At 46.0% G+C, this 124,999-nt stretch overlaps 2 protein-coding genes across 3 annotated transcripts; one reads left to right on the forward strand and one right to left on the reverse strand.

Moving 5' to 3' along the window:
* The first annotated feature begins 18,954 nt into the window (after positions 1-18,954).
* On the forward strand, positions 18,955-32,925 carry LOC115321238. Of its 2 annotated transcripts, none has more exons than XM_042287968.1 (3): positions 18,955-19,211; positions 31,650-31,743; positions 32,739-32,925. In XM_042287968.1, exons 1-3 carry the CDS (start codon positions 18,980-18,982, stop codon positions 32,755-32,757), a joined length of 345 nt encoding a protein of 114 aa, XP_042143902.1. In that variant the 5' UTR covers positions 18,955-18,979; the 3' UTR covers positions 32,758-32,925. The 2 variants fall into 2 exon arrangements, with proteins under 2 accessions (XP_042143902.1, XP_042143901.1); XM_042287967.1 differs by having other exon boundaries at positions 18,959-19,180.
* Positions 32,926-53,440: 20,515 nt separating this feature from the next.
* Positions 53,441-107,149, reverse strand: LOC115310810 (PH and SEC7 domain-containing protein; the record flags this gene model as incomplete). Its single annotated transcript, XM_042287969.1, has 14 exons — positions 53,441-57,444; positions 58,331-58,474; positions 58,616-58,760; positions 62,385-62,542; positions 65,878-65,948; positions 66,331-66,412; positions 69,257-69,356; positions 70,761-70,894; positions 75,725-75,783; positions 76,061-76,254; positions 88,808-89,155; positions 95,102-96,044; positions 97,139-97,192; positions 107,083-107,149. Coding segments are annotated over 14 exons (2,850 nt in total), but the record flags the coding sequence as incomplete, so codon positions are not given.
* Between the last annotated feature and the right edge of the window lie 17,850 nt (positions 107,150-124,999).

Here is a 124,999-nt window from a genome sequence, read left to right on the forward strand (position 1 = left end):
TTTTTTTTTTGTGTGTGTGTGTGGTTTTTATGTTTTTTTGTGTTTTTTTTACGTCTCCCCAGCCAAGCTGAAGAAGCGGTTGCGAACTGTGATCGAGCAGAACAAGGTGCTGGCCTTTGTCCTCGCTGAAGCCAAAAACCAGAATAGCAGGCTCAAGACTGCAGCAGTACGCCAAGGAAAGATCGGGCGTCTCTTACTTCCACAGGTACTCAGTTTATTTTCACTCTGCGTTCTTTGAAAACACACCATTCTCATGTCCACAAAGTGCAATGAAACCGTGCATGCTATTTTATTTTTTCTCGAGCCCCTAGTTATGTTGTGCCTTTCACGGCGTCAGCCAGAAATGAGAGCGAATCTTCGACACACTTGTTTCATGGCGATGTGATAAGGCGAGGGATGTTTTAACCTAAGCAGTGTGGTCGTTAACATTGAGCTTTAAGTTATGCACACCGTTACGATGCCAGTGTGTTGCATCCATTAGGATGACGTATAATAGTAACATTTACGATAGGGTACAAATGTTGGCGTCAGGGACAGAAGATACAAACTTGGGACAATGTATCTGGCATATGCGTTGTTTGCCGAGAAATGTTATATCGGGCGTACGTTCGGTATTTCACCCGAGAATAATTTTGCTTTTAATCTGGCTTGAAAAAATAAAAGACGTCTACAAATCTCTGTAATGCGAAATAAAAGCGGAGCTCTAGCGGAGGAAGAGGGAGGAGGTACGGAGGGGAGGATATGCCGCTCCGTACCCTCCCCTCTTGCTTCTTAATCCGCTAAACTTAGCGGGTAATATTTCTCTGCAAAATATAAAGCGGGGAAATTTTCCCGCTATGTTTAGAGGGAAAATTTCTTCGCTAAATTTAGCGGGAAAATTACCCCTGCTAAATTTGGCAACAAATTTCCCGGCTAAATTTAGCGGGTTAAGTTTCTCCGCTAACTTTAGCGGGGAAATTGACGTCACGTGTCCTCAGCATCAATTCAGATTCTCCGCTAAATTAAGCGGGGAAAATGACGTCACATGACTGTGTCACGTTACCCATAAACACATTTAGTTTCTCCGTTAGATTTATCGGGAAAATTGACGTCACGTGACCTCAACAATTCAATTTCCCGCTAAATTTAGCGGTGCGGTTACGCCGACGGCGACGCCGCGAAACGCGGAAACGGGCGCCTAAGAGCTGCGCTCTAAAAAAGGAGACGTTTTCGAATCTCCCTAATGCGAAATTAGAGCGCAGCTCTTGAGGAGGAGGAGGGGAGGGTACGGGGGGGAGAGTATGCCCCTCCTACTTCTCCGTACCCTCCTGTCCTCCATTCTCTCCTCTCCCTCTTCCTCCAATTCAGTCTCCCTGCTAAATTTAGCGGGGAAAATGACGTCGTGTAACCTCACTACCAGTTCGATTCCCCGCTAACTTTAGCGGGGAATTAAATTGGTGTGGATGTCACGTGACGTCAATTTTCCCGCTAAATCTAGCGGAGAAACAAATTTTTACGTTAAATTTAGCGGGGAATCGAAGTAGTGTGAGGTCACGTGACGTCAATTTTGCCGCTAAATTTAGCGCAGTTACGACGACGCCGCGAAACACGGAAACGGGTGCCTAAAAGCTGCGCTCCTAAAAAAAACTATATGGTGTGTGCGCGCGTGTGTGCGCGCGTGTGTGCGCGCGTGTGTGCGCGCGTGTGTGTGCGCGCGTGTGTGCGCGCGTGTGTGCGTGTGCGTGTGCGTGTTTGCGTGTGCGTGTTTGCGTGTGCGTGTTTGCGTGTTTGCGTGCGCGTGTGCGTGTGTTCCCCGCTGTTGCTTCTTTGCCGTCATGTGGGTGAGCTCAGTGTCTGTGGGGCCGTGTAACATCTCTGCTCCTTAGAGAATGGGAAATCGTAAAATCGTAAAAAATTAAATAAATTCGTTTCGAGCTTTTCTATGTTAGATGAACTGGCCCTTTATATTTCAATTCACATTAAGGTTGACGACTTATTGACTTCCACTCCAAATAATCACTGGACGATGAGGCGTTTTCTGGTATTAACCGATTCTTTGGTTTATGGGTGCCTTTGGGTTGTAACCATCAATCCTGCAGCCACCAGTTGTCGAGCATCGTTGTGCGCGTGCTTGTTTCAGCTGAAAGTATGGATGGAGGACAGCTTGAGTCACATGCAAGAGATCACCCGAGTCCACATGCGAGCGATTCTGTCTATCCATAACATCCTCATGTACGGCCATGACGTCAGCCTGGCCCCTGATTGCGGAGATGTCTTCAAGGAGGCGCCGCCACCGAGGTAAGTTCAGGGTAAGATGCGAAATAAGCGGCCTGAGAAACGGTGCTTGAATCTGTATAGGAAACATATGGCAGCGGGTGCTTTACTTTCTAAAAAGAAATGATGCAGAAGGCAGAGTTCCGGGCCCCTTTCTGCTGATCTAGTTTTGCGAACGGTAGATACTCTTAGGCGCAAACGAAAAGAATACAAACTGTCAAGTAGATGAATGGATAGATCAACAGTAGAGATATATCCATTCATTGCACCGCATTGGCTCAATTTTGCCATTGCAGGGCAAGGAAAAGATTCAAGATGATCGTTTGAAAAATGACGAACGATGCCATTTTGTTATCTTCCTTCGCAATAATAAAATCTACACAAAGGTCGTAGCCGCTAGTAGGAAGCAATAAAAAGTTTCCTAAAGGTCGTGGCGGCAACGTTTCGCTAAGAGACTTGCGAAACGTCGGCCGCCACTCTCAGGTCATCAGCAGACTTTCGTACCGGGCGGCATATTGCACAACCTAGTTTCGACCTCTGTCTCGGTTGCACCAGATGAGCCCCTTCTGGCTTTTCTGAACATTCTAACCAGTCATTAGCTTTGTGGCCTTTTTGAGCCTTTGGCCCCTTTGAAGAACTGCGCAACTCTCACGGTATAAACGGTGCACAACACCGAATCCGAGGTGCTTTATTGTAAGCTGTATTGCGATTATCTCGATATCAAGAACATCTTACTCTCAGTACTGATTTAGACAGCATGCGCTGCATCACAGGGAATGAAATGTCCTTCAACAAACAGAACATATACCCCCAGGCAAAGAGTTAATACGCCAGATCGAATGTGACCTTTTCTTGTTTCAGGGCTTTACCTCAACTCGTGAAAGTTGCAGAGCCTGAGCCATTGTTTTCAACGAGAGGCACATGAACGAGACATTGAATAGACCTAGTGCTTAAAGGTGCCCTCAGGAGGTTTTTGAGATCGCCTAAATATCGCGATAGTTCACTCTGCGGGCTCTAAGCTAAGCATCCTAGAAATCCATAAATCATAACGATGCTTGGCCGATTTCCATATTAAACAAACAATCAAAGATCGAAATTATCTCCGGCGTTGGGAGGAACGACGTGCCGGCAGCCAGGACGGCATGTGACCAATGAAAACGCAACATTTCGTTGAGATTACCAACACTGTTATTACAAAATACGTATACTTTTGTAGATAATAAAAGCAAAGAGTGGTCGAAAAATGTGAATTTTTCGCGGAGAGGGAACATAATACAGCAAAAATAGTCATAAAAATAGGAAACTATATTTATTTTTTTTTTGTCTTTCGCGGGAGTGCAGTCCGGTCGTCAGCGCGCGAGAGCGCGACCGCTGGGTTCATTCCATTTAGCGCTCTCTGGGCGGCACCATTTTGTTCGACAGCAGCGCCCTCTCCATACATCCGGGAAATTCAGCGGGTTCGGCGGGGTAAAACGAGAGAGAGGGCACGCGCCCGACTCCGCTAGCAGACGACAAACCGGGAGGTCGCCATTCTCCATCTTTGGGCTGTATCGGCGGGCTGTACGGAACATCGAACTCTCGCTCGTGGCTGCCGTTGTAAAGTGGTTCGCGTTCTTAGAATAGTTATGGCTACTCCAAAATCAGCCTATAGCTCTCTGTTGTTCTATTTCGGTAAATGATCAACTAACATATCTTCTTTCCGTTACTTAAATAGCAGTTCAGTCAGCCGGCAGTACCCTCAACTACTGCGTGCTGGGAGGAACGACGTGCCAGGAGAGCACGTTTTCAGTTATTATTTCAGATTTCCACTCATGGTCGCTAAAGGCCTACACCAGTACGAACTTTGTATAGTAAAAAATATAGAGCAACCGGATTTACTTTTCGCCGGAGAAATCGGCCAATCTGACAGTTTTTCCATTTTTTTTATTTGCACGCAGGTAACAGTGCAATTGGACCCTGTTAGTCTTTTTATCTAGCATAGTATTACACGATAACTGGCATACCAAAATATGCGCATCTGCGGTTGAAATTTCCAAAATGACGCGATTTTAAACAGAGTTTGTACGCCAGCCGAATGCTAGCTACAGCCCACTCGGCGGAGCAGACGAGACGCGGGTGAGAGGGGGAGGGCATTTTTTTTCTCTTTTTACCCTCTCTGCTACGACCCTAATGGAACGGTCTATACTTGCCAGTGACAGGGACAGCCACATAATAGGCGTATCCGGTATGGGCGACGAAAAAATAATAAAACGCTTTAACCTGTAATTAGTAAACAAATAGAGGGTATACAAAACGAGAATGAGTGACGGTTACGCTTATCTCCTAAATGTCTTCAATTGGCGTAACTACGGCAAAACAATGTTTTCGCTCATACTGGAAGTGACGACAATTGAAGATGGCGGGCGCTTGTGGAAAATGTCTATACTCAAAGCCTGGCAGTTCGACGGCGGAGCCATGTGCCCGGTCGCAGATTTGGAACGCGAGAGTCTGGTAGCACAGAACACTTCTCGAGGAACCTGGACGTCAGCGCACAGCTTTTTGCAACGGCGAGGACCTGAAATATGGTTTTGAAACCCGACGAGAAAAGGAACGGGAGCGCGAGGAGCACGAGCGGACATTCCATCGCTCGGGAGAAGTGTGTTTCAGCGTCTCGCCGCAGCGGGGCGCCCGTCACGTGGCTCTCCTCTCATCCGTTGTCTGCCGCTCTACCTTTTAAATTTCGGTGGCCGCTTCTCATGGCGATCTGCCAGGCTTTGGAAGTATAAAGGAGGCTATGGTTGAGTCGTAGTCCGGGCTGTATGGGCAACGAGATATCACTCCTCGGTTCCACCGGCCAGAGGCGCGAAGATCCTTCCGTTGCTATTTACTGACAGTGGTCCTGGTTTCGGAACATGTTCCACCCATCGCCGGAGATGAAGTCGGTGTTTGGCGATCTTTTATTTCTTTTTAATATTAAAATCGGCCGCGTATCGTCACGATATAGGCATTTCTAGGATGCTAAGAACCAGCAAGGTGAGTTGTCACCTTTTTAGGTGATCTCAGAAACCTGCTCAAGGCACCTTTAAGGGCCAGCATAGTTTTAAAACGAGTCAAAAAAGGAGATGAGACACTTTAAGGGCGCCGCCTCGATGGCTCCGAGGCGAGAGCGCCAGCCTACGGATCCCCATGTGGCGGGTTCGAATCCCGGCCGAGGTGCCCGCAATCTGACGGAGGCTTATTGCGGAGAAGGCGCCGTGTAACCAACCGAGCTTTCGGTTGCACGTCAAAAGATTCCCATGTGGTCGAAATTGATCCTCAGTCCTTCGCTGGGGCGTGCCAAATACCCGTCGTTGGTCCGGCACGTAAAAACCCAAAATTTGGTTTTGACACTTTATGGGCGGAGTTAATATCTTCTTGCCTTACTGTGCATATCAAGGCATACATGCGGGGATTATAATTTTTTATACTAGCAATTTCTTTCTGTTTTCTGAAGTTGTGACACCTGTGGGAGTGCCGATGGCCCGTGAAGTTGTCAATAAACATGTTTTTTTCTAGGTCTCCCTATCCGGAAAGCTAAAAATAAACAACGTCCCCATAAAAAAAAAAAAAGACAACTTGTGGAGACAAATTACACGCGCGATGCGTGCTTGTCCTGCAGACGGAGGTCCTTGCACCCCCCTGGCAGTCGCCTCACGGCAGATCTGACTGTGATTGAGGAAGACCACACCGGAGAGCAGGAGTCCTTCTCTCCCGGCCAACAGAACCTACCGGCACAGAACGAGGACAAGCTGCTGCTGCCCGAGATCCTGGGTGTGTAGAGACCGAGGTCATTCCACATTCCCGAACTAATCCCGAACTACTTCACTCTCGGTTGCTCAGGGGGGTGCTTGGGCAGGGTTGCACTGGTTGCACTGCGCGTGCTCCCTCGCTTGAGTTCACTCGCCCCCACGAGCGTCGCAAGGAATGTGAATTCCAAGGTCTAGAAGGCTGAAAGCTGAATCTAAACAGAGTTGATATTTTTCTTTATTTGATTATTTGATAGAAGGTAGAAGGGGAAGAGGAGGAAGCGAGGGAAAAGTGGAAAGCGCGAACTGGTCGTCGGTCTTTAAGGTATACCGGGTGTTCCATTTTAATTCGAACAGATCGTAGATAGCATCGGCTGCGTCTGAATTTCAGCTGAAACGAAGTATAGAAAAGTGACGAATTCCAGGCTACCGCTTAGAAATTTGACTACCTTCAAAATTGTTGCACAAAAAAAAAACAAAAAAAAAAACAAACAAAAAAAAAAACACGCAAATTGTTTTAAGTATAATAATAATAATAATAATAATAATAATAATCCTTTATTTGTATAATGCCCCAGAACAACCTATTGGTTACAGTGTGGTGGCACATAAAAAGTTTAAAAAGAAAAAAAGAACACCTAAAACAGTACACAATCTCAAGCCCCCCCCCCCCCCCCCCCCCCCCCCCGACATATGCTCTCGAAATTAAAACATTTCACAATCATAAACCAAAAATATGCATATCAAGTAGTCGTTTGAACGCAGCAAAATTTAAAAATATGTCTACATGAGTCGGAAATTCATTTAAACAAATTTGCATTCTAGCCAAAGGAGACGGTCTCGTTTGGATAGATCTATAAAACACGCTCGAGTTTCTAACGACTCGGGCCGGTAAATGAAAGTTCAAAGACGACACAAGACTGCTATCAATTTGGCCGTGAACCACTTTGTATAAAAATATAATGTCACGAGCAATCCTTCTTTTTGAAAGGTTCTGGAGTGAAAGTTCTTTAAGAAGGTATTCATAATCAAAATAACATTTTCTATCAAAATATCTATCGTAAACAAGGCGTATAAATCGCTTTTGAACTCTTTCTATCCGTGCAGCGTCGGTCATTGTTAGCGAATTCCACACTGAACTACAAAACTCAAGTTTAACTCGTACAAGGGAACAAAACAATCGAACTACGCACATTATATTTGAAAAATCATGCGTCAAACGTGATATCATCCCCATTGTTCTAAAGGCAGAAGCAACAATTTGTGTAACATGATATGAAAAGGTAAGATTACTATCGAAATAAACACCAAGGTCACGAACTTGTTCCACACGTTCAATAGTGGAATTGCCGATAAAATATTGATGTAAAATTCTTTCGCGTTTTCTGCACATAGATAGCACTTTAGTTTTATCTGGATTGACCAGCAAAAAGTTACATGAGCACCAGTTTGAGATACGGGATACATCTTCTTGCAAAAGAGCACAATCATCTTCCGAATGGATACTAAGATAAAGCTTAATATCGTCCGCAAATAAGAGCAGTTTCGCATTTTGTATGCACAATTCTATATCACTGATGAATATAAGAAAAAGTAGCGGCCCCAAATTCGATCCCTGAGGGACTCCCGAAGTTGGAGTAAATACATCTGAGAAACTATTCAAGATTCTTATTCTACTCTTTCTATCCGACAGATAACTACGGAATAAGTTTAAAAGAGACGACGAAACGCCGTATAAAGAGAGCTTATACAAGAGTAAGTCATGATTAACCTTATCGAAGGCTTTTGATAAGTCAAAATACACAATATCAACTTGCCCACGTGTAAGAACAAATGGGACAGTATAATCAAGGAGAGAACAAAGGTTCGTTTCTACTGAACGCCCTTTTATAAATCCATGCTGAACGGTGCTTAGTTTTCGACAAAAGTAAAAAGAAAGACGGGCATGTAAAACTATCTCAAAAACCTTTGAAAAAGAACACAACAAAGACACGGGGCGGTAGTTATCTACCCTAGACGCGTCACCGGCTTTGTGTATTGGCACTATCACTGACCTTTTCCAAAGACATGGGAAAACACCATTTCTCAGCGATAGGTTAAATATGTGCATAAGTAAAGGGGCAAACAAATCAGCGCATCCTTTAATAATAAAGTTAGGTATTGTATCATCTCCCGCTGACTTCTTCGGTTTTAATTTTTTAATTGCCTCTAAAATATCATTTATGTCGACCTCACTAAATGTGAAATTATCGTTGCAACCAGTAGCGCAGATTGAAGACTTGCTTTTGAATTCTTCCTTGGAATAGCATTCACGAAAGTAAGTTTGGAATAAATTAGCTACTTTTTCAGGGTTTGTAACGTAGTCCGTATCAGTACGTAAATAAATATTTCTTGCAGACTCTTTCGTGTGCTTCCTGACAAATCGCCAGAATTTATCAGGCTCACGGTAGAGACTATTTTCTACCGATTTTTTATAAATGAATTTGTCGTGTTTAAACAGTTTCTTTACAAGTGCTCTGTAAACACTGAACTTTATGTACCATAACTCAATGCCGGTTCTTTTAAACAATTTATGATAGTGTTCTTTTTTACGCATGTAGTGTTTCAGCTCCCTTGAGAACCAGAACTGGTATTTAGAGGGCTTAGACAATCGCTTTGGAATGAACGCATCGATTGCATTTTTCACTATCTTCGTCAAGGATTCAGTCGCAGAATCTACACAGTTATCATGAAGAACCGTTGACCAGTTATTATCACGAAGGAACGTATATGAACCTAAATAATCACCCTTATGATAGTCATATCTGGTAAAATTTTGTCTGTCACGAGACCTCACCGGCAAAGAAAAACATGCGATGAAGGGCGGGTGAAAAACGTCAGGTTTCACAAGAGTATCGCTAACTGGCATGACACTGTCTATAGGGCAGTTTGAAAGAAAAAGATCAAGAACATTCCCGGCCGTGTTCGTGAACTGATTATGCCGAGTTAGACCATTAAAATTAATGAAATCTACTAGACGTGACACTTTTACCACCGTTTGATTATTTCCACTACTGCTTATGCCGGTCGACCAGTTCACCCCTGGTAGATTAAAATCGCCGTACATATGTACTTTAAATTTCGAAAAATCAATTTGCTGTTCAAGCTTTTGTAAATGGTTTACGAACACACTCGAATCCGAGAGCGGAGGAAAATAATAGTTTCCGACGAGGTAATTAAAACCATCGCGTGTTAATAATTCAACCCATACGCACTCTGCATAGGTTTCCAAATCTACCCTTCTGCATGATTTAATGTTATCCCGCACGGCTGTCAACACCCCCCCGCCAAATTTCTTCCCGGTTGCACGGTAATCCCTGTCCCTTCGATAAACACTGTATGATGTTGGAAAGTAACTGGTGCTGGAAATTTCTTTCAATAGCCAAGTTTCAGTTAAACAGAACATGTCAAAATTAGTGGAAACAATAGTTGACATACAGTCATCTGCTTTCGTCCTCAAACCGCGAGTGTTCTGATAATAGCATTTAATCTGTTGTTTAGTCATCAGTACTATTTGGTAGTGACGTTCGCGTCATATCAAGCTTTCCAAAAAACTGGTGAAAGATACACCCCTCGGGCCAAATGTCTGGGTTATTAATGGTTTCAAAAAGGTCTTGTTCGACCGAAACATGAAAAGAAGAGTAAGAGGGAAATTTTGTTTTCAGCTTCGTGCAGCTAACAGTTTTCCCCCGTAGGACAGGTTCAAGAAGCGAATTAACATCCTCAACTGTTGTCTCGGGGCCAAATCTAGTTACAAATAACGCCTTTTGAAAAGGGGGACGAGGCACAATGGTCACCTTGGATGATTTCGATGTTCCAACTGAAGGCTTCTTTCGTCGTCTTGGTCCCACTGTAGTGTAGCCTTCGTTGTCGGTCACCAATGGCATAGAAGTCTGTTGAAGATATTTCACACTACACGTGGCACGGTCTTCGTCGTTTCCTCTGCTGTCAGAACTTTGCTTCGTCGACACAGGATCCATGCTGGCGACGTCCCGAGTTGGGCCTTCCCCATTCAGTCTCAAATTCGTTGTTTTGTGTGCGACCTGATTCCGTCCCGATGATGCGACAGCGCTGTAGCTTAAGCTCGGGTGGTTCAGGTCAGGCCCTAGATTGGAAAGTTGCTTCCGTAACTCGGTGACTTCGGAACGTAGATGGTTATTATCCGCTTTTAGGCATTTCATTTCGGCGATAAGCACGTCTAACTTGACGTTTATCTTTTGCAGTAAAGATTCCTGGTACTTCGGCGAGCATGAGGTGTTTAACTTCAGGGTGGTTTCACTGGCTGATTCGCTGTCCGTTTCAGACCCCGACACGTCTGACGTTTCTTCACGATTAGGCTTATCGTCACTGCGGTTCCGCCGGGTGCAGGCGTTGCATTTGTACGAGCTTTTTCCTGAGGCCATGAAAATGTTATACTCCTCAAGGCCTACTCTAATACAATCGCAGTGGAATTTTGCCTTGCATCCACCCGAACACGCGAGGAATTGACGCTTACCAGCAATTTTTTCGGAGCAGCTTCCACACACGCCCTTCCTTGTCTCCATCTTGGAAGGGAAATGAGCCGTGTATGTGTATGCGCTCAAAGTGAACTGTGAAAGAACTGTGAAAACGGAAACTCCTAGAACTTTAAGCAATTTGCCTTCAACACCACGTCGGAACTCATCGTGGTTCGATTAGTACTTTGATTTAGGCCCAGAAAACCCGCCGGACTTAAATCCAAAGTTCAAGAACTTTGGCGCATTCAGACGGGGCGGAAGAATAATGAAAACAGTAGACCTGATGATGACAATGATACAAGACTCGAAGCACGATATACAAGATTACGCAAATAAATTTGAACAAAGTTACACAGCCGTGAAACGGGACTATGAATAGTAAAGTTGGTTTACGATGAACAATAAATACTATCACGAGAGAACCCGCCTTTCAACGCCCTTTTCACTAGTTTTTTATGGTGTCTTCGTTCGCGTCAGTGTTGTACGAGATGGCGTTCCAAAGAACCACGTTCCAGGAAGGCGCTCTTTTTAAGGGGAGGAACGCCGTCGTTTCATTCTGCCTAAGTAGAACTGGAACGAGAACTCGTTACATTTTTACTAAAACAAAAAAAAAAAGAAAAACGGCGTTCCTTCTTTTTCTTTGTCCAGTGGGTAATTTTGTTTTTTATTCCTAAGGGGGAATCTTTAGAAAATAGAACAATATCTTCACGAAGAGCAGGATCTCGATAACTTTTTTGTTACTTATTCTAGGATTTATTTTGTGGGGTCCTCACTCTGTAACATTGGGGTGCAGGCGAGCTGGTGGATATTGATCCTGTTTTTAATGCCGAAAACAGCGGTACAAAAAAAAAAAAACTTTTAGTCAAAAGAAAATACACAGAAAGAGGGACGTCTCGAAGTCGGTACTTTCTTTACTGCCGCGAATCCTCATACACACAGAAATCTAAAGTCGAAGATGGTTCCATATGTGACCAGGCGTCTAACTACCTCAAGACGGAGCTAGCTTCGGCGACCTCCACAGCCAGGGCAGATATTGCCGTCCTCCTCAACACCAGACAACTTCTCAATCGGGCAATGAACCCTTCAGCCCGAAGCACAGGACGAACTGTCTCGGAACCTGCTGGTGCCAGTCGACCACCCGCTGTCGCAGATGAACAGCTTCGAGGGATTGCACCGCCTTTTCCTCGAGTACAACACGGCAGTGACTTCGAGTGCTTCGGTGGAAAGTTTGTTTAGCCTTACCAACGAAGTGCTGACGAAAAGAAACGGGCTCGTCTAGCGGAGAGCAACATCGAGAAGCGACTGTTGTTAAGTTCGAACAAGGAACTGTGTAAGATTGAAACATGTGAGGTTGTTGTAAAGCTCCCGTAGAATGTGCCGCGCTTTTCCTTCCCGGCTCATAGTACATTTGGCTCGTCTGAAACGCCCTCCACAAACATCGATGTGGTCAAACGCTGGGAAGGAAAAGCCGATTTTTAAGTTCTGCAGGCCTTTTTAGAGTTATCAACATTAACATTGTTGGGTCGTACGCATTACAGAAACTCCGAGCAACGACGACTGCCAGTCATTCCTACACGCTCCGAGTCCAGGGCGGTCCGACAAGCAGGCTTCGCTGGCTCCAGGCCAGGAGGACATGCGCCTGAGCACGTCGCCGTGCACAGAGGGATCGAGCTTTCTGCTTTACGAACGTCTCGGTGAGAACAGCGCTGTACAGTTGCCCCTCCCCGTTCTGCCTACCTTATGAGCTGCACGTAAATCAAACAAATGCTGAGCGCAAGTTGGACTGCTTTTTGCACAGAGGTTGCGATGGTGTCAGAACGTCGAACTCCTATTGGCTGATTGAAAAACATAGTGAGTAAACCTGAAGGCATCTAGCATTGATGTCGACCCACTATTTTTTCAACCAAAGCCAATCGGTGCTCGGCATCATTCTGGCATCAGTGCAACTTCTGCGCAAAAGGCAGACGACTTGGTCTCTGCATACCACCTGGAAGACCAGGCCTTTTCTCCCAAATATCATGACTAGTGGATACAAGCAGCGCCGCCTACCCCCGTCAACGTCGCCGCCAGCGTGTCTTGCAACGTCTTACGAGCGCGACGCTAGCACGCGACGCCGCCAATATAGACGCGTCTGCCGCTTTGCGTGGCGTGCTCTCGCCCAGCTTAGGCGTGTTCGTCGCTTGAGGCGGGTTGGAGAACTGCTAACGATGGGCCGTAATGCCTTGTCTTCTCGGTGCTATCGCACCAACAGATGGACCCACTCGAATAAGCACTACTCATCACGAACCTTTCAGAGCGAATTCCCAGGCTGAAGAAAACATCCTCATACTAATCCTTCTTATCGCTATCGTCCACGTGTATCGCTGAAGTTTACAGAGCCTTGAAAAGACTGAATTCTTTCTCGCCTAAGACGAGTTCGGGGGAAATGTTGAGAGCGTGTCGACTTTCAGGCGCACCTGATCAAGTGTTCAGGCTTTGCACAGCCTAACGACTATATTTTAAATGTACACTGACTGCTTTCAACAAGTTAAAGATTAATGTCGGTGGGGGGTAAGGGTGTGAATCAACATTCAGTTTGAACAAACAAATAGCTTTATTATTTCTTTTAATCTCATTTGTTTTCCAAGAATAATAGGACAAAATGCAGGATATGTGATAGAGGGGGCAATTATGGCGGACTTGTCTTGGCAGTGCAGCGTTATGGTGGACATGGGAGCCAAAATCATATGGCCAGAAGCACTTCTCTAAAGCGGAAAAAAACACATTAAGAATCAGATTATTATCAACTCTATGAACGGCTGTTAAAAACTGTAGGGGTAGTCAGGCCCTGAAAAGGCATGTACCACACCGTAAAGGTCTGTCCAAACGGGACACTTCAGGGGTGCCTGAAAGGCGGTTCAAACAGGACACGTCAAGAACGCGTGAAGCGGCACCCTCCGTCATATAAAGTAAGGCACACCGTTTCCGTCCGCTTTTTTTTTCTCCAGTGAACTGAAGAGAGTTGGTAGGAGTTTCCACTTCATACTCATCACGTGGGTGGACATTACACGCTCTGCTGACTGTCAGTCAATCGTCCAAGACCTCCGCTGCTCTTCACGTCCCGAAAACTGGAAAGGGAAGGATACGAAAGTATGCGTGAGTTGGCGATGTAGTCGGAAAAGGAAGCAAAGCAATCGTCGTTGTGGGCTTTGTCACTGCCCCTAAAATACAAGGTCGCGGCAGAACACATGAACACAAAACAGGCACGCCATTGGCAGGTAGCGTGTGATGTCCAGTCTGACGAGCACCGACGTCAAGAAAAGCAAAGGAGGCGAGGAGGAAAGCAAAAGCCGTGATGTTTGGCTGGCGCATGTCCACACAGAAGATGGACAGCCGAACTTCCACTTTCCCTTCATATGGCAAAGAAGTATCGCCCCAAGGGGTGTCCAAACAGGACACTTCGGAACGCGTGAAGTGACACTTCTCAACCAAATGAAGTTAAAAGTTGAGGTCCGGCCGTCCGTCTTCTGTTTGGACGTTCACCCGGCAAACATAATCGCTCTCCTCTTTACCTCCTCTGCTTTTCTGTGATGTCGGTGCCAGTTCATCTGTTTCTGCCGCGCCCTCGTATTCTTCCCTTTCCCGTTTTAGGGATTAGACTTGAATAACAGCGGAGGCCTTCAGCGTTTGACTGACAGCCAGCAGAGCGTGTGAGTGGCTGTCCGGATCCACGTGATAAGCATGCTCTAGGCCTTCGTGAACAATACAAGCGAACTTTAACGAACCCCCCCCCCCCTGTCCCCCCCCCCCCCCCAAAAAAAAAAAAAAAAAAAAAAAAAAAAAAAAAACGGACGGAAGCGGAAAGCTGCACTTTATACGGCGAAGTGTGATTTCACGCGTTCTTCAAGTGTTTTGTTCCGACAGCCCTTCACGCATTCTGAAGTGCCCTGTTTGGACACCCCTCACGCGTTCTGAAGTATCCTGTTTGGACACTGATTAAGAGTGGATGTTGTAGCAAAGACTCCTTCACTGCCACGGCAACCTGCGTCGTCAGTGGGACTCAAAAGTGTCCGTCCCTATCGCGCGTTTCAGAGAGACACCGGAGGTTATCCGAAACTCTTAGTGCGAGCCTTCCGGCGTCTCCATCCTCTGCTGCCGGTTCTGATGTCCACTTCGCCTTCAGCCCTCAGACATGGCAGCTGCCAGGTAAGGACCATCAAGCAGGATGTAACAAAACCATCTGCCGAAGAACTGCAAACATCACAGGGAAGTTATAACCTAAAATTATATGCTGAGTCATGGATCAACTCGGCGCAAAAAACTGTGATCCGGACTCGGCGAAAAGGGACAGGATAAGCGCGTTTGCGAAGTGAAACACGAGCGTAAGCACGTTTCAGCCGTAATGGGTATTGGCTACCAAACCATGTTGACCATAGGCAAAGTGCAAATTGACCAAACTGGGCGGTAATCAATAAAATAACATCAGATTATGTTTTTTTAGATCAACACGCCGGGGGGGGGGGGGGGGGGCTTTGAATTGTGGGATTGTTATGGTCGTCGTAATGACGAAAACATAATACAGCTGGGTCATTATAAGAATAAAGGTAAAGCTTTTAAGATAATTTCCATACTTAATTCAGTGATGGAAGCGGCATTTGACCTTTTCTAGCAGGTTCAGTAGCAGGCAGAATATTGGTTTTGAGCAGCCACTAACATCTGTTAGCACATTATTTGAGAATAAAAAAGTGATTGCATCTGTAAACGAGTTCATTTATAATAGTGATCGAGGGTTAGTATTTGATACTTGAGCATATTACTTATTACCGTTTCTGATAAGAATATATCGGGCGTAGACGAACAGTCTTCTTAAATAGAGATCTGGTCAGAACAGGTTTTATTTACAATGGGTATTAAAAAAAAAATGGTTGGAAAGTGAATCATAGCGCAACATTCATTGGGATGAATTATTTTTCACCACCCCATTTTACACTCGGTAGTTCGTTTAACCTGTAAATATAATTTCTGCTAAATTCCAGCAAGAACCAGCATATCCGCTAACGCGTCTGTCAATAAAAATGCGCCCCGTAAGTTTAATTAATGCACCTACCAAACTTAAGACTCTAATATCATAAACTTAAAAAAACAAAAACACCCAAAAATATCATAAAAGCCTACACTTGCGCTTTAAAGGTGACGCGGCTCTTTAAGGGCGTAGGAACCAGAATTACGTCAAAGTTCGCTACTCTTTCGATCGACAATTGCACGGGGAACTACCGTGACTATATCGCGGTAAGCCAGGCGCTCTCCCAGGTAAGCCGCTGCTCCTAGCACTCCGGTGCCAAGCGGTGAAGCGCGACGCGCGCGCGCTGGTGAGAGGCGGCGAAGGTTGGCGGGAGCGGCTCAAGTGCCACGGTACGCCGCAGTCCCGGAACAAAGCCATGTGGCAGACATGGTAATCGAGTGATCTGATCAGGAGTTCAAACCCCTGGTTCTGTTTTATCATAATAGCCGCTATCGGCAATCCTACTATTTTGGAAAGCTTTCTTTAGACATCGTCTTTAGAAAATGTCTGCGATAAACCAGCCAGCGCATCAACCGGCCAGAGCGGTTGATGCCTAGCATCCAAGCGTGACATCATGGCCTTCATCTCTTTGTACGTGTTCTTCCATCCGCTAAACCAATCAAGTGCAGCGAATGTCCCGTGACTTGCGCTATTAGTATGTGTGTTTGTGGTTCTATGTGTTCGTGTCTTCGACCGTGCTCTGACCTAAAACGAAATAAACTATACGGCGAGTAGAGATGCTGTGAAATTCACATTTATACCATTTTTCTTTCCATCTATTTCTCTGAATATTAGGGTTGACCAATATTTTTTTTCTTGGCGCAGGTGTAGCGCAAGCCTTAGCAAAAATTGTAATTTTACGCCAGATGTAGCAGTGTTTCGTTCATGGCACAATGGCTCAGCAGTTCCACCACTGTTAACTTGAACTTAAGCAAGAGCTTCGTGGTACTATACAAGCCGTTGAGTTCAAGCAAGCAGCACTAACAACGCAACGTCACGGCGCTCGTCGGTTTTCAGAGTGCACTTTTTCATGTGCACCGGCTAAATCAATCAAGCACAGGGCATGCACCTTGACCTTGTGAGTTTTAGCCTGCGGTTACGTTTGTGTCTTCTGTCCTTCGACTCTGCAGTGACTTACGGTGGAACGCAGTATAGAATGTTATGAAATTAGCGGGCAGAAACAACTCTTTCAATCATACCTGTACTGATATGCATGAGGCAGTTCATTGATAAGTAGGGAATCATGAGGTATGCGTGGAATCAGGGTGATTGGTGGCCGAGTGGGCTGAGGCGTCTCAGCTCGGGGCGTGGAACGAAAACTTGCACTGTAGAACCTCCCGGGTTCTATCCCCACCCCCTGCCCTTTTGCCCTTTTCAATCTGGATGAGTTTCGCACCGGTACGCGTTCGGGTAATCACTGCTGAGTGGTGCAAGTTAGACTCCAAATTAGCGGTTGTACTGCACTGGCTAATTGCTCATTTACAGCCGAGAGACACTCACCCGTTAAGGCGCATTAGCAGCAAGGCTCTAAACATACAACAGAATTTGTATGTGGAGTCTTGATGTTCTATTTTTCTATTTTACTTGGTTCGTGATATTTTCTTTGGCTTTTTCTTTGTCTTCAAGAAAAGCTCAGTTGCAGCAACTCAGTACTTGTCCAATCAATTTCTGCCGACTTGTACGTTTTTCGCGCGCTGTTTCGACGGTTATTCTTAATGTTGTCTAGGGTTGCCAACCGAGTTTCTTTTTTTAATTTTCATTTATAAGTTGATTGGGTAGACTCACTGTCGGGTTCGCGTTAATTTTTTTTTTATATGATACCACATGTACGAGCTATTTTCTAAACTTTATGACGGTGTCAAAATCTACAACACAAAGGTAGTTGTGCACACTGGCCAACGAGCTTCACGAGGATTTGCTGACATGACTCGAGTTCATCTTTCAGAACCGGCTGTCTGGAAATCGCCTGCAAGCTCCAACACTACCCCCCTGGCTGACATTGCCTTTGTCTGCTATGAGGACCTGAGCAGTCCAGAGGAAGTGACGAGTCCTGGAGTGGTGGCCGTAGCCAAGGGTTCTCCATCCGGACAAGCATCACCGAAAGTCCCCAAGCATACACTCGTGGTATGACGTTTCCGTGTAGACACCTAAGGTCCGCAGCACAGGTTTTCAAACCGGGTTTTTGGTAACCTATATATCTTCCTTATTGTGACTACAAGGCTTGACAGGGCACCCAAAAGCTTTTGTACTGTTAATATGAAGTTTTTTTTTTAGTTCTGCCAGTGCTTAAACCTAGCTGAGTCATGCTTCTGTTCATCATAATTAACACTTCCGCCTTTCTTCCTAATGTATGTATGTATGTGTGTGTATGTATATGTGTGTATGTATATATGTATGCGTGTGTGTATGTGGTGTGTATGTATATATAGTATCATTAAGTTTGTCAGCCTGTGAATTGTTAAATTATTAGTTCAACACCACTCATTTTCCCAAGCTTCGAATAGAGATTCGATTACGATTTTCTTATCTCAGTGCTGTGAGAAAATGAATGGGACATATATGATGTTATGGTACTGTTTTATATACTGCAAAAACTGTCAGAATAAAATGCTACAACAATAATAATAGTAATAGTAATAACAGTAAGAGTATTTAATGCTTTATTTTTCGTTAGTGCCAACAAGCAGCTATGAAGCATTTTGTGTGGTGCACTGTCAGTTCGTGTTTAGAGCAACACTATTAAAAAATCCTTGCCATTTAAAATAAATGGTAAGGTGGAAAAGAAACAAGTGGGAAACTGAGACACCGCAGGACGTGCTGAACGTGCTTTTGTTTACAGCCGCGCCTGTCTTGAATAAGCATGTCTTCTGAAGAGACTAGCTCACATACGCGCCGATGACGTGAGCACAACCTATATGTGATCCGGTCCTAATACCAAGTCTCATGTTATTGTGAATATGTAAAAAAAAAACTTTATAGATCTTGCGTTATGCTACTTTGAAGAGATTAAATCAAGATGATTTGCCACATGTAATGTCAAGAAGGTATTCCAATTCCCATGCAGTATTTTGACGAAAAAGGGTGTTGTTATTTATATTTTATATTGCTGCCTGCTTACATCTAGAACATGATGTTGAGTGTTATCATAACTGACGTTCTAATTCTCCCGTCGCTTTCATTGTATTAACTTTTGGTTTCCTTCCTCGAAATGCAAGTTTCATCTGGTATGCGCGTCAAAACGTAGATGTACAATGCATTCCAATCTGAGACTGAAAGTGCTGACTACCGTTGAGGTTCTTGCTCCAATTTATTCTTGAACACTTCCTTTTAGACTCCAACCAAGAACCCCCGATATAAATTCTTCACGTCGAAGAACGCACGTGCCGATGAAACCCCAGGGGCGTCGAAACAAACAACGGTTTTACCGGGACAGCCCTTCACTGACAAAGCTGAGCCTGCCCCCGAAGCTTCGCGGAGTGGACGAGTCTCAACTTCCCGGACGAGCGAGCGCAGTAAAACGCCCTTCTGGCTGCAGAGTCGTGCAGCCACCTCCGACCAGGAGAAATCAGCAGAAAAGCCTGATGAAGGTGTGGTGCACACTGCTCTTAGTTTCCTCAGGTAATCACTCTTGGAAACCTGGAGTGACTGATTTCCAGCAAAGCACTTAAAAAACGAACCTGTTTAAAGATTAAAAAAAAAAAAATCACGAGTTATTTTATTTAGGGAAGGTGGATGACCAGCGAAGCTGTTTAGCACACGACACAGGTGACAGACCCGCCCCGAGGGGCCGGAGGAAAGTAGACAGGCGCGACGGGACCGCCACCCCGGGAAAGCGGAAGGAAAGGAAACTAGACACGCAAGCGCTTGGAACGACGACAAAGAGAGGGCGGTGCGGGCGTAGACAAGAGCGACGCGGGTCGCGCAGCGGTAAATCTTTGAGAAACAATTATTATCTACCCGAGTTTATACTGATCTTGAAAATGGTGCCTATTGATAACTTGTGTACTGGAAATGCATATCCAAGTGATGAGACGTGTAAGCTTTTCCATAGAATGAAGCGATTTTGCGTCGAATTTGGGACTTGAGTTTTTGTTGACGCACACGAAAAATCCACGGAACCCTACCCAGGCAGCACCGAGTTCTGGGCCAAAACTTGGCTTGCGTCTGGCAGTTTAGGGCATTAAAAAGCCCGAAGAAGCCAAAGTAGTGCCAAACCTGACCTCCCTTGGCAACAGTCTGGGTATCTTGGCCCTAATTCGCCAAACAAGTGCCAAACTTAGGCTTCGCTCCCGGGTAGTTCGGTTATTATCTGGCATCTTCGGGCCTAAATCGCCTAACAAATGCCAAATTTAGGGTTACTGCCCGTTAGTTCGGCAGACCTTTGGCATTTTTGGGCCGAAATCGCCAAACTAATGCCAAAGTTAGGCTTCACTTTTTGATAGTTCGGCTATCACCTGGCACATTCGGGCCAAAATCGCCAGAGATGTGCCAGAGTTAGGCTTACTACCTTGTAGTTCGGCAGAGCTTTGGCATTTTTGGGCCAAAATCGCCAAACTAATGCCAAAGTTAGGCTTCACTTTTTGACAGTTCGGCTGTCACCAGGCACATTCGGGCCGAAATCGGCACAGGTGTGCCAGAGTTAGGCTTACTACCTTGTAGTTCGGCAGAGCTTTGGCATTTTCGGGCCAAAATCGCCAAACTAATGCCAAAGTTAGGCTTCACTTTTTGACAGTTCGGCTGTCACCTAGCACATTCGGGCCAAAATCGCCACAAATGTGCCAGAGTTAGGCTTACTACCTTGTAGTTCGGTTGAGATCTGGCATCTTTGGGCCCAAGTCGCCAAGCGAGTGCCCAAGTTAGGCTTCGCTTCCCGATAGTTTGGCTGTGATCTGGCAGCGACGGGCCAAAGGTGCCAAACAAGTGCCAGAACTAGGCTTACTACCTTGGAGTTCGGCTGATGAGGTATTTGATGTACGCGGGTGGTCTTCATCTTAATTAAATAGAAATCAAGTTTTATTCGGCTGGCAACTTTATCTTATTTTGGTTGTCTCTTGATTTCTGCAGTCCAAAGGTTGGCTGAATGTTTTGACGCGGCTGGAGCAGGCTTTGCAAACGCAAATTGTGCCAGATGTTTTACTCGCGCGTAGGTACACAAGCCAATATCGGGACGCGCCGTGAGACTGGTTCGACATTATGGCGCGTTCACACCGGCGATGCGATCTAGTCGCGCCATAACTTTCATCGCAAAAGCGACCATCGCGGGCAAAAAGTGACGGGTTTTGAGCAGTCGCTTGCTGACCCGACGTTTTGCGATGCACTCTAGTCGCGGAGAGGCCGAGCCAACCAACGGCGTTCGGAGCGAGAGTTTTTGAGACGCGACTCGCCAACGAAGGCATTGGACTCGCTCATCGCGCACGCCAAATTGACCAACTAATTACTTTTTTTTTTCTTTTTTTTTTTTTTTTTGCGATGCGATTTAGCTGGATCGCGCGACTGCTATCCCCGGTGTGAATCCGCCTTTACAGAAAGTGCTGCCATTGAGCTAACACTGCGCAAGACGGATGTGCGCACGTCTCAACAAGATATATCATTATTAAGGGGTGTCCAAACTGGACACTACAAAACGCACGACTCCTACAAATCGTGAAAATTGAAGCGGACGCGCCCGCTTCAAGCCCGCTTCAATTTTCACGATTTGTCGGAGTCGTGTCCTGTTTGGACATTCCTTTATGCGGCGCATTGCAAAAGCGAGCGTGGCCATGTGCGTGTCTTGCATTGTGAGTGAGCACTGTCAAATCCTAGCGATAACAAAGTGCGGAAACGACCGTGGCTCTATGGCGCGGTTCCCGCATCACACTTGGGGGATGAAAATGAAATCCCGGAAATCGTCCTATTTTAGCGTGTTGATACTTTTTAAACATTAAAAAGTGGAGACACAAAAGGGACGATAAAGACAGGACAATCTCTGAACTTTAAAGCCGCTGTACAAACGGGACGTTCTGCAGAGAAGAACCTTCTCTCCCGAAGCTGGGGGACGGGGAGGGAAAGGTCAAGCGTTGGATGGATGGAGGTTTAGAGAATGGGATTAGCCTCGGGGCGAGGCCATCCTCTCGAGAGGGAGTGGGGACGGAACAAAGCTGGCCGTGGTGGTTCCGGCTACCAGGTGGAAGAAAGTTAAGCTTGTCAAACGGCGACCTCGGATCCGAGGACGGGCACGCCAGAGAATTTGAAAATAGCTGCTTGATTAGCCGGACGACCCAGTGCGGTCTACTGGTTCTAGAAGGTGACTCGGATGAAGAAAACTCGTTTTGGTCGGAAACTCTAAAAGCATTCTGGACGTGAACCCTTGCCACAAATAAAAATAACACATGCATGAAAAACTGCGAAGGCACCTAAGCTTTCGCCTATGATGTGGGAATGCGTGAGCATTACTGGCAAAGTTATGTTGGCGCAACTTGCAATAAAGAAAGAAAAAAAAAAGTTATGTTGGCTGCAATAAAGAAATAAAAAAAAAAAGTTATGTTGGCGCAACGGATAGCGCGCTAGTTTCACGATCAAGAGGGCCTAGCTTCGAAACCGGGCAGGGGATGGTTTTTTTTCTCGTGTTATTTTTTTTTTCGTTTTTTTTTTTTTTTGTTTGGTCACGTGGCAAGAAAAATCAGATGAACAGAATTTTTTTTGGCCAAGTCACCAGAGATTTTTTTTCTAATTTCTCTTTTTCTTCAGTCTTTCTTTCTTTCTTTCTTTCTTTCTTTCTTTCTTTCTTTCTTTCTTTCTTTCTTTCTTTCTTTCTTTCTTTCTTTATTTATTTTTTTTTCCTTTTTTTCGGTTTACGCTTCCTATCGCAAAATTCTTTGCACCTATTTCGCGTTACATTGGCGTTAGCCAAATCATTTTATTTATGGCAGGGAATTCTGCCGTACGTATCTTATGTTACTATTACCAACCCTGGATTTCGTCCGGCAACCAGTTTGGGAATGACGACGCCAAATTTCTGTTATAATTTCTTTGAGGTCTAAGGCCTCGTTATCCGTCGGCCTCGAAGATTGGCTCTTCAAGTATCTTTTGGGAAAGAGTTGACGACAGGCATCTTTAAGGAGCACGTGTGTCGACCAGAGTAAACATTGCTGAAGCGCCTCTAGTGTGATTTTGGCCGTAAATAACTGGAGGCCCCGGGCAAACCAACCCAATGGAGAAAAGTATCTACCTTTCTGGTTTCATAGAGAGCTATGAAAGTCAGAAGGGACGAATCCCAGCCGAGTCAAACTACCGGCTTGCAAACGCAATCGTGTTGATAATAGCGCAAAGGAGTTTGTATGACTCTCTCTCTCGGTGCGCACCATGTAAAGGCACGGAGGTAATATATGCTTTTGCCCAGTCACCTCGCGAACGGTTGGGTATTGGCTGCAGAGATCCATTTCGCGTTGTTTTATTACGGGATTATATCTTGTTTTCTTTGTTCCTGGTTTCACAGACAGAACGAAATCGCTTTTCTCGTGTGGTGTCACGGCGGGAAGACAGAAATCAATCAGAGTACCGAAATTCGACGCTTGTGCTCGTTTTATAGCGCTTCTAAAAACCGTGCGATCACGGCTGTGTATCGTCAACATTGCATAAACTGCCGTTACTTGTACTCGTATTGCATCGTGAGGGAACGACTATGACTGGGTAAACAGAAATAGCGAGAATGGGTGCGTGTGATTTGTTGAAGTTCGAATCAACAAATCGAGCTTCAACGAATGCGATAGTATTGCATTCACTCAACCAGCTATATGAGTTTTCAGATCCTTCCAAGTATGCGATTCGTGTTCTGCCAGTGGTACCTCAGTAAGATTAAAAAACAAAATCCACGTTAAAAAAAAAAAAAAAAATTACGGTGACTCGAGTTGCTCCCGCGCCGAATCATGTTTCACGAAGCGTAATTTTGGGTTCGATGCACGACGAGGGGTCTTCAATTATAAAAATATTTTGATTACGATTATTTGCGGCGCTAAAAATTTGAAAGCCAAGCAGTGAAGACGATGGTGTTCTTATAAATATTATATACATTTTATTTTACACTGTTTGAATACGCTGCCGTCGTTATGTCCTTGAATTATTGGCTAGCTTGTGGCGGACAGGGAAGTCTTGCTGGACCATTATGATAGCACCTACACTAAACCTGCCGCGCTTCGAAAAATGTTAGTCCAATGCATACCAGCTTGTTCAAGGCGGACGAAGCATTACGCATCCGGCAAAGCGCATTAAATCGCTGCCCGCGACGTTTTTTTTTTTTTTTTTTTTTTTTTTTTGTGCAGCGAGATAATTTTTAGTCAAGCAGCACGCCCCCTCTACGGCGGGTTATGCCGGATTAACGGAGGCGTCTCCTAATCCATTCTCCGCGTTGGCCCCTCGGGGGAGGGCGGTGAAGTGAGGAAAGGAGGGCAGGAGAGGAGGAAACGCAAAAAAAAGTGGAAAGAGCGAACTTTATTTTCGGCTTCAACCTCAAAACCCGCCCGCTCCGTGGGAGTACCGGAAAGAGAAATCTTGGCGGAAGGAGAGGAACCGAAGGAAGTGTACGCGATCCCCCTGTCCTGCGGGACCAGGTACATCGGGCAAACGGGGCGATGCCTCAACGACCGACTCCGAGAACATCAAATGGACGCCGAAAGAGCTGCTTCGGACTCAAAGCACCCGATAGTCATTCACGGGAGAAAATGTCCCGGTTGCGCTCCTAATTTATGTAATAACAAAAACGGCTTGACATAACAAAAATAACAATTTAATTAAACGTTGCGCCTCCAATGCGGGAGGCATCTTCAGTAGAGCACAGAGCGAGTGAGAGTCGCACAAAAAAGTTTGGCTATTTAGGCATAAAGTTTGTGTACACGTCCGGCAGGGGGCCACGGTTCTTGTTTACCAGCGATGAATCACTTCCGCATTTGTCATTCTGGATGAACCAAGATTCCAGCAGCTTCCTCGGTCCCCACCTTATATCTCTCGCCAAGGTCGATGCCTTGACAAAGTCAAATTGGTGTCCTCACGTCCATGCGTGGTCGACGAGTTCGGACTTGAAGCGGGTGGCGTTCGTGGAATTGGCGACATCCCGTGCGTGTTCTTTTAGTCTTGTTATTCTTTTTCGTCCCGTCTCTCCAATGTAGGAAGCGTCACATTCCTTGCAGTGCACCTGGTAGATCACGCCCCTTTCTGCCTCTGGCGGGGTCAGGTCTTTTGGCATGGAGATAACATTGACAATTGTTCTTTCGTACCCCCAACGGCCTAAGGGCGCGTCCCAATGCCTCCGGGATGCACACGACGTCACGTGTTCGTTCGGCTCGATCCGGGCGCCGATGGGACATTTGTTTCTTAACGCGATTGACAAACCAGTCGGGGTAGTTACGTTTTTTCAAAGCCTCCCGCACATGGCTAAGTTCTTGAATGCTAAGTGTTGACTTAGATGGGACAGTTTCTGAACGATGAAGTAACGATCTTACAACTGAGCTTTTGTGTTGAGTAGGGTGATGAGAGTGGTAGTCAAGAAAGTTTTGTCTGTCACATGGTTTACGATATACGGATGTCTCCATCTTAAAAAAAGGTTCACTAGTTCTATGGACACGTACATCTAAACACGGCAAGGTACTATCGGTTTCATGTTCGCAGGTGAACTGAATTGAGGGGTGGACACTATTCAAATTGCGGTGAAAATCAGTTACGTTCTCTCTGTTAACCATTACAAAAGTGTCATCGACATAACGACGGTAGAACTTCACGGGGAAATCAATGCCAGACATTACCTTTCCTCAACATATTCCATGACGAGATTCGAGACGGTGACGGAAACTGAACTCCCCATAGGGCATCCGCTGACCTGATGATATATGTCCCCATTAAAACTAAGATTACACTGGTTGAGACAAAAACGCAAAAGGAGTATAACGTCTTCAACAAGGAGGGTTGTGCGAGTGGACAACGACTGGTCTGCCAACAACCGGTCACGGGCGATATCAACCGCCAGGGCGTTGGGGACATTCGTAAATAATGAAATCACATCAAAGGATACCATAGCCTCGTGCGGTAGCAGGGTCTGAGCGCGTATAAGTTCAACAAAGTCATGGGAATTCCGGAGGCTAAACTCATTTTTTCTTGTAAGAGGGCTCAGAATCATAACCAGATATTTGGAAAGGCTGTAAGTGGATTAACTAATAAACGATACAATCGGGCGTAGGGGGCAACCCGGTTTGTGAATTTTGGGGAGTTCATACATCTTGGGTGTCGCGGCGTCAAAGGAGAAGAGACGACGGTATAGGTCGTCACTGATGCGTCCTTTCTTTTTCAGCTCTCGAAGGTGGTCAACTAACTCTCTTTCGGACTTAGCAGCGGGATCTCTTGATAGCCTCACGAAATAGTGACTGTCGTTTATAACTTCATACATCTTCTTCATGTAGTCATCCCTATCAAGCACAACGGTTCTTTTTCCTTTGTCGGCCTTTAAAATCATGATGGAGCTGTCTGACTTCAACTCATTAAGACCAATGCGTTCTTGTTGACCAACAAACAAATGTCCCATCGGCGCCTGGATCGAGCCGAACGAACACGTTACGTTAAGGGTTTCGGAGGCATTGGGACGCGGCCTTGGGCCGTTGGGGGTACGAACTGTATACAAACCCTATAGAACAATCGCCAATGTTATCTCCAAGCCAAAAGATCCGACCCTGCCAGAGGCAGAAAGGGTCGTGATTTACCAGGTACAGTGCAAGGAATGTGACGCTTCCTACATTGGAGCGACGAGACGAAAAAGAAAAACAAGACTAAAAGAACACGCACAGGACCGCCACCCGCTTCATGTCCGAACTCGTCGACCACGCATGGATGTCAGGACACCAATTTGACATTGACAAGGCATCCACCTTGGAGGGGGATAAAAGGTGGGAACCGAGGAAGCTGCTGGAATCTTGGTTCATCCAGAACGACAAACGCGGAAGTGATTCATCGCTGGTAAACAAGAACCGTGGCCCCCTGCCGGACGTGTACACAAACTTTATGCCTAAATAACCGAACTTTTTTGTGCGACTCTCACTCGCTCTGCGCTCTACTGAAGATGCCTCCCGCATGGGAGGCGAAACGTTTAATTAAATTGTTATTTTTGTGATGTCAAGCCGTTTTTTTTATTACATTTATCACGTCTTCGCCCGGCTTGTGGAGTATTTTTGCGCTCCTAATTTCACCGGCACGACAGCCATGGGAGGCCACTGCGAGCAAATGGGGAGAGAAATAATTGAGGCCTATCGGATGGCGACAAGCCCGGAAAACATAACCACCCCGTCCATTTCGCTCTCAAGAAAGGAGATTATCTTTCTTAGGCCCTTAAAGGGCCCATGAAACGATTTTTGGGTTGGGATAAATCATTTTAGATTGGGATTTTACTAATAGCACATCGTTAGTGGACCAAAAGAAAAAGGTAGAAAGTCAAAAGCCTGACTTTCAGTGCGAAAATTTGAAAACAGAGCGGACTATTTCGTACCTCCTCCCCTTCGCAACCTCTCTGCCTTTTCACTGTGATACAACCGCGGTCCCAAAAGCGCGTTATCGGGTCCAAACTGACGTCACACGCAACCGGACCTCACTTATTCCCTTCAGCCCTAAGCTGACATTGTGGTGGAAGCTACACGCTTGCCGGACCAATCAGCCATCCCTTTCATCACCTGACTTCATTCTCTGCAGCCACATTTGCCACGCTCACGTGGCAAGTGTGGCTTGCCCAACGAGCACGTAGCTTCAACAGCACTGTCAGCTTCGGAATGAACGGGGTGGGGAAAGCGACTTTTGTCTGAATTTTGAGCGACGGGCTAATCTTCTAGGGGGAGAATGGATGTGTCCGGGATTACACAAACGGGAGTGCGAGCAAGAGGGGACTCCCCCTTTTCGTCTTCTTCAACTGTTTGGTGGAATGCGCGATTTATGAGTTCAGGAGGAAAGCGAAACAGGAAAAAGTTGGAAAAGCGTTTCATGACCCCTTTAATGGAAGCCGAACGCTGACAGACTAGGCAAGGCGACAAGGTCACCGGCAGAAGGGGCCTTTCCTTTTATACGTTGTTGATGCCCCTTCGACCTCGCCTTTTGCAAATCCTCCCCACCTGCTTTTGCGTCTTCGTGTGGCTGTCAGCGAGCGCGACAGCCGCTTTAAGCAAATCAAAAGGATGAAGCGAAACGCGTTACTCAGCGTGACCTCTCTACATAGGACGCGTAGGACAAAAAAGTTTGGACGAAAATTTGTCACGTGACGTTTTCTGTCACGCTGATAGGATCTCTGGGGCTGTCGTTTTCGCCGTTTGCCTAGTTATAGGCTCCTTGCACATGACGTCATTTCCGTTACCCTCCAGAGAAGAGGGGGAGAAGGAGCTCCCCTCTTATCAGGACCCTCCCAAACCCTCCTTTGTGCCTTCAGGATTTGCACAGGCGTCGCTATTCTCCTCCCAGAAGATTATAGAAGATTAACCCGTCACTCAAAATTCTTACAAAAGCAGCTTCCCTCTCCTCCTTTTACTTGGTGTGCAAATGTGTGCGATGTGACGGTTTTCGAACTGGGCTCTTCAGTGTTCTGTTGCTTTCGTGCGTTGCAGACGTGGCCGTGTTTTTTCGTCGTAAACGGTCGGAATACGTCCATGCCAATTTTTCGGTAACAGTCATTTTTTGCACCGGAGTTCGTGGAATACTTGTGATGTGTTTGTTGGACACGCTTCGACAAAAACTGCTCTTCGCCGACGACGAGACGTCAGTTGAATGTGCGCAACCTTCTTCCTCGAATGTGTTTGTGGGGTGCCTGAGTTGGATTATGCATCTATCAAGGATTACATGATATCGCTCTTTTATTAGTAAGTGCACTGCAAGCATGATTCTGATAGTCGCCCTGCTTTCCTTTCATTCTCCGCGGTTTTACGTGTGATGAGTTTTGCTTGGCATGAGGACAGTGTTAATTGTATTTTATAATTTGCTTTTCGTTTTACAGAGAAGTGTGACCTTTGAAAATATGTTGAGAATACACTGTGTGTAATGATAGTTGTTTAATAAACTTCTGGGAGCGATCGAAAAAATTTGTTTGTCCGTATAAGTGATTGGATATGCAACAAATGACATGTAACGTACACATACTTGCACGACGTTCGGCCAATACGAAGCAGACGCATCGTAGAGTTTTCGCACAATATTACGCGAACGCTAGGCCGGGGCGAAACAGCTGTACGGCAATACCTGCCGGGTATCAAACGGTGGTGCAAAACTGGACAGTTGAGCGATATTGTAACCGAATTTCGGCCGGCACTGGCACGATACTGCAAAGTATTGCCGTGCGGCTTGGGAACGGAGGTGATGACATCTTACTATCGTGCTTCCAACGCTTATTTATTTCATTTCTCTCCTGGGACGCGTAAAAGAGCACTTCTGTGACACACCAGAGATATTCGAAACTTGGGCTGGCCTCTCGGCTTTCTTTGCCACTTTTGGCACTTATTTGGCACTTCAGTGGGTAGCCAGAAAAGAGCCAAACTTCGGCATGCCCCGAATCGACAAATTAACATTTACTGCGGCAGTTATGGCTCAAGTCTGGCACTTACTTTGGCACAACTGTGGCGGACCAGAGAAAAGCCAAACTCGGCGAGGCTGAAATACTGAAATTAGGCGTTGCTTTGGTAGTTATGGCTCAAGTATGGCACACTTCGGCACTCCTGTGGCGTATCAGAGAAACGCCAAATTTTGGCGTGTCCGAAATACCCAAATTAGGCGTTGCTCTGGCAGTTATGGCTGAATTATTGCATCAACTTTGGCGCTCCTCTGGCGCACCAGAGAAACGCCAAACCTTAGCACGTCCCAAATACCGAAATGAGGCGTTGCTCTGGCAGCTATGGCTGAAGTATGGCACCAACTTTGGCGCTCCTCTGGCGGACCAGAGAAACGCCAAACCTTGGCACGTCCCAAATACCGAAATTAGGCGTTGCTCTGGCAGTTATGGCTGAAGTATGGCACCAACTTTGGCGCTCCTCTGGCGGGCCAGAGAAGCGCCAAACCTTGGCATGCCCCGAATTCCCAGTTTTGGTTTTATTATGGCAGTTATGGCTCAAATCTGGCACCAACTTTAGCGCTCCTCTGGCGGACCAGAGCAACGCCTAACTTTGGCATGTCCAAAATACCCAAATTGGGCATTGCTGTGGCAGTTATAGCTCTAGTATTTCACTACTTCGGCAATCCTGTGGCGGACTCGAGAAAAGCCAAACTTTGGCACGTCCCAAATACCGAAATTAGGCGTTGCTCTGGCAGCTATGGCTGAAGTATGGCACCAACTTTGGCGCTCCTCTGGCGGACCAGAGAAACGCCAAACCTTGGCACGTCCCAAATACCGAAATTAGGCGTTGCTCTGGCAGTTCTGGCTGAAGTATGGCACCAACTTTGGCGCTCCTCTGGCAGACCAGAGAAATGCCAAACCTTGGCATGCCCCGAATTCCCAGATTAGGATTTACTATGGCAGTTATGGCTCAAGTATGGCACCAACTTTGGCACTCCTCTGGCGTACCGCAGAAGAGCCAAACTTTGGCATGCCATAGGATCGCCCAACTTAGGCTATAGTTAGGCACCGTACTTTGGCACTGATGAATGCCATGGTGCAAAAACCGAACTGCGCCAAAGTTGGGCCCTTATGTTTGCCAGACCTTTGCCCAAGTTGGGCATTCCTCTGGCGTGCTACCTGGGTAGCCATAAACAGCTTCGCTGTAAAAAAAGAAAAACAGCAGCCTGCGCTGCGACAGTGCAGCATGACGTTTCGCCATGCACACATCGCAAGATGTCATTCACATAGCTACTTCCGCAAATAGCAGCGATTGACTTTCCCAAGTGCTTTCCGGAAAAGTATACACGCTGCAGATTTCTCAGAGTGTGGTACGGTTTCTAATCGGTGGTCAGGATTATCTCTAAATAATTGGTATACTATTTTGAGTTTCTGGAGCCCCTTGGGAGGAGGTTGCCAATCTGGCAGATAGCATTTTTGAAGCTTCTTCGTGTTTGAGATTGCATTAACTTGAGGACACTAATACAAGATGCATTGCATTAGAGATGATTTTATCCTCCGGTCAAGAAACCCGGTCCGTACCGTAGGGTGTTTATGTTGTACTATGTCACAAATAGAGCGGACGCAAGCGTTAAGTATCAACTGCGTCTGCTAGTACACGAACAACTCTTTCCGGCTCGAAATCTCGTCGGGTACCATATTGATAAACTTTAGCCGTATGTTTTTCTGCGCGCGGAAAGGCAGTGTTTTTCAAATCGCTCGAGGTTATTTTTTTTTTTTTTGCGTTATGAGCGATTGCGTTTGCCGGAGTAGTCAATGATAAAAGGAGCATCATCTGGTACTCGATTTTTATACGTACCAGTCTTTATTCAAGTTTAAGACAAGATGGGGAATGAGAAGTCGACCCGTCGGCGGCCTAAAAGGCCGCGGTAGATGTCGCCCGGGCGGCTCGGAAAGCAAACAAATCTGCGTAAACTAAAATCCAGAGCCGCTCGACACGTTTCAGCGTCTCACCAACACCAAGAACGACGCCAATAACTAAGCGTCTGCGTGTAAACTAATGGCGAAAGTGGCGGACACCGAAAAGAAAAAAAAAGGCGTTTCGTGGAACCGTCTTATTGCCACAGCTAATAAGCACGTCACGTTTGTCCACGAAACGCGCATGGTAAAACCAACACTCAATGGGTTTTTCAAAGAAAAGGTTTTTCGACGAAACAACCACTCTTATCGGGCTCACGCAGGTTCACACATCTGTCGGCATAACCGCTTGGTACCGCTTACAGCGAGAGGATGCGCTTCCTAAGCACGCTGGCGCATTAAATCTGGTAGCAATCGGATTTAAAAATGGTCAAATGTACGCAAATTAAAAGTGTTCCAGTGTTACCTAATAGATGGCACCAGTGTCTCCTCTCGTCATAAGCGGTCACAAGTGCTTACAGCTCAGCAGATCACACTCAAATGAGTGCGCCTAAATGAGCCCTTAGAAACCGTTGTGTGCGAGACGTTGCCATCCTGTCTTGCAGCAACGGCCGACGAGCCCCCACCACCACCTACGAGAAGAAGTGAGCGACCTCGCAAACTCTCGGTACCCTCTTACAAAGAGCCCAATGTTAACAGGTGAGCCCGTTCATTTAATCTCTGTTCTGGTGGAAATGAGGGATCGCCGCAATATATGATTGCCGCAATATATAATTGCCAAAAACCAGCTGGAGTTAAAAAACAAATAATGCGTTCCAAATGCTAAATATTGTACCGACCCGTGCAAGCATCTATGCATGTTTCCGTACATTTCGAGTTAATTTGAGAAACAAAATCACGTCGAAATTATTTAGGTTCCATACCTGGAACGTTTTCGTCTTTGATCTGTTTCATTGTTGAGGTCTCCCGCAGACCAGTTTTGGGCTGTCGAAAGGGTCTCGGGCTAGGAAACTGTATTGTTAACATGCTAAGGTTTGTGAAATACAGTGATCTCTTTTTGCGCTATTCGGATCGCTACTATTTTATGATAAAACATAGTGCGGTCAGTGTTTGCTAACACTTAGCTTCTTTAGGGCCCTGGAAAAGCTACGTTTCTTAGCGACACGTCAGCTCGCACTTCAAAGGGTTCCCTTTTAAATTCTTTGTATACCAGCTTCGTTTTTTTTTTATTGTCCGTACTGCAAAAATAGAAAAATTTGCGTTAGCATATTAACTACCGATTGCTTTAATGTGACTCACCACCGCAAAACACGTTTCAAAATTATAAAACGATTATAAAACGTAACCTTTTTAATTATTTTTTACTGAAAAGAAAGGAATCCTTTTACCGTTATATGAACCAACGTTGAAGCCCGCTGAATAATTCAATGCACCATATTCACTTGAATAGGCATGTAAATAGAGAACCGCACCAACCACAGAACACCTTGTTTCTAGGCTTTTAAGCATGCCCGATGCCGCGAACACGGCCCTCTCCTCGAGGAAGTTGTTCAGGTGGTGTTTTTTTTGTTTGTTTTTTGGGCATGCATAGTTATGTTAATAGGCACTGTTTACATCTCAGCAAGTGGAGAAAGCCATTGCAACGCATATTGTCACACAAATAAGTAAAAGCGAATACTTCTTCGACTTTTCAGGAAAATGCGACGCCAGTGATTGGCAGGACAGCACCTTCCAGAGTCCAGACGATCAGCTTGTGTGACAACACACAATCTGTTGATCAATTTTAGTTTAAAATATTTTATAGTTACTCCAACAGAGCGACTCCATTATAGTCTGTTGCAGGTTAAAAAAAGCAGCACCTGCTCCTCCCCCGAAGCTCTCCACTCTTTCCACTTCAGCAGCGCACACGCTGGAGAGGAGTCCATTCTCGCCTCCTCTCTGCAGCGTTCGCTTTGTTAAAATGAGGTGGAGGGCATTGCGGGTGGAGCTTGTTCGGCTTTCTTAACCTGCGACAGGCTGTAGTGCAGTAGCTCTATTGGAGTTAGTTTTAACTGTATTAACTGACTGCATTCAATAAAATCGTATAGGGAAAACCTCCACAGGGGCTCTAACCTCTAACAGAGTGCTTCGTAAAAGAGTGCACATACTCTTGCCTCATGCGCAAGGCAGCCTGGGAATTTCGAGGGCTCTGCCAATAGACCGCTTGTAAAAACCAAGCGATCCTAGCGGCATAGTGCCGTGCAAAGCACCTTGGGAACCCAAGGGTCCCGGTTTAGGTTTGGATTTGCCAACCTTCATTCACGACATCCCGTCACAACCAACTACAGTGCATGCATTTTCGAACGCGACTTGCTTCAAATTTATAATACTGTAGCTGTTGCCTATCAATACGAATAGAATGCTGGGACATGTTGCTCCGCATGTTGTGATGAAGCTGCTTTAGAATCGCCGGTGTTAAAAAATCTGGCCACAGCAAACCCAGCACAGACTTTAGCTTCCAGACCGATGAAGTTCAGCAGGACTACACCCCATCGCCTAATGTGGCATCATTTTGTACGACAAAATCATTCCATGGCTATCTGCGAAGGTAAGTCACCAAATTATGGAAAGTTACCTTCAACTTCTGCTTTATCACCTGTGCCGCATACTTGGCTGCCCCACTGAAAGCGGAAGAGAGGGGGGGGGGGGGGGGGTACGGGAGGAACAAGCTCCCGTAGGATGCCATTTTTCCGCAGAATGTCTGCAATTGCTAACTCACAAAAGTTGACCCGTTCTCTTATGACCATGTCAAAAGCAACCGTTGTCGAAGGAGTGGTCATTTGAAATACCTCGATTCTCCGAGGCTAAGCGCTTTATCGTTGGTCTTGTCCGTCGAAACACCCAAGCAGTAAGAAATTGAAGTCGCTTTGGGTTAGTCGCTATGGGTTAGGGTGCGTCACAGAAACCACCAAAGTTCCCATCGTTGTTATATTTTATAATTTTACATCACGAAATACCAGCCGTTCACTGCTTGTGATGAAGTGGGGCTCATGTGCACTTTGATATGAAAGAGCTCGGTGTAAAGGTAGCGATGTGAACATGCAAAAACAATAAACTAATCCCTGATCAATGAGGTCTCATACTGGTTACGGTTGCTACTCAGAACTCAATGCAGTGGCTGTGTCAATTACCCGCAGGCTCACGATATATATAAAACTTTATAGCACTGAGCTGAACTGAGCCGATGGCTCAGTTCCACAGCGAATAGTAAGGGTGAGGAAAAACGACGCTGCTTAGACACTGACTTTGGACAGGTCCGACAGGGTCTAGTAGCTGTGTTATTGAGACCGGCTTTTCGCTCCATGTCCCAGATAAAAAATTGAAAACATAGACGTTTAAACTTCAACTGTAATGCGAAATTAGAGCGCAGTTCGGGAGGAATTTCGGCGTCAATTTTCGCGTAAATTTTTGTGCTAAATTTAGTGGGGAAATTGAGTTTGTGTATAGATCACGTAACATAAAATCATGACATCGTTTTCTCTGCTAAATTTAGCGTGAAAACTGAATTGGTGGCAGGGTCACGTGACGTCAATTTTCCCACTAAATCTAGAAGGGAAACTAAATTTGCGTAAAGGTCACGTGGCACGGTCATGTGACGTCATTTTTACCGCTAAATTTACCAAGGAATCTAAACTGGTGAAGCCATGGGAAGTCAATTTTATCGCTAACTCTAGCGGGGAAATTGAATTCGTTTATAGGTCACGGGGCACGAAGTCATATGACGTGATTTTCTCGCTAAATTTACCAAGGAACCTAATTTAATGTGGAGACCACGCGACGTAGATTTTACCGCTAAATCACTAGATTTGTGTGTAGGTGACGTAACACGAAGTCATGTGATGTTATTTTTCCCACTAAATTTAGCCAGAAACTGAATTGGTGGCGAGGTAAGGTGACGTCAATGTTCCCACTAAATCTTAAGGGGAAACCGAATTTGTGTTTAGATTTTCACCCTCCGTTGCATGGGCGCTGCCATCTTGGAATCGCGTAACGCGGCCGCCATAAGGTGGCTTTAACTTGTCGCTTCCTCTCCCCTCCGCGCCTTGGCGACGGCGTTGTATTCGTGTTTTTTTTTGTTTTTTTTTTTTGACGTGTTTTTGCGATTTTTCACCTTACTTTGTGAGGTGCATGGTACTTATTTTTACTACCTAACTGCATGCCATTATTGATTTTGGCACAATAAGAAGCGCAAGGTACATTTGTGTTAACGCAGTTATGTTCTTAAAGAAAGCAAATTCAACGGAAGCAGTCACTGTGTTCTTTTAAAGCATCGTGCTCTGCCATCATAACGAATCCAGAACAGCTGTGTCATTATATGCGGTAATAATTTTCGCGGTATAAACTTTCTTTCGATATCTGTTTATTTATGAATTTAGGGAGCTATATATTGTGATCGGTCTCATGTCTGCAGTCATTCAATTTTCCTAAGATGTCCAATTAAATTAGGTCATTTAGACATAAACGGTGGCCCCACCGGGTGAAAAACGTGTCAAAGGCATCTTGCGAGCGCCTGACAAAAGCGCCTGAGGCACGCAATATGTGACGCCGAAAAAAAGCCGTCTGGGTGGAAATCACTCGAGTGAAGCGTTGTCGATGCCCCGGATTCACTTTCGAAACTGCTCAAAGTAAAAAGCATATCGGTTCAAACAAAAAAGTATCTGTCAACCAAAATCCATGAAGCGGTGCCTGGGATTTGCTTGCGAGAGGTCAAATTGGTTGCGCCTTTAAATTTATTTCGCAAATTATAAAGACGTCAGACATCAAATGACGGGTTTTTCCCTCATCTCATATTCTCAAGACGTTGTAAGGAAATGTACGTAGAAAAATAGTTTCCTAAGACCAACCTTGTGAAATGCTGCTAATGAATACTTTAGCAGGGCGCTGATAGTTGAAAAAGAATTGCTACTCGGCCTAGGGTGGACCATCGAAACATCGGTCGAGTACTTAATTTCTTTAAAGAAACCGATGGAGACATTATTGCTTCCTTTTTGCATTCCACGAGGTTGTGCCTGGAACCACTTCATAGAATGCTGATGAACAGATGAGCTTGCGAGTTCATCGGTTCTATGCGATCCAGCACATTGTTAGTCCAGTCGTCTACCTGGTTTTTTACTGTGCCTCCATGCATTAGCCTTTTCATTCGTTTATTTTTATGTAAACTGGTTTTAGCGAGTACCTCCTGTACGGCAGATCACATCCGTAATCCTCCTCCGGCATTACTTCAGTCGTTTCGCCGCCGAACCTGACCGAACAAAGATCGTGATCAGATGAAGGTGTTCGGAAAACGTCCACAATTTAGGCTCGTAATTACGTCACACTTTTCAAGCTGTCCCATTACCACTGCATCGTTTCTTCTTTCACCAGATGGGATATATTTATATCGCATAACTAAGCGAAAACGACATAACGCATCAACACAGCCGCGAGCCCGTCGAGACCGAAACCAACCAGAGGCCACCTTACGGTGCTAGAGTTCCTCGATATGCTCCCCCGAAGGGGGGCAGAGTTGCGCATTTGCCTTCCCCGCGCCGCCACGCCGCTATTCGCCAAGATCGATCACGTGAGGAGAAAAGCATCCAGCGCCGTGCAAGAAAGCCACCTTTACGGTCGCTCCGCCGACGTTGCACGCGCCCCGGCGTATGTTCCGCTGTTTTCGCCTCCTTCTCCTCTTTCTACTACCACTACTAAGCGTTGTGAATGAAGATGGGGAGGAGACGAGAGGGCTAATAGTGAATGCGCAGCGGGCGCGTTGGTCACTGGCTCTCGGGGGGAAGGGGTGCGGTGAGAAAAGTTGGGGGTAAAGGCAACACCACCTAGACAGAAGGCCTCCGCATGGTTTCCTCTTCTTCTATGAAACGTCATCACAGTCGGATCGCGCTCGGTCGGGTATTGGACCCGAGCCCGCCCTTCGACGCGCTGATTGGCCACGAGCCGCAGCCGAACACCGACGCAGCACTCGTGCCCAATCTCTTGCCTCGATCGATCTGACTATGATGACGCGTGTGGAGGCCTTCTGTCTAGGTGGTGTTGGTAAAGGGGGGGAGATAGGAATGGTTTTATAGAAGGGGAGGGAGTGGACCATGTCGGAAAAAGCGCAAGGGGGATTAATTTAGTTGTATCGAATACCGGGTGGCCGGGATTTCCATGCGCGGCGGCGCAGCTATTCGCCAAATTTAGTCACGTGATGAGCAAAGCATCCAGTGCGTGCAGGAAAGCCGACGCTACGGCCCCCCGCCAAGGCTGAATGCGCAACTCTGCTACCGTAGGTATAGCAATATATAGGAACTCCACATGGGGGGGGGGGGGGGGGGGGGGGATCAGTGGTTGCTATGATGCACGATTAACCGGCTATGTTCCCAATCTACTCGAAGGGATCACATAACAGCACAAATAGAGTAACGCTGTGGAGGAATTGGTAGGTCTTCGAACGCAAAGTATATGAAGCAACGAGATCAAGCTTTTCTTTAAACGCGGCCCACATGGTCGTGTGCAATCTGTCTTCATTCCTGTTTTCCCCTACCCCTCTTCCGTTGCCACTGGATCAAGCTCGTTTCTAGACCGCGAGTGCCGCAATTGTTACAAATACAGTCGCAAGAGTGAAGTAAAAAGCTCCTCCAGAAGTACATACTTCTTCACGCACGTTGCACTCGCGAAAAACAATTCCACACGGTGTCAGTTCATGATCGTCATCCAAGCGTCTTAAAAATTTGAATCTACAACAAAGGCGAGCTCGATATCCCTGTCTTGCCTGCACGTAACAAATGTAGGTGCATACACTAGGTAACACTGAGAAACTTGGCACGTTTTTTGTGCCTTCATATTGTGCCAGCGCGTTTTTGTGTGATTGCAGTCTCGCTTTGGGCATCTGGCGCCTGCCCTGTTTTTGACCGGGGTTCGTGAGTTCCTTGTTCAGATTTTCTGTTTGGTTCGTATATAACGAGGTTCGTATACAACTACTGAACGATCGGAAAGTTAAATAGAAAGTTGTCAATGCAAATAGTTTCTTGACCGGTGCGAACGAACAAAGGTGCGAACAATCAACTGCAAGTTTCATGACACGACATTCAGGTCCTTAGTCTATAAAAAAAAACAAAAAAACACGTGGAATAAATCCTAAAAACTAACGGTGCTGCATTCTGTAATGTAGGGCACAACCAAGGAAACGTTATGTGCGGTCTGATAGCTGATGTACTTTGGGAAGTTTTGTTTTGCATTCTGCGTAACTCTAAAGGCCATAAAAACTGCAACGCCGCCTGCAAGCAAGATATTTGTTATATTTAATTTGTTATATTTAACTTTAATATTATAAACCGCCAAAACAACCACCCCCAAATATGATAAAAACTTACATTCGTGCAAGTGACACTGATCCTCAGCGGCGTTAAAACCAGAGTGAAGTCAAAGTTCGCCGTTTTTTTCGATCGACAGCTGCATGGGAACAGCCTTTACTACCCTTTATTCAAATATAGAACCGCATTTTTGTTTCTCTCGGCGTAAATTTAGTAATTTAGGCGCTCACCAATGTCGCCCGCTGCACCTAGCACTTGGGTGACAAGCGCTCGGCGCACGCGCTCGTGAGAGCCGGTGAGACGGCACGGAGGCATGCGGCAGACATGATAGTCAAGTGATGTCATCAAGAGTACAAAACCCTGGTTCCGTCTATCACAGGAGCCGCCATCCTACAATTTGACAATGTTTTCTCGCAACTTTTAGCTCCACACATCGCCGACATCGTCTGGAATTTAGACGATGTCGGCGATCAATTTACCAGCCCCTCCATCAACCATGGTTGGTTAATGTGCTAAAGATTGCTCGTCAACCGCGCTGCAGCTCGGTTGATTAGCAATCTTATATGCTTCGTTTCACCTAATTTAAAGCGCAGCCGCTGCTGCGAGCCAATGGGACCTACCAGCGTCACAGCGCGACATCATGGCATTCGCTCATCTTCCTGCGTGAGGTCTTTCATCGACGAAACGAATCAAGTGCAGCGACTGTCTCGTGACTTGCGCTTTTAGTATATGTGTTTGTGGTTGTATGCGTTCGAGCCTTCGTCTGTACTCTGACCTGAAATAAAAGAATCTATTCACTGAAAAGAGACGCTCTGAAATAAATGTGTACCATTTTTCTTTCCTCTATATTTCTCTAAATATTAAAGTCAGCCAAGAATATTTCTTGGTTCGTTTATCTTGGCGCAGGTGTGGCGCAATTCTTAGCACAAATGGCAATGCGGCGCAAGCTGTAGCAGACTTTCGTTTATGCCGCAATTTCGCGCAAATGGCGCAGCACTTCCATTACTGCAACATCCGCACTGATTAATGGAGAAGTTAGTGAATGAAGTAACAAGGGAGAAAAAAGGTGCACTTGTGCACAATGACAAGAATGCGATTCAAAGCGGAAGGGAGACTAGTCACGAAATCACAGAATCCCAAAACTTTTGTATTATATCCCCATTTTCAAAACCCTTGACTGAAAGTGTTAAAGAAACAAACCCTTTCTTATTAATTTCTCAGGCGTTTAACCTCGAGTATCGTTAACGCGTGAGCGCCTCCGGTAAAGCCCCTGACACCTGCATCGTTTCACTCATTGTTTGAATTTCTAGGTCACAGTGTTCAACATATCCCTTGCCTAACTTATGCGTTGCCGAGGTTACACTGCTGGAAAAAGCAAAGGAGTCGGTAAAATAGACCACCAAAACAGCCGAGCAGAATCAAACACCTTGAAGGAGACCTGGTACGGGCACACGCGTAAAATCAAATGATTCATCAGCCCATGGTTGTGATCTTTCCGATTTTAACCGTTACCACAAACGCGTAACAATTGTTCGAAATTGGAAAGCATCAAACTAACTCAGAATCACAATGAGGAGAACGGTGCGCCCGGGTACAAAACAAAACCTCAAGAGATGGAATTGGGCAAGGTGTGGCCTTTGGGACGGGGGAAATGCCAGCCAAGAAAACGAGAGGACAAAACGCAGGAGGCATACCACACTGGCGAGTCGGTTCGCATGAAATTGAGAACATGGAAAGAAGCATCCCAATATTAGCACAAAAATAGGGAATAGGCTCTTCGGAAATCCCAAATACGGCTTCGTGAAAAGCATATTTGCGATTCAAATCTCCATGCGTAATTGTTTTTTCTTCTTTTTTTATTTGAAGTTTTTAATTTCGTGCAGCTTTGAGTGTTTTTGGCACGTTTGCTCTTAAAAGAAGTGTAGAACCCAAAATAGCAGGTTTTGTGTTTCGATCAACACTCGACATACTTCAGTAGGGATTGCTTTTGAACGAAACGTGCGATCGCTTACAAATTACGGGTTTACGTCGTGTTCTACAATTATTCTCCTTTGTCGCGTGAATAGCTCGCAGATTAAAGCAGCGCCTTTTCTCGTTCTCACTTTATAAGGAATACGCAATGGGGCTCCGCAAAAAGATCAGAATAAAAAAAAAAAAAAAAGGATAGGTACGTAAAGGTACTTACCACATGGTATACGGCAGAGGAGCATGAACTGTGTTCACCCCCGATCTCCATCGGCCTGCAGTATCTGCGCTTTCGATGTGTAGATTTCAATCAACTGTCACTGTACCGGGCCGACGGTGCGACTTATTTTAGACAGAAACAAAGAGGGAACAACACCTGAAATGTCGTTTGACGCCGAAAAGAAACAAAACTGACGCCGCTACGCGACCACTCGAACTCTGGCGTGCGCACGAACGGGAAGCGCGGGAAGGCCCGGGCACCGATACAATAAATGCAATTCGGCCAGCGGTCACATATAATAATAAAATAGTTCTAAAAAATCAGAAATACTTATGATGTTCAGTTAAGATTAACATGCTGTTACATAACAGATCAGTGGATTCCTTTTGTGCGGATGACGCAGAAGACCAGTGGCTGCGGTGTCTGTGAGGTGTCCGAGGCACAACGCATGACCAGGGGCCCTAATCTGGACACTTGGGGAAAAAGGCGGCGAGAAGTCCGGCGGCTATATGATTGGCCGGCGCCAAGGTCAAGTGCGGCGTTGGCCAATCACGCCCGCCAGATTTCTCGCCGACTTTTCAGCCAAGCCCAGGCACGACATTCTTTTTTTTTTTTTTGTGGTGCATTAGTTATGACGTTCGCCTTCTCTTTTTGGTCGCGGCGGCCGAATACCTCGATGTCTCGATCCGCAATAGGGTCGTGCCCTGGCCCCCTCATCGGGCTCACTTTCTGGGCGTTCAAAGTGCAGAAAAGTTCGGCGATGCTTTTCATCGAAACTTATGTTTTCAATTATCGTGATTCGTGAGACCCCGCACGTTAACGATACCTGAAAACTTTGTAGGTGTTGTCCTTATGAAACTACAAAAGCATAATGCACGTTTGTTTATTTATTGTCTAAATAAAGTTGCGTCGATTTTTCTAGATTCAAGTAAAACACGGCACGTCCGAGTAGTTCCAATTTTTAAGCGAGTTTCATTTTGGTGCGTTTGGCACAGACAAAACACAAAGCCGAATCATCAACTTGAAATGACGAAGGGTTGGAAGTTCACTGGACCTCCGATCCTTGGACGTCCAGCGGACTTTCGAGCATTGACCAACCATTGGACATTGGTCGCTGTCTGCTTGGGCGGCGGAGAAAAGCTCACCGCAAAACTGTCCGATGCTGAGAAAAGCTCCCCTACGAATCTAAAAATCGAGCGGTCACTCAAGTGAAATACGGCCACTCAACTAAAGTATGCTGGGATTCCTTGTGCACATGCGGTCATTCTGCACGTCACGGGCAGAATTTATTTTTAAAATATAGAAACGTCCTGGTAACACACCAGACGTTGCCCGACGAAACTAATAATTTTACTAAAACGCAAATTAAGCAAATAATGGGGGAAATATAACAAGTGAAGAGAGCTGCGGCTTGAGTATTTTCTGGATATTTATTTATGAAGTGACATTTTATGTACACTGTTAGAAAAACTCCTGTCAAAATATGGGACACATACATGCTAACCTTGTTGCCACAACATGTACTGTATTACCGGACTACAGAACATGTTCCATACTTCTTTAGTACGGGACATGTTGTTGCTGTATGGGCAGCCACAACAAGTTCCATACACCATCATCACGGAACATGTACTGTATGCTACAGGAAATGTACCATCGTGGCACACAGCAGCACATGTTCTGTTGCAAGCCGTGCCAGAACATGTACCATTTTTACGAAGTACATTACATGTTCCAATGCGTCCAAAACGACACAGGTTACATTTCTTGTACGTACGGAAAAAGTTCAGTCTTGTTTGTGATAGTACTCGCCCCATTTTATGTTACTGCCGCTATTCATGAGTACATCCGGGCTTTGTATGTCACATGCCAAGCTCCTCCTTGAAAAAGTTGATATGCGACATGCAAAACAGGGATGTCCTGGCAGTTTGCAGGCGCAACTTGATGCACGTCTTTGCAACATAAAATTACCTGCAATGCGCAAATGTTCCCCAAACTTGTATGTATGGAAAATTTGAACTGTCGTATCTAATGCGAGCACTATCCTGAAAACACAACAATGAATCTGTGACATACATACTCAATAGAACAGCCAGGAATTCCATGAGAAAGTGTTCACATGCTACGCCCAGTTTAGAGAGCATTGTACATGTAGTGACGGGGATAAAGGCAGATAAACATTTGTAAAAAAATCGTTATCAAACTAAGTTCACGCTTGGTCCTTTTGTTTCCAACCCATAGCAACGGACCCATTGCAAAGAAGACTGAACAGTTTGCTGCTTCAAAAATATTTACATTTATTTTTCTTTTAAATGACTAGAGCAGATACACAATAAAAAAAAACACAGCTCATGCCGCAAATATTTTGGGGGGCAGCTCAGCCATAAAAAAAATATCAAAGTGAGCAGTCTCCTGAAAAAATGTGACCAAAAATTATGCTGACATGCTACATCTCGAAAAGAACCATCTTGGCCTATACAACAAATTGTAATATTAACAATAGAAAAGAAAGATTAATCTAAACAAGCACCGAAGTTTCTTTCCACTTCTTTTGGAACTTCGAAAACCCTTGGAGGGCTCCCTGGGCCTTCAGATGCACCAGAGCAACTTTTCTTGACGTCTGCCGGGACCCCTCCTGCGGGTTCATTGCCACAAGTCGCCTGAAAAAAAAAGATAACATAAATAATGGGTGCGATTTCTTAAAGGAGGATGTATAACAGAAGCTAAGGAGTTCCTGGCTCCTTCTTTAACTTCTCTATCGGTTAGTAATCCAACCTGGACCAATTCTAAACCTCGTCTATAGTATTTTGTTTAAAAAAAAAAAAAAACGCCATGAAAGCTACACTTATCCGATTTGTGCGAGTGAGTTATACGCCCAGAGGGCATTTGGGGGTGGTTCATCTTCGCGATAAGACGGCTAATTAATTAAAATTCGTTAATTAACTTTTTAATTACTGAAAATAGTCATAGGGTTCCAATTAGAAATTTGCTGAGCGTCATCCAAAACCCCTAAATCAGTAACTTTTAGAAAGACTTTGAGCGCGTGAAAAGAGCAACAGTGCGCTGAAGTTACTACTCGTGGAGCAGGTACAAGGCTGGGGCTCAATAAGAGACAGAAAAATCGCACAGGCGCCTTACCGCGACAGCTAGCTTTGTATGTGCTCCACGAGTTGTAACTTAAATGCACTACTACGCTTCTCACGCGCTGAAAGTCTTTCTAAAAATGACTGATTTAGTGGTTTTCGATAACGCTCAGCAAGTTTCTAATTGGAACCATATGTCTATTTTCACTAATTAAAAAGTTATTTAACAAATTTTAATTAATTAGCCGACTAATCGCAAAGATTAGCCACCCACATAATGTCCCCATTGGCGTATAACTCACTCGCAGAAACCGAATAAGAGCAGCTTTCATGGCTTTCTTTAAACAAATCTGTAAGAATAAAAAAAAAAAAACGCCCTGTATATGTACGGTACTCACCAAAGGAACATGCTACTGTATTACCTCTGGAGATTACATCAATCCATGACGTAGCGCACAAAATTGTTGCATTAAGCAACATGGTATAGTTGTCGTTCGGCCACCGACAAGTTAGCACTTTTATGAGGTAATGAACAGTTGGTGTGTTCCTATAAGTTTCGGAAACATTGCACATTGCCAAATGAAAACAGAATTTGAACTTTTTTGACTTGTACCATATTATATAATGTAAACGAAATACTGTAAAACCCTTAATGTTCGCGAGCCCTCAATTTTCGCGAATTTCACGAATTGAAGAAGTCGCGAAATTTAAGGGCGCGTGAAAATTTCGGTCCTTAAGATTTTCAATGCAGGCGTCTAGAATTCGCGAAATTTAGTGGTCGCGACTATGTCATCTGTGACCGATTCGCGAAAAATAGGGGCCGCGAAAATAAAGGGTTTTACAGTATGTTTCGAGGGCTCAATATTTCCCGATTGAGGTCAAAGTTGAAGTTTTGGAATAATTTGCGGGTTCTAATTTTCACGATGCGGTGGGATCTCAATATAGTTTCCAATGTGTTTAGATTTTACCAGAATTGTTCGCGGAACCTTTTTTTTTTTTTCCAAATTGTAGGCGATTTGCGAAAATTAGGTTCTTGCGAAAAATAAGTCGATTACAGTCTTCGAAATTTCTAATTTTGAGCCAAATTGGCTTTGCCGAAAATGCGTTGAAGAGCACACCATCATTCAAAAGTATGCCAAACTGCTTATGATGTTGGCAAGGACACGATAACAGATCAGCTACATAATTTATTGCTAACGGCCTATTATGTCATTAACGCTGTCAAAAAGTATTTAGCAGTTATTGCTGCTTCCCAGACATACGATACATTTTTCCAAAGCAAATTCACAGCGCACATTTTCATAACTGAAAGGCACCCATCTATAGTTACCTCTAAACGAACTTCAACGCTGCTAGCAGCTCAGCAGGGTACTTTAGGTATGTGGCGTACATCAGCTCCATGGCAGAGAGGAAGCTGGCTCCTTCGAAGCACCTGGTGCCATCCAGTGGCAGTCGAAGATGCTTCTGCCTGAAAAAAAGTCGATTTTTGTAGTCATAAAGGAACGCTGAACCGAACGTTTATGATTTTAACTGTGTTTGAGAGCATTAGTACCTAGGACTTCGAGAGTTATATTGTTTTCAAACATGGCATACCTTTTCAGTTCTTATCTGGGGAGGAAATTCTCAGTTTCTTCCGGTTAACATATATATCCATGAGTTTTATCGCTTTATTCCGGTGATATATACAGTATTTTCCTTTAATTCACAAGGAGAAATCGCACTCCGCTGAAGTGAATGAACTTGATAAGCGATGAAAACAAGTCAAATCCCATCCTAAAAAAAAAAAGAGAACTTGACATTCAATACCCAATTACAATTCACGAGCATGGTCCTGAATGTGTGAGGCTGCATGCATAATGCGCGACTCTGGTCGCATATTCACGAGCAAGCTCGTGAATTGCGAGGTTGGTTAGGTCATGATGGGGCGAAAATACTTGTTTGAGGGGCTCTGCAATAATTTTTATTGGCAGAGCGAAGCTCTGCCACTATGGCCAGGATTCGGGTCGTCCAATCAAAGAACATCAACGCGCGTCGTGCGTACAGCCACTTCCGGTTGAGCTGCACGACGTCGTGCATGTAGCATTACTCTACATAAAAAGGGTGTCCTCAGGCCATAAGTGGGAGTTCACTCTGAACATGCGCAGCGTTCAGAGAGCTCCGATGTGGCGTCCAGTGAATACCACCTATTACAATAAAGGTTTCAACTCGACCGGGGTAATTTCGAAGCAAATTCGTTTATCAGAAGCTCAAGTTAATTAGGAAATATCAGTCCTAAAAAAATGGCATTAATTTAGTACGCAAAACGCCCGGAGCATCCGCGGCACGCACACGAGTATTACCACGACGATGATTGATTACTGGCTCAGCGCGGATAAGTTTACTGGGCGACTCAAAATATCACATGATAATGCGTTACTATTCCTAAGATGGAAAAGCCTGCACTATTTCTCTGCATCAAGCAGGTGCCACCCTTATTTTACCGCATATTTAGCAAGCTGCCAAGATCGCTCACACGGTCGAGTAGCAGAGGAACATCGCCGCAAGGTACGAAGTCAGAGTGTCACTATCTGCCCCTTTCAGGCTCAAAGGATTATGCAGGAAGGTCAACAATGAAGTGGACGAGACTAACAGCAAGGCACTGTGTCAAGTGAAACACAGGAGAAAATTTGTTGAATGTGTCGAAGGTGTGGTATACAAAATACCACTGTCGTGTGGAAGATCCTACGTCGGGCAGACTGGGAGATGCCTTAACGAGAGACTAAGGGAGCACAACCATGCATGCGGACAACTGCAAGCACCAGGCAACCTTGCAGCGCATTGTTCAAAATGCAACTGCAAAGCTCTGCTTGACACTACTTCCATCTTGGCCAGATCAAAGGACAGAACAAAGCGTGAAATAATCGAGGCTTTTCACATGGCCTCGGGTAGACACGGAGCGCGGGTCAGTGAGCCATCACTAGCTCTGCGACAAGAAGAAATTAGGGTGCCTTCATGTGCGCTTTGCTTGGGGTGATGACATCTGGCCATTTTGTTTCGAACGCTTATTTTTATTTTTTGTTCTGAAGCGCGTGAAAGAGCGTGTCCCTGCACGCGCTCCTGGCGCTGACTGTGCTACGGCGACATTTTGTTTCCTGCGATTTCTTTGTATTTTACCCGTGAGCGCGTGCTGTCGGCATCGGGTACTACAAACGATGGCATCACCCTAAAGAGAAGGACATTGAGGCACCCTAGAAGAAATAGATCTACTCAATAAGATACCAAACTTGTCGGAGCAAACATCAGGCCCCAGGTAAACGCTACAAAAACACACCATCCAGTTCGTATATCAAAGAGGCAGCTACAGCAAACACCATCAAGTTCAGAAGCCAACAAATTCAAGACATCAACCATTCGTTTTCTTAGCCGCAATTTTGGAAATACGGGTCGGGGCAGAAAAAAGGGAAAGAAATTAAACAGTTGTTAGTCTGCGCCAATTCATGCATGTTTTTGTCTGTCCTTCTGCATTAACTTCATTTCTCCAGTTTTTTTTCCGCGTAACTACGCAGCGCAGCATACCATCAATACTAAGTAGGGTCGGGCAGTATGCCGCCCCGAATCAGGAACTATAAAAGGCCTAGCTTTATGCAGCTGGGAAGACGAGACGCTACACGCTGGGCATCCCGAACTTGGAATATACGACACCCTTAGAGATAGTAAAATAACACTGCGTTAGGAACAACTTAATGTATACGTACCTTGGAAAACAAAGCCGTCTACGGACCGCTGAACGCCTCTGACGACGCGATAACAACGTCGAACTCGCCTTCCGAACGGGCAGCAGCAGCTCGCGGGCCCACGCCGGCCGGCAGCGGCTTGCGCATGCGCGGGTGAGAGATGTCTTCCTGCGCGCGGCGTAACACGGCTCACGGGCACTGTACTTCCGCGGTCTGATAGAGTTCCATAAAAATTGCTGGATATCCGGCACTTTGGGCGCGTTCAATTCGCTTATACCAGTTGAACCGATTATAAACTGTAGTCTTGTAAGGCTTTTTTTATTTATACGGATAAGCTCATACTTATTGCCTAAATAGCGCATTTCAATGCATATGGTTCAGTTCCCGTTTTTGAAAGCAAACAGCACATTGTCTGCATCTCCAGAAAACGGGACATGTTCTATTCGGTTTTTCCACGTAGATTGATGGAATTTTCTAACAGTGTAGTATACCTAGACCGTAGCGCCAAATCGCCACACTTCACCATTTGTTTAAGAAGCAGTGGTTTGAAAACGCTCACGCGAAATAGGTTGACATAAAGGCGGCACGAGGGCTACAGCCAGGGTGGAGAATAAAAATCAAGATGATTTAAATTGTCATTTAAATCATGCAGTTTTACTAGGATGACTTAAATCAAACCTTTCCCATACTTTTATTTACTGTCTGTTTATCAATTGATGATTTCAGTATGCGTACAGTCGAGAGCGGTTATAACGAAGTCGGTTATAACGAAATAGCGGCTACAGCGAAGCGATCGCGATTTCTTATTTCCTTTTGCACTTCGTTATAACCGAAGTCGGTTATAACGAAATAGCGGGTATAGCGAAGCGATTTCCGATTCTCGTTGGCTTCGTTATAAATTATAACCAGTCTCGACAGTATATGCTCTCTATTTAAATCAAAGGATCATCACACAATAAATATTTATATCGGACTGAACACGAGCAAAAACCGATGATCTCTGGAGCAAATCAATGCATTGAGCTTTATTTCCACCCCCGACTTCGTTTGTCACTTACGTCACATCTTTTTGAAATCGAATCAGAACGCAAAATACTGAAACGAAAATTGGGAAAGTAATGTCGTATTGCAAGAAAATCAGACCGAGATAATAAAAAGCCAATACAACTTTTCCGCAAAAAAAAAAAAAAAAAAAAAATCCAGGTTGTTTTTGTTCTAGTATAAGCTTTGATGAACAAAAAATTGTTAAACTTGCCGTAATTATTTTTTTTTCGCACTGTTTTCATTGATCGGTCCATCTGCCGTGTTGAAAAATGCACATAGTGATAAATAATCAGTATTTTCTAGCTGCAGTGATATTAGCCAAATTTTAATAAAATAAATCCTACTTAAAAAAATTTTTTTTTCATTATTTTGCTTACATCAGAGCGACCTGATATGAAGTGCGCACACTGCAAGACACTAACAAATAAACGATGGGCTTTTTTTTTTTAAATAATATTTTAGTGGTCGCCATTAAAACTACTAGTCCGTTGCAACTCAAGAAGGTAGGGCGAGGTAGAGGAAGCCCGGGGAGGAGGAAGCAGGCGGAACGCTGGAGAGGAGAGGGGAAACCTCCTCTTTAGCGTCTGCTTCTTCCTCCCCAGCCTTTCTTTTCCTCGCCCTACCTTCTTGAGTTGCAACGGATTATAGAGCGGTGGAAATTGCTCATTTGGGGCACAAACTTATGCGATAAAAGTTTGACGCCGATCAACCCATTCTCTAATGGCGAATTCCACAGGTCGTTTTGGAGCGCGCCAGGATCGACTTTTCTGGAGCGAGCCTATTTCACTGGGCGATCGGGATCGAGACCGACGTGCTTCACTGGTCGTTTTGGATTGGCTCCCGCTCCAGATCTCGATCTGGATCCGGGAAAAGTCGCTCCCACGATTTCGGCGGTTTCAACCGGAAGCCAGCCGGGCCAGCCCTCGGCGCACACACGTGACTTCCTTTCTCGTGGGGCATCTCGCCTGACCTCGCCCATTTCGCCTCAGAAGAAGAAGCACGTCGCGGGCTGGGCTCCTAGATTGTCTCGACATCAGAAGAATTCGTAATGGCCGCTTGCTTGCCTCTTGGCTCGACAGCCCGTTCGTTTTCCAGAAAGGAGAAGAGAAGGTATTTGCCGCGCTACGGACATTCCGGCAATCTTTGCTAGAAGCGCCTGAGCCATTCCTGCCGCTCGTGCGTCGTACATGGCCGCGATTGCGAAAACGTCTTCGAAACGACCGCGGCGGCCGCGGAAAGGGGATTCCCGGGCAGTTGAATGACGGGAAGGCATCCGCCGATCCCGGAGCAGTGGTCATGTTCCACTGGGGATCCGTAGGCGGCGCGACCCCGTTCGGATCGTCTGCTCCAGTCCGGATCGGGTAAACTGATCCCGGCGCGCTCCAAAACGCCCAGTGGAATTCAGCATAAGTAAAATGCGAAAAATCGCTTTGCACTAAAGTATACCCACCCTATTTTTTTTTCGCCAGGCGGTTTATTATGGTGTTAGAAGACTACCCAATCAATATTTTGCTAGTGTCACGTATAGTTTTAATAAAGTAAAAAAAAACAAAAAAACGCAACTGCTCGAAATTGAAACTGGACTGGGGAGGAAGGAGAAATATAGAGGAGCAAGTACTAAAATTATCGTAACTGTGCAACTTTTTTTTCAATCAACGTATTTGCAGTTTTTTTTTAGAAGCCACAAATAATGAGTATCATATTTTTTGTTCATTTCTGGTATAGAGTGTGTGCCATCGATGAGCCACCATTTTGATTATCTTTGGTGGTTGTGTCTAATAGAAACGGAGCGTGACCACGGAGAAAAGTGAGAGCGACACAAACCGGCCAGTTTTTGATCGGCGGTTTTCGGGCGGAAAGACGACAAATTTGGAGCCGCAAATGGTGTTCTGGGTAGTTGGGCTCTCATATGTCATGTACAAATAAAGAAACTAACCAGTATATATACCCTGTCAGCGTCTCTTTCAATCTGTTGTATGGTGCACCGCCTGCGTGAGAGGCGCTCAAAACCTTGGTAGCATTGCTATTGAATGGTAACGACCACTTCACATAATAATTTAAGGTGAGCTTTGCTCCGAGTTTGTCAAAATACTGGTGAGCTTTGCTCCGGACCCCACAAAAAAGTGGGCGAGCTTTCCTCCGGGATTCGTCTGCTTAGGCAGGTTCAAGAGAGAATGCATCTAAAAGATGACTGATTAACTAAAATTCACGAATAAACTTTAGATTAGATATTTATTCTCTATGTTCCAATTGCAATATTGAAGACAGCCGGCATGGATGGTTCAAGCAATTTACACAGGCAATAAAAGAAATGGGCTTGGAGGCATTCGTCAACAATTTCTGGCTTCTCTTTTACGATTTCAGAAATGGATGATTTCCGCGCTTTTTTGCGGCTAATTTTGGAATCGTAAAAAATCAATGTCGCATATTGCATGGAGATAACTTCTCTGCAATACACGGTTTGCAAATATGAACCTCGACGTGGCTTTGCCACACGACGCCATTGGTCGTAATGAGCAATGTGAACTCGCTGCACATTGATACTAATGATATCACGGCGCACATTGGTGCTAATTAACCCCCTAATTTTTTTTTTTTTTTTTGACAGGCAATTTATTATGGAGTTAGAATACTACCCTATAGTCTTGTGCGAATAGCGGATTTTGAGTTCGAAGCGAATTCGACGCGAACAGTCATTTTGGCCGAATATTTTCAATTCGAATATCGAATAGTATTTTTTTTTTTCACTTTTGTCACTACCGTAGCATAATGCTTAGACGAAACCCCAGCTAAACTTGTGAAGGTTGTCCCACTTGTTTATTTAGAAGTTAAGTTTAATATATCCATATTTATGAACTGTAACCTCAGGTCTGATATTTTGGGATAGCAAGTAAACGACGGATTTGACATAAAATTCATCCTATATATATGGCCAACTATACCCAATTGAGTGAATTTACAAATCTTGCTATATAAAATATTCTTTCTTTAATCTCGATTTAAAAAGTATGAATCGCGCATGATGAACGCAGGTTGCAAGTGCAGCTTTGCCAGTTTAGTTTTGAAACTTTTACTACAATGTAGGTATACACATTCACAAATTTTCTATTTATTTGAAAATACATCCGGCACGCGTGCACCCTCCCGCTTTGAATGTATGCTTTACTTCATAGCACACGATTGCGATACTTATACTTTTCCAGGAGTTTATCGCGGCGAGTTCCCTGTTGAGTGTGCTTCTTACGCAGCACCGATGCAATGCAGAGAAGCAACACCTGCGGAGCTCGTGTCCGCGGGTATTGCTTCTCCGCAGCGCACCTGTGCTCGGTAAGAAGCGCACTCAACGGAGCTAATCCGCCGCAATGAAGACTTCGAAAAACGCAAATAGTGCAGTTCTTCTCGAAGCGAACACCGAATAGTGTATTATTCGAAACTATTATTCGAATTTCCGAATATTCGCACAACCCTACTACCCAATTAATATTTCGCTACAATGCCACGTATACTAAAAAAAAAAAAATCGGAACGGCTTGAGATTGAAACTGGACTGGAGAGAACGAAATAAAGTAAGGGAGAAAGATAACGCAAGTCACGAAATATGGGTGTCATATTTTTTTGTCAATTTCGAGTATTGAGTGTGTCGACGACCGACTACTTTATCTTTAGTGGCTGTGTCTCAAATTTAGACACAGCTACTCAAGATAAAGTAGTCTGTCGTCGAAGGCACACACTCAATACTAGAAATGGTTTACTCTAAACCATAGAAAACGGCACGTGACCACGGAGAAGAGGATGAGCGCGACTCAAATCGGCCAGTTCTTGATCGGCGGTTTTCGGATGGAAAGAAAATTATTTTAGAGCTGCGAATTGGGTTTTGTGTACTTGGGCTCTCACATGTCATGTACAAATAGAACCATTTGCGAGCATAAATACCCTGTCAATGTCACCTCCCCCCCTCCCCTCCCCCCTTAAAGTTGACTTCTCTAGACTTTTGTGTATCTTCCCCCCAAGCGTGACTTCTCTGCAGCATTTCCAATAGCGCGAATGAGTGAGGTGGCAGTTTTGCTCATTGGTGCTACTTACACATTCACGCTCATTGGGTTTGGCTCGGGATTTCCATTGGAAGAGGCCTCCCATTTCCAACAGGGAAGGTTAGCTATCGTAATTTGGTCTATTGGTGAAACAACAAAGAGAGAAGTCGACCAACCCGGAGATGTTCTCCCATCGTAAGCCGACCGAGACACCTGCTGCCGCATCCCCCATCGTGTTCTTGCCCGCCGCATGTCGTACGTCGATGCCCTTCCACGGCGAAGTTTACAAAGACGTCGGACGACTCTATACAGCAGAACGAACGTGTGGCACGACACAACCGATGGACATCAGAGCAGAGCACCCAGAACGCCTGCTTCTCACTAAATGGAACGGTTCGGCCCTGGTTGTAAAACCACGAAGCATCAGTCAGGGAAACGTGCAAAGAGCAGCTACGGCACATGTTTGCGAGTCAACAGCGTTGGGAACGCGCCGAAGGGCTGCTCCAGGCAAGAATTCAAGGACCAAATGAGAGCGTCGTCAGCTTCGTCGAAGACGTCTTCCGACCATTCAACCGTGCGGATCTTCAAACGCGGGAAGCGAAGCTCAAGATCTATTGTAAGGAGTAAAGCATCTTCGGAGGCCTCGTGCGAAACCCGCCCGTAACCGTCCAGGCATTCGTCACGGAGTCCACGAACATCGAGCGAGCCCTTTAAGCGCGAGCCACCCAGCCTCCAGCAATCGCGGCGTACGCTACCGATGGCGTTGATGGAAGCCTCCAGTTGGTCGGCTCGCTGGACTTCCTCTTGTACTGCTTCGGCGATGGAGAGCAAAGTCGGACGATCGGCAGCAATTACCTAAAATCCTCCCTCATGACGTCGCGGGTCATTTCTCGAATGCCCGGAAAGAGGCGGTGCCGGCGTCGAGGAGCCAATGCTGGTGGCTCGCGCTTGGAGGCGCTCGCTCACACGCTGTACAAGCGTATGACGCAAAAGCAAAAGCCGGACCAGTGCATGCCTTTTGTATCCAACTTTTATTGTTTTTCCAGCGTCGCTCCAGAAGTTCAACGAGAGCCATGCCCACGGTTCGGCACGTCATTGGCCGCTGCTCAGAGAGCAGATCGGCGTCAGCGCCCAAACAAGAGTGTTCACGTCGACCCAAGTCCGGTCCGGTGATATCCCCTTCAACCGCGGCGCCAATTTCAAAAGTCGCGCACAGTCGCCGAAAAACGAAAACCTCGGAGCGCACGGCGCTGCTACCACCGTCGCCGCCGAGGGCGGGGGGAGCTATTGTCGGGAGAGTTCACGGGAGAACGGACGTAAGTAGAACCGCTAAGATATGCAGAAGCAACATTTGCTACCCACTCTAAGGCACACACTATAGAAGCACTTTCCGGGGTGCGGGAAATATCGGGAAGGTGGAGGAGAGCGCGACACGAAGACGAAAACAACTGATTGAAGAGTGCCAAACCCGCCAGGGGCTCCCTCGGTAGGCCTTAATCACCGACGCACCTTGCGCGTAGTCTCTCCACACGTACACTATTATTGGAGCATGGCCACACCGTTCCCACGACTCGCGACGCTTCTTTGGCTTCCATAGTACAAACACGCTTTCCTCATTGACTTCCGGCAACATTCGTTACAAAAAAAAAAAAAGAAATCAAATGAACTGCGTGTTTCTAACGCTACCCCAGAAAAAACAAAAACTCATGGTATTTGAGTCATTGCAATAAACCGTCGCAATAAACACCATTCGCGTCTCTGTGTTCAAACACTGTCTCATTCATCGATTCCCAGGCTCCGCATAAGCCCATGAACACATCCAAAAGCAGAGAAAGGTCGTAGTTATAGTATTGGCACGGTAGTTTCCTTCGACACAAGTGAGTTGGATGCTTCCTTTCAATATTAAGACATTTCTTCGCTCTGACAATAAATTTTGCAGCACTGTAATTCTTCGACTGACAAGGAACACTTTGAGACTACAGCTTTTCAAGGTTGTCCACGGAACATGGCGATTCTCTCGTTCCTATGAGCCACTCTGGGCACTGCCTGTGTGGGTACACACTTTGGTAAAAACATATTTGCATCGATCCTCATCAGAGTATCGTTTCAAATGGAGATGGTACAACATACAGATCTCGGGGACAGCAAGCACAACTGTAAATGTGCTATTTGAAAAGCAAGCAAGCTTTAAGAAGTGAAAAAAGAAAATAAATCAGAGTATTAGAACAGCACATTCGACCATGGCTATACCTCTATGCTGAAAACTAAATGAGGATATGTGTTGGTAGTACTACGCACAAGACTTCACATACAGTGCCAAAGTGTCCTAGCAACTTTTTCAAAACACCTTTTCAGTGACAACACTCGAGAGAGCAGAATCAAATGTCTATTACTGGTGAGTGTACCATTCTCTTCTTGGCAGAAAGCTAACACATAGCCAGCAAGTTTCTTCTAGCTTAAGAACAGCACCACATGTGCACTCCCAAAACTAAAAAGCTTGTGACATTCAACTGAGGCTTCCAATGAGTAATTACAGACGATTCTGATGGATAGACATGAGATTAAATCTCACCGAGACAGGTTAGAAAAAAAGAAGGCTTAAATGTAAATAATCTATTTTTATAAGCAGCTTCAATGCAATTTTTCCTCGTGATTCAGACTCCATCAGAGAAAGATAGCACTCAGATACTCGCAAGCCAAATATATATTGCTCCGTCACAATGGGTAGGTAAAATCTTTAACTTTAATATTGATATCTGGAGAGAATAGAACACCAGTAATACTTGCATAAGAACTATTGTATGTATCCAATACTTTTCTTGACTAGCACTTAAAAATCATTCAGCAGTATTTACCACAGCAGGACAGTGACAGTGGTACTTCAACAATGTCCACAGCCTGATTCACTTATGATAATACAACAATTACAAACACAATCACAATTAAGTGAAGTTAAACCAAATCAATAAAAGCTTGGATAGAAGCCTCATTTCATGTGCGACACTGCTCTGTTATTGCATCCTGCTGTAGTAAAACAAGACCGCAACTTACATATGGCACAGTAAATGCTAAAGATGAGTTGCAATTTGTTGAAAACGAGCAAACGGAAAACATGCGAGATATCAAAAGTGACCCATGCCATACAAAGCACACTGGTACAGATGTTATCATTGTTAGTTACCATATTTGTAGACTGCAGCAATAGGTCACAGTCAAAGACATATCGACCTGTGGGAATCGAGATTGTGCACCAAAATGTCCAGCGAAGGTTGTGCATTTTATGAATATCAAATATACTAAGCGAACATGTAAGGCTACAAATTTGGAGAGAAAAGCTGCATGTCTCGATGCTCCGTCTGTGGAGCAGCCAGAATATAGTGCTTACTCACAAGTTGGTCCCAACATTCAGTTTTAAATGCAACTCCAGAGCTGTTTCGAGATGAGATTGCCTGCTATCTCTGATTCAAGGCAAAGGAGAGAAAAAAAAAAAGTTCAATATTTAAAATTGTTGAAAAACACAGGTTGTTAGACAGAAAGAATCAATTTGCTCCTCTTATATCATTCCGCCCGACACCGGAGAAGTCAAGCCCTAGCAATGCCCCATTTAGCATTTTCAGCCACCACGGCACCAAAGAAAAAGCATGCGTGAGCTCACCTCAATTATAGGTCTGAGAATCGTCGCTGAAAAAACCCGGCAAGTTATTTTTTTTTGGCATGGTTCTTAAATATAGCATTCACTATAAACAGCTCTATGTATAAAATGCTATTTACAGATATCGACATTAGTAGAAGCTCAAAAACATCTCTGAAAATGAATTAAAAGAAGGTCTGTGTCGTGTGCGCATGCATAAAAAAAGTGGAAAAAAAACAACAACAAAAAAAAAAAACATGAAAAAATTTCTATTTAAATAAGACAAAGTAAATGAGAAAGGTCTCAATTCCTCCGAAGGTCTCAAGTGGGGCAACATGAAAACTCTATTATGAACAATTTTGTTCCACACCTTCGCTTGAAGGCTTCAAGCTAGTCAAACAAAGCACACTCGCTGCATTCTTCTCAGTTCAGTTTCGATGGCTAGAGGTTCGCATGAAACAGCATCCAAAATCCCCCTCTCCACTTGGGCACCCTCCCTCCAAAAGAACCACTCTAGCACGTTCCTTCACATTTGTTCAATTTAACGTTTTTCAGCCTTCCGTAGGCTTTGAGTTTGTCGTCGCCACACGATTCTCATCACCACAGATACATCTAGCATAATCGGTGCACTCGCAACGGCAGACGGTCAACCTCGAGGCATCGCCACGAGTTGACTCGGAAACCTAGAAAATTACCGTCTCCGTCGTCCGTTCACACCCTCGATTAAATCTCAACCTAGAAAGATAAATATTGCGGGAATTTCAGCGCTTTTCCACGGTCTAGCTTCCGCAGTTCCAAGTCTCAACATTTCAAGAACTGCGCTTGACAGACGCGTCGTGCACAACGAGCTTCGCAAGTCAGATTCTGATTTCCCGGCCTCGGCTCCAGACAGAAGGAACGCCTCGAAGCTCTCTTTCGATACAAACCTCCGCTAGGGGTTGCCGGCCTCGAAGGACGACGTTAGGTAATGCCACGAGAAGGGGCTTCTAGCTCTGTCGCAGTGGGGAAACGACGATGACGACGACGACGACGAGCTATGCGATAAAGTCGTTTCCTTTCTGGACCGCCGTTCGGTAGCTGAGGCGGTCTTGTGTGGGCCTCTTGGTTCGGGTGGGGGAACTGCGAGGGGAGCTCGAAGTGGGTCCCGGCATCCCCGTTAGCACCGTGCCCTTGTGGACACCCGCATGGTGCTTAGTCCGTGGGGGAGAGGAGGAGAGGGAGGAGGGTGGGCCCAGAACGCAAGCACCGCCGCCGTTACCGCTGCTGTGGTTCTGGTCGGGTTCGTCCACCTCGCCGATGCTCGTTTCGACGAGGGCTGGTACCAGCTCGGGGTACTGGGCCATCTTGGAGCGTAGCAGGTAGGCGTAAGTGCGGTATCTCCTCAACTGCAGAAGAGAAAGTAAGGTGTACGTCGTCTAAGTCTGCTGCATACGTAAAGCTTACGAGTGTGGGTTGCATGAGCTTGGAAGATGGGAGTGCTCCGACAAGAACGGTGCGACGTTCAAACAATTCATGGTGATGTAAATTTTATAGTCTCACAAAACTGAAGGGATCAGGGCTAGGCAGCTATGAAAGACCTTTCAATATCATTGCATATCATAAAAAAAGACGTACGGCGTGGCCACCGATTCGTTGATAAACAATGAGCTGCATCTAGAACTAAAGCAAGTGTTCAGTCACGGAAGAAAAGTTGCTTGCAGCAAGGATGGGCAAAGCAATATTAAAAAGCAGATAAAAGCTAACTACTAACTGCCTTCTGGTGCCCCACACGTGGGAAGGTGTTTTAAACCAATGGAGACGGTTTGATGAGCATATAACAACAAGTTAATGAAATAGTCTCCGATTCAGTCATGATTTGCGAAATATCAAGTCTGTGAAAAAGAATGAACCTTGTTTGTTAAGTAAATATAAATTGAACAAAGAAAAAGCTGAATTCATGCTCCAATTATCATAGTATACCCCGAATGCTTCTCGGGAACATTCAGACCTACAGGTTGGGGGGGGGGGGGGGGGGGGGAAGCTTTCCCTTTTCCCAATAGCCACAGACAAGTTGCAAGCCAAATGACCCTCCCTCAAGTCCCCTTGAAAAGCACTTTTATGTTCCTTGGAGACTGTTTCAAGCCCCCAGTTCGCACAAAACGGATATATCACCCGCTCTAGTTGACACGCATAAAGACAAATGCAACAGGTTATAGCCCCGCTGAAAGGCATCTTGCAGATTAGCCTGCAACAAAACAGAAAAATCATTGCCAAGCTTCAACGAAGCCCTACCTCACACTGGAGGAAATTTTCTTTTTCGACGAACTCCGCCACTGCACGAGACTTGGCTCCTTTCTCGGGAGCGTTTGCCACATGCTCCTCCAGTTCCTTCTCCAGCCACACAATACGATTCTCGTGATCTGTCAGCTGTTCTCTCTGTGAGGAACAGAAACATCACTATTATGGGCCTTGGTCATAAAAAGGTCAACTTTCCTTCTTGGAAATATTTCTACGCTGCCTCTTGCACTTCTAATCTATAGTGTCGGTTTGAAGAAACAAACAATCGGAAAGACTGACCAGGTTTAGCTTGGTGTGGCTGACAGGAAGCAAGGGCCGCTGGAACCTTTTCTGGCTGCCCACTGCACCGGCAAGGGGTGGCGCTGACAGGCTGGCAGTCACAAAGTTGAGTGTGTCTACCCAGCTCTGCAGTTCCTTGGCATCGCTGCAACAGCATGAAAAAACAGTTCCTCCCTTGAAATCCTTGTTATCCTGTTACACGTTGGGCACTCCTGACACTTCCGCTTAACTCTTCTGCTCCCACGCAAAGAGACTCGTGTGGAAAGTTCCTCAAGTTTTAGAAAGGGCGTTTAGTCACCAAGAATAGGTGTGAAGGTCATAAGGGCTATCCACAGAAATTAGTTCAAAGTATTGTAAAAAGGAATAAAGAAAATTGGTGATCAATGGTATTTTTGGCAGGTTGTAAACCATGTGACACAAAAAACTTTTTTGACTACCACTCTCATCACCCAACTCAACACAAAAGCTCAGTTGCAAGATCGTTACTTCATCGTTCAGAAACAGTCCCATCCAACTCATCGCTTAGCAATCAAGAACTTAGCCACATGCGGGAGGCTTTAAAGGAACGTAACTACCCCGACCGATTTATAAACTGCATTAACAAACAAATGTCCCATCAGCGTGCGGATCAAGCCGAACAAACACGTGACGTCGTGTGCATCCCATACATTAAAGGGGAACTCCGCCGATTTTTCGAGCTGCCTAATCCAAAGGCATAATCTCAATGCGGATGGCTTCCTGATTCCGAAATGCTATCTCGTTCTCCCAGATTCACTCTCGTTAATTAAAAAGGTGATGTTTTGTTTGCTACCGAAACCGAAACATCGTTCTCCCTAGTTTTTCCCCACTTTTCCCCTCCACCCAAGCGTGACGTCACGGGTGGGCAGCGAGGCGCGCGGCCGATAATCAGGTATGCTCACGCCCGCCTTTTTCGCGTCTAACAGCGAGAAAACTTGGGCGTTCTTTCTATTTGAAGTTGACAATAATCTATGTTTGCACAAGGTATGGCCTTGGCCTACGAGCTAAACTATAAGAAAGTAAAAAAAAAGAAAACGGGAGCAATTGGAATGTTGTAAAACCCGTTATTGCAACTCGGTACGCTCAACCCGCGGCTCGCTAGTTTCATAATATCGCTAGTAAATCCGTTCTCTTTTTATGAGAAGCTCCCTGGCGAAGAAAGGTCAAAGAGTTAAGCAATATATTTTTTGACAAATTGCCAAATCACCACGGAAAATGCTTGGAATGTGGGTGCAGATGCCCCAAACGCTCGTATAACCTGAAGGAATGTACCATTTGTTCGAGATTTTTTTTAGAAAAGTTACTGTAGCAGGTGCCAGCACTTGTCCTCTTGTGGCATGAATATGCTCCCTAGTGCTTAAGTAATTTAGCTACAGATCTATAGACCATTTCTGAAAAGCACATCTGGTCGATGCCATTTTCAGCGTTCGTGCGTGTGGCACATACACTGCTTGCCTTCCAAAGCGACGAACATGTGCAAGCTGGGCTGGGACCCTACACATGTAGACTGTGATTCCCGTAAACAATGAAATGTATAATATGAAATGAACTTTATTTGTGTAGATCAGATGGCAGGTTACTGGCCATGAAGATCGTGTTAAAATGAGAATTAAAAGAACTCTGCAACCACCAAGCCAAACATCAAGGTGCAATGGAATGCGTATAAAATACAAAAATACACTGTTCATCTTCCAAGAAAAACATATTTGCTTGAAGATACAATAGTGCGTTAGGTACAGAAAGACATCATAAAACTTTTAATTCAAAATATGTTAAAAAAAGTTACTAAAAAAATGCGTACCCATGTTTTTTTTACTTTTGGAGTAGAATACAACGCGTCTAAACACCCATCAATGAGAGCACATGGGAAGGGGGTAATTCTATAAAAGATTTTTTTTTTTTAATTAAATTTTAGTTTAGCACAGTTTTCATCAGCTGTAAATTTGCATGCCTCTTCTCAACGACATTAATATCCTTCATGGTTTAAAAAAAAAAAAAATCTTTTCAGCCCTATATAAAATTTTTTTGCAATAGAATAAATTAAAGACGTTTTCATCACTACTTCTGCAGAGAATATTGCACGCCAACCATTTGTCAAACCAGGCAAAGGCTCTATCGTATGTATATTAATGGAGCTCTACACCTGCTCCATAAACCTCTGTAATAGCAGACAGGAATAGCAATATGTCGAAAGTCATGTCTAAATTCAGACTTGAACTTTGTTTAGACGTTTCACTTCTCGTCTTCAACATATCGGCCGCGTGAGTGGAACTCTGAGAGTAGCCCGAGCTAGATTTGACGTTCGAAACAAATGTAGTGTTTATAAAAAATTTAAAAAAAAATATCACTGAACCAGTTGTGAATAACAAATGTGACTGTGCAAAATGTCGACTATGGTGCTATAGTGTGTACTATTTTTGTCGATTTTATTGGCGCTCCTCTTTGGACGGATGTCGTAGTGGTCACAGCCGGCTTGCGTTTGCGCTTGCCGTTCTTGAAGCTGTTCCAGCTGCTGAAGGATAGTCAACTCGCAGCACGCAGCTATAAAGTATTCAGAGCAAAAGTGAAAATGTTTCACGTTTTCACTTTTCTGGGCACACAGCACCTTGACGTGGCTGACATCCACTGCTGACAGGGAATACTTTTTTTTTTTTGTCCCACGAAAACAAGGGTAAAAAAGAAGCTTTTTCCCGGCACTGTTTCTACTATCTATCGTGGAGCACAGGTTGCTACCCATTGCAAAAGAACTTTCAACCTTGAAGCTGCGAAAAAATAATCTCGATCGCTGGCGCCCAGAAAGCTACTTCGCGGCTGCCCGAGTCGCTCGTCCGCCTGCCCACCCATGACGTACGCGGGTAGGGAAAAATAAAAACCCTTGCGGCCGACGTAACTTGAAAATTCGATAACTTCACGGAAAAATTTTATTTTTATAAAATATTTTGGTTATCAGTTGAAATAAAGTTATTGATGCGGTCTGCAAATTTCCAGCCAAATCGAAGTCTACCAAAAAATCGGCATTGGGACGCGTGCTTAGGCTGTTGGGAGTACGAACTGTATACAAAGCCTACGGAACAATAGCCAACGTTATCTCCAAGCCAAAAGTCCCAATCCCCTCAGAGACAGAAAGGGCCAGGATCTACCTGGTGCAGTGCAAAGAATGCGACGCTTCCTACATTGGAGAGACGGGACGAAAAAGACAAACAAGACTAAAAGAACACGCACGGGACGTCGCCAAATCCACGGACACCACCCGCTTCACATTCAAACTCGTCGACCACGCATGAACGTCAGGCCCCCAATTTGACTTTGACAAGCTTGTCAAAGAGGGAGAAAAGGTGGGGACCGAGAGGATCGAGAATGCTGCTGGAATCTTGGTTCATCCAGGACGACAAACGCAGAAGTGACTCATTGCTGGTTAACAAGAACCGTGGCCCCCTGCCGGATATGTACAGAAACTTCATGCCTAAATAATCAAACTTTTCGTGCAACTCTCATTTGCTCTGTGCGTTACTGAAAATTCCTCCCGTATGGTAGGCAAAACGTTTAATTAAATTGTTATTTTTGTTGTGTCAAGCCGTTTTTGTATTACAGTTATCAAGCGGAACAAAAAAAAATTTCCTTGAACCACGAGCATGCCTTATATTACTGAGGCCAAGAAAACCTGAGGATACGAGGGATGCAGGGAGGACACAAGCAGACTCTTTGGTGCAGGCATAAACAAAAATGACGTTTCTGCTGCCTGGAGACCTACCCTGTTTGAAAGAGGTATTCTGCCTGGTCTGCTGTCTGTAGTCGGAACACATGCTGCTTCTTGGTGTAGTCTGTTGCCTTGGTGGCCAATGAATGATGGATTCGAATAGAGTTATGCAGGCTTTCATACAGCTGATTCTTGCGAAATCCTTGTTCATCCTGAAACGAAGTTCATGAAGGCATGCACCTTCATCATGAAAGTTACAAGACAAGGTGAAACTGTTCTTCTAGACAAAATCATATATTTCTTGGAGTTGAGTGAAAAATAACAGAGAGGACATTATATACTTAACATAATATGCTTGGGAAGCAAACACCCCACAAACACTGAAAACTGTGTCTATCTAGACATGGGCACTTGTACGATCAAATCAGTAAAAACCAAGATGGTGGCCAATAAAAAAACTCTTCACTAACAAATCAAAATACTTTTCTTTTTTTTATTATTCGATACACTAAAAACAATGCCTGGACATTACCCTCGAAATTCGGAACTTGGGAGCTCAGTATTTGTGAAGTAAAACAACGATTTCCCAAAGCTGAAGCCAGTGCGGTGACGTCAGAGATTGTGTCGTCCCGCAACTCGAGTTTCTTTCACGCCTCCGAACCATCCCGACCCGAAGTGTCGTGTTTGCTCGTGTTCCACGATCAAATGCTATTCTCTGGGCCTGCCGCCTATCACTGTGAGCAGACGACGCTTCACTTTCGAGTTTGAAGTTCTTTTAGGGCCCTTTCAGCGATCTCAAATTCTTTGAAACAGTTTGAGGTCGAAGAGAATGCCAAACTTTTGTGAACAATGTGGCACTAATTTTGCATGAAAGGCTGCCCTGGCGGAGTCACAACCGAAACTATGGTACACAGACACCAAACCCAATTGTTTTCACTGTTTGTTGATTTCCTTTTCTAAGTCTGAGAGGTCGTTGGGCACCTAAGAAAGAGAACTTCGTCTGATTCCCCGACTCACCGATCATCTTCAGTGCTACATGTGCTGAGCGCCACCAGCACCGCCATGTTTTACAAGGGAGGAATAAAAGCTAGGAGGCGACATCACTCCGGACTTCGATTTTTGGTACATCAAAAAGAAGGGTTGTAGTGCGTTCACAATTGCGTTGAAATCATGTTTTACAAATGCCGTTATTAAATATTATAGAAATGTCGCTTACAAAGCTTTTAAATTTCATAATTTTTGACGTCCCAAATTAAAAGAAGCGAGGATGTAAAAAAAGGAAGAGAAAAACGCCAAAAAGAAAGCTGTGCGCACAGATATTTTTTTTTTTTGTTTTTGTGGTATTTTTGTGTTTATGACAACAACTTGCACCATTTTAGACAACAAAAAAATACAACCTTTGGGGTGTCAGTGCACCTTTAAGGTAGGGTGAACAAAATCGGAGAAAGCACATTTATTTTCACATGATATTCCCGTCATGACAGCCGACAGTCTTGTGGCCACCGCAACGGAGTGAATATTTTCGGTTGATACCGGCGCTTTAAAGGCTGTGGGTGCTTAACGTATAATTTGCCGAATTCCCAAGTTTGAGAAATGTTAATAGTGGGCGCTTGTTCGGAGTGGGCGCTTCCGCAGTATTTTCCGGTAGGCATTAGTAAAAAAAAAAAGTAATGCAAAGCAAGTAGGGAAGATAAAAACCTTTTTTGGACTGAACCTCAAGACATCCCAAAGTTTTGACAAATGCTTTCCTATACAATGTAAAGTGACCATATTCCTAGGGCCCCAAAGGGGGATGCATATCAGGGGGGGGGGGGGGGGGGGTATTGTGTTGAGAGATTAGAATTAATGTAACAACTCACAGCTTTGATATTATTTCGTATGCCTGTGCATATTTCTTTTCATTGCAATTTGTATACTGCTTGGCATGCATATATAACATGTTTGGTTGGAATATTTATTTTTGTGAAAACCCTTTACAGACTGTAATACACTGAGATGCCCTACCGCCAAAAGATAAATGCTTCGGCGCTTGAGGGTATGTACAATAATAAATAAATAAATAAATAAATGTATTTGGCAGGATTTGCTATTTTTCACATAAACACCGAAAGATAGCCCACTTCTAGTAATCGCAGGGACCTGGCCGACGGTGACCTCGGTAGAAATGGCGTTACTTAGCCACGGCGGGATATAAGCGAACATTGCTGACTAGGAAGGACAGTCGACTTTGGTTCATCACCCCTCCCTGCAATCGCAAGTTTCGCAGGTCACAGACTCTAAAAGTAGCAGTTTTTCAACTTCTTTTGATTGTACATCGAAAGTTAACCTACTCCATATTTTCACCCTATTTGCTTTCGCTTTTAGGCGGGCTATCTCTCGGGGCATTATGGTAGTTTTATTTACATGTGATACACAAAGTAATTTTCAGTATCAGTATCCCTTTAAAGCATATTTTGTTCATTGATCAGAGGAAGCACCCTCTCTACTGATGCATCCCTTTGTTTAACCAGATCTTTTATCTATTTGGGGTTCGGGGTAGCCAAAACAGGAAAAAAAAGACTGTCCCGCAAGCACGCTGGCGAGACATGCGGCCACTTTCATTCTAATACAAGGAAACATGATTTTATGATCAATTCAGTTTTAATAACACAGTGCACAGCAGATGCCATAATTGCATATGCATAGTTGTGACAACCACATTAATGAAATAATCACTGCCAAAAGAAATTTCTTTTGGAGATTCCATTCTATGTAGCAATGCTTGAGTGGAATATGGCAACTAAAGCTAGCATTGATCTTTTCTGAAATTGCTAAGTCCTCTATAGTAATTGTAATGTCATTTCAACATGAAAAGAATAATTAAGGTAATCAATTAGATTCTGATTTGCATGAGTTACGAAGATGAAGATCAAATAGCCGTGGTGTGCCCAGACGTGCAAGGCATCCACAAAATACATTCTATCTTTCATTATCTTCAGTCATCTGTTCCTCACTGTTGGCAGCACATCATTCTAACATTTAGTGGAGGTGCAGTATTCATCACCCCTGTGCTTTGTGGTTGGTATTGCCTCAAACATTTGCTGCAGCAGTCCCTGCTCGATGACACTGAAACAACAATGAAATTCATGATGGGTACCGGGGGACATATTGTGGGATAGTCTTGGGTGCAACTACTGTCTTTGCCATATTCCTAACCCAGCATTGCAGTTTGTTCAATTAGATTCCCAAACAATAAAAAATAAAAAAGGTCAGACAGGAGACTATATTTCTCAAGGCATACTTGTCCCGTGAAGCACACACCGTGTAGCAAAGCTTCCTGTTTGCTTTTGATGGCATTGATAGTGTAACACCAAACTAAGTAAAGACATTTCAATTAATAATAAGTCTCTTAGAAGAAACGTTGACTGCCACTCTGAAACTTCCAGAAGGTTCCTTTTCAAGCGCAGTAAAAGTGTGAAATTTGGTAACAAAGGAAGAATGTCGGTTTTAGTTGCCATACCCTCCGTTTCCTCCAGACTGCTTCCTACAAGAAGGGGACACCACTCACCTTGTGCAAATAGAGTACAAGATCCCGTAGCGTTGCGCAGAACATCTTCCAGCCACGCTTTCCCAGGGGAGCTGTTGCGTACAAATTGCTTCATGAGTTGCAAGTCCCGTAAAAATGATAGTCGTTACACTGAAGTGTCTCAAGCTCGAGCCGAGCAGGATCAAAGCCTTTTACGAGTCGGGACGTTAAAAAATATGTCGATACATCCCTCGTCGCCTTCAAGTTTGGGAATCCTGTAAACACACTTCCTTTTTAGGGAAATGACATTGTGTCATCTTGTTCCCCAACCTTAGTCTGTTTGCTTCCTCTCGAATACGCGTGAGCAAGCATCTCTGGGTGCAGGTCTTAAACATTTGCCGGTGCTTCGCCAAACCTCTCCAAGAAAAGGTTTGTCTCTGTCCTTGGCGAGGCCAGAGCACTTTGACGACGCGCGAAATAGCAAAGGGCTCTTACTTCTTTTGCCTCCCGGATCCAAGCAGCACTTGCGCATCACGTAACCTTTCTTGTACTCCGTAGCACAGTTCGGGTTGGGGACCTGGGTCCAGAAATTACCAACCGAGTCTTACGAAGGAACGAGTGCCACAAATGTGACGACACTATGGTCACCGACAAGGTGAGAACTGCAGGGCGCTGCCTTTTGCCATGCCTTGGCCGCGCGTGCACGCTCGAGGCCCACGAGACACACAAGCTTCATTGAAGGTAAGGAGCTCGTGCTGGAGGCTGGACAACTGGAGCTCCTCCCCGCCGTTCTCATTCTGTCGGCACGCCAACCCAAGTCATTGTTGTCATTGCTAGCCAAAACCACATGCAAGTATTTGATATTATTGTAAAAAAATGTATTACCAAAATTTATTTTATGCAATTTCATACCTGCCAACCCACCAAAATAAAAATTTGGGAGACTGTCAACCCAAGTCATTGTTGTCATTGCTAGCCAAAACCACATGCAAGTATTTGATATTATTGTAAAAAAATGTATTACCAAAATTTATTTTATGCAATTTCATACCTGCCAACCCACCAAAATAAAAATTTGGGAGACTGTCAACCCAAGTCATTGTTGTCATTGCAACCCAAAACCACATGCAAGTATTTGATATTATTGTAAAAAAATGTATTACCAAAATTTATTTTATGCAATTTCATACCTGCCAACCCACCAACATAAAAATTTGGGAGACTGTCAACCCAAGTCATTGTTGTCATTGCTAGCCAAAACCACATGCAAGTATTTGATATTATTATAAAAAAATGTATTACCAAAATTTATTTTATGCAATTTCATACCTGCCAACCCACCAAAATAAAAATTTGGGAGACTGTCAACCCAAGTCATTGTTGTCATTGCTAGCCAAAACCACATGCAAGTATTTGATATTATTGTAAAAAAATGTATTACCAAAATTTATTTTATGCAATTTCATACCTGCCAACCCACCAACATAAAAATTTGGGAGACTGTCAACCCAAGTCATTGTTGTCATTGCTAGCCAAAACCACATGCAAGTATTTGATATTATTGTAAAAAAATGTATTACCAAAATTTATTTTATGCAATTTCATACCCGCCAACCCACCAAAATAAAAATTTGGGAGACTGTCAACCCAAGTCATTGTTGTCATTGCTAGCCAAAACCACATGCAAGTATTTGATATTATTGTAAAAAAATGTACTACCAAAATTTATTTTATGCAATTTCATACCTGCCAACCCACCAAAATAAAAATTTGGGAGACTGCCACAAGAAAAAAAAAATGGTAAAAAAACTTTTTTTTTTTTTTTTATGTTTGACACAAATGTTTTGTGAAGAGGCATTCTGCGCGGATTACACTGTCTTTGCAGTTGTTTTGGAAAAAACTGCGGATGGTGCCCTGCCCTTCTGTGGCACGAAGATAGTTCTGATGTTTTTGTAAGGCGATGTGCATCTTGATGTCGGCCTTGCCGCCGTGCGAAACGCTCACATCACAGGTGCACGTGGTATAGAATCTATGCTTGTCACCCTCCCACGAACTGACAATCGTGGTCAGTCGTGTACGATCTCAGAAATACTAGCAAGTACTTCCTCTTGGCTTTTGAAAGTGCCATTGATCGTTTCAATTAAACCCGGGGAAACACAAAGAGTAGCTCGGCGTTCCGCACTTCACTCGACGACCTGACAAAGCCAACTGAAGCCCAGCACCTTGCCTAGAGCTGCGCACCCATGATCATAAAAGCCGTGTTCCAAAATTAGCTCGAACTTACTCCAGAGTAGAGGTTTCGTACATTGGCGTTTGAAAATCTACCCTCGTTTTACGCTGCTGCTCCGAGTTGCCATGCCCGCCGGAGTAACCTAAACCTACTCTCGAGTAACTCGTATTGACACGCGCAATGATTATAACAATAAAGCGTAAACAAAAAAAAGAAAAAGAAAAAAACTTATGGCAATATTTTTTGCGAGATTTGAGGTCGTGTTTGTACAATTGGGAGATGCGATCGAAATTCGGGAGAGTTGGCAGGTATGCAAGTTTGACATACTAAACTACAAAAAATGCCCAGTCACTCCCCCAGCTATACGCTCTAATTCAAGTATCTAAAATGACAAAAAGAACTCAATCCAAATGGTAGTACAACGCGGCCTTGGCATAAGAACTGCTTTGGAGGGATTGAAAAAGTTAAAGCCCGCATAATAACTGTGCCGGGATTAACTGCGATGGTTGGGTCGCATCTTTCAGTCGAAGTTATGACGGCAATTAAGATTCGCATGCTTTGGCAGCCAGAATTTTTAGGAGGATTTAACAAACTATATGTTTACTAGCAATCAAGCAGAAGGGGTAATGATGATTAACAGTTTAATAGCGCAACAGCAACAAAGCCCATCCTGTCCCAAGCTGAACTTATTTGGAAGAGACTAGTAAATGCTGAATATAGCATTGCTCAAACGTTTTCGTTCTCTAATCCTAGTGACTACTGGCACTGTAAAAACATGTTGAAGCTCAAATATTTCCCACTTAGAGCCACTAAACAAGCTATGTTTAAAGTATCGGCATTCCATACCTCGATTATCTTGTGAGTGCCGCCATTCTAGCGCTTAGTGCAGAGCAAGCAACATTGGCAACAGCTACGATTAAAAAATGTCCCATCCTGAGCTCTAGAAATGGTGTCAGGAGTCCAACTTGATATTGTTTTTCTCTGTTGCAGACTGGTTTAACATTTCTAAAAGATGGAAAAACGTTTCCTGCGATTTAAGATGAAGCTCCACATAACTGGCAACAACAACACAACTGGCAACAATGACTTTGAGCACCGAGATGGCAGAAGTGCCGATACTCTAAAGCGAAGCTTCCACAGCAGTTCCAAAGGCAACCAGACAACAGACAGAGGAAGAGGCAGTGTGCGCACCTCCAAGAATGGGTTGTGGCCAATGAATCCCGCAGGCCTGGCTTCAGACGCATTGGACTGATTATCTTGAGAGGAAGTACCGTCTTGTTCAGAGTCGTCCCTGGACAGTGAGCGGCAGAGCATGAAGCACGTCCTCTGGTTGTCGGTTTCGTTTTACTTTCGCAATGTGGCGTGGCAGCACGTTTACTGTTTGTTCTCGACACTGTTGGCAGAAAACTGATCAAAAGCGGTTAAGCCGAACTTAGCGAGTCTATTTCAAATATTGTATTTTTGCACGATTCTAATGCAGACTTTTTTCAACAACTAACATGTTTGAAATTACGCGCAAATTACAACTGGACTCTAAAAGCAGCCCTGAAGGAAAGCCTCGGAAAACTCGGGGTAAGGAGGACAGCCCCCTCAACATAGACGTAACATGTTTTGGAGCTGGCACTAGTGATGCAAGCAACTCCACAAAACAATGGGTACCACCCATCCACCACATGTTTTTCTGTTTGCCATTTTCCATTATCATTTCCACGGCTTTACCTTGTTAGCACAATCTCACGCGACACTGTAGCATTATCGGAGATAGGAAGTTCGCGCTGGAGGCAGGGCGATTGAAAGGCCTCCCTGCTGCTCATCATGTGTAAAATGGAAAAACAAAGTAATTATATTGCAAAACTTCTCTATATAAAAAGTAATCGTTCTGGTAGAAAAAAAAATTAATCGAGCATCTTCACGTTTTGGTGACAAACCCTTGTCAAACTTCGGCAACTTTTGTGCATATGTGCATTCAATGAGGTGGTCAGCGATCATTATTTCATCCACACAGTGGGTATTGGCACCAAGTTAGTTTTCAGATATCAACAATTTAGATATACCAGTGCATTAGAATCGGGAAAACGTAACTAGAGTAACTTGTAAAATTACCTGGCTATGAGAACGACAGTGCAAAACATGTAAAGGTTTTGCACACTCTTTCAAAACTTCAAGGTTCACTAAGTCTGGAGTCACTTAAGCTGCCTTAAATAACTCATTGTAAAAAGAAAAAAATTAATTCAACAGCAATTTTCTACACTGCTTCCACTCCCTCAGTGACTTAGTGCCACAAGCCTTTTTGTCAAAGGCTGAGCAGTTGAGGTTTAAGAAATAGCCAAGGCAACAATGGGAAACAGTAATGCAGAAATGCTTACTCTCGAATAACAGATAAAGTAAATGTTCACTCTATTTTAACTACAGCAAAAAATAATTAAATCAAGATTATGACTAATCGGTGTACAAATGTCATGTTTCCGATGTCATGCAGAGGCAGCCGCACTGGCTCCAGAGCAGAATGTGCACCAACGCTTTGCTCTTCAGAAATTAGGTTCCAGCACATGCACGGGGGTCACACAGTGTCTGTAGCCATGCTTGTCTATAGGTAATGAGTAGTGCATGCATCTGTCAAGTGATGGAGGTACAATCACTGCAATTTCACTTTGTGTAGATCGAGAAGATAAGGAAACCACTAGGGTCATCTTACACAGCCCACTCAAGAGGTGCCGTCTTGATGGACATGTACAAGGCCTTGAGCACGTCTTTGGGGAAGTTCTCGCCTTCGTTGAGCTCCGCCAAGTTCTCTACAAACTCCAGGCAGGTCATCTTGTGGCCAATATTCTGCACATGACCAACCACAGCAGGACCACCACTGTCACTACATTAGAGGCAACAAACTGGGATAAATGGGCCAGGGTGCCCTTAACCCCAATACATTTCATAAAAGTGCTTTCACATGGCACGAAGCACCTGGTCTTCCTGAATGTCAAATGCAAACAACATACATTACGTGGCAACTTAATCGTGAATCTAGAAATATGTAGGCAAAGGCATGGCATCTGTGAAAAGTTAACCCCAGCAAGCTTTTTCCTCAAGATATTTCATACAGTGACGTCTTGAAACATTTGTGAAATATTATTACAGTATAGATCACTTACAACGTAACCGCTTATAGTGCAGGACCAGGTATAACGTGGCTTTTTTAAACCACCGGTTCGCCTCCCATAGAACTCCATGTAATTGCATACCGCAGTGATGTGATTGGCCTAAGCCATTTTGGAGCACCTTTTGGAGCAGCCAAAACAGTGTTTTGGAGCAGTAAATATCGCTTTTGGAGCACCCAAGACAGTGTTTCGGAGCAAAAACTGACTTTTGGAGCATATATTCTTAGAAAATTAAATATTTGTTTTAAGTGCTGGACAAACGAAGGGCACTTTGTGTTGTGTCGTGATGTGACGTGTTGGGGCGGAACTCGCTGCTTGTGTTTTTGCTGCTGAGACATCCCACAAGTACACAGTGCTGTAAGCGTTGCCAAGCAATTCCGTAAAAAAAAATTGCTATTGTTTTACTAATTCTTGACGAGGCAGATTTTTATAAAAAAAAAGTAAACAAACAAAGAAAACAAAGCATTCCAAGCGTTCCGGCTGGTGCCTCTGTTACAATCATGTTCACAAGCACGTAAGGGCAACTTCGGCAGGCTTGCAGTTACACGAGCTTCGTCGCGCGGGCGGAGACAACGGCTGTTCGACCGAAACCGAAACCATGCCACTCCGCGCTCCGTCGCCAACTGCATGGTTCACAAAATAGTATGCGAAATGTAACTGTCCAGCATACGACAATAAACAGTCCAGCGACTCGTGCTTGTCAGGCTGGCAGGCGAGGTACAGACTAAACACACAGAAAAAAATAACCTGAGCGTATCGATGCAAGACACTGCGAATCAGGGTCAAAAAAGTTCTTGGAGCGCTTCGTGCAACGACTGAACTCGAGACAAACAAGCACGCTGTGCGGGTTCAGCGTGCAGACATTGCCTTCTTTGCTTTAGCTCACTTTTCTTCACCAACTTTCTTTCGCGGCAGATTTTTCACGTACCGGGGTCCCTCTCGAAAGAAAGCCCATCAGGAAAAACCTAAGTAATCAAAACTTTGCCAAGCAGTCATTGAGTTAGAGAGGGATTTTTATAGCAGCGTATGATTTAAACAAGAGCAGGAATGTCGACGCGTTTCAGTTTAGAAAGCGCCATATCTGCAGCGACGTGGGGACGGCAACACACGACGTCGCACGAGCGCTTCAGCTCAAAAGTAACTCCCGCCGCGCAAAAACGTGGTTGTGTTTCACAGCATGACGGCATGTTTGGCACCCGATACACTAACGTCCGAGAGTCCGCACACGCCCCCGTTTACCGCTAAAAAAAAAAAAAGACGCGAGACGAGATTTCTGAGACGACGAGTACACGAAACGCGAGACGTCGGGAAAACTCATGCAAGACCAAATAGACGATTGATACAGGGTACTTTGTGTCGGGCGGCGTCTTGTGCGACCTAGCTTACGCATGCTCAATTACGGTTCTCAGTTTAGTTTAGTTTTTGAAAGGCGACCAAAATTGCTTCCTTGGCGCAGGCTTGGCGCAGATTAGCCATATTTCGGTGAAATGTAGCAGGATGTAGCAAGGTTAGCCCCTTGGTGCAGTTTGGCGCAATTGGCGCAGCAATCACATCACTGATACCGCTTAATATGCAGGCGCGCAAAGGGAAATACCGGTTATAGTGCGGTTTCTGGAGCAGCCCGCCGACTGCGCCGACTGACCCGCGCTGCCCGTGCAGCGAGCACGCTTCCCTGTGCGACACTAGATAACGGCGCGAGCCGCAAGCGGCACTCGCGGGACAAGCAGGTTGCTCGAAGAAGAAGCGAAGAGAGAGGCTTCAGTTGACATAGCGACGGAGGGTCGCACGCACGTGTCGTTTACGTGCGTGCTATGCGTCCCTCCGCTGCATTGGAAACAACCGCAACGACAGACCAATCGCAGGTCGAGGATAAGTGTTCGCGCACGTTGCATGCCGGTCGCAGGCCGGCTGCTTCTATCCGCAAACATGGCGTCGGTTGTGATCGTCGACGCAGACGGCGTGGTGGACACTCGTCGTTCCCCGTAAAAGCGCTATCCTTGACTGTGAATTTTCGTTGTGTGCGGCTATGATAATCCAGCACATACTAGAAGGGAAGATCCACCCACTTGTGCGGCGATGTTGTGGCGGCACTCTCAAGACGGCAGAAATGCCTGTGTCATTGTGTTTGTTTACTTCGACTACAGTGGTGCTTTCTAAGCATGTGTTTTCGAACATCGCCCGGATTTCTTATTTGAAGCATTTCATGCCTGTGCTCAAGTTGAAGGTATTACTGGCGCGTACCGTATAAAGGATACGAATTTTCACGTGTTTTCATCGCCGGAGAAAAGTGATTCGGGTTAACAATCCTGAACTCTCGCAACGTCCGTCCGCAACCCGCGACGCCGTTAAAAGGCCAGGCAAAAGTCACTCATTTCTTTCAAAATGTGTGACACACTTGAGAGAGAAGTGTACTAGTCTGGTGGTGAAGTAAAGACTTTTTTCAAACTAAGCTTTATTTTTCATCTAACATAAATAAATTGTTTCACAAAGCTAAGTTGTCTCATGGCATGTATTTTGGCCTGAAAAATTGATGTTTTAGTTATAGCGCGGTACCGCTTATAAAGCGGATTTTCGCGACTCCCGCGACATACGTTATATGCGGTCTACACTGTACTTATTTATTCAATACTGCAACCTCATTGAGATTTTAGCAGGGTGGACATTGTGGTACAGCAAAATACACCAATTATCACACAAAAAGACCTACATGACAATATAAAAACATGCTGCAAACTATGTCCCAATCACAAAGCCGGCTCGCACAAGTGATTGTGATACACTTATACAAAGCATTTTAAAACGCCATTCAGTAATTGAAAAACATATACTTTTATCACACTAACAAAGAAAAGGGAAAATAAATCGGTATAAAAGCAATATTCAGCAGTGCACTTAGTGACATGTTTGCCTATCAATGGCCAAAAAGAGGAAACAAAGGAAGTAAGAATTTGGTCGTCATCAACACATAACACTTCAAAACCTCCTTTGCTTCATTGCCAGCTTGGGGAGATAAATGTAACACTTCTCTTTTATTCTTAGTCTGCTTTATCAAGATATTATAGGAAGGTCACCGGAGAATCACTGCTTACAACTTCTGGGTAGTAACTCTCTGGCGAGCCTAGAAACATACCATATTCTACAGTAAATGGATGCTGCCTCCATACTATGCTAAGTTACTTTCAGTTTCAGAGCCAAACGAGTTTCATATGCCATCCCACATGTGCCAATAACGTGGGTACCTAGCGTTGTTAAACAAAACAAAGAAAACAAGCACCTTAAAATCTAAATGGGGAACCGCCTTTCTCTATCTCTTGCTACTCTCCTGAAATGCCTCATTTGGGTCCCTGACGAAATCCTAGACCATTTTCAATCTACAATGGAGAACAAGCGACAATAGAATGAGAGTCCTTGAGTCTTCGGCTCCTGTTTGGGATATGTTTTCGGGAGTCGAAGGCACAAGCGACTACGAGAGGTTTCGCCGCAAATATCTGCGATATGCATAGCTGAACGGTCTGCATGCATAATCAAGCATCTTCCGAAGCAGGACGGCAAATTCGTCCTTTCCAGCAAGACCATCCTTCTTGCTGAAAAGCAATTTGTGATGCAAACGGTGTGGAACAACAGGGCACCGGAATGGGAAACCGTGGTGAGAAATTGAGGTGGTCGGACCTTTCTGCATTTAGATGAGCACAAAAAAAAAAATATAGCTTCCATGGTTTGCCCGCAGAAACTCCCCATTTACAGAAACCAACTTTCTCTGCCAAGAACAAAACGGAGAGCACCGTATAAAGTCCAGAAAACCTATCCTCCATGCAAACTGAACCCTAGTATTTTCTCGCGTGGACAAATAGAAAAATTGCCATGGCTAGAAGGAATACGTAAAAGGGTTATGCTTGTCACAGTCGAAGCTCGATAATTAAGACCTCATAGGGACAGCGAAACGCTTCAAATTTAACAAAGTTCAAATTAAAAATACGCACTTAGATTGTCAGTTTTTTTTATTTGATAGTCTCCCAGGAAAAGTTGTTAACTTTTCCTTGCCTTTACTAAAAGAAACAAGGGGCATTAACTCTGCTTTGCAAATAGCATACCTTTCTTAGGAAGCCTTCAGCAATTTCTTTGCTACGGAAAAAAAAGAAAAAAGTCCGTGGTGCCACAAGCAGGTTTTGCGTCAGCGACACTCGGTCACTTGGCACAGATACCAATGTGGTCGTTCCACTTGCACAACTTCACTGTCCGAAAGCGGACCACAGACCACGGCATGTTTGTTGACGTAAATATATTAGATGGGAAAACATCTCATAAGGCTGGGTGATGCCTCAAACAAAACGTTGTAGACTGCACCTCAAAAGTGAGTGCCACGCAAGACGGAAGCGCTCTTCGTCAATACAGATATAAACTTGAGCGGGAGCTTAGGAATGACTAGGCTGCCTTTGTGCGAGCCATTATAGGATTACTTGACTCGAGATCCGTCAAAGAAAAAAATGAAAGAAAGACCGGTGCCTACCTCTCCGTGCAGGTCCGTGTTGAGGAGCATCAGCGCGCAAGTCAGCGTGTGCACCGCATCTGCAACGAGCGATCGGCAAACTCAAGGCCTGTTCACACGTACACCGCGGCAGTGTTAGTCAGTGCTGGAAATAGCGCTAACTATGCCGATGCAGTGACGACTTCATACTATCTTAGTGATAAAACACTTTTAAAATGCTGCATCGGTGCTAAGTTGCGTTCGAATTGGCACTGCACTGTCCCTAGTGTTGATTTAGTGCTGCGACATACGCTTCAGCGGCTTTAACAGACGCGAGAACAGTCTTCACGTCGGACAAGAGCCTGCAGTAGTGCTCACCCTGCGACTTGAAGGCTCCCGGGTTGGCGTCGAGGTAGCGCTTGGAGAAGTGCACGAGCACGCGCTCCCGCTCCTGCGTCTCGCCGATCAGGCAGAACCGGTGCAGGAACATGCGCAGGGCGGCATCCAGGGGCCGCTGATTGAAGTCGAAGAATTTGAGGTACTCCTCGGCTACCACCCGGGCGAATTCGTTGCTGACAGCAAAGAGAAACGAAAGGGTGCGGTGTCAGGTCGGGGATCGGTGAAGTTACGCCATACACCGTGAGAACTTTCTAGTGCAATGCGGTCAAAGCTAAAGGCACCCATGCACTTGTACACCTTGAATGCTGGTCAGAGCTATGAAGGCAAGCTCTTGACTTCTCCTAAATTGCAACAGCAAGTTGTCTTAAGACAAAGACAGATTGAGACATGCATAATGATGGTGAAATCAATCAACGAAAAGCCTTTGAACTAGCAAAGACAAAAAAAAAGAAGATGAAATGGAGCTTGTGCTTTGACAGACCAAGCCAACTAGGCAATAACACAAAAGTGCATTTGCTGTATTGTATCACAGCATTGTGATGAGCCGAAGTGGTGTTTGAGGCACCTTTTAGAGCTGTCGTGTTTATGGTTCTGCTTCCATCATGGGCTGCCTCATTAAGAGGTGTGGAGCAGCAAGCAAGTTGAGTTGGAAGCCCAGATCTGCATCCAAAAGCTGCCAGAAGTGCATTGTGGAGTAGAAAATTTGGGGCACATGTATGTCCTTTGTTATTATTAACTTCCTGCATTCATACTTAAAAAAGAGAGTGCATTTTCTACTTTGCTAGTCCAGCATGCCCAAGAGCTACCACCATTAAAATGTCAAGCAGTTTAATTAACTGAAATCCAATATATAAAATTGATAGCATTGGCTCCAAGCAGCCATTTAGGATCAGCAGGTGTTCAGAGACAAATGATCACATAGATTTATAAAACATGTGTATGTATGTGTGGAAAACGCAGTGAAATGTTATTGTTTTCCACAAACGTTTTCTTGTGTATTTTGTAGTCACGTTTGTCACGTGTGAAGCACGTGCACATCTTTTCTTTTCTTGCGATCGTGTGCTTTTTCGTTTTGGCACGTGGCGTGTTCGAACCTTGTCTTTTTCAGAGTAGATAAACCTCGGAGTTGTTCAGCCACCACCGGATGCCTGTCTTAACTCGCGACGGGTTCGGCCACGTCGTAAAAGTATGGTACATTTAAAATTTTGATAATTGAAGCAAAATCAATGAACATTCAGGAGGAATAATTTTGAAAAAGAATCATTACGAGTATGAAATAAAGTGTCTTTTCACAAATTGTAAAACCTGGAATAAAAGCGGAAAAATTTATATTCAAATAAATAAAAAGTTTTGATCATCAAGCAACGCACGGCAAGAGCAGTTAGCTGTTTAGTTTAAAGGCAATAATATATCAGCATACAATTGTTAGTGAGTCAATGAACTGTGGATATTCAATGCTAAAGCTAATTACCCATTTAAAAAGCTTTGCTTACTCACTGTATAATATAAATAGTCTTAGGTCAACTTAAAAGCAGCAAAACAAATTGGGAATCTGACCAAAACAAGAACTTGTTAAGCCATATCAAGTTAGTAGCACAGAAAAACAATTTCACAACGCCCACATGCAAAACCTCTCAGTTATGACTAAGTATGTGCACCAGGCCACCGCCACGAATTTTAGATATTTCTAGAATAACACGGTATCACTATTTAAAATTCGAACAAAAAAGAAAAGAAACGATGCACGCGCGCTGTACTTCGTTAAGTCGTTTCCCCTACTTGCCCAGCTCCGCTCCGGGGCAGCTGTAGAACAAAGGGCCGCCAGTCGCAAGGAGTCTGCGAGATGGCGCCCGTTTTCCATCAATAATAATAAAAAGTAGTTTTGCTCATCGTACTCATCACTATTCATAAGCCTTTTTCTTCTTCTTCTTCTTCAACATCAAGATCTAACGATTTTACGGCCATCCTAGCTGCTATTAGTTCCCGAGCTGCTCTCAGTAACGTAAAAGCAGCAGACGAGATCAATCGTCATTTGGCGTTTACAGAGGAGTGGGCGCGACTGAAGGCTGAAGCACACGTGCGAAAAAAACGTCGGATTATGCGAAAATTGGTTTAGGCGATTTTCCGCGAAAGAGCGTGTTCAAGGAACGCAAATCGCAAATAAGGTTTCGTTAAAAGCATACACGCGAGTTCGAGTTCTGTACCGCAAATACCCATGTGTTTTTCAAGAAAAAAAATATGTGTCGAAGTTTTTTTATAAGTTAAGGTTTTTAGTGCGATTTTCGGTTGGTTTTTGACACACGTGGTACCAACTTACGCAACATTTGTCATATGACACGCAGTGTAACTTACGCTACGATTTGTGAAGACAGCGCGGGCTGCGTGTGAGGTTCACGCAATCCGCGCAGCGGCTGCGGAGCGATTGCTCTGCAAATGTCGCTTCCCCGCCTTGCACAGCTGCCACGCGTGAAGCACCGCCAACGCAGACACAGCAAGGTAAGCGTCGTGGCGCAGTTAAGCGTAGAAATTGCATATCCGCTATTGTCACCACATGCCAGAATCGCCTACATTTCCTTCAGCGCCGACGATACAAAACGCTGGAAGGGCCGTTTGCGTGCACGCTTGTGACAAATACTCGGGAAAATACATTCCACGCCGCTCATTCGCATTACACAGCGCGTCTACAGCGCCATACTCTACCCCACGAAGTGTGGGCAGCTCGGATCCAAGACAACGCATGTGCACCGCGCTGTCCACGATATTGAGGGCTGCCGCCGGCGCAGACACCAGAAAGACGGCTGTTGCGACTGGCGCTCGGGATGCCCACGACCATAGATGGCGGCACCTTCCAATTAAAAGTGGACAATCCCGAGGCTGCGGCGCATTCAGCCGTTCCTGCAGAGCAAAGCCCGTTCGCGCCGAGGACATTGGGTTTACGCGGAGTGAGATGCATTCCCCTATACTTCGTCCCACCGTAAGTCCAGACGCGGCCGAAGCTACGCGCTGATGGGAACAATAAGACAGCGTCAAAAACGTACAATCATCGTGTTTGTCATGTTTATTTAGGTGGTCTATCATAGCCGCATCAATCATAAACAGAAAAGGCCTAGTGGCTTGCACTTTTGACACTGCTTGATTGATCCCATTAGCTCGTAGCGTCGGCTGCGTCTGCATTTAAACTGAAACAAAGTATTTATGTAATTCCAAAATTCTTAATAAAACAACGGGTCCTCATTAGCAACGATATATAACTTGAGCTAATTCATTTAAAGCAATGCACAACGAACACGTACACAAATGGTTAAAAAAACTTTCACACATTGGTTAAGGGTGGACGGTTATGCGTTGACCTAAAAACTTGAGCATATCGTCATCGTGGGATCCTTCCTTTCGACAGTTGTGGCCTGTTTCCACTAGCGCAACAAACACGTATGTTTGTCCGCGAAAAAGGCACAGGCTGTCAAATAGCAGTGGCCGCCGCACTCTCGCTCGCATGCTGATATTGCTGCTAGTTCGACCTCTCGCATCGGGGCGGCGCCACCGGCATCTTCTGGCCGCCGCTCGGTCGTTTCAGCTTATGATGTCCACGACTGTAGACGAACATGTTACACTATATGGCCCCGTGAAACACGTTACATTATATGGCCCCGTGAAACGCGTTACATTATATGGAACCGTCGAACTAAACGGCGTTTCAGTGATCGAAAGCGGTGTCCTCGCAAATTATTTTCAAACACCGGGGGGTCGTTTTCGGAAAAGCTTGTGCAATAAGTCAACGGGCCAATTTGGGCACCGATTGGTACATTTTCATGGAGGTCACATCGCCTGGCATACGGGCGGAGAGAGAGAGGAGGGGTGGCCAAATCTTAGGTAAACATGCCTCAGTGATTGATCCATGTGCTTTTAGCCATCTCCCACCTTTGCTTACCCGATAAGCGTAAGCAAATCTGGGAGTCGACTAAAGGCTAGTGCGAGAATCCCTAAGGCGTGTCTACTTAAAGGGCGACGAGCAGCCAGAAGGGAGGAAACTCTCCCTCAATTACTCCTTTCTATTCGAGGTAGAGGGACACCTGCCCCTGTGGGGGAGGGGAGCGGAAAAGGGCGCCGAAGAGAATGGAGAGAAGGAAACTGGAGACCGGTTTTCATCCTGGCAAAACACGATTCTGTAGGTCGGTCTTTAAGTTTTGCCTCGCTTCCTTCGTTTCCCTCCGTAAATCAGGTAAAGTGGCACACATGCAAAAACGCCAATCAAAGTGGCGAAATGGGCCCGCTGACTTGCTCCACAAGCTTTTCCGGATACACCATCGGGAGACATACTATCGAGAAGGGTGCTGTCGAGTTTATGTGTCGCAAATGGCGCGCCGGACCGGAAATGTCGAGCAGCGGATATCACTTTACGAAACTTCGACATCTGCAATCATCTGCCCACCACCTCTCTGTATTTGAACGTTTGAATTTTGGGCAGTTAGCGGGCGGGAGCTTGAAACGCTAAGCTCAACGTAAAAAGGAGCTCTCTTCCGTCGAGAAATATAGACGGTGTGATGAAGAGAAACGAAAAACAGGGGCACACTCGGTTCCCACTACGAATACTGTTGTGCGAATGGGCCTTCATCTCGGCCTGGCTTGAGGAAACATCTGAGCTCACTCCAGAATTGGGGTCCCTAGGGATTTGATCAGTATTCCGGAAAAGTTGAAGGCAGGAATAAAAACACAAATAAACAGAACGAAAAAAAAATCATTCACGGTCTGAGCAAGGTGTTCGTTGAAGAAAAACAGCACAAATGCAATAGATGAACTGTCCAATCATAAAATAAAAAATAAAAAATAAAAAAAAAAAGTTTGTAAACTATACTTTTTTACTTATTTGAAAAGCCCAAAGCTCTGCTGAACACATTAAGTGGAGCAAAATTCGAGCAGCCTATAGTTTATCATCAACCGATACAAGGGTCAACCGAAGTATGTAGACGATTAATATCATGTTTAATCGAGAAACGCACTACAATGTGCTCCCTAGTACACTGCCCCTCCCGCTCTGCTTCCTATCTTCCATTGACATCATCAAAAGCGCGTCTACTCAACGCTTATGCCCCGCCAATTATTAAGGGAAAAAAAAAGGGGTCTATACACGAACTCAACTCTCCTACGTCACGCCGCGGTGGTGGCGCCTCTGGCGCACTTCCGGTCTGGGGTGGTGGGCAGAAGTCACGGTGCGAGACATGCGTTCCTGCGTTCTTTTGGGAGAAACCAGACAAAAGCCTGCCTTCTCGTCAAAATGCTGCGACGGGGCTGTACCAAGAGAGTCTGGAACGGTTTGAAGATAAGTTTTCAAGTGTTTCTGCCCCCTCCGTTCGTCCGAGAACGTGGATAGTTGCCGTGACAAGGGCGAACCAAACGCTGTCGAACGACGATTGCTTGTGCGGGCAATACTTTGTGCTCGCCAGATGTAGTTGTTGTATTCCAGCATGAACGAGAGAAAACCTCCAAGTTGTCCGGACCACCCGCGGGTTCAGTGCGTCTTCAAATTCACACGGCCGCCTGATCGTTCGAACTTTCGTCTGCTCTTTGGAACTTGTCTGCTTTTTGTCGTCTGCTCGTTCAAACAAAAGCGGCCCGTAGACCAAACTTTGACCCGGTGATTGCAATAAGAAGTAATAGCAGGCCTCGAAAGACTTAAGTAGGCTCGGTGTAAACATTAGATACAAGATGTTCATCATAGGTACCAGTGGCCATCCCCGACTTGTTACGCTTGGTCTGTTCCCGCTTCCGATTTTCAGTATCGACGTCGATCATCGCCGCCACCTTCTACACTTTTGCAGCGGGAGCGACGTTGCAACTGAAAATAGCTAGAAGAATCTCATCAACGTCTTGGCGTCCATTCCGCGGCGTTCATGCGAATGAATCGCCGCACGTCAAATTGTTTATGCAAAGTTTAGCGGCGTAACGAACCTTGATAATTTCGCTCAGGTGATTAGAGTGGTAAAACTTTGCTATGAGGACGTAGAATCGACAATTCCAACGTGAAAAAGAGTATGCAGACTCACACAGACGCCGACAACGCGACATTCCAATGGTTTTTTGACGCGGTGCTTCTTGCCCGCACTCCATTGCGCATCCATTCGAACTGTCGTCTGCTCTTTCAAACTTGTCTGCTTTTTGTCGTCAGCTCGTTCAAACGACAGCGGCCCGTAAACCAAACGTTGACCCGGTAATTTCGATAAGAAGTAAGTGCAGGTCTCAAAACACTTTTGAAGGTTGGTTGGGGTAAGTAGGCTAAGTGTAAACAGTAGATACAAGATGTTGATCATTGTTACCAGCGGCCGTCACCGACTTGTAATGCCAGATTCTACTTGCGGTTTCAGTATCGACATCCACCAAGGTCCACGCTTTTGCAGCCCGAGCGACGTCGCGACTAAAAATAGCGAGGTGAATCTCATCGCGGTAGTCTAGCTTTAGTGCCCATTCTGCGGCGCCCACGTGAAATGAATCACCGCAGGTCACGTTATTCACGCAAAGTTTTGTGGTGTAACGAGCCTCGTTAATTTTGCAGAAGCCGCTCAAGTAGTCAGACATTGTTAGGAGGACGTAGAATCAACAATTCCAACGCGAAAAAGAGCACGGGAACTCACACCGACGCCAACAACAACGCAATTCAATGGTTTGTTTATGGGCGACGGCGAGCTTCTTGCCCACAGTCCACCGCGCATGCGCGCCGCCGGTGGCGTCCGCTAGGGGCGCTCCGGTTTGTTTGTAAACATGAGTTGGTGTATAAACCTCCGCCCCCCCCCCCCACCCACACACACACACACACGCACACCCCTTCGAAGAAGTTCGAAGCAACCACGGGCTTTCACAAGCACCGCACGCCTGTCAAACTCCCTCGACGACGGCGTACACAGCACCAAAGAGCAGGCCACGGTCACTCGCCAGAGTGCTCCTACCCCAACCAATCCCACGCACACACACAGACGCAAAGCAAACACGAGGATATGCACGGAGCGCGTAAAAGAGGAAGCCATTAATCAATCGGGAGTCGGTGCGCGCATAAATGCGACGGCCGTAAACACGGATAGAGCATTTGGTGGTCCTCGGCCGCGCACCCCGCTTTCGGTGCGTCGAGTTGAGGACGCCCTGCCACGCTTAGAGTACCGACACGCCACTCCCTTGAGGGCGCCGCCATATTGGCGATTCGAAAATACGACTTACCAAGCTCCGGTGCCAGGAAGCTGAGACAATTTCGTTTCGTTCAGTCGCGGAGTCATTTTAACGATTCTAGAGGACGGAAAATCGTTTCCTCCCATTTCAGATGTAGCATAAAGTTACTGGCCACCGTGATTTTAAGCAGCGAGATGGCCCAAGTGACGCTACTTTAACGCGTAGCCTATGCAGGAAATCTTGCACGTGGTATCGACAAACCATTCACCGCCCGTGTCGCGGGGTGCAGCCATTTTGTTTGCCTGGTGTATATACTCCATCTCACAAACAGTGCAGACAGAGGCATCGGCACGAGCGTGTGCCCTTGGAAATATCCTCCTATGTGCAAGTTCTCGTCCAAAAAACAAACAAACAAAAAACATTCTGCTGAGCTATAGGCTCACACGCCTGTTATCTTTACTGCAGACATCTGTGAAATGGAGAACGGGCGAAATCGGCGATAGTTATGCGATTCGATAATACGACTTCCCGAGCTCTGAGTACGTTCAGAAAGATCAGGCAATATCGTTTTGTTCCGGACTCCCTTTTTTCATAAAAAAAAAAAAAAAACGAAAGCCGTTTACAATTTCCTGTAACGTCGGTTAGAGCGCAGCTCTTGAGGAGGAAGATGGAAGAGTACTAAGGGATAGGTGACTCCTTGAGGTCATGTGACCTCAAGGGGGTCACGTGACCTTAAGGGGGTCACGTGACCTCAAGGGGGTCACGTGACCTAAGGGGGTCACGTGACCTCGGGGGGGGGGGGGGTCACGTGACCTCGCGGTTACGCCGACGGCGACGCCGCTCAAGCCGAAAACGGGCCCCTAAGAGCTGCGCTCTAAACAAAAAAAGCGTTTTTTGCGGTCTTAGTTAAAGCTTCAGACCATTGACAACACTAATGATAAGCCCCAACCTGGTTAAGGTGTCATTAATCGGACACGTAGGTTGCATGGCTTATACTTCCTGGTCCTTGTCGAAGTCGGACCAATTACGCTCCCTTCACCCGTGGAAGCTACTTGCTCGCCGGACCAACAAATCTGCCACTTTTTCATCACCTGACCCCGGGCAGGAGCGTGATCACGTAGCGAAAGACCGATCCGAGGAGCACCTATAGCTTCCACCGCACTGTCAGCTTAGGGCTGAAAGGAGTATAGGCCTAATCGCCGGCTTCGAGGAACGAAACATCATTCTCCCCGAGGACACAGGCGGACGGAGTGAGAGTACGGTCTGTCCCGCGACGCAAAACCGACCGTCGTCTGGTCCGACGGCAGTAGACCGGGCGGAACACGACGTCGGTATCAGCGATGCCAGATATTCCCGCGAGGGTTGGAAACGGCGGCGACGGCGGGCCGGCCGAGGACACCAGTCAGAAGCTCTCTCGATCGATACCGGCAACGACCACACAGTCGTCCCACTACGTCCCACTCTCCCTCCACGACGGCCAACACAAGCCTGACAAAAAAGAAACTTGAGAAGTATAAACGGAGGTTACGGGGCTGTGTAGGCCTTGAGGAGGCCACGGTCACTGTTTGTCGGGCGTTTCCTAGACGCCGCAGGCTACGCTGTTTTGGGAACGCGCTGGGGGGATCAGAAGTGCACGTACACTCGCCGATACGGACCAAACGCGCGACAAAAAATGAAATTACCGACCATGAATGACTATATCTGTAATCGTGTCATTTCAGCAATACTTAACGCGGAGCTCTAAAGTGACTATAGTATTTATAAGCAACAATTTTATAACCTAAATAGTTTTGAGGTCACAAAAACAGCTTAGTAGCTATACTTAATTAAAGTTTTGAAAGTAACATTTGGTTCAAATACACTTTCTTCTCAAAGATTGTGGAGCAGCCATCTGCCATGCTTCTGAAAACAACTAAACGTACTAAAAAAAAATGGTTGTTGCATAGCAACTTTGAAGGCGTCTATGAGCTTTTTGACAGCAGCACCTCTGCTTTTCTGCCAGTAGGACGTCAATAACTTTTATTATTATTATCGACCCACCCTGCTTGGGCCCTCAATGACCTACTCCTGTATGCTGTCAAAACAAGAACAAACGATTGTTAACATGCAAGTTACAATGGAAAGAGCCGACAGAAATTCAGCACCGCGGCCGCGAACAGCTACCGAAACCGGAATTGAACCGGGACGACTACCAAGGTAGTCCGAGCTCGAGCCAACGTTACTAAAATATTCAGTTGGGAACCTCACCTTTGAAACCCGGACCGCTCGCGTCCACCGAGACCAAACTAAATACGATTACAGCGCCACCCTTTAGCGACTAGTCAAAGCATGAAAGTTCATTAATATTGCTACTGCAAAATGGCACTGCCAAATGGCGCCACCGGCCCCTTGAGCGACTCGACCTGAACCAATACGTGCAGACGTGCAGTTCCCGGAGTGGCCGCTGCGGGTGAAATGGCGGCGTTGCGATCGCCATCAGTTCGGTTCTCGAGTACGCATCGAAGCCACTTTTTCAACAAAGCAGGCTCTATGGCAGTTTCTCAACTGAGTTGTTCTAATAACGTTGGCTCAAGCCAACGTTACTAAACACTCAGTTGGGAAACTCGCCGTCGAAACCTGGGCCGCTGGCGTCCACCGAGACCGAGCTAAATACGACAACAGCGCCACTCTTTATCATTTGTCTCTACTGTGGTCACCTTGAGCTTTTAGAAAGCATATTTTTGCGTAAAAACAAACGAAAAAGACTCCTTTTGTATGAAATTTATTGGAGTTTAGTACAAAATGAAGGGCGCGTGATGTTTTTAAAATCTTTAGTTTGAAAGGTTTTGCGGCACAATTAATATTGTTTTTATACAACCATGCCTCAGCGGCACCTTCAGGTAGCGCGTCCCGACCTAGGTGCGTTTTAACTTCGGTAGCAACACGCGGCGCGTCCGCCGGGGAGACGGGGGTGGCACGCCTGCAACCTTTTCCGCTGTATCTGTTTCGGCGCAAAAAATGGCCGATTAAAGCCAAAATAGACGTCACGTGAAATTCCTCGAGTGGCCGCTGCGGGAGAAATGGCGGCGCTGTGTTCGCCATTAGCTCGGTGCTCCAGGACAGATCGGGGCCACTTCTTCGGGGCAGTCATTATGGCAGTTTCCCAACTGAGTGGTTCTAGTAACGTTGGTTCGAGCGCAGTTATATGGCTCGTTTTGACTGCGGCAACATGGCGCAGACCACCACAACGCGAAGGAATCTCACTGAGCTACACACAACAGCTGCGTGCGTCTAGGGTTTGCTATACTCTGTTCCGCTTCAAGCCTGACCGCAGCCGACGCTACTACTCGACAGAGCCAATCAAACAGCGCCCAAAGCGCATCGTCACGGCGCTCGTTTTCTTCGTACGTCTGCTATCACCGATTAAATCAATCACGGGCAGTGAAGTCGCCGTATTATAAACCCGCGCCTTCTTTTTTTTTTTTTTTTTTTTTTTGCGCGTGGTTCGTTTTGCCGTTGATGGCAAAACTACAAGGACGAGGCACTTTTGGCGCTGCTTGCCAAGAATGGCTCCCGAGGATTGCCTGCCGCCCAATAAAATAGCAACAGGCGGGTCTCTCTCGCTCGTTTCGGGCCAGGGACACGCGGTGCCGGCTCTAGCTTGCTTATCGGCGCGGACGAGCAGCATCGCCAACTGCCGTCTACTGCTGCTGCTACTCCGTATACAGGGGCGGCAGTTAGGCGCCCGTATAGCGTCGTCGCAAGGCGTAAATCGCGAGCAGACGACGGGCTCTCTCTCCTCGTGTAAGCGCCCTGAAGCGAGAAAACCCGAGCGCGAACACGTATATGATGCACGGCGTATAACGCGCGAGACGAACAACCTCCCGCGAGGGTATATATGATAATATATATACAGGGTGCCGGAAACAGCAAGTCGGCTTCTCCGAGAAAGAACATCCTCTCCGCACCGAAACCGCCTGTATGGCCGTTGCGCGGTGTCGCATTTTTGATTCGTACGTACGATTGCGAATTGCGCCCGCTCTGGACCGAAATGGCGGCGCACACGAGGACACCGGGGAACGAAGTGCTGATGCTCCAAGCATCTCATCCAGACGCTTTAGCTTTCTAAATTCTCATTAAACCTCCTGATTTAAAAAAAAAAAAAAAAAAAAAAAAAAAAAAAAAAAAACGTAGTGCTGACTTTTTGGCGCCACCTAAAGAAACGCGAGGCAAAGCTTGGCCAAAACGCAGCACGATCGAAGCTAGCTGAGTCATACTGGCGTCGCAACCGAAAAGAGACAGTCTCCGAGGCGTAGACCGACCCCAAGGAGTGTTTAGGCGTCGCTTTTTAGTCTTCTTTTGCGACGTTAAACCTCAAAGTCTCATTCTTTAAGAAAAAAAAAAAAAAGAAAAAAAACCGTTGTCATTGCCAAACTACGCCCGCTCGATGGATTCCTCTGCATGCTCGCAACTGCGTGCTTGGTAAAGGGCCAACGCTGAGGTCCCCGCGAGCCAATCGGAGCAATGAAGCAAAGCACATGAACACCTTCCACCGAGGGAGTGCACACCGACGCTGTCACGTGCCTCGATTCGCCGTTCTGGTTGGCTCGCTGGCGCCATTTTCACATTCTGAAAGAGGGTATGTAAGAATAGTGTGTACGAACCGGCAGAAATCGTTTTGCGCTCACTGCCAAGACCAAGTTTAATGCCTTTCTCTAAAACTCAATGATCTTAATTAAAGCTTTCTAACGCCAACAGAATATTAAAACAACTTCAACAAAGACCACGATCGCGAAGAAAAAAAGAAAGTTACGATGTATGCTGCGCATGTATCTATTTTCTTTTTAATATTCCCCATTTTTCTTTACGCGGCAATGCTCCGTGCATATTACAATCTGCCTATAGCTGAGCAAATATGGAATCCTCCACAGGTGGCCTGACCCAAGCCATCGACGCATATCGCTGCCCTGGAGTTGATCGTTGAGACAAAAGGAACCTAACTTCAAGATCCAAAGCCCGCTACGAGTTCATTGACACCAGAATATCGGGTCTATCTGCATCTATAGACCAGCGCGCTGTTCACGAACAGGTCAGCGTTTGCCCACACCAGGTACTGGCACTGCGCGGGAGACAGAATGGCGTTCAGTGAAGCTTTCTGCGCATGCGCGGTGCCGATAAGACCGCCACCGTAGCGGCGTGACGTTAGGGCCACGTACTGGTGTGTATAGGGTGTTTTCTATAAGCAATATGTGCCGTAAAGCTTTCGCGAAGGTAATCTCGTCCCCATCTGTCTGTCACGTGCCGGAGGCGAGCATTCCGAGGAACAAACATGACACCCTCAAACGCGTAGTGCGCAGAAGCCGACAACTGACGCTCCCATCAACAACAAAATAGAGGATTAACGTTACGTGAAAACATGACGTTATCCGCCATTTTGACACATCACCCGGACCAAAAAAAAGAACCCGCGGCGTCTGATATTTTTCAGAAGAGAGCTACCGCACGCACGCTCAGAACGGGTCCCACAGGACACCAGTCGCGAAGCCATGCTCGCAATTGTCTATGCAACGGTAAGGAAACCCTTCGGCGACTCACTTTTTGCTTAGATGCCTGGACACGTCGGACTTCTTGAATCCCTCCAGGTTGTAGAGCCTCTTGGCGAGGCGCGACGCGGACGGCATGTCGACGGCCTTGGGGCTGTAGTGGAAGCTGTGCAGCGACTCGGCGTCGGACTCCTCGTCGCCCGTGGGAGAGCAGCAGCCGCCCACGCCGGCCCCCGAATCGGACGCTGCGGCAGCCGCGGTAGAGGCAGCGGTGGCCGCCTCGTACGCCATCTCCAGGTCGGCTTCTTCCTCCAGAGTGCCCCCGGAGTGCACCGAGGGCGGGGAGTCCAGCTCCAGAGTCTCCGAGGCGTCCGTCTTGGACGCCGTGGACCCGTTCGACCTGGGCAGAGCACCCACCCACGGGAGCACCGGTAAGTTTCAATGGTCGTGAACGACTTCGAGGTATTGAGATGGGTCCGCACAGGTCACGATGCTGAGGTTTCGGAAGTCTCCAACTAGCCCGCACGTCTGATGCATACTTAGCTTCGCGCATTGCCAGACTCTTCCAGGTTTATCCCGACTATTTTACCAGAATGCCTAGACTAAATCGAAGAAAGTCTCAAAACCCTCAGGGGTTACGACAACGACGCGTCACTGTAGATTGGAACCTCTTTGTGAGCCCTTCAAGAAACAAGGTTTGAGTTTGAAGTTGCTATCGATACTTGCGCAATTATCGAATTATTTGCACACCGAGAAGCTGAGTTCGGGTCTTCTCAAAACACGAGTTACCGAAAGCATAAGAAGCATTTATTTTCACATTTCCCACCACCCTTGATGCATTGACTACGGACTCTGACACCTACTGACTTTTTTCGGGCTGCTTAGAATTCCCCGCTAATTCAAAGTTTTCTTAGCTTCGTCCTCTATGTTTGTAAAGACCGGCCTGTTCGGTGCTCTTCAATTCGGGTTTTCTCCGTTACAGGTACTGCAAGAACCCCTAACAACTGGTCAATCCAGATCACCTATTATGGAGCTGCAAGTACCTCGAGGCAATACGTATGAAGTACCTCAAGAACGGGGTGACTTCTATGGGGGAATGGGTCCTCCCGCAGGCCCTCCAGACAAGCGAGGCAAGAACTCCACGCACGCTTCTGAATTTTATTCACGAAGCCGGCTTAGAAGTGCGTATAACATTTCCTCCATACCGCGAGTGCAGGCCTTGGCGCCGTCTACTCATTTTCCTCCTTCTTGACAGCTAAAGCGGTCTAAATAAAACTACTACTACTACTACTACTACTAGGTTACAGGTGCGCGGCGTCGGGTTACAGGGCTTTCCAGTAACCACACCATGGTATCCATGCAAGGTGTGCCTGTGGCGTTTCCTGCCCACTCGTGCATATACAAAGCGCAGCACAGCACGAACAAGCAATCGCGATTTTTCCTCTTGAAATCGGAAGGCTAGCTTTATAATTACCAGTGTGACAGAAAATGCTAATTCGTGGCATCAACACGAGCGGCAAAACTTGATGCTTGTCAACGACCTGTCCGAGTAAAATGCGAAAGAGCGCAGACGTCGCGTTCGTGCAACTACCCAACTGTGGCGCGCAGTCTCTCGTAGAGAAATTAAAATTAGCTCGCTAGTGAAGCTGCATCACTGTCGTGAAGCAAAACCACATCTCACCATAACCATTGGAGGTTCAAGCAAGGCAGAGCCGCGCAGCAGACAACCTGCCCGCCACCATCTTGTCGCTTGCCAATTGTCCCCTCTTTGGGATGCTCCGGACCTGGCTCCGCCATGTTCGTGGGCATCTTCACATACACTGCGAGCTAGCCTTAACGTGTTTCGGGGCTTGAAACCTAACCTTACGGTCTTGACAACACTTACAACCGGTCGTCGCTTTACACGCAGAGAGACAACCGAGTGGTATATTGGAAGTTTCAGAGACAACGTTTTTTAGTGCACCGAAACGACGAGGACACGCTCTACGCGCAGGTACGTACACACGACTACCGTGTTCCTAGCCCCGTAGCCAACATCGAGCATGCACTTCCCAAGCCTCAGCTTGTAGCTCCATCCGGCTGAAGCGATGCCCCGTGTCACGTCACACTGAGCAGGGAGCGCGTGCGGGCGCATTTCGAGTTGGATCTAAACCCCTGAACAAAAAAAAAGTGCCGCACGAAAATAGTCCGCCACTCGCCGCGCTCCTCGCTCAAATAACAGCGCCAAAACCGCCGCGATTTCATCTCTGCGAGACATTACGGCCGGGGCGGGGACTTATCTCCAGAGCAAGGCTGAGACCTGTTCTGTCCGCTGCGTAACGGACGCTGCGGGACATTTTGCCCACTGCTGCTATCGGTGTCCGGACAGGGCCGTGCGAAATGACGGATGCCGCAGTGTTGACATGCCCAGCAAATAGGCACACGACTACGCGACTTGGAGTGGTGCCTTTCTCTTCCTTTTCTTCTTCGATCAAACGCTCGTTAAGTATCTTCCTATCTCTTCGTTTTCTTTTCTTGCTATACCTAATGTTGTAATAAAAATAGCATTGCCCTTAGTTAGATAGATATCTTCTTTGGCGATGGAAGAGTCCGGAAATGTTTTGGATCCATGGTAGGTCCTTGTCAGTCCAGTTAAAGGACTAGATATCTAGGTAGCTAAATAAACTAGATAAAAAAAAATATATATATATATCTACATTTTTTCGAAGCCGCCACCAGTCGGCGCGCACTTCGAGATGAGGTTGCGCTGCAAACATATACACATACATACATACATACATACATTACTGATCTCCCCATTTGATCGTGCCTGCTCAAGCCTGCTTTTCCAGGCCTACAGGAGACGTCGTTTGAGACCGCTATAGCGTGAAATGGACGACCGCAATGGGACGAGTAAAACGCGTCCAGCAGGCAAAATGCGCCCACTGATAGCTCGCAAAAAGTGCAGTGGCGATATTAACGTCAGGCACGAACGCTGTGTGCCCTAAACATGCCCCACTAGCGCCTACGGAGGACTGCTTATGTTTAGTTCCAGTTTCAATGTACCGATTCCTCGATTAAAAGAACGAAGAACGCCGTTGACAATGGATCTTCCGACACTTTGATGGCTGTACACTTCGATGGTTGTCAGTTAATCACGAGAGGTACGTTAGTTTACGCACTTTAGGCTGGACGTCGTCGGTTCGCGTGATTTTTACAAACGCAAGAAATCGTTTGCGCGGAAAAAAGTGATGCAAGTTTAGGAGGTACATGCGATTATTGGCGACTCTTTCGGATATCCGGCTTTCGGCACGCGCTCGTTGCCTTTTGCCGTGCTTTGACCGCGCGTGCACGCTCGAGGGTTACGAGACGCCAAAGCGAAGGTGGGATGCTCGTGCTGAAGGCAGAACATCTGAAGGATCTCTCTTCCGTTGTCATCCTGTCAGTGACTCAAATAGTTTTCAAGTTAGGCTAAAGCTCGATTCACATGGTGCGATTTTGCTCGCAGATTCGCAGCTGCGACGTAAAACACCGCAGCTTCCACTAGGCTTTTTTTCTTTTTGCTGCGCGAGCGACGACGTTATAAACATTATCGAAAAGCGTGCACACTGCTCGTGTGCCTTAAAGGGATGGTGAACCGAAATATGGATCTCAGAAAACAACGCAGGAAAGGTAGGCGGGACGCTAGAATCCGTACAACACCACTCAAAAGGCGATATCTGGAATGGACGGCCGTATTTTTTGGAAAAAAGAGGTCGCGATCTTGAATCGCGGAACTTCCGGTAGGCGGGAAAACATCGTTTTGCTCTCTCCACATCACTGGGAGAAGCTTATGTTTTAGTTGCGAGTGTCTATCATTTTTCTTTTGCCTTTTCTATACTATGTTACTTGTTGCAAATTGTAATGCTTCCCCCCCTCCCCATCTTGCATACCGGATTTGTTAAAAGGAAGCTAAAGCGTTTCTGAATTTGAGGAAAAACACTTGAATCGCCTCAAGGATCACGAATATGGAGATTACTTTTCAATTTGGTGCACGGAGGCTGCAGAAAATCATCTTCGAAGTACCCGGAGCGTGACGTCATATCCAGGTGTTCCCAGAATCCCCGCTCTCGCGCATCTTGAGCGCCTATCAAAGATATATGCATCCGCACTCTCGCTATTTTCCAAAAGGGTCAGAAAAGGACGCCCCGACCGGTGTCAGTGCGGGGGAATGTATACCCGGGAAGCTTGCAATTGCACACGTCGCCCACACGAGCGACACGAGCTTGCCGGCCGAAAGATCTGGGTGTGACGTAACGGCTGGTCGAAGGTTGTCGCGTTTAGTTACATCTAAGGGGAAAACGAAAGTGATATTCAGATTCAAAGAAAAATACCTTAAAATCCATCTCTAACACTTTTCTTTTTCTGAAAAGCCTCTTTATTTTTGTTTTAACTACGTGACGAGGATAAACGAAAAAAGGTCTATACCGTGCTGCAGGTCAAGAGAAGCAGCACAAGTTCCTCCCTCGAAAACTTTCACCCTTTCCACTTGAGCGGAGCGAACACTGGAGAGGAGAGACGAGGTTAGGACCTCGGGAGGGCATTGCGGGGAGCTTTTTCTGCTTCTCTTAGCCTGTAACAGGGCATAGGAAGACAAAGAACTCGAAAACTATAGTTGGTGACAGGTTGAGAGTTCAGGGAAAACTCCTCCCGCCCCTCTTCACTTTATCAAAGCGATCGTTAGAAGGAGGTCGCCTCCTCTCCAGCGTTCGCTCTGCTCAAGTGGTGGGATGTTTTCCTCTCAACTTTTAGCCTGTTACCGACCACAAGTAAGATGTACAGTTCTTTCGCTGGACTATATTGTGGTGTGGAGCGCGTCCCCGACGCGTAGAGCGTCCAAAAAAGTGGTCTCTCGATTTCCGCTTGGTGACGTCATAAAAGTGTCATGCTGACGCCGATTCTGGTGGTGTACCAGCAGCGGCGGTGTACGTGGCAGATGCTTGTTTTAAGGTCGCTCTTCAGCTGGACAGTTAACGGAAGTTTCTGCAGCCAGAAGTTGGGACGCCGCGACACTCCCGTTCGCTCGTGATTTTCGCCAGGATTTCTAGGACCAACCGCCAGGATCGCGACGTCCGACAGCATGTACACTCCGGCTTCTGTGACGTCATTTGTTGCATCATCGGGAGCACTTTTTACGTGTGGGCGAGACAGGAGGCTGGACAGACCAGTCGGAGACGCGCACCAGGCTCCACGCGTTTCCGATCGCCACAGAAGATCCCAAACCAACCGACGGAAATATATACTATATATATTTTTATCATACTACTCGCAAGAGTTTGTTTCTTTTTCAACCCAGGTTTGTTTACCCCATTCGTTCTTTCTCGCGTGACTCGAAACGTGGTGGTGCAAGTGTGCAAATAGCCTTAAAACATGAAGGAATATTACGAACCCTTCATTTATTAACATATTTACAGACGATATTAGTTGCGAATGCATGATGGAATCCTGACGGGCGCTCCTCTTCTTGCCCAGTATCCTTTTCTTTCCTTCAAACCCGATCCTACAAACATTTCCGGTACTGAACTGGACGGCGTGTTTCGCAGTATACGGGAGGTCAAACATACGCTACCGATAAATGGTCGCCTAATGCACTGTCAGACGTAATTCACACTTATCATACAAAAACAAATCGTAAAAAAAAAAAAAAAATAATGAAGGAAAAAGTGGGAATGATACGTGGACCGGAAATGCGCCAGGGGTACCCCCTATAGGTGGCGCCATCGAGTTCGTGGCCAAACAAACAAGCGCGATATTGTACAACGCTTTCGAAATTACTGTTACGAGCACCTAGCTTAGCCTAGTCTCAATTGCACGCGTTCTCGTGCGAATGAGACTGCAGAAGGAGCCACGCGCTCGCGCCATTGAGGAAGACCCTGGGTTCGATATTCGCCACCGCTTTTTTCGACTTGGACGAGCACCGTGTCTTCGCACACTTGCGTGAGTACGACGTACGACTGCCACGGCTTGCGACGTGCGGGTTGCTATGGCAACAGCTGCGTCGGCTTCAACAAAACGGGGTAAAAACCGGTTTTGATGGAGCCGACGCAGCGTTGCCATAGCAGCCCGTACGTCGCAAGCCGTTGCAGTCGCACCCGGTCGGACTCGACGCAAGTGTGTGATTCGCCCTTCAGGCTTTCTTACCTAGAAGGTGTTGATACCGCAAACTCCTCTCCCCCTCCGCGCGGCGCTACGCGATTGGTAGAGTGCGCTATTACGTCAGAACAATAGCTGCGCTCCGTCACTGACTCAGAAGCACATAGGCCCGTGCGAAATTCCAACAGACAGTGAAGAGCGAAGGACCAGAGTCTGCAGGCCGAGGCCGCCCCACCTGGAGTGCTGGATCTTCCTGGAGCCCCGCCTGAAGGCCGCGTCGAGCGCGGGGTGCCGGAACTGGGACTCGCTCAGGTCCGGCTCGGCGATCCAGTCGTCCTCCCGCGAGAAGCCGTCCTCGTTCTCGGGCGACAGCTGACTCGGCGACGTCAGGTCCAGCTCGCTCGCGTGCACGCGGTCCGCTTCCTCCGACCCGAACGCCGAGGCCATCTCGGACGTGCAGCACTCTGGCTCGCTCAGATCGCCGTCCTGGCGGCGACCAGACGACGACGAGGTCCCCGTGGCCGCCGTGTTGTCCTCGGACGAGCTGCCGGTGCCCGCCGAGTTGTACGTCCACAGCACGCGGCTGTCGTCCTGCTTGGTGTCGAGCAGCGTGTTCAGCGACGAGGCCATCTCGTCGTCGTCGATGTCGATGTTCACCGCGGCCACGCTCCGACCTTTGCCCAGGTGGTCGTCGCTGCGAGACGTCCGGACACCGAACGAGCCCTTCTTCTCGGCCACGGGGCTCTGCAGAGAGGACGCCTCCCGCTTGGTGCCCCGCTGGGGGTCTAGGCCGCCGCCGGGACTCGTCGGCGTCGACTGGGTGCGCACTACGGCCGACGGCAGCACGGGCTTCTTGGTCGTGCTTGCTTTGGTGATGATCAGGTCGCCCGTCATGGTGAACAGCTCGCACTTGCGCGGCAGGGCGCTGGCCGACGACGGCGGCGACGGGGACGACGAGGACGTGATCAGCGGGCTCTCGGGGTCGTCGTCGACGGGGGCGTCCGCAGCGGCGTCTCGAGGCAAAGCACCGCCGGCCGCTCCGTTCTGCTGGCGCTGCTTGGACGTCGCGACGCCGGGACCGGCGTCGCCCGCCGCGGACGACGGCGGAGGGGACTTGCGGCGCTCACCGGAGGCGGCCGCCATCATCTGACGGCGAACGCGCTCCTGGATCGCCGGGTCTGCGAAACACCAGGAACGTCACACCCACGAAAGACGGAATCAAGACGATACGCGGTCGGAAGTAAGACGAAAAGGGGTACGAAGGTGCGAAGAAATCAGAGAGAGATTCGAAGAATAGGACAGTGCTGCACGTGCCGTCATAAAGCTAACGAGACATTAAAAGGCCCATTATCGAGATTGCAGATAAGCTTTGAAATAAAATTGAAAGCCGAAATGCACTATTCATTTTCTATTTATATATGTACTATGTTCCCGAAAATGTTTATTTCAAGAAAGATATTGAAACAAATTTAGTAAAGTCAGACAGAAAAAAAAAAATGAAAGAGACGACATCAATTAATTAAAAGGTTAAAAAGTGCGAACAGAACAGGACGAAAAAAGACACACGTACGACATGGACATTCTTTTGTTCGCGCCTTTTAACCTTTTAATCGATATGAACCAACTAGCCCCAACCAAAGTTTTAATGACATCAATTAGTTTAGCAAGTTCTTTTGGGCCTTTCGGTTTCTCTTTGTCTATGACGACGGCGACATCCTTCAAAAACTCAGTCTCGTGATACTGTTTGGGTATAGAGGTGTCTACGCGGCAATCAATCTTTTGGCACGTCCCTGAATGTGAGCGCCAGTGCCATAAGACACTAGCGGAAGCAACCAACCGACCTACCTCGATACAGCAGGGTCAGTTGACGCTGATAACACTAAGCGCATGTGCTGTTGACGTAAACTTCAACCCATCTAGGCCAGGAGAGTCATAGCGCGCTCAGTTATCCTGAGAACTCAATCGATCACGGCTTTTCTTCCTCAGCTTTTTGGCTCAGAGTTCGGCAAACTTTCCTGCTCAACGCTAATGTAAAAAAAAAAAAAAAAAAAGAGGGGGGGGGACGGGGGGAGTTGATATGTTTTGGTTTATTGTGTCACGCTCTGAACCAGGCGAAAATGTACGTCTTCAAACTTACGTACATTAAAGAGCCATACATTTTGAAGCGCTCCTCGAGAAAGACTCCAAAAAGGGAGGTCCACCTCGAGAAAGACTCTAAAAGGGGAATACACACAAAACTACACACAGAGAATGTCAGCACGCGCACACGTACCTTTCTTGATTTTGAGTGTCACCACATCGTTGGCGAGCCTCAGGCATTTGAGCACTGAAAAGAGGAAGAAACGAGAGGTCCTTTAATATCCGGCGCGCAGAAAGCCACCGGCCGCACACACTCAAAATGTCGACCCACCCGGCTAAACAGAAAAGACAAACTCCCCCATTTAGAAACAATAGCCGCCGCGCGGAACGCAGAAGGTGACAGCAACGAAAGGAAACCAGACAAGGTACGATTTTCGATACAAAGTAAGCCGAGTTCCTCTCATCAATCATCGCGGGAAAACTATTGCTCTGTTCGTTCTCCGTCATTTTGTTTTCCCTATGGTAGTGAATTCTCTCGGGTCGAGGAATATTAACTTGAACCGCGGCGCCTGAAACTCAAGTTTCCGCGCAAGAAAAAAAGTAAATTTAATATAAGTGCCTTACCGATATACACGAACAAAACAAACAGCGCTGACGCGATTTTTTTTTTCTCGGTTTTTAGTATATTGAGTATTCTCGAACATGGTTGGTGATTAACTGGTGACGTTCGAGGCTCGTTCCCATAGTTTTGCGCTTCAGCGGGACCGAGTACGTTGCACCAGCTTGTAAACGCTTGTAACTTAACTGCTTGCGCCACGTGGGCTAGGTGGCGCAAGCTATCGCCCGTTATAAAGTGTACAGCCATTGGCATCCATCCATACACCTATCGCTTAATCCAGGAACGCTAGAAGAAACACAGGCACCGTCTACCAGATAGTCCTGGAACTGTGTATAATTAAACGGAAGGTTTCCCAACTTTTGCGAGATCAAATCCACGCACTGCCCATGAGAAATGGTCCCTTATAATTTATAACAACGTCGGAACTATTACAAGCCCACGGTGCAAGAACGATGCGTAAGAATTCAGAAAATCCGCACGCAGATCGGAAATGTTCCAGGGCTCACTGACAGATGGCGCCAGTGTATTCTCTCGTCGTAAGCGTTGACAAACAGGAAGAAGGTATTCGGTCAAGCTCAAATAAACGTCAACGTGCAAACCAGCCTTCGAGTATAAAAACGGCAGAAGTCCCGTATATTTGAGCAGTGTTCGCTCTTGCTTGACGTAGTAGAACGAGACGAGGTAAAAGAAAAAAGGGGTGCGTGAACAAGGCCAGCCAAGGTTGCCAACACCAAAATAAAAAAGCTGCACTAAAGTAAGTACCCCACACCCCCCCCCCCCCCCCAAAAAAAAAAAAAAAAAAAGCAACAACGACAATTAGAAATTGCTAAATTTCAGGCGCAGGGACCCAAAACGACTTTTAAAAAAAAAATTTACAGCTTTAATTAGCATAAAAACGGCACAATAAAGAAAATCACCCCTGGCGAACCCGTGCACAAAACGATGTCCCCTGCATGATATTACCGATACCAGGTTTTACCGATTGGGTTGTTTTACAATACCTACAGACGTACACCTCCATCGTTTCAATCTTTAGCACAAGTTCTGGTGGCAATTCAAAGCCCTAGTAACCAAACACAAATGATTCGAAAAAAACCTATAATTTCCAGTAGAAGTACCTGACTCCTTTGAACGTCGTTAGGAGCTTCCAACAATCAGTGTCGAAAAGTTAAGTCCGACAGTCCCCGTGTTTTGTTGAATTCTAAGCATAGCTCGCTGAGCCCATTTCATTTGGCAGACTTGGAAAACGAATCGACGCATTCACGCACAAATAAGTTGAAAGCATATTTTAAGGCTTGCCGCTGTACGCACAAATGAGCTGAAAGCATGTTTTAAAGGGGCACTCAAGTGGATTCTGAGGTCGTCTATTTATGGTGATAACTCAATCTACGAACTCTATGCATCCTAATAACCCGAAGTTACACTCGTGGGAGGCCGATTTCCCTATTAAAAGTATAATCAATGATCGTGACACGCCCCTCTTTTTGCGCCTCGGTGAGTTGCAGCAGACACGAAAGGGTGCTGGAAGACGGCAATTTCAAACAGTGCATTACATATCCTAGTTCCAAAAATTCGACGTTTTTGTCAAAATATAATGCATCAACAACGCGCCTAAAGATAGAAATGGAAACGTTCGGATCTCCACGGAATTAACTACCCCAGGATGGCCCCCACACGAGAAAATAGTGCCTGTGTATTTCTATCGCTGTGAGTTTACTAGGACGTCTTTCCACCTGGAACTGGTCATTTTTATTGACTAAAGTCCACCATACAATATTTCATTAAAAACAAGCTTCTACAAAAAGAACTTAAGTTTTGCCATTATCTTAACGGTGTTGCTAGCGTTCCTCACTGACAACAATTCTTCTGAGAGTAGGCGAAGATGACGACCCCGTGACTCTAACTTACCACAGCAATTAGGCTATTTATGACTTAGAAATGAAAATTCAACAATGTTTTAGACCGCCAGAAATACCGCCAACACGACTTGAAACCCATTAAAACTCACGCCGCCCGCGATACGGCAATTTCTCCCACCAGAGAACTTAGCAAACCGCTAAATTTAGCGGGAAAGCTGCTAATTTGGAAACACTGCAGCCAAGGCACCAAGGCGGCGAAAGTTTGCCCACGGGCTTCGCGTGCGCTTCTCGCGACAGGGACACTGTACCCCAGACGCGTTGCGCCATCTCACGGCGTCTGTCAGAAATGTGAGCGAATCTTCGACACAGTTCTATTACGGGGCGGTGCTGTTCAGACATCCCTCTCGTCTTCCACCGTGGAACGAGGCCTTGATAAACGATTCCAAGGTAACGTGACTAAAAAAAAAAAATTAACCTTTCCACTGACGGCATACGAAGTTCATTTATGTTTCGGTAATCCCAAACAACGCAACGATCAATACGGGTTTTGTCTGACAATTTTCCCGTCGCGCTTTTTGCTACTGCGCGAGCGGACATTTGCGCGGCGGGAAGCTTAGATAAAACACAGTAAACACAAACACCCCTAGACGGCTTACTCGTTAGCTTACGCTCCTTTTATTCAGTCGAATGCTGTTTTCACAAACAAAATTTAACGACGACCGTGTGTTTCTGGAGAACCTCGTTAACGAAGAGAAAACGCAAGGTTACGAAGCCCCACGCTGACAATCTCACAACAACACGCCACGTGAACAAATGGCAAAAAGAAACAAAAACGCATAGTTTTATTCTCGGTACACACGCCACATTGCCACGCGTGCACGACGCGTTTGGTCGGGGAAATGAACGGCTCTTCGCAACGCAATCTTCTCAAGAGACCCAGAGGACGCCTTCCAATTTCCACCGTAAATATCCGCCGTCATTGGACACAAACAAACCTCGGAGCAATTGCGTCGATTTCCGGTCGAAGTAGTCGCGACAGGGACAGAAGTAGTATCGTGCTGCCGAGTTTGAACCGAGGGCCGTATTAACTGGGTAAAGAAAAGCAATATTGCCGGAAAATATTTTAATATACACACCATTTATAAATACATACCGCAGCTACTCTTCCATGCAACCACCCGGCAGATTGAGCACCTATGAAGTGGTACAAACTTTTGGACGCCTTCCTCAAAGGAGGCTGCCGCCGGATTTTCAATCAAAAGACAGACGTATGATGCGTACGAAGGAAACTGTATGGGGGAAGGACGACCGTACGCCTGTGATAATGGGGGTTCAGGGAAGAACGTTTGTGACGACCCACGGTCCCGATGAACGCGCGATTGAACGACTCAGATGAACCCAGGAGGTAAACTTCTTCGAGGAGGGCATCCAATGATATGCTCGCACCACGCTATGATTATTGCCTAAATTTGTGCGGTGATTGTGTGAAGAAGTAGCTACGGTATGTATCAAAATGTTATGCATACTGAAAAAAAAATTCTATCATTCGTGTCTCTTTACTTAACCTCTTGTAAGTTAAAAAAAAAAAAAAAAAGATCGCCTTGTAATTAAAATGCAGTTCTGTTTCCCTTCCCTCGTCGCATTTTTTAAACGAAAATTTCGATGCGTATTTTACAGCGCTGAACGAAAGGAAACGCCACAAGCAATCAACAAAAAATCGGCAACGAAAAAAAAAATCATTTTGTGGTTTGCGCGGCGCGTATGCCTCAAGATTTTCGTGAAAAACGTTGCGGTCGCGATATATATTCTCCTGGTGCGATCGGCTTGTTCTCGGTTTATTTTTCGCCACCACTCTAACCTTTAACCATTAAGAGGGTCCACGTTTCAATCCGGGAAAACCATATTCACACCGCTGTCACCATCGTAGCATCGCAGCTGAATCCTATCTGCAATCCGCAACGTTAGCGTTCCAAGGACATATATATTGCTGTATATGCGTATTTGACCACCAGGAGGCCAGCCTCTTCCGGTGGTCCCGCGCACGCGGCTCCGGCAAAACGCGAGGTGGAGGTGGGAAACCGAGAAGAGTCAGCCTTTAACAAAGCAAATCAGACAGTTCAGCGGTCAAGTCTCCTAATGCACTACGACACCACTCGGGAACTGATCCTAGAATGTGACGCATCTCCGGAAAGGGTTGGAGCGGTGTTGTCGCACAACATCAATGGGGTCAACAAACCCATCGATTTCAGATTCAGGACACTCACCAGCGCCGAGAAAAACTACTCACAACTTGAGAAGGAGGCCCTGGTTCTAATTTTTGGAGTAACAAAGTTTCGCGACTACTTGCTTGCATGAACTTTCACGCTCAAAACGGATCATGGACACCTGGTAGGGCTCTTAAAAAAAAAAAACCAAGGCAACACAACCACCGCAGCTGCCAGAATCCAGCACTGGGCACTCACGCCCGGGGCGTACAGTTACAAGATTCGGTACAAGCCGGGCAAGCAAGCTTTCTCAGGAAACTTCAAGATCTAGTTCTTCAGCCGTTCTGGCCGCAAAAAGACACTTTCTCCTTGGACGGTCTTCTCATCCGTAGGGGGGAGAGAATGCCGATCTCTGAGAAAGCACGAGACGCTATTCTACAGGAGCTCCATGACACACACATGGGTATTAACGCAACAAAAGCACTCGCACGGTCAATACTCTGGTGGCCACGTATTCATCATGCAATCGAAGATACGCAGCAAGCCTCCACAGTATGTCAACAGGTCGCACCGATGCCACCAGCAGTAGAACGAGCCTGGCCAGCAACCACTACACCTTGGGCAAGAATTCATGTTAATTACGCAGAACCTATAGATGGTACCATGGTGCTCATCGTGGTCGACAGCTACTCTGGCTAGATTGAAGCACTACCGACATTAGCAGAAACTTCAGCAGCAACAGCTGATCACCTGAGAAGTCTTTTTGCCAGTTTTGGACTGCCTGTTTACTTAGCCTCCGACAATAGAACACTATTCAGCGGATCACAGTTTGACGAGTTCATATCCCTGAACGGTATACGCCATTTAAGGACTGCACCTTACCATCCACAGTTGAATGGACTTGCAGAGCGAAGGGTAAGAACGGTCAAGGATGGCTTAAAGAAACTCTCGGAAGGTTCCCTCGCGACGCGTTTGGCAAGATGGCTGCTGGTGCAACGTCGCACACCATCGGCCACACGAAGCCAATCTCTAGCAGAACTGATGCTTAGCTTCCGCCCAAAAGTTCGCATGGTCCTCGCTACCATGACGACCAGCGAGACAGAGGACGACACAGAACGACTTGGCAACCTCAAAGAATGGAATTCTGTGTTCGCAAAGAACTATGGAGTTGGTGAGCGTTGGGTGCCGGGAGTCATGTCGAAGGTTTTGGGAAACCACATGGCTATAGTGGAGACCCACCACGGCTCAATGAGGCGCCACATCGACCAGTTGCGCCCTCGACACCATAACTCAACCGTTCCAGAGACATCTGTGGATTGGCCACCGAACCCCAGCCTTTTCGACAGTATACCGGACAGCCGACCTGCAATTCGACCTACCCCACCACGACGCTCTGTTCGAACACGCAAGGCACCAGACCGGATGTACCTATAGCTAGTGTGGGAGAGTGCTGCATATGTGTATTTGACCACCAGGAGGCCAGCGTCTTCCGGTGGACTTCCCGCGCACGCGGTGCCATTCTTCTTTGTTTTTCTTCTCTTGTTCTATGCCCCCGCCATGAGATTCCAACTCAACGATGTAACCTAATCCGATAATAAACTAGATGTTACTACGTGGTAAGTACGTTTTTTATCCCATCGACAGAATATCTATAGAAGAAAGAAAAGGAAAGAAGGAAAGAAAAAGAAAGACGAAATAATACTAATAATAATGATAAATTTATTTGTGAAGGAAGAGTATAACCAAGGCACAGTGCAGGTTCGCCAAAGCTATCATGGGCTTGTGTGGCAGAACCAGCTATGTAAATAATAATAATAATAAGAATAATAATAACTCGAGCGGTATATGCTTGCTTCGCGTATGCGCGAAGTAAGCTTTTCTGCTTCTTCACACCGTGCAACGCTGTCGCCACGAACCACTTACGCAGCGTTCTCACGAGTGGATTGAAATTTTTAGAATTATACTACTATCGTAACTGACAGAACGAGAAGGGCAGGGAGTGCATTTCGAAGGCCCGGCCCCCAGCACGCGCCGCATGCCTTCCGCCGTGCTTTGGCTGAGCGCTCGAGGTGCACGAAAAGCCGAAGCGCCCCCGAAGGTACGAAACTCGCGCTGAATTCGGGACAACTCAAGCTCCTCCCTGCCGTTCGCACCTTGTCAGTGACTATGAAAGAATTAACCTTATCTTTTTCGTACATAAAGAATCCCTTAACCGTTAGAATCAAGAGGGTTGGCTAGGTGCCGCGAGTCGCCGCCCGATCAATAGGGTTCAGCTAGAGAGCCTCAAATCTATGATAGGGAACAACTTAGTTTAGGAATACAGTTTGAAATTTCAAGTGGTGGATGCCTCCTGTGCAGATTGACTGGTTGTACATGCGCATGCGTGCATTTACGAGTGGCGAGGAAGGTATATTGGGAGGAAAGACCGAGCAAACGCTGCAGAGACGCTAGCAGACGGTCGACGCTCTCTCCTCCTCCTCTTCCTCGCACCTTGCATTGAAAACGCGGCCCATAAGCCATGTGACCTCAATCGGGTGGTTGAAAACACTCTCAAATCTAGGCACACACTAGGTTCCGCCGTATCCACCCATGGGAAGAGATGTGTTTGTCGCGTTCGCAATCCCGCGAAAGCAGCTCTCCAACTCCATCGCAGTTGTGGGTGACATGTGTCACCTACGTACGTATTTCTAAATTCAAATGCAAACTCGGTGAACCTGGGATAAACATGCCGACAATAAAATAGAGCTGAACGCGTGTACACCAAGAAAAGGTATCTGCGTGTGTGTGTTTTCTGAAAACTGCACAGACCACCCGACGTGCTCCGGGTCGGGGGAGCATGTCTGGAATTCCGCGAAAGGACCATTGAACGATCGCGAGGCTCCCAAAGTCCGAAACCGCAAGATGGAGAGCAGAGGTGCCACAGACACGCGAACAATGCACGTGCCGGGCCTAATCGAAGCAGCCGGGCACCCGGGTCACCCCCGGTGCGCGCGAGTAGATCGAACGATCGAAAACTCATTCGCCCCCTCGATCAAGCTACGAGAAAAACGCGTTCTACCGTTTCTTCGTCGATACGACACTTCAAAACGCGCGGTAACTAAGACTCCTTTCGCTGACAGCGGAAAACACGAACGCTTTTTTCCACGTAGCCGGCACAGCCGGGGAGAGAAATAGAGGAACGGACAAACACTTTCGTCTCGATCGCTGGCGACACACGGAAGAGACGGTTGGAAAACTCGTGTGTAAGTGCTCAGGACATCTGGCTCTCACGCACTTTTAAATGGAAGTGCGCAACAAATGTTGAAGAATTCCGAAGACAATCTTTTCAGGTACGCAAAAATGTGCAAACGTTTACTTTAAGCGCAGGAGCGCTATTGCGGGTATTTTGTGGCACAACGGCGACAAAAAGTGCCAGTATTTTCGGGTAAAATCAACGTAGGACAGTTTGAAAATGATTTGATCAGACATAAAGAGGCGAAGAAAGAGAGACAATGCTGTAATGCGCTCCAGAATAAAATTTTTAAACTGAGAACTCGGCATTTTATTTCTTTAAGAATCAAACTATCGAAGGCTTTCAGCCTTGTATCCACTCAGCCGCGATTTCCTCCACGTTTGTCCCAATAAAACAAAAATGCAAATAATAAAACAAATAAAAAAAAACGCGCTTTTATTTATTGAATCCTTATTCTTCAGAAAATAAGCGACTTTCGCTTACGAAGTTATAAAAGCGAAGCGTACAAAGCGTGACCCCAAACCAGTCAGAACGCTCACGCGCCTTCCAAAGGGTGCCATTAGCGATGTGCGCGGCCAAAAGCGTCGCTGTGGTCAGCTTTCCACGATTGGCTAAACCGTGGGCATATAAGCACTGACAGATTATCAACTTTGACGGTGTTAGTTTCGGATTGCGATGGCTCCTACCTTCTACTGTGCTTTTTAAACACACCATCGAACTCGTCGTCGCACCCGATGGTAAGTAGCCAGAATAACAACTGGTGACGTCACGGCGAGGCAAATCCCAGTCGTGACGTCACGGAGGGAAACCATAAGAGGGCGCCACCAAAACATCTCGGCGCTAATAGACGTCAAAAACATGTGGTTTTTTGTGGCTATTCCGGTTGAACCACCGACAGGGTGGGAAGGGCAAGACGTCTCTCGTCCGTCGTGCTCCTAGCCGTTCTCATGCTTTCAGAGCCTACGGCCGTTGCATATGTACTCCCTCCCCAATGAGTGGTTCCCAACGTGGATATACGGAAGCTCGTCACGCGAATCGAGCGAGTCCCACTAAGTACAAAGGCACGAACCTGCTGGGGACACGTACGAGATACCTGCAGGAAACACTTCGCTACCAGTCGACACACCATGAACCCGTCACTGCCCCCGAATCTCTTGCGGTGACGACATCACACGGGGAAAGTGCAGAACGGGTTTAGGGGATGCTAAAAGATCATAATGATCAGGGCTCTCCTCACTGAATTACCCTCGGGGGATATTGTCACCACGCTCTCTCTCTCTCTCAACAACCAAGGTCAAGCAACGTCTGGGCGAAAATCCGAAGCTGACCCCTAAAGAAATTCATTCCGTTTGCTCGGGAAGCTCGGTGCCTCGGACACAAGGTTATTTCAGCTAGCGGCCCCTTCAGTTGTAATGCTTTTATTCGAGCGTCCTCTTGACCCTGGTTGTTCCCTTTCTCTTCCAGACCGCGCCACAACGCCAAGAAAATCGTTTCAACAAAAGACGGAGAGGCGGTCTTCTACGCGGCTTTCGTCCCGTTCTTATTCGACACGGCTTTCGTCTTTCATTAGAACTGACACACATCTCCTGCTAAGACTCTGGAGGATAATTATTTTCGGCAACTTGATCATATTTTTAAAGGGATGCCTTGTTCATCATTTACACAAGACCGATTTCTTTCATTAGCAAGGAAGAGTTTAAAAATGAAGCGACGTTGTAGGATTAGTATAAGCGTAAATTTATATTTTCAGAATCGAAGACTGAAGTCACTATTTAAATTAAAATTGTCGTTTGGCAAAAAAAAAAAAGGAAACATTATAACAACAGAAGTTAAACTGCACCCAGACCGGTTATTATTTTTAAAATTTTACTTAGGGCGATGAGTTCAAAAATAGGAACGTTGGAGGACTCGTTAAAGTGTCTATCTGGATCTTCGGAACGGAACCCTGGAGTTAGTCTATTATTTTAAGCTCACCCAATGATTAAAAAAGAAAAAAAAAACTATAATCTACAAAAAAAAAAGCACCATTAGGATTACTTTTTTTTTTTGTTTTTTTGTTTTCGTTTCGGGGTAAACGTTTAAAAATGAAGAGACGTTGCAGGGTTATTTTGAGCGTAAGTTTGGACCTTCAGAACCAAACCGTAAAGTCCGTGTGTTATTTCGAGTAGTTAAAGTTCGCGTGGTGGCAAAAACAAAGAACAACAAATGACAGGCTGCACTCACCCTCTTTCGTTGTAAAGCTGACCACGCGTGTGTCGTTGACCTCGACGATGACGTCGCCGGCTTCCAGCTACAATAAAAAGAAAGAAAAGCAACGAATCAAACTTCCCGCAATTGAACGACGCGCTAAGCGAATCAAGCGCAACGCGAGAAGAGGGAAAACTGCGGTAAACATCCTGGCAGCAGCTCCCAGCGGACGCGGGGGCGGCACCACCACAATGCTGCCAAGTACCGCGGCGAAGCTCACTCTCCGCCTACAGATACGACGGGGTGGGCAGCAGCAGCCGACGTGAAAAACGGCCCCGAGTGCGTCCAGTGACCTTTCGCAAGCGTGTGCTGCGCAATCACCGCCCACCCGAGTACGGGATATGGGCTACAAATTTTCGTTCCAAACATTTTGCGATAGCAAAGTTGCCGGAGGACCGAATGGAACGACTGCCCTGCGTTATACCTCTTTCCCATCAAACCTGACAGTGCTACGGGGAGATACACGAGCTCGCCCGACCAATGAACCGCCTCCCCCGTATCGGCTAACCCTGCTCTCTGAGCGTGTAGGTGTAGGCGGGAGAGCGATCAAGTGACGGAAGACAGACGTACTACGACTGCAGCTCAACGGGCACGTAGCGTCCACCGCACTGCCAGCTTAGGTGTTCGTCCGTTTCAGTTTACAGATGGGCGAGGTAGCCGGCACAAGGAATCGGATATAATTGCATCATCACCCAATTTGGGAGTCAGTAATCAGATGTAATTGCACGATTATATCGCCCCTGGACTAAAGGAACGCTTAATTGGATTGCGTTTCGAGATAACGAGGTTGTCAATACTCGCTATACTCTAGTGGGTCACCTGAATATTTCGATCCGCAACGATTACGACTACAAAATTTCTTTCCAACCGATTCGTGTGGTCGTATATAGAGACGGGTAAAACACACACACACACACAAAAACGCCATTAGAAGCGAAAGTTGAGGCATACAGGACGATTAGTCGTCAGAATCATGCGATTTAGTAAAATTATAATCCGAAGAGTAATAGTGACAATGTAAGTACAATCTTTAAATCACTCTCGGTGATACATAACCGAGCGACATAAAAATAAAAGTAGTTGCGACTGAACTTGACATGGTTGTCATAAATTATTTGCACTTCTTTATCATACAATTGTTTTTACAGGGCTAGGGTTTTCTAAAACAAATACTAAGTCCCCCAAAAGAGCAGCCCGGAGGCAAAAATGGCCAGTCTCTATAGCGTGCTTGACGCGGTGACACGTTAGGCGTTGACGTCAACCATCTATTGCAGAAGGTCGAAAACAGTCGCAATAGTATAACGTCTATTTACATTCGTTTCGTCAGAGTCATCGTGGCAAGGTAGAAATGTACACCCTAAAGCCGGGGTGTCACACTGCTCATACATCATACAAAAGACAGTCTGCAAACACGAGTCACTGCAATCTCAATTGAACTCATTGTCGCCAAGCGGCATTCGAAGCACGGATCTCGCGGTGATTCGCGTTCGAATCTGTATGCAGACCAGGGTGTAAGATAGACAGGTGGGGAAACGGCCCATAGAAGCCTACCGCAGCGCCGTGACCGGATTGTGTACTCGTCTGCTTGCGGGTACTCCCGATTCGCGACAGATGGCGCTGCGGCGAAAGGAAAAAAAATCGGAATCGGATTTGCTTGAAAATTTATGGGAGAGTGCGCAAAATAAACCGAGAGCACGACAGTTCTCTATTGAAAATCCACGAGAAATCATCTCCGTGAGTTTAGCCGGTCGCCACCGATGGCCCACCCGGAGTGAGAGTTCGCGGTGCTCCACATAGATGGCGCCACAGAAAAAGAGAAGACCGAGGGGGACACAACCAGATCGCTCATTTGGCTCTCGTTTCCCCACCTGTCTATCTTACACCCTGATGCAGACTCTCTTTTTGTATGATGTATAAGCGGAGTGGCCCCGGCTTAAAAGGGAACAATATGGAGCCTCATATACAATTACGGGTTTAACCGAGCCTCAATGAAGGCGTGACTCCACAAAAGATAAACATCTGATTAGTAGCAGTAACGAATTTCGGAAAAGCAAGAACGTGTTATACGCCCCCACAAAAAGCGAAGAACCGCGCTCGGTCAAGCGACAGCACTTAACAACAACGTTCAGCAGTGTTTGATTTACTTAGGATACAAACAATTTCCCATGCTGCTATTCGCTGTTGGAACAAAAAGTAACCCACAGAGGCTAATATTTAGGCATAGTATTTTAAGATAATTATGTTAGTCACTGGCTCGAGGAGCGCCCCTAAACTATGAAGGAAACGTTCGAAGAAGCCGTTCACAATGCCTTAAGGCAAACAATACAAATAAAAAAAAGTTTCGTGGTTTAAAATCATTCATTTTAAAGACCTAATAAAAGTGACCGTTATCCTATCCTGTTAATGCCTTGCTGGTAGAGATAAAATAATTGTTCGTGAACATTTTCACTCTGTCGCTAGCCACGGATGCTGTAACATGCATTACGATCTTCAAACGTCAAAAACTTAAACACAAAAAAAAAGAAGCTTAACAAGGCCAAAAACATTTAACGCGTATAAAAAGTAAATAAGTCAAGCCTCACCGCTTGTGTGCTCGCTAAAATAACAAAATGAAGCAAATACTTTATTTTTTTTTTTACCGGCTTTTCGCGAGTTTATTTCTCCACAGCGCTTGAATGCTCGCGGAGAAGCCGCCCGTCTGCCGCGGGTTGGCCGTGCAACGGATAAAAGCGCGAGTTTCGGGAGCGACCGTTCGCCGGAACAGGTAAAAAGGCGAACAGGTAAGAAGGCCGCTTAGAAGTACACATGGTAGCTGTTTCGCCACGATGTTTGGAAAAGTGACTACCATCATTGTGTCAGTGCTAAGGAACGACAGACCGCGAACGAATATTTTTTGCGAGCATCGTGGCATATATTATTCGAATATGACACTTCAAGGTACTTTATTAAGAACACTTTCAATATTTTGATACCCTGAAACTCAAAACTGTCTGTCAACTTCGATACTAACAAATAACATATCATACACGCAAAAAAAAAAAAACGAACAAAACACGAGGCCGTGTAATTTTTTTTAGGTTTTTGTCAAGATGGTTTTGAGCTCCCGACTCGCCTACAATCTGAAAATCTGAGAATGATACGGAGGTACGGTAGAGTAGTTCACAATAAGCTATACCTTCACGTGTTCACACATTCACGTTAAGGACCGGCATTACAGTGCACATGAGCGACACATCATTCGAGTAGAACAGTGTCGACTTGCGCCGTTTTTTTGAAAAACGCAAGAAGCTCTACAAACAAACGCTTCCCCGGAGGGGTATCGTCACAGCTCTCATATTTTGGCGTTCACAGCAAAAAATCTAATCCCTTTCTCCTTGCTAAGAGAACACACAAAACGAATCGGATTTCCCCCCCTCTTTTGCCGTCTACAGCACAAAACCGGATGGAGGCGCGCTGTCGTCGATGGCTAATGATTCTCTAAAAGCAAGGAAGAAAACTAGAGCACACCAACCGCACATTCGCACTTCAACTCGAACCAAATTCAGCTAAAAGCGATAACTCCTCCCAATGATCGCTGTCTTTAGAGACATCGTTACGAAAGAAGTCCAGAGTTAGCAATCCAGACGCGGTCCACGAAGCAAAAAAACATAATGACAAAATAAAATAAAATAAATCAAACAAGGGGATTCAGTTGCCTTGGGAAGATCAAGATTGGAGGGGGAGATCGAGAGATCGAGTTATCGACGGCTGTCGAACTGATAAAAAGAAAAATATCTGAGAAATAGAAAAGAAAAAGTAGAGTAATAATAATAATAAAAAAAAAAAAAATACGAAGCCGAAAAAAAAAAAAAAAAAAGAGAGGAAGAGGAAGGGGAAAGCGTGGGCGAGGTAGATGAGAAAAAGCAGACGAAGCACAGAGCAGACTCAAGGATACACACGAAAGATTCCCGGACGGGAAAGGCCGGCTTCAGGGTAGCCAGACGCTCGGGGGAGGGGAAGCAATGTATTTTAGGGGAGGCACCGTACGTATATTGCGGTCAGACTGAAGCTTTTTGTGTTTTCTTTTCTTTTTTCATGTCTCGTCTCTTCGTCTGAATCTCCGCGAGGTATCGATTGAGGGCCCGAGGACACCTCAAGGGAACCGGAACAGCGAGCACCGCCCCGCTTCCACCCAACTTTTCGTTCGAAAAGGATTCTCAATTTGGGAGTGTTTCGATTCGCACTACTACGATCTCGTAGTCCGAATTTTACAGTTATTTTCTCTCTCTCAATCGCAATGTTCCCCCGCGGCAAAATGCAATGGCGACCTGTTCAATCGCACGCGCACATATCAAGGGTATGAGCGAGAATTTGTGTCTCAAAAGAATTAACACCGAGCCAAGAAGGAACAAGAAGCGCACATGAAAACCAAAACCAAAAAGTGACCGTCCTTTGTTTATCTGAACATTTCCAAACTTTTTTTTTTTTTAGCCAAATGTGAGCCTATTAATTAAGAAAACAATGATGCTGTGGGCGTTCTTGGCAATGGTTAAATGGTCAATAATTGGATGGTCAGATGGTAACACCTCTGAAGTGGTTTTATAGGTAAAACCCCTGACTGAGGTCACCAGTATTCAGCGTCAGGGAGATGGGGCTACTATACGGAGAGCAGGCCCACCGAAACACGTCTCTGCGCGCAAAGGAGACGGAGTGATCACTCGTGCTATTAACGCGACGAAGCTCCGCCGCCGCAGCTGTCGCTTGCTCTTCGGCGGTGGGAAGCAGACAACATCCGGGCCGTGATCTCCTCGTTCGTTGGATCGCGTCTAATCCTTGTTCATCGTCAAAAAAAAAAAAAAAAACAAAAAAAAATAATCTACTTTTTTTTTAAAATATATTTACTGTCCTTACTCTCGAAGGCTAAGTCCTCGTTGGGTTTTCAAAAGTCGTAGGGAAGGTGAGACAGCCGTTTGCCGGACTAGTCGAGGACGCCGGCGGCGTTCGGCGCCCGAACGCAGAGCCTGACGCCACTTGCTCCCCCCTCGCGAGGAGCAGACGACGATCTTGCTCCTCTCTGGTTGGGGAATCCAGCGGGTGGGAACCAATGCCTTTGCCTTTGTGCGAACCCACAATCCTTCCAATCGAGACTCGCCGCCGTGACGTCAGTGTACCGGCTGCACAAGAAGCAGGCGAACTTGCTCGCTGCATTACTTCCCCCAGCTCACCTGTTAACACCAGTTTAAAAAAAAAAAAAATCTTTTGTAGCTTTTTTGGTTTATGAATACGTTTTAGAGACGTCCCTATGTATGTATGTATGTATGTATGTATGTATGTATGTATGTATGTATGTATGTATGTATGTATGTATGTATGTATGTATGTATGTATGTATGTGCGTGTGCGTGTGCGTGCGTGCGTGCGTGCGTGTGTGTGTGCGTGTGTGTGTGTGTGTGTGTGTCTCTCATTCCGCGTGAAAGATGACTGCTTCTAGCTCGCCTACTCAAAATGCACATGGGCACGTTTTAGACGCTGACGGGAGTATTGTGGATCTTCCACGGCGTTTATTTTGATGGCAAATCGGATGCTGTTTCTTCGTATATATTTCTTCGCGTTTTTTTTTTTTTTTCCCCTTTGCTTCAAAAATCTGTTTGTTTTCACTCTTCTCCACAAAATTCGAACCGTGTTTTCCGAGTTACCGAAAAGTCACTCCTTGCTCAAAAATACCTCCGGCTGCGGCGCCCACGCTTTTCCTCGGCGAGCGGACGACAACACGGTGGCTGTCAGCTGGACTTACACCCCCGCTTCGCATGTACGCGGGAACGCACAAAAACAAAAAGACGCAAAAAACGTTTGGTTACACCGACAACACACTAGGAAAGGTCATCTCTTCATCGTCAGCGCTCACTTGACTCACTGGATCAGACACACACACATTGTACAGACTGACCTTAAATATAGTTTAAAAGTGAGCTTCGAGCAAATCTTGAAGGACAAAAAAAAAACTTCCGCAGAATTTAGAACATTCTGTCTGCCTTTTGTGTATCTTCACTTACTTTTTTTCCCCAAAGGTTGTTTATTTTTTTTATTTTTTTCACTCTGCGCCTCTGGTATAGCGCGAGAAAAAAAAAAAGGAAAAAGGAAGGAGGCTTTAGGCGATTTTTGATTCATCCAAACAGGGGACACCATTCCAAAATAGGGAAAAAAATAAAATAAGGGGACCAAGAGGCAGCAAGGAGAAAACAAAGAAAAGGAATTCAGACGGAAAAGAAGGAGAGGAAAGAAGCATAACCCGATCAACTTAGTGGCTCCACGGCACCAAGATCAATAGGTCATCGTTCCTGCTTTCAAAAGCACTTACTAACTGCGCGTTCAAAAAAAAAAAATCAATTTTTTAATATTATTATTTCTACATTACTGAGCCTCACAGCGTCTGACTATACCATTAAACTCACAAATGTATTTTCTCCTTTACCCGCGATATAAGCTACTGCTTCGATTTTTTCACTCATCCAGACGGTTAGAATCGGTATCGACTCCGATCAACTGTTATGTTAATAATATATATATATATATATATATGATTCAAGCAACGAGGGACAGTCGTATTTTTTATTTTTGCTTCACATTTTTATATTTCATGGCGCATGTTCAAAAAAGAACAATCCTTTTAATTTTAATATCCTGACATGTTTAGTTTCTGAGAAAAAAAATCTCAAAAAGCGGGAAAGAACGACGAGGTTTCGACGATTGTCGTGTGTGGCGTTTTTGAATCACAATTCATCTCAAAGTATTCAAAAAGAGAGCGTCTATATTTTTAGTGTGATATATATGCAAGTAGGTAAGACGACATTATAACTACGATTTATTATTCGTCGCTCCAATCTTTGTAAAAATACTCAAACATGCCTCCGCGAACAACATTAACCTAAATTGCGTTTTTTTTTTTTTTTTTTTAGTCGATTGCGTTTAGTGTCGCTTTTAAAATAATACTACGTGTCGAACCTTTCATTGCCTTCCAAATTACGCAAGTTTGTGTTTTTATCTTGTACGAGTACGGATAAATAAATTATGAAACAGGGAGGGTTTTCACTTTTCGCTCAATTTCCGCACGCTGTATTAAAAAAAAAAAAAAAAAAAAGGTTTTTAATTTTTTTTTCTGCGTCGCGTTTTCTTTACACTCTTCCTTTAGCCATATAATACATTCCGTTAGAGGTATTTGCCTTGGGTTTTAGTTTTAAGCCTCTAAATATGCTAAAAAAAAAATGCCGATGGTGGGTGTTGACGATTTTCGCGTGTGGCATTTTTAAACCACTCTTAATCTCAAAAAATTCAAAAGAGAGCTCCGATATTTTTTTTGGTTGCGGCCGGTCCAATTTTTTGATCCAATCTTTGTAAAAATCCTCAAACATGCCTCCGCGAGCCACTGTGACCTAAACCGCGGATTTTTTTTTCAGTCAAGTATGTTTAGTTTTCTTTTTAAAATAATACCACATGTAGAATTTTTCATTGCCTTTGCTCGTTGCCCGAATCCAAATGAAACCGCCCATATACAAAAAGAGCAAGAAAAAGCTAATAAAACTGAGACTACGAGATAAGATTTGGTGTGTATGATGTCCAGATGCGGCCGTGCGCTCGGTCGGTATACGCACCGAGTGTCGATGAAGCGCTCGCATAACAAGGTCCGAAAAGCCTTTCGGAGTGTGTACATCTCGTTCTCAGTCAATTTACGAGCAACCCTGCGATGCATGCCGGACACAAAAGGCAGCACGGGGAGATCTCGGCAGCTATCACGTTTCGTTCCAAGAGATCTGCACCAGAGCGAAGGGCTCTCCCTCGAGAAAACACGCGCTCTCATCTCTCGAAGTAGCGTGAGCTATACAACTCGTGTCTACGTCTTAAAAATATGTCGAAATGACTTCGCTAAATTGTAAGGCAGTTGTTAATTATGCTATACGCCTTTACAACGCTCATCACTCAGGTAAAAAAATGCTAAGTAACTGGGCTGCTGACGCCTGCACCACGCCTGATATTTCGCAGAGGGGAGTTTTCGCGTACCCTCAGAACGCACCCCACAGCCCAGTGAAATAAAATAGCCGCAAGTAGAAAGCTATTATTGGAAAGGCTAATACAAAGTAATCATTTTAGACAAATACCTTCTTTCTTTTATTTAAGGAAGTTAGCTTTACGAGAGGCTGCCGTCCTCAGTGTGTGTTTAACGGACTCGGATAAGGAGAACCACCAGGATAATCTGCCTAATTCCCTAGAACATGTTATATAGTTATTCGCGTTTGAATTAATGCGTTTCGCGGGTCACGATGCAATTACGGTTACGAAGGCAGTCATTATTAGAGGCTAAACCCATAGGTATACAATCTGCAAAAGAAGGCAACGAGCTTCCAAATATTCATCGATTAATTTTCGAGTTCTATATAGTGTCCGATTCCGAATTAGGAGACCGAAGAGCACCGGAAGACCACGCCCCCAATGATCCGTGAAACAATCACGTACTCTTGACGAGTACCCCGACGGTATACCTCGGTAGCACGCGTCGATGAGGCAAAAACTTGAGCTACAGTTCGTACGCTAAGAGAACATTGCGTTTTTCACGCGAGCGACGTATAATACGAAGGAAGACGACGTTAGCAAAGCACTCTGATAGACAAAGGAAAAGAGGAGAGGGCGAAGCAGGAACAGGACATACTTAAAACAGCCTGAATAAATCGATCGAATACCCGAGGCCACGGTCGCCGAATGTGGCCCGTTCGCATCGTATCAAGGCAATGCACCGGCGCGGAGTGAACAATCTAACGGTGCATCGATCGTTTCCGATCGATTATTCCGAAAAAACGCTTAGGTGCGCCATTCTTGTTTTTACCAAGTTAGTGTCGTTGTAACTGTCTAGGGCTGCTGCTAGTTCGAGAATGAATAAGAGTATGAGTTATACTGCTATTCACTGTCTGTATAACAACATTTTTGTATAAAGTATGTTCAGAAATATATTTTGTTTTCTCCAATCGTTTTTATTGGCAACATTTGTACTGCACAGTACTTTCAAGTTGCTGCAAACAATGCAGCGTTATTATCTTTCTCCGGTCCCTCGCTATGCCCAAATTCAGTTAGTATTCGAAACTTTCCCGGTCTCTATTCTTGCCAGCTGCCATCTCGGTTCACTAATTACTGCGCAATTACTGCGTTCACTAATGCAGCGACACAGCGCAGCCATACATCAGTCCGAACAACGAAGGACAGAGTTGAACCGGGTATACGTGCACAGCGCGACACTGTTAGCGCGAACGAGCAATTACCGGTTTTTTGCCGCTTTTCTTTTTGTATAGAAAGGTGGGCATCAATATTATTATACGGTGTCTGAAAAGCGTCTCCAACTACTGCGTTTGCCGCGTCCAAAAAAAAAAAAAAAAAAAGAAGTGATTTTTTTTTTTTTTTTGCTTGGTGACGTCATAGAAGTATCACGCTGTCACCGGTCGCGATCCTGGCGGCGTCCCAACAGCGGTGGTGGAGGTAGCAGACGCCTGTTCTGCTGCAGGTCACTCTCCGGTGTGACAGTCCACGGAACCTTCAGCAGACAGGAGTTGGGATGCCGCGACGACAGCGACACCCACGTTCGCTTGTGCTCTTCGCCAGCATTTCTACGACAAACCACTAGGATCGGGACATCCGACAGCATGACACTCCGGTTTCTGTGACGTCATTTGTTGCCACTTTCGGGACCACTTTTGATGCGTGGGCGGGCTAGAACGCTAAACACACCGGTCGGAGAAGCGTATCCAGGCACCGAGTTAGTGCGGTGGGAAGTGCTCATTTGGAGCATTCAGTTAAAGGGTAAAGATTGGCGCTTATCGATGCCCCTTCGAAGCAAGTGAGAAATGTGCCGATGTCTCGTTCGAGCTAATAGTGCCGCGCAGTATATACCACCGTGGCTGAGAGTCGCATATTTTTGTCCTCTCTTTATTTCTGGCCCCTCAAACTAGGGGGGTCTCGTACTACGTGATCCGTCATTCTCTGCCAGTATGGAAACATTGACGCAAGTACCGATAACACTAAACAAAAAAACAAAAACAAAAAAAAAAAACGAAAAAAAACAAACAAAAAACCGTCATGTCTGCGTGCCAATTTTGGTGCGAGTCTACGACACTTCCGGGGCTGTCGCGTGCTCGCGCCCGTGATACCTTCGTTTACGATCAACCCACAAACCTGGGAGTCTCGGGGAAAGAAAGTTTCTGCGCCTGGAAGTCAGGGTCTGCTAGGGGTTCCCGGACCACGTGACCGGAAGTCCTTATCTCTACCTCTGGCCGTGCCTCCTCCCCGTGAAACAAAGTTTTGATGGGGAAAAGCGCGCTAGGTTGACAATACGTGCCAACAAACCGGCGAAAGTGGAGCTCGGGGTATGTGAAGGAACGCATCGCATCAAAAAGAAGAACAAGGCGGGAGGGTCCTCATTTCGATTTCTCGCGCGTCGCCACGACCATCACCAGGCTACACTCTACGAAGAAACGAAGGAAGAAAGTAGCAACAGCGCGTTTTCCAAACACGTCAGTTGCACTGAAACTTTTTTCGACTAATTTTGTGAAACAAACGAAGCCTTTAGAAGCAGCGAAGTTTGAGAAGAATGCATGCCATAAGTGCTCCGCACACTGGGCTAAGACGACCGTCTGGTTGCCCGCGTCGCGCGCGTGGTTTCGGTTCTTTCGACGTTAGGGCAATGTCGCGATAAACACTGGCGGATTGCGCTGCCGTGCGGCTGTGCGTCTTGCTACATTCGGTTGTGCTTTCTGTCACCGGAGAACCAACGATCAACGTGGTTCTCTGTTTTAACGTGTCCCCAACATCGCCATGGCAGTGTTGTGCAATGTGAACGAGGACTCAAATCGTCGCGGATGTCGTAATGTGTTTCGCGTACCAGTAGGATAACAAGATGAGATGACTTATCGTTGCAGATGACATTCTGTATTACGGTACAATCGATCGGCCTGCGGACAGTCGTGTTGGAATATTGGTCTGAACCCTAACTTCTTTAGTAGCGTGGCCAACGAAAATGTCGTCAGCAATGCCCTGTTGGTCCCTCTCCGAAAGCGATTGCGCTTTTGGGGTAGAGTCAGTAGACTCGAAAAATTACACAAAGAAAGGATGTCTGTCATGTACATATATTCGTGCAGAGTTTGGAATGTTAGTGCTAAGGTAAATAAACCGAAAAGACCGAAATGGTGCCACGTAAATTTCCTTTATATAGCCGGATTGCTTAGTGAACCGTGGCTTAGAAAAAAAGAAAAAAAAAAAACGCTGATAATCTGGTAATATATACATTTAAAAAAAAGACCGGTGTTTATTTGGTAAAATGGTATGCCTATAAACTTAGAAATATCGTGATCGGGCTCTACAAAGTGCGCTTCGATTTCGAATGCACGCTCTCGTATATGCCAAATTCATGAGTTCTTAGCGTAAAAAGGCTAGCCAGCCGTAAATATAATAAACGGGCCACCAGTCATAAACTGATCACATCGAAACGCCAAGTGCTTCGCCTACATCGATGTCACTAGTGAATTCGCCGGAGCCGATTGGCACAACAACCGGTCAATTTATTATCTTTCTTTTCTTCTGCTGACCATATGTGCATACGTGACCGAGTCCGAAATAAATGTTTATTTACGCAAGTTATTTAGATCATTTGCTCGGTTTCGAGCTCACCACGGGGTATACCCAGTGATGGAAGCTGCATTTGCCATTTTGTAGCCGGTTTTGTAGGCAAATATTGGTTTAGAGCAGTCACTGACGCTTTTGGAGCAAATGCCAACATCACATCACTTGAAGATGAAAAAGTGATTGCATCGCGAAATAAGTTCATCTTTGATAATGACTGAGGGTTCCTCTGATACTGGAGCATATTACTTATTACCTTTTGTAATTAGAATATACGGGGCGCCAAACAGAGCCTTTTTTCTAGAAATAAGGCCCTGGTCAGAGTAAGTTCCATTTACAATAGGTACTAAAAATGGATGAAGAATGAATAATTGCGCCACACTTCAGTTGGGATAAAGCTTCCCCCCTTGAACTTTCACAGCCGGTAGTTCATTTACCCCCCCCCCCCCCCTACATATACATAATTCCCTCTAAATATAATTTATGTAAAATACCCGCAAAAGACCGGCACGTACGCAACACGTCTATCAGCAAAAATGCTTCCCCCAAGTTTTATGAATCTAGCAAACCTAGCTAAGACTTTATCATAAACTGCCAAACCCACCACCTGCCCCATATGTTATGAAAACCTACACTTGCGCAGGTGACACTGTTCCTGAGAGGTGTTTGAAACAGAGTGGACTCAAAGTTCGCAATTCTTCCGATCGACAGCTGCACGGGAACCCCCTTAACTACAATTTACTCAAATATAGGCCCGTGTTTTTTATTTTTGTTTTTGTTTTTTCGGCGCAGATTTTTAAACCCGGAGATCAACCTCTCACATCGAGACCAAAAAAGGTAGACCTGGGATAGCACTGAGCATAATTACTGCGCCTATCGCGCTACCCAAGCGCTCACCCGTGTCAAACGCTACTCCTACCACTCCGGTGCAAAGCGGCGAAGCTCGATGCGCGCGCCGGTGAGAGGCGGCACGGAGGCACACGGCAGACACGATAATCACCCTGGTTCTGTTTTATCTTAGTAGCCGCCATCCTATAATTTGGTCATGTTTTCTAGCGACTTTTATCCCCTGCCACCGCCGTCATCGTCTGCAAATTTAGAAGATGTCGGCAACCAATCCGCCAGCGCATCAACCGACATGCGCGGTTGACGAGCAGTCGCAACACTTTGTTTCGCCTTAAGGCCCGTTCACACTCTTGCGACCGAGTACGACTGAGAGAGACGAGATCTCTTACAACTTCTTAAATGTTTCTAGAATGAGGGAACTCACTGACATTGTGGCGCCATCTATGCGGTGACCCTGCAACTGCATTTCACAAGAGCGAAGGTTTTGCGGGATTTTCGAGGTCAGATGTGCGTAATAGCAATAGAGAGGCTCGTTTATAACATTGTCAAAAGTTTTTCGAGCCAAGAAAGAAAGGATAATGCCCGAGAAATAAAAAAAATATGCCGGACCGCCGAGTTTACACTGCTTCCCAATAGATGGCGCCAGTGTGTTTTCAGGTTTAACAAGTTTTAAGGAACCCAGGTTTAAGAGGTCGCAAGAGTGTGAACGGGCCTTTAGTTTAAAGCGCATGCAGCCGCCGCTACGAGCCAATGGGACAAACCAGCGTCAAAGCGCGACATTACAACATTCGTCCATCCTCCTGTACGTGTCCTTTCACCAACTAAAGCAATAAAATGCGGCGAATGCCTCGTGACTCCCGCTTTTCGTATGTGTTCGAGCCTTCGACTGTGCTCTGACAAGATTAAACAATCTATACGGTGAGTAGGGACACTGTGAAATGCATATGTGTACCATTTTCTTTCACTCCTACTTCTCTTAATATTAAAACAGATCAAGAATAAAATGTTTTTTTTTTTTGCTCCGCTTGAAGAGGCTGTGAAACGACATCGGGTTGGAATGTTCATGACTTTGCAGAGGCGTACTTGTCCTAGCCTTTCCCAACTATACTCGCAGACCTCCAGTGATTCAGAAGCTTCTTTGTCCCGGTGAAATTGCGAAGATAAAAGGGGAGTATTTCTTTCAGCCTTGGCCTTCGCAAAGCTTGATGACGTAATTGGGGGATCGAAACCACCCACCTGACGGCAGTCGAGCGCAGCTCATGGATTGGACACGAGAACTGCGTGAGCACTCGACTTCGGCTCCTAACAATCAATGGCTCGGCGGACACTCGGGTAGTGGCTCGTGTCCAACCACTGCGAAGATAAGAATAGCCGAACCCTAACGATGCTTGGAGCTCCAGCACGGGTGTTTTACTTCGCAAACCCCAGCGCGTGGATGTATGACTAACGCTGGCGGCATAGGATAAGCACCAAGCCACGTTAACGCTTGTTGTGGCTCTGACTTAAGGCCCGTTCACACATGCAGCGGAGCGCTACAAGCATAGCGCTAACCTCGCGCTAAGCGCGTGCTGACGGCAGCGTTCACCAGCTTTGTACCGCACCGTCAAAACTGTTGCTCATGGCATACGATAAGTAGCGGATGGCACGTGAGGAGCGCTACATCAGCGCTTCGCTGCATGTGAGAACCGGCCTTTAAGGGGATGAACGATGTTCATATTTTTCGAATTTTTTTGACGACTGCCATTGCCTAGTTTTTAACGTTAGGGACTGATTCTAAGTAGCACTTCGCGAAAACAGAAAAATCGTTTCATGGCTCCTTTAAGCCCATCTTGGAGCAGGTGCGGCGCAATTCTTAGCAAAAATGACACCTTGGTGCGCGGTGAAGCAGACTTTCATCGACGGCGCGATTTCGCGAAAATGGCGAAGTACTTCCATCGTTGATACCTAACCTTATACAACACCTGCAGTAAATCGCAATTTTGGCCACATTCATGGTGGTCAAAAGCGGTTTCTCTTCCCGTGGAGCATCGCCGGAATTGCTTCAAGCTGAGTGAATGCTTTAGGGTGCCTCCCATGGGCGGCCGCGCATAACTATATTAGGGGGGGCGGGGGCCCAAAACCCGTGTTTCCAAGAAAGGGTGAGCGTTGGGAGAGGGGGGGGGGTATTTAACCACGCAGAAAGGTAAGGCTTAGTACCAACCATGAAACTAGCCGCTTCCTTTACTGCCTTTTCCAGTACTGCTTTTTGTGCTCAGTTGTCACCTCTAATTGCAATTTTAGAAGGACGGTCAGGAACCCGGAACCAGTGCGGACATACAGTGCATAAGGAAAAGCGACGGCGGAGTATTGGGTATCGTTATAGGAACGATAAACTAAAACTCCTCATAGGCACGCGGTGCCATATTACCTAAGCCACACGCACTGGCTCCAGATCTCAGATCCCTATCTGGTATGCGTACCACTATCGGAATAAAAAAAAAAAAAAAAAAAAACGGTTCGTTAAAATTTGTAACGCATTTTTGGCTGGTGTGTTTATGGCGTCTCCATTCGTGGTCCCTCGATTTTCGTCCTATGACGCCATAAATGAGCCTGTCGCGATCTCGGACATGACGCAGCAGCGGAGATGAACACGGCAGACACGTGTTCTGCTGGAGGTCGCTCCACAGCTCGACAGTTCACGGACGCTTCAGCAGTTACGAATTGGGAGGCCGCGACAACAGCTACTCTCACGTTCCCTCGTTTCTTTTCTTTTTTTTTTTTTTTTTTTGCGGACTTATTACAAATAAGCGCCAGGAGCGCGACATCCGACTACATGACACTTCAGCTCCTGCTGTTGCCATTTTGGGATGGTTTTACGTCTTCCACCGTACTAGTTTATGCGCTGCGCTAGGGCATGTACTGATTGTCTCGTAGGCTTATGCGAATCGCACTCATGGCACTTCGATCCAGGTCTTACCACGAAGCCTCTTGGGTACATTCTGCCTAAGCCGGCGGTCACCCTCACCTAATTTATATTTTCGACAACTATACGTGCATACAGCCGTCGCAAGGCGAACAGTAGGAGACAAATTTCTCAAATACACGAGGAAAGCGGGAAAGTGAGAGAAAAAGAAATCTGAGACATATAATGCAGAAAGAAAGAATTTATGCAAAGACAAGCTTCCTTTGGTGCGCCGTGGTACAAGAAAAACATGGAGTTCGCAGCACAATCAAATTCTATTAGCACTTCTAAGTCTCGGAATAATCCACCAACGCCCGTCCTCCACTCACCTTACCATCCCCCCACCCCTTTCCCTTTTCCCTTTAACAACAACGACGAAACAACGATAGAGAAACAGAGGTGCAAAAACAGCACGCATTCCCGCCAAGCAGAAAATACCCGGGCAAGGCAATAAGGGGCCGCGCGGAGCTTCCTCTCCAGCCTAGAGCATCAACAGAAGACCCAAAAGGCGAAGAAGCCGCTGCTCGGCAAAACGAGAAAAAAAGACACAAAGCAGCGGCAGACAGTACGGCCGGCCCTCTCAGATTTTCAAATTACCCGAGCCACCCACCAGGGTCTCCGCCTCGGGCGCTTCGGCTCCCGCCTGTATAAGCTCGAGAGCTACAACCCCAGCTTCCATGTACACCGTTTCACCTTTACGATGGAGCGCAGCAGACGCTACGAGCCATCTCAGCCAATCCAGCACCGCCGAAGGGTCACGTGTCTACGCGTCCCGCGCTTTTCCCGGAGGTCACGCGACACTCGCTCCTGCCTTAACGCTCCGATTTTTTTTTTCTTTTTTTTTTCTTCCTTTTTACGGTCGACATTTTTTGTTTGTTTTTGCACGCCTCGTTAGGTGTAGCCAGAGCCGTATATGTAGAGAGTTTGGTCAATGGGAGGCGCGGGCAGAGCCAGGGCGTGCGGCAGACTCGGAAAGAGGGCTTGGCATGCTCTCTCGACCAACCAGAAGCCGAAAAGAATCCCCTAGCGGTGGTAGCGAGAAACAGTTCTGAGCCGATCGATCATCGAAGGTCTATGTTCGTATATGGTTTTAATAAGTGCGTAAGAGTGAAGTGTAGTAACTCTTTGTGGTTGAAAATAGGGTTCACGTGTTGTTTCATCATGATCATGCAGAAAGATGTAAGAAACGAATGCACCGCTCAACTCTGTTTTGCGTGGAAAGAGTGTGACCGCTCTGACGGGCAGATTCCCGGCGCTCGGCGTTTGGCGTAAGGATTATGTCGATCTTTCCGCTAGTCGCACTCTTCCACCATCATTTTAGATGAGTGTGATTGAAACATCACGTGTACCATATTTTCAGCCATCAAGAGTTACTCCAATGCAGTTATCAGGTTTGTTTCTCGCGACCACCGCCAGGGTATTATTTCCGGCTTCTGGTTGGTCACATTCGAATTTCTGAAGACGCCCTGGAACACGCCCAGCCCGCTTTCGGCCAATGGCGCCGCTTTATTTGTCTCCTATACTTCCCAACGAATGGCCAAACTCTCTACATATACGGCTCTGGGTGTAGCGCTCCCTCTCTTTGCTTCCTCGCTCTCGCGCTCAATTATTGTCTCGTTCATCCGCATACTTTTATTTTTACTATAGGAAAGCGTCACAGCTGAGCCCAGGTTTCGAACCAGAGCACGTAGCGCGAAAAACAATGTCGTAGCGCTGCAGCGATGTGATAAATTCTGCCTCTCTCGCGGGCCCCGAGAACAGGGGTTGTGAAAAGTGTGAGTCTGTACCAAACAATGTCACACCCAACAAAAAGAAAAAAAAGGAAAACGGGAGCAACGAGTTTTAACAGTTACTGTTTGCAAGGTTTTTGTTCAAAATGTCGAGAACGAAACGTTTCGGGTTTACCAAAGGTTTGCGAGCTATTTATACTTCGTTCTCCACGACAAGTGCACGTTAGTTATATACGGAAACGCAAACGCGACGCTACCGGACAAACATGCCACTGTCGACACCATCGCAAAGGAAAAGGTGATTGTGTTGTGCGTTTGTTTTTCACAGCGGGAAGTTAGCCCAAGTGGGCGTCTTCTCCGCTGTAAATGAGAAATTCAGCCAGCGCAACACGATCACTAACCTGGGGTTACTGACGCGCATCACGCAGTAGAGATACACGACAACAGGCCGGTATACGATGCGCATCTATATCCAAACAGGCACGGGTGGGGATTGAGTAAAGGATCCCCGAGTACTGTAGCGCGAGCGTTCGCTCCGCCAGCTTCAAGCTGCGGCGCGCTAACACTTTCGGCCACCGCTTTCCGTGTTTTCTCGCCGCCAGCTTTCTGCCGGTTCCACGAGTGATAACTTTACCGCACTACTGCGCTTCCCATCCAGTCAATCTGTCCAGAAATTACTGATTTAGGTGCGTTAGATGACGCTCATCCAAGTTTGTCATTGGAACCATACGTGTTTTTCATT

The sequence above is a fragment of the Ixodes scapularis genome, unplaced genomic scaffold (assembly GCF_016920785.2).
Source record: "Ixodes scapularis isolate PalLabHiFi unplaced genomic scaffold, ASM1692078v2 ptg000686l_1___fragment_2___debris__unscaffolded, whole genome shotgun sequence".
Lineage (NCBI taxonomy): Eukaryota > Metazoa > Arthropoda > Arachnida > Ixodida > Ixodidae > Ixodes > Ixodes scapularis.

What these genes read in the sequence shown, in the direction of transcription:
- LOC115321238 (XM_042287967.1), top strand. Translation starts at nt 18,980, where the DNA reads ATGAAACCCCAGGGGCGTCGAAACAAACAACGGTTTTACCGGGACAGC. An exon ending in AGCAGAAAAGCCTGATGAAG is followed by an intron (nt 19,181 to 31,649) that starts GTGTGGTGCACA and finishes CCTGTCTTGCAG; the next exon opens with CAACGGCCGACGAGCCCCCA. An exon ending in AAAGAGCCCAATGTTAACAG is followed by an intron (nt 31,744 to 32,738) that starts GTGAGCCCGTTC and finishes TCGACTTTTCAG; the next exon opens with GAAAATGCGACGCCAGTGAT.